General features: G+C 51.3%; 1 protein-coding gene across 1 annotated transcript; it reads left to right on the plus strand.

Annotated features, from left to right (window-relative positions):
• The first annotated feature begins 31928 nt into the window (after positions 1-31928).
• SDC2 (syndecan 2) lies at positions 31929-120343 on the plus strand. Its single transcript, XM_055303469.1, has 5 exons — positions 31929-32404; positions 108235-108346; positions 113880-114013; positions 117928-118063; positions 119035-120343. Exons 1-5 carry the CDS (start codon positions 32345-32347, stop codon positions 119196-119198), a joined length of 606 nt encoding a protein of 201 aa, XP_055159444.1. The 5' UTR covers positions 31929-32344; the 3' UTR covers positions 119199-120343.
• The last annotated feature ends 1553 nt before the right edge of the window (positions 120344-121896 follow it).

Below are 121896 nucleotides of genomic sequence, written 5' to 3' on the forward strand. Positions count from 1 at the left end.
TGCTTCTCCTTCTGCCTGTGTCTCTGCCTCTCTCTCTGTTTCTCATGAATAAATAAATAAAATCTTTAAAAAAAAAAAAGGATACGAATAATTCTACCGACCCTGGAAAACCCTCTCCTGCTCCTGATGTGTAGACACACCCTGCCCCCCACCCCGTCCCTGACCAGCTCTGTATCACTACCTACAGGTTTTGTTTTGTTTTGTTTTGTTTTTTATCGGAGAGACTGTCCCATACATGGAACCATAGAGTCCATGATCTCGAGACCGACTTCTTTCCCGTAGCACGATGCCGCCAAGATTCACCCAAGTTGTTCTACGCGTTACTAGTTTGCTCCCTCACTAGTAGCGCCTGGTGGACGCATGAACCGCGGTTTGTGCATCTTTGCTGGAGAACATTTTGGTCGTCTCCAATTTTTGGTAATTAACGCTAGGGCAGCCATCGATGTCTGCGCACAGATTTTCGTACAGATACAAGTGTTCGTTCATCCAGGGTAAACACCCGGGAGTGGGAGGCAAGTCTACCTTTATAGGAAAGTTCCAGAGTGACTGGGCTACGCCTGCTCCCCATCGGTGTGTACGAGAGTTCCGGTTGCTTTGCATTCTTATCAGCACTCGGAATTGTCAATATTTTTTATTTTAACCATTGTGACCTCAATTTGAATTTCCCTGATGATCACTGATGTCGAACGTCTTTTCCCGTGCTTGTTTGCTATCATTATATCCTCTTGGGTGAGGTGTGTGTTTGCCTTTTGTCTGTGATTTAATTGGTTTGGTTTTTTTTACTAGTAAATTTTGCAGGTTTTTATATATTCTGGGTAGAACTCATTTATGGAATATTTTTTTTTTATTTACGATAGTCATACAGAGAGAGAGAGAGAGGCAGAGACACAGGCAGAGGGAGAAGCAGGCTCCATGCACCGGGAGCCTGACGTGGGATTCGATCCCGGGTCTCCAGGATCACGCCCTGGGCCAAAGGCAGGCGCCAAACCGCTGCGCCACCCAGGGATCCCTCATTTATGGAATATTTGTTAAGATTTTCCCCCAATCTGTCACTTGTCTTTTCATTCTCCTAACAGTGTGTTTATTTCACAAAATATTTCTGATTTTGATGAAATCTGACTTACGATTGTATTCTTTTACGAATCACGCTTTTGTGCCACGTCTAAGAGCTAACTCCACGTTTTCATGTAAAAGTTTCATAGTTGTAGGTTTTACGTAAAGATCTATGATCTATTTCGAATTCAGTTTTGTGTAAGGCGTGACGTTAGGCCGAGGTTCATTTTTTTTTGACCGTGGGTGTCCAATTGTCCCCTCACCATTTGTTGAAAAGACCGTTCTTTCTCCATTGAGGTGCTTTGCACCTTTGTCAAAAATCAATTGGCTGTTGTATTTGTGTGGCTCTATTTCTGCCCTCCCCATTCTGTTCTGTATTGATCTAGGCGTCTATATCCCTCACCAATACCTCCACTGTCTTGAGAAGTGTAACTCTGTGTAAGTCTTGAAATCAAGTAGAGTGGTTCCTGCGACTTTGTTCTTTTTTCTCGAAATTTCACCAACCGGTTTTCAGTGAGCTTTCGCTAGGAGTCCAGTGCCCTGCCAAGCACCTTACATGGATTTTCTCATTTAACCTTCACAACAAACCTTTGAGGATGTGCGGCACTTCGGGTTCTCAGATGCAGATGTCAGGGTGGATCCGGTCTGACACCGTGCGAGGAGGGGGGAAAGCAGGGGGCTTGAGAAGGACGAGATCCAGACTGAAGCACAGCGTGGGGAAAACCTCAGCCAGGCTCATGGGGGGCTCCAGAGCAAAACTTTCCCATTAGAGGAGTCCTGCCTTGGGCTCTGGCACCCGACCTCCGGGCCTGGCCTTGGTCTGGGAGCAGCCTGGGGCGGTTTGGGCCTTGGTGTCAATGCTGCAGAGGAGTTAAAACCCAGAATGATCTGATCCTAACTCTCAGAATTTCCCCCAATGCAAACTTCATCCCATGGTTAAATCTAATTATAATATTACAAATGAGTAAAGTAATCTGAACCCTCCCTTGCTCAAACATGAAGATCTCAAGGTAAATAGAGTCAGAAATTTATAGAAAGGTTCCACGTGGGCAAGATCCCAATATGAACGAAGCTCAGTAGTGCTTTTTTGATGACATTTAGATCCATTTCTCTGGACACAGACGGGGGACTGGACTGTGTCTTTTTCTTGCCCTGGCTCCTTATTAATTGATGTTTCTTTCCTCAATACTGTTGCCTCTTCCTCTTCTTCCTTATCCCTTTGTATAAATTTCTTCAGAGATCAAAGCTACCATCCACTCACGTCCTCCTGTCTGGTTAACAGAGGCCAGCTGTCTCCTGCTCTATTAAAACACCACATTTAGAGCCTCTTGAATCAATGCTCCCATTTAACATTAAAGTGCCAGCAGTGATGTGGCCTCTGTTGTCGATGTCGACTGTCCAAACCTCCACTGTGCTTTGATATTCTCCGTGTATCCCCTTGAACATTTTAGAGCACTCCAATTTAGGCAAGATATCTTTGGTGTATCTTAAACGTGTGTACTGACCAGCAACTGGCAAGTCAAGAAGTCTTTCCACTGGTTTTTCACTCATCTTTCTATTCTTCAAGAAGAGAAACAGTTGTGAATATGAAATTTCTCTTTGGTAATAGCAATGATAGCATCAGCTTAAATATACATAATTCTCTCCCCTTTTTTTAGAATATGCTCCCTTTTGACACTGAAGTTAATCCATGAGGGCCAGGGTTATCACCCCGCGTTCACATATGAGGGACGTGTGGCCTAGAGAGTCAGAGTGACATCCTTGGCAGAAGTGTGACGGAAGTCTAAGTTTTCTGACTCAGATCGCGGGCTCTCTTCTCCATACATGAAAGTCTGAATATAGCATCATAATATGGGAACATAGAAGATACACAAACCTTCCAAGAAGTAAACAGTTGATAGAAGGTTTTGAGTGTCTGCGAACGCGGAACATGCGAGGCGTATGCATGTTTATGCAGGAGCCCAACCACCCACGCTAGCGAGGGATCGACACCGAGAAGGTTCACACACAGTTGGAAGAATGAATGAATGAATGAATGAATGCACGCATGAAGGCTTGCCCTGGGCGAAGCAGCCCCCGCCTGCCCGGGAGCCCGAGGGTAACCACAGAGCCTTGCCTGGTGCAGAACATCTCCCGCGTCCTGATGTCCTCTCGTTCTCTTCCCACTTGGCCTCGAGGCCCTTGCAGGCAGCCTCGGCTGGACCCGGGAGGCGTGAAGGTCAAGTGCCTCCCCGGCCCCACAAGGTGCCCTGGTGTGCTGCGGGGAGAAGCGTGATCGGGGTCGGCCTCTTGGGCCAGCGCGCCGATGCCCGCTCAACTCACCCACGGAACGGCCCACTTGCTCGACTCTCCTCGCTGACATCGGCCACCTCGCCCCGTGGCTCCCCTCGGTCTGCGTGCGTGTGTCCTTGGCCGCCCAGGGAGCAGCACCCCAGGAGCTCGCTCCTCTGTCTGTGTGCTCTTGCACGCCCGCCGCGGCTCCGGTGCATGGGGCGGCCGTCCCCGGGAAGGGGTGAGGGCTGCAGGTGAGCTCTGCAGCCTCAGGTGAGGGGGAGCAGCGTGGGAAGGACCATGGTGCTGGTTACCCTGGGTGAGCGCCCGCCGCCCACAGGACTCCGCCAAGTCGTCGAGGCCTCACACGACCCTACGGGGTAGTACTTCCATTAGTCACTTACGCAGCAGGCAGCTGAGGCTTGTTGGAGTAAACAACGTGCCCGGGCTGCATGATGAGCATCGGGGAGAAATGCGTCCGGGGGGTCCGGGGAGCATAGCCTTACCCTCTATGTTGTCCTGCTGGCCACGGTGTCCCACCCAGGAGGCAGGTGCATGGTCCAGGCCACGGTCCTTCCAAGAAGACGGGAAAGATTCCTCAAAAAAGCTGGGAACCTTAGCAATGAGGGGAAAAATCAGTAGGAGACAGGGTCCCATCTTCAGGGAGACGAGGGGTATAATGAGATGCGACCAACCTACGCATTACTGAGAGTGACCCAGACTCGCAATACGGAGCCCTCACTAGACGGCCATACCTCTACCAGTTGGCGGGGGGACCCTGTAGGCCCTGCGCTGGGCTAAGTGCTTTATATCATTTCATTGATAATGCCTCCCATGATCTTTTAAGAGTACATATTATCCTAAATTTACAATTGAAAGAATTCTAACCAGAAAACATACGTAATTTGTGCTAAGAGCTAAGAGCAAATGATGGATTTGGGCTTTCAAGCCAGGTCACAGGACTCGGAACTCAGGATACAAACCCCGCTCTCCCTGCACCCTGGACCGAGAGTGGTTGTGATCTGGCGTTTATGCCATAAGACGAGAATGCTTCCAGACACACGCTGAAAGGAGACCCCTTTATGGACAGTGACGGTCCTTGGTCAAGACTTGTTGGGCTGATACAGACGAGCTCATTCAGGTTAGTAATAGTTCAGTCAGGATCTTAGGAGCGCGGACTGCAGGACGGATAAGTAGTTTATCCTCTGCCCAAATACAGTGGGTCTGTATGAGGCCCACGGAGGCATCCCGTGGAGATGGGCAATGGGACATAAGGGTACTGGAGCGGCGGGGATCAAGTCCACGATTTCACCAGGGGCTTACGGAAGTAAAGAATTTTGTCTTGGAGACTTACTCTCGGAGGTTATTCTGCTTATTTCATCATAGCAGAAAAATACCTAGTGAACTCACTAATGCTTTGGAGCCCTGGATGTATGTGCCCTCAGCAGAGGGGCATTGAATAACCGCATACTATCTGCACGAATCCGTGGCTTGCTTTTACCTACGATCACAGTATGTCTCGACTCCTTTCTAGCTAAGGATGTTGGAATCTGCTACGTTACTTTATTTTTATTTTTTTAATTTTTGTTTATTTATTCATGATAGACCTAGAGAGAGGCAGAGACCCAGGCAGAGGGAGAAGCAGGCTCCATGCAGGGAGCCCGATGCGGGACTTGATCCCAGGATCTTGGGGTCACGCCCTGGGCCGAAGGCAGGTGCCCAACCGCTGAGCCACCCAGGGATCCCCTGCTACGTTACTTTAAACAGACATACGTATTCTGTTGTAAAGATGGACCGGGATCCATATATGACCATTCTCCTAGTTTGGGGATGTTTAATACAGTTCTATTGTGTTTATACAAACAATAAGCCGGTGAATATGTTTGTTCGCACGACCCCGTGAGCATTTGCCAATGTTGCTGTAGGAAGGGTATCAACAGTAGCTCTACTGTTTAGTCAGTGTTTAAAAAAATTAGACTAAAAATCCAAGCTTTATTAATTGTTGAGTTGATAAAACAACTCTAACTTCTGACCTAAATGGGCTTTTGGAACATTCTTCTTCTGTCTTAATGTAAAGCTGAAAAACATCTTTTTTTGAAGATAGGACATGTAAATTATAGGCCTTCTATTTTAGATAATAGGCCAGAAAGCTATGTGTAATCACAACAGAGCTATAAAATTCTCTTCTGGTCTTCAGCATGAGGCAAATAAAAATTTTCAGAGTAATAAATATAATTTTGGGTGTTCTGATGTCAAATCCAGGCTTTCCATCTTAGAGTAATGCCCTTCATTACTTATATTTTTGACTTTTTTTTTGTAGGTTTGTTTTTAATGCATGGAACACCAAAATACGGGGGGAAATGTACTAGTGAATCCTCAAGTGCTTTTTTTCTTACTTTATTTTGCAACTGTATGTATTCTATTTAATCTGTTCTCTAAGTAGTTGAATTTCAGAGTTAGGATGCAGTTGGTAGGGAGGGATCAGTAGGAGGTGGGGAAATAAGAGTTGAACTACGACGTTAGCTGCAGGGCAGTCCTGTAGACACAGCTCCTAGACTCTGAGGGAATTACAGATAAGCAACTCACGTGTCCTTCGGCAGGGAAACAGATGAATGAAATGTGGTCTCTATGTACAATAGGATATTATTTTGCCTTAAAAGGGAAGGACATTATGACACCTGCTACAACATGGATGACCCTGAAGGACATTATGTTAAGTGAAACAAGCCAGTCACATAAAGACGAATGCTGTATGATTCCACTTGTATGAGGTATCGAGGGGAGTACAATTCATTGAATCAGAATATAGAAATGTGGTTGCCAGGGGCAGGGCGGGGGAGGAGGAAATGGAGAATTTTTCTTTAATAGGTACAGAATTTGTTTCACAAGATGAGAAAGTTCTGGAAATGTTTCACAACCATGTGAGTGTACCCAACACTACTGAATTGTACACATAAAGAGGGTTAAGATGGTAAATGTGTTGCGTGTATCTTACCACAGTTTCAAAAAATTACAAATGATCTAACCCAAATAAGAAGGAATCTTCTAGACTTTGCATGACCTTGACTCTGAGTAACCTACCTTCTCGTGCGCACGCCTGAAGATGCATTCTGAGACCGAGGTGTTTTAGTTGGGGGTAGCCTAGACTCCAACGAGTTTACCGCAAAATGTAAAATGGCTAAAATATAATAGAAAATCATTACTCTCTCTGGAACAGTCCATGGCAAGTGGTAAATAAATGTTTATTAAGTGAATAAATGAATGAATATGGGTTATAAGATACATATAGTTGCTCTAGTACCAAATATGAATCTCAGGTTACAGACTCATCTTTGGAAGAAATGTGATTTTATTCTTCAATAATTAAAATTAAGATATATTTTGAACCTCCCTTCTGCTGGTTAGGTGGCCAAAATCTGAGATAGCAGTGTCTTGCCACCTGCGGTAAGCAGAATATGGTCCCTCAAAGATGTCCACATCCTAATCCTCAGAACCTAGCGCTATGCTACTTTATATGGCAAAGGGACTTTGCTAAGGGTATTAGATTAAGAAACTTGAGGTGGGGAAATTATCCTGGATTATCTGGGTGGCCCCATACAACCCCTGAGGTCCTTATAGGTGAAAGAGGGAGGCTGGAGAGTCAAAGTCAGAGATTTGCAGATCCTACACTGATGGCTCAGAAGAGGTCAAGGGCCATGAAACACAGAATGTGGCAGGTTTCTAAAAGCTGGAAAAGGAAGGAAACAGATTATCCCCTGGATCCTCCAGAAGGAAACTGCCAAGCTAACACCTAAAGGTTAGCCCAGAGAAACCCATTCAGACTTCCGACCTCCAGAACTCTAAAGTCACAAGTTTGTGCTTAAACCACTAAGTTTATGGTGATTTGTTACAGAAGCAATAAGAAAGGAATACACGCGCCATCCCCCATCCCCACTTTGCTGGCAATGGCATTGAAGTTCTGTGTTCGGTAGACAATAGTGTCACAGGGACACAGAGCAGAGACACCCCCTGGGTTTGAAATTCAGCTCAGTCGCCTGCTTACCTGTAACCTCAGTGAAGTTATGTAACCTGTTGGTGAATGGCTACTTCCTCATCTGTAAGTTACTGTCCTCATCTATAAGTTAAGAATAAGATCAATATGTATGTCACTGGGTTATTGTGAGGAATAAATATATCCATTTCAGTGAAGAGTTTAGAACAGTGTCTGGTAGGCAGTAAACACTATATTAAGTATTAACTATTAACATGGTTACTCTTATTATTTATCTTCTGGCTCTAGGCCTTATTTGGTCCATGCTGTTTTCTGCCAAGTAGGCCCTCACTGTAGACCACAGGCTGGCCCAGCTCTGCTTCTGTTTTGGTTTACTCTGTTCCAGAATACTCCCTAAATCTAGAAACATGATGCTGATTCCCATGCCGGTCTGAAACAGAAGTTGTTCATGCCTCACCCAGATCCCTTGGAATTGCTTTTATTTGTTGGTTGGGGTGCTCATCCTCCCAGCTTCTGCTGGTGCTTTGGCTGAAGGCTCAACCCTGCAACCTTGTCCAGAGGATTACCCTGGGGCAGTGGAAACCACCTTGGCTAGGGTTAAGATGTCCTCATTCAAGGAGGAACCCTGCGGAAGGGTATAAAAGTCTCCCTTGACAGACTCTACAGAATTACGGGAGACTCTACAAACTCAAGCTCTGGATGATAATTCATGCTCCAGAGCTTGAGAGGATCAGGTGGGAGCCGCATTCTTGCCCTTCCCCATTCCATCCCTTCCTATGGAACAGATACCTCCTGAGATAAGGCCTTCAATACATCACTTGAGTGCAAAGTTCGGTTGTGGGCTCCATTTCTAGGGAGCTTAACCTAACATGATCTAAGGCCTCAAGAACTTAGTAGGGGCTGTTTATGGCACATGACAGTGACCCAGAAGATGGTGACAAAGAGCTATGGAATCGCAGGGGAAGGAGAGCTCTGGGAACGGCCTGAGCCAACACCGGCTTTGTACGTACTTAATCCCCAGAGATACTTTCAGACTGAGCTTTGTTCTATCATCCACCTTCAGATGTCATTGTGCACACAGAATGCATAATGCTATTTTCAACTCAACCTTAGTTGTCACAAAGTTCATTTTTTTCTCTCAAAAACAGTAACACTTCTACCCTGTAAGGCCTCCTTATGTCCTAGGTGTTAAAAGTAATACTTAAGAGCTCAAATTTTTGTTGCATCTAGAAACCAAATAAAAAGTGTCTAAGACATGTAAAATTACGTTTGTAGTTTCTCCTGAATAGATTTAAAAAAAAAAGAAAGAAAAAAGACCAAATAAATCATTAAATTTGAGACATCTCAGCAATTCATACTATTATATTTTTGTTTTATTTTCCTTTTAGGTGATATACTGCTTAATATATAAGCATTTATTGCCACAGTGTCTCAGTACTTTATGATTTTACTTCATTACATTTTCTGTAGTTTACATGTTTATGTTCCTTCCTGGCTTTCCTCACTAGGCAAGATAACTCCTGCCCCCATTTAAACCCTTCTCTCCCACATCATTCATACAAATGCTTCTTGAACATACCTTAAAAAACAAAACAAAACAAAACTATGGCCATTGACAAGCTTTTCTGGTAGTTGTAAGAATATCATACAGATTTACTGAAAAAGGCAGTCACTCTTTGGTTAAGTTTATTCCTAAGTATCTTATGCTTTTGGGTGAAACTGTAAATGGGATCGACTCCTTAAGTTCTCCCTTAGTCTCATTGTTAGCATACAGAACTGCCACTGATTTCTGGGCATTGATTTGCATCCTGCCACACTGCCGAATTGCTGTATGAGTCCTAGCAATCTTGGGGTGGAGTCTTTTGGGTTTTCTATGTATAGTATCATGTCATCTGTGAAGAGGGAGAGTTTGACTTCTTCTTTGCCAATTTGAATGCCTTTTACTTCTTTTTGTTGCCTGATTGCTGAGGCTAGGACTTCTAGTACTATGTTGAATAGCAGTGGTGAGAGTGGACATCCCTGTCTTGCTCCTGATCTTAGGGGAAAGGCTCCCAGCATTTCCCCATTGAGAATGATATTTGCTGTGGGCTTTTCGTAGATAGCTTTTAAGATGCCTAGGAATGTTCCCTCTATCCCTACGCTCTGAAGAGTTTTCATCCAGAATGGATGCTGTATTTTGTCAAATGCTTTCTCTGCATCTATTGAGAGGATCATATGCTTCTTTTTTTTTTCTCTTGTTGATATGATCAATCACATTGATTGCTTTACAAGTGTTGAACCAGCCTTGCATCCCGGGGATAAAGCCTACTTGGTCGTGGTGAATAATCTCCTTAATGTACTGTTGGAGCCTATTGGCTAGTATCTTGTTGAGAATTTTTGCATCCATGTTCATCAGGGATATTGGTCTGCAATTCTCCTTTTTGGTGGGGTCTTTGTCTGGTTTTGGAATCAAGGTAATGATGGCCTCATAAAATGAATTTGGAAGTACTCCATCCCTTTCTATCCTGCAGAACAGCTTTGGTAGAATAGGTATTATTTCTTCTTTTAACATTTGATAGAATTCCCCTGGGAAGCCATCTGGCCCTGGACTTTTGTGTCTTGGGAGGTGTTTGATGACTGCTTCAATTTTCTCCCTGGTTATTGGCCTGTTCAGATTTTCTATTTCTTCCTGTTGCAGTTTTGGTAGTTTTTGGTTTTCCTCAAATGCATCAATTTCTTCTAGATTGCCTAATTTGTTGGCGTATTGCTGCTCATAATAAGTTTTTAAAATAGTTTGTGTTTCCTTGGTATAGGTTGTGATCTCTCCTCTTTCATTGATGATTTTATCAATTAGAGTCTTTTTTTCTTTTTAATCAGGCTGGCTAGGGGTTTACCTATCTTATTAATTCTTACAAAGATCCAACTCCTGGTTTTGTTGACCTGTTCTACAGTTCTTCTGGTCTCTATTTCATTGACTCTATATCTTAAAAACTAGAGAACACTTCTGAAAGAAATTGAGGAAGACACAATGAGATGTAAAAATATTCCATGCTCATGGACTGGAAAAATTAACATTGTGAAAATGTCTATGTTACCCTTGGCAATTTACACGTCCAATGCAATCCCTATCAAAATACCATGAAGTTTCTTCACAGAGTTGAAACAAATAATCTTAAGATTTGTGTGGAATCAGGAAAGACCCCAAATAGCCAGGGGAATATTGAAAAAAGAAAACCAGACCCAGGGGCATCACAATGCCAGATTTCAGGTTGTACTACAAAGCTGTAATCATCAAGGCAGTGTGGTACTGGCACAAAAACAGACACATAGATCAATGGAACAGAATATAGAATCCAGAAATGGGCCCTCAACTTTATGGTCAACTAATATTCAACAAAGGAGGAAAGACTATCCACTGGAAAAAAGACAGTGTCTTCAACAAATGGTGCCGGGAAAATTGGACATCCACATGCAGAAGAATGAAACTAGACCACTCTCTTACACCAGACACAAAGATAAACTCAAAATGGATGAAGGATCTAAATGTGAGATAAGATTCCATCAAAATCCTAGAGGAGAACACACAGCAACCTCTTTGACCTCAGCTACAGCAACTTCTTGCAAGATACATCCATGAAGGCAAGGGAAATAAAAGCAAAAGTGAACTATTGAGACTTCATCCAGATAAAAAGCTTCTGCACAGTGAAGGATACAGTCAACAAAACTCAAAGACACCCTACAGAACGGGAGAAGGTATTTGCAAATGACATATCAGACCAAGGACTAGTATCCAAGATCTATAAAGAACTTATCAAACTCAACACCCAAGAAACAAACAATGCAATCATGAAATGGGCAAAAGACATGAACAGAAATCTCACAGAGGAAGACATAGACATGGCCAACACGCACATGAGAAAATGCTCCGCATCCCTTGCCATCAGGGAAATACAAATCAAAACCACAATGAGATCCCACCTCACACCAGTGAGAATGGGGAAAATTAACAAGACAGGAAACCACAAATGTTGGAGAGGATGTGGAGAAAGGGGAACCCTCCTGCACTGTTGGTGGGAATGTGACCTGGTGCAGTCACTCTGGAAAACGGTGTGGAGGTTCCTCAAAGTATTAAAAATAGACCTGCCCTATGACCCATCAATTGCACTGCTGGGGATTTACCCCAAAGATACAGATGCAGTGAAACGCCGGGACACCTGCACCCCGATGTTTCTAGCAGCAATGTCCATAGTAGCCACACTGTGGAAGGAGCCTCGGTGTCCATTGACAGATGAGGGATAAAGAAGATGTGGTCTATGTATACAATGGGATATTACTCAGGCATTATAAAGGACAAATACCCACCTTGTGCTCTGACATGGATGGACCTGGAGGGGATTATGCTGAGTGAAGTAAGTCAATGGGAGAAGGACAATCATCATATGGTTTCAGTCATACAGGGAATATAAGAAATAGTGAAAGGGATTATAGGGAAAATGAGTGGGAAAAATTAAAGAGGGAGACAAACCATGAGGAACCTAACTCTAGGAAATGATCAAGCGGTAATGGAAGGGGAGGTGGGCGGGGGGATGGGATTGACTGGGTGACAGGCACTGAGGCACTTGGCGGGATGAGCACTGGGTGTTAACCTATACGTTGGCAAATCAAGCTCTAATTAAAAAAATATATGTGTATATATAAAGGCAGTCACTATATGTTCCACTGGAGGTGCAGATGATACAGCTTTTCCAACGATCTTTTTATGATCACTGCACTTTTATTAAAGACCTACTTTGGTACTTGTTTTTGCTAACTAAAAGAAATCCAAAGAAGACTTTTGCCTTGATGAAAAAAGGTGAAAAGCAAAAATAGCATTGAGCACTTGTTTTGCAGTGAGCCCTTAGAAGGGTGGCACACGCCCTGAGCGGTGAGAGGGTCACACCAAGCTCCGTCCCCAGGAACTACACTCAGCATTAAGCCGACATGGTTTTGAACTGTGTTTGTGAGCATCTGTGCTTTTTCTTGATTTATTTTGTGCATCCATTAGAGAGATGTGTCTTAATGTATCAGAAGAGCCTACGAGAGGTTATTTTTCGGGCCTGGAAATGCTAAAAAAATTTTCCATATAAATTGATGATAATTGCTTCTTCACTTTATGCCATTCCGGCTTATGAAAGGCTTCATAGGAATGTTCTAGCTTTGGATGGCAGGGAAACCTATAAATCTAGACAGTGTCTTCCCAGGATGTGAAAGTGTTCAATGAAAGGAGCATCCCATAATGACCAGTCATTTGCTACTGAATAGGACAAGAACAATGGTAATAGTGACTCTCTATCACCCATCTGCCTTTGCATTTCCTTCTTTCTTACCCACGGCCTTCTTAGCTTTGCTGAACAGTTGCCAGAAACTGAACGAACCAAATCAGACAGTGGGAACCCCCTCTAAGTTTACTCAGTGAGGGAATGGGCCCCTCTGGCCCTGCTGGGTGACTGGCCTACAGAGGCTGGTCACCCCATAGCTGCTGAAAGGCTCCACATCCTCCCCCTGGACCATATGTGCTTACACAAGAGAAAGGAGGTCTGGGCTTAGCTAAAGAGAACGTTCTCCTCACTTTCCCCCTCTGTCTTCTTCTCGCTAGAAACACACTGGCATACGTGTTTTGACCCTTTCACATTGAGACTCTCCAATGTAATTCTTTGATTTTTGCTTGCTAAGGGTTTAAGTTGAAACTTGAAAGAACAGGAAAGATACTTTTCCTCCTTCCTCTCATTTCTTTCTTAAAAATATACGGTAATATGTGCTTTGGGATTTTTGTATGGTCTTTTCTATAATTTTCTGCTTTACCCTTTTTAGTTCTAAACCAAGAATGGAGATAGACCAGAATCCGGATGCCTTACAAATTACTTCAAGGGGAAATGAGGAATTGTGCTAGTAAATACAGCATGTAGTAGTTAATCATACCGAACTATTTTTATTTCCAACAAAAGCCTTGTAAAATGTGCTGGTCATCTCCATTTAATATAGTAATGAAAACAGATGAAAAATGGAGTGATTTGTTAAAAACTCATCACATTCATGGCAAAGGCAATGCAAGAAAGCAGTAAGTCTTTGATCTGAACCCAAAGAGTCTGTATAACTTCCAATTTAATGGGGGAAAAAGTTGTGAGTACGCGTCTTTGAGCATAAAATGAATACAAATGTATCTTCCAGTGCGTTTACTAATTCTCAGAGAATGCAGCCTCCAGCTTAAGAGTTTTAATGTCTATTACAACATTTGAATGGTTTCAGCACTGGTCTCAAGGAAGCCTTCATTTAGATTGTTATTAGCAACATTATTATACAAGAGATTGTTCTAGCTGAAAAGACATTAAATGCTTATAGGTCTTTTCTCTGTCCCCACCCCTAAATGCACATTGCTGGTTCCTATGGTCCATAAAGGCGAGAAAGACATCATCAGCAACGTCCACCTAATACCGATGTGAACCTTCACGACTCACCTCTTGGATACTTACCCTGAGAGCACAGAAGCCGTACAAGAGAAACACAACTCAAACCCTGGCCTTAAAAAACAAGTATCCTTTAGCCTGTGACCAAGGATCCATGGTGAGAATGGTAAAGGCAACCATGTTGAGAGGTATCAAGGAGAAAAGTTCACCAGAGGAGAAGAATATAGTAGGAAGAGATGAAATAATTTATGGTCTTTCTCAGAAATCTCGAGTTTGGTTAGGTTTCCTGGCTAATTTTTTTATCCTAATTCTTTACAAATATGAAGGCGATTATCGCTTTTATTACTAGATAAAATATCTAAGAGCATGATCTTACAGGAAGGGCTTTCTTGGTGGTCTGTTTTCAGCTTGTAATGAGCTAAAATAGAATTATTGCCTATTTAGTTATTTTTGTTCCTTGCTTCCCTGTTACCTAAAGAAGTTAAAAAAAACCTGAGAATGGAATTCATAATTTGTAATCCGTTCGTTGTCTGTTGCTGCTGTTGTTACCGTTCAAAACGATCACGATTCCTAACTCCATCCATATATTTATTCCCTCCCCTAGGATCATCAGGGCTAAAAATAGATTGAGTTAAACTTAAATTAAATTAATGTAATAATTTTTCAACTGAGAAAAAGAACCGCCAATATTCTTTCTGCTCCTAATGACCCCTGGCATTACCCCGTCAGGGCTATGATATGGTCCAAAAGATAGGCAAATGTTTTACAGGCTGGTAAAATGGTTTATGGACTCAGGTTCAAAACCTTGGTCTGCAACACTAATTTAAACTAATTTGAGTTTGTGATCTTTGGGGAGATTTGTGATCCATGTGCAAATTATTATTACAGTGAATGATTTCCTAGGAGGGGCTGATATAAAGGAAATGAGCGTGATTCTCTGGCTAGGCAGAGGAAAAGTTTCTAACAAAAACAATCGAGGGCTGGAATGAGAAATCTTTTCCCAGAGATATCTTAAAATGAGTCAGATATTTATTTGTCCTGAGTGGTTTAGCTGAAACATCCCTGGATGCTGAGTGACAGATTATATAACTCTGAAGTCTCTTCCCATTCCTGCAATCTGATGATAAATCCCGGAGCAGTATGTTGGATTTGTGTTCTCACAAACGGGGATGTGGCCTTCTTCCCCTGGACTCCAGTGAGAAAAATATATGTTCAGAGACTGTCTTCCTAGGCTTCTCGGTCATTCTTCCTGCCTAAAGATAGTAAAGATAGACACAATTATCTACAACGGGGGTGGGGGGGGGACACAAAAGAAATAGGATCCCTACCTCATACCAACACAAAAATCAATTTTACATGCATTAAAAGTTTATATATCAAACGCAAAACTTTAAAACTTTTAGAGCTCTGTAGGTGAATATCTTTCCGACCGTGGATCTTTTAAACAATACATCAGAAGGAGCGGGCTGTAAAATAAAAGCTTGGGAAATTCAAGTACGTTAAAACGAAGAACTGCTCATCAAAAGAGACCTTCAAAATTATAAAAGATAAGCCACCTCAGGTAGAGAAGTTTTTTGTAACACGCATAACTGACAATATTGTTTTTAGAGCATTAAAGAACTCTTTCCATAAAAGAAAAAGACAAATAATCCGATAAAATAATAGGCAAGAGAAATGAAGAGGCATTTCATGGAAGAGGGAGTGTACATCGCCAAAAAACATTTGAAGAGACAGACGCTCAAGCTTAGCAGTAAGAAGGAAAGTGCAAATCAAGACCAGGAAGTGCCGTTCTATGCCCATTTAATCAACAAAAATTATGAAATATGACAATACCAAACATTGGAAAAGATGCGTCAACAGAACCACTTGTACATTTCGGGTAGGAGTGTAAAAGCTACATCTGTTTGGGAAAATAATTTGGGATTATCTTGTAAGGTCCTATCTCATGACCTGGCGACTCTATTCCCAGACATACACTTGTGTAGCACCCAAACTTTCTCCTTTTTAAGAGTACCAAAATCTCCCAAATGTTTACATTAACAGAATAGATAAGTTATTCTGTGGCATAATTACTCAAAAGACTGAGGGGACTATAATTAACACACAATATGGATGAATTTTAACAACATAACATCAAGTGAGAAAACCATGTCCAAGATATAAAATAAGCAAACTAAAGAACGTATTGTTCACGCATATATAAAACTAATAAAAACAAAATTCAGGATACTGGATATTTCTGGAGTTGAGGTTGATAATGCATCAGTATGGTCAATGTTGGGGACCAGTGTTCTTAGATTGGATGGTAGCATCATAGGTTTTTGTTGAATAACTAAACAAAAGCAAATGAACACATAAGTGAAAGAATGAAAAGAGAGCTATTCCCAGACCAGGATGATCATGCTTGTGGGCTAAGGAGTATGATTAATCAGATTTTGTAGATATGAGGTCTCTGTAAGCCTCCCAAAGAGAGTGAATATACAACTAGTGATTTCATAATTGGTTTTATTTGTGCATTTATCATTTTTCAAGGATTACAAAATATCTTACGAGTTTCAATCCAGAGATCCTATACTACTTAATGGTGTTTTTATCTTGCTTCCTCGACTTTGTCTCGTTTTAGTGTTTGATTTTTACTTCCATTTGGAGAAATGGGCAAACGAGAAAACACTTAAATGTTTTCCTCAAAAATCAGTAAATGACTTCCTAGGCTTTTATCTTTATATCCAACAAAACACCGGTGCATATTTCACTCTAATCAGCAGCAACAACATGCACACTTTCTTGAGTTTTTCATTCTTGCCTATGGGGCTACTTTTTTTCTTAATCAATCTTGCTAAGGGGTTAATACTTTCATTAATCTTTTCAAAGAACTGACTATTTACCTTGTTAGTTTTCTCACTGTTTGTCTATTTTCTATATTATGAATCTTGATTTTACTATTGCCTTCTTTCTATCTATTTGAGTTTATTTTGCTTACCTTTTATACCTTTTTTAAGTTGAAGATTTAAGGAGTTGGTTTTAAGCTTTTGTTTCCAGTATGGTCTTTAAAGACATTTCTCTCCAAATCCTGATTCAGTTATATTTCACAAACTTCACACATTATTTTCATTTTAATTCAATTAAGAATCTTTACTAAATACCTTATGATTCCTTCTTTGATTCAGGGGTCCTCAAAAAGTATGTTATTTAATTTCCAAATGTCTAGGCCTTTTCTAAGTATCTTATTACTATTACTTTCTAATTTGTTATTTGTTTTTAGTTCGTTTCTTCTGTAGACAGAAAACATATTCTGTGAGATCTAAATCTGAAATTTATAGAAACTTATTTTATGACTCTGTTCATGGCGTGTCTTGGTGGTGTGTGGTGTCCCTTGGCCATGTCCCACGTGTGCTTGGAAAGAATGTATGCTCTTGCAGTTGGTGGGTGTAGTGTTCTGGAAATGCCAGTAAGGTTAAGCTGATCGGTAGTTCTGTTTATGTCCTCTATATCCTTCCTGATTTTTAAATCTATTAATTAACTCAATTACTAAGAAAGGAGTGTTAAAATATCCAACTATGATTGTCTCCCGTAAGTTCTGTCAGCTTTTGCTTTGTGTCTTTCGAAGTTCTGTTATTAGTTCGCATATATTTATTTATTCCTGAGGAATTGACACTTTAATATTACATCTTTTTTAGTCTTTCGTTAACTTTGTCTAAAGTCCACTTTGATATTAATAGAGCTACACCAAGTTTCTTTTTTTTTTAAAAAAAAAAAGATTTTATTTATTCATGAGACCCACAGAGAGAGGCAGAGACACAGGCAGAGAAAGAAGCAGGCTCCCTGAGGGAAGCCTGACTCGGGACTCGATCCCAGGACCCTGGGGTCACGCCTTGAGCCGAGGGCAGCTGTTCAACTGCTGAGCCCCCCAGGCGGCCCCTACACCAAGTTTCTTAGGCTGGGGTATATTTATTCTATTCTTTTACTTACAACCTATTTGAGCTTTTATATATAAGAGTGCAGTTCTTATAAAATGCCTATAGTTCAGCCTTACTTTTTTTTAATCCAGACTGACTTCTGCTTTTAATTGGTGTGTGTAGTCCATTAGAATTTAATGTAAGTATTGCTATAATTGGATTTCATCCTATCATCTTGCCAATATATATATATTTTTAAATCTGCCACACATATGAGATAGGATGACTAACTATCCCAGGAAACACATCAGCCTCAGGCATACCCTGCATTGGCCACCCTCAGATCCCAATATGTTTCCTTATCTTATCAATTTCTAATTTGAATTAATATTATAGTTCTTCATAAAATCTAAGAACCTTCAGTATAATTCCATTTTCTACCCCTCCTTCATTCTTTTTTGCTATTGCTCTCATGGAATATACTTATGCATACATTATAAACTCCAAACTAAAAATAGAATTACTTTGGCTTTAAGCAATCAAGTATTAAAAGTATTAAAATTAAAAGAAAGGAAAAAAATTTTAAATAAGATACATGTATTTACCATTCCTGGTGTTCTTTATTCTTGCCTACAGATTCAGTTTCAGGTATCATTTCCCTTCAATCTGTAGAACATCTTTTAGTGTTTTCTATAGTGCATGACTGCTGGCAATGAATTCTCTCAGCCTTTGCTTGTTTGAAAATGTCTATTTCATTCACATTTTTCAAAGGCAGTTTTACTAGATATTGAATTATGGGTTGACAGTTGTCTTTTGCCCCCTGTAGCACATTTAGGGTAATCTCCCACTGTCTTCTGGCCACCAAAGTTGCAGAAAAGAAGTCATCTGACATTCCTATAATTATTTCTCTGTGTCTAACATGTCTTTTATTTTTTGCTTTTTAAAGATTTTCTCTCTATCTTTGTTTTCCATCAACTTGACTATAATGTGTCTAGGTGTGGTTTTCTTTGTGTTAATCCACACACTATTCATTGAGCTTCTTGTATCCAAATTTGGGATACAATATCTTCAAATGTTTTTTCTATGCCCTCCCCTCACTTCTCTCTCTCTCAATTTCTCTCTTTCCCTCTTTCCCCATCACTTCCTCTCTCCTTCATTCCAGTCTTCCCTCTTCTCCTTTCTACTCATTGGGGGCACTAAAATGTTCATGTTTTACCACTTGATATTTGTCCCATGAGTTACTGAGGGTCTGTTCATTTTTACTTGATTTTTTTCCTGATGTTTTACTTTTCAATTCTAGGATTTTCATGACTCTTATAATTTCCATTTATGTGCTTGTGTTCCTTATTTGTTTATTCTTTACGTTCTTCTTTCCCTTCCAGTCCTTGAAATATGTGGAATTGCTATCTTAAAGCTCTTATTGGGTAAATCTAACATCTTGGCCACTTCAGAGTCAGTTTTTATTGACTATCTTCTTTTTATCTTAATCATTGGTTACATTTTTCTATTTCTTTGCATGTCTAGTAATTATTGATGGCATGCAGGATATTATAGGTGATATGTTATATAGAGATTGGATTATTTTGCCTTACTTCAAAAGGTGCTGAATTAGAGCACCTGGGCAGCTCAGCCCATTGAGCATCCAACTCCTGATCTCAGTTAAGGTCTTGATCTCTAGGTCATGAGTTTGGCCCTGCACTGGGATTCACACTAGAGTCTACTGAGAGAAGAAAGGAAGGAAGGAAGGAAGGAAGGAAGGAAGGAAGGAAGGAAGGAAGGAAGGAAGGAAGGTGAGAGAGAGAGAGAGAAAGAAAAAGAAAGAAAGAAAGAAAGAAAGAAAGAAAGAAAGAAAGAAAGAAAGAAAGAAAGAAAGAAAGAAACAGAAAGGGTGAGTTTTGTTCTAGCAGGCAATGACAATACTGGTAGATCTTCGTTTTCCTGTCAGGCTTGATTGTATGTTCTGTTAGAATGATTCTATTTTGACTTTATCCTTAGTCCTAGGGAATGGCTAGAACTTACTCTGAAGATGTGGTCTTTCTCTGATTTTAACTAAATGCAATGATGTCTCTACTCTAGCTGGGCCAGGACTCCAACATCTACAGCACTGAAGGATGTGTAGTATCTTTATCGTGCTTTTAGCCTCACACTAGCCATCTTCTACTAGGTGACTAGCCCTCTCCAAGGATCCACACAGATTTCTGGGGTCACCCTCTGTGTAGCTAAATCCTCTCTGGTATCTGCTCACACATTTCACCCTTCTGCAGCCCCATCTCTTATCTCCTCAGTAAAGCAAGACTGCTCTTTGGGCTTTCCCTCCCTGAGTCATGGTCCAGAAATTTCCCCCACACAGAAAGCTAGGGTAGCCACGAGTGTCCCTTTGTTTGCTTCCTTTCTCAAAGAACTATAATCCTGCACTGCCTGTTATGCAATGCTTTAAAACAGCTAGTTACCTCATATATTTTGTCCAATTTTATAGTTGTTTATGAGAGGTGGGCAAATTCAGTAGCAATTACTCCATTCTGGCCAGAAGAAGAAGTGACATTACTTGATTTTTATAAGCTTTCATTTTGTTTTAATAAAAACTTTGAATTTTTTATAGTGCTGGAAAGCAAATTGAATTATGACTAACATTCACAGTTCAGAGATCTAATTTCTCATGTTTCTGCAAAGCTGTCACATCCCCAACTGCTACAAGTTTTTTCCCTCTCACATGTCAGAACATTTCTCTGGGGCATTTGTTCCCCTCCTCCCACCCCCACTCCCAGTGCTTCCGTTCTCATGTCAACCGAGGCACCCCACCCCAAAGTTTCTTATCATCCACATCTTCTAAAATATTCATCTCAAAACTTGAATCCCCGAAATCCTTAAGGGCTTTTAAAAGTCCAGTGTCCAGTCATCATTTGTGCATTATGAAAATGCTTCTTGAATCTGTTTATATTTTCATTCTAAGCCATATTTGGGGAAAAGATCTCCAGTATGTAATTGTTTTTACTTTTATGCATGTTTAGAATTTTTTTGTAATAAAATATAGCAAAAACAGAAAAAAAATGTCTAAAAGTTCACGATTAGTTTTCTCTCACTTGTCCTTAAACTATTTCCTAAGAGCTAAGTCATGCCCTTTAGTGCCAAATCCAGAATTTTATGAACAAGTCTGACCTCTCTCCAAGATTACTTTCATTATTGTATGAACATCGGTCACTTTCCTGCTATGCTTTATTTTGTCTGAACCCTACTATTTCATTTAGTCTCTCCTCTTTGGATAGCTCCTAAATCTGTGGCCATTTTTGTTGTTTTTTCTATAGAACCTTCAGATGTCCTTTATGCCTCTTCCTGAAGCATAGAAGCTCCAGCTGCACCTGATATTCCAGGAGAGCATCCACAACGGATATGTACAAGAAGAAAATAAACATCACCCAGCGAGGAGGTTCTGGGGTTGGCCTGAGGTCCTCTCTGGCTTGAGATACATAGCAGTGACAGAAAAAATATCCAAATTATGTTCTCTGATGACAATACAAGTCATTGGCACTTGATTATTAAAAGATAGATTTTAAATCCTACATGTATGGAAACTAAGAAATGCAAAAACTGTAAACTCCCTCAGTGAAATATTTATGAATTTTGCTTAAATCTTTAAAAAGCTAACAGGTAACTAATGCCTCAAATCTATGGAAGAGATTTCAGAAGACTTTTAATACTTCCAGACACACTGGGCTGGGAATCTCGGCTCCAAAACTCACAAGTTGGATCCATTTGGGCAAATGATGGAAACTCCTAGAGCCATAATTTCTAGTCTGTTATATACAGATTTCCTTGATTTCCTTGGTTCCTCTTGCTCTGTAAACCTTTTCTATTCCCACTTAAATGGGGTTCAAAGCCAAGATTTGTTGATCTGATGCCACAGCCCAGTCCAACCACTGTGTCATAGTTTCAGTAGTTTATTTCCTTTTAGAAAATATAAAAAATAGCTTAGGAGGGGCCACAGAAGTACAAATCCTCAACACACACACCCATTTGTACCCTTAAATCCCCAAGGAAAATCCAAATGAGAAATGGGCCACAGAACGTCTGAAGGGCGGAGGACACTGTCTGCTCCATGTTGGGGTGCTAAGTCTTTCTGATCCTTTCTGCAAAGACCAAGGAGGAGTAAATCTTCCTTGCCCTTAAGGCTGAGGACAGGGAAGGGAGACGCTTCTCCGGATGGCCTGGCAGGGAGGCAAGAAAACTGACAGCATGCCTGTCTATCTGTGCAGGGACACGTAAGCAAAACCCCTTTGCCTTCTACCACCTGTCGATCTCCATCGTAAGGATACTCTGATCAGTTAGATTTGAGACCAAACCAGCCAACAAAGAAATATAACATTGCATAGAAGCAGCAGGTATCCAGCGGCCTGAGAGAGGAAGATCTATTAGATCACATATGCAAGGAAATAAAACTGCTAGAGGAAGCATGAAAACATTAGTTTTTTTAATACCCTTAAAGAACACAAGTGCATCTGCAAATAAATAATATTAGCTGATAATAAAACATAAGATTTCCCAATAAAAAACTCAGAAGATATGTTAAAGGAGAAATGCTCACTGCTGTTAAGATCTGAATTAGTGCTCTGGAAATTCATGGCCATGAATAAGCAAAAACATAAGAAGATGGAAATCATGTCAGAAACGATAAGAGATTTAGGGAATATATTCAGGACATTTAAAAAGCAAGTAACTGGCAAATAATAGGAGTTCCAGAGAGAAGAAAAAGAGTGAGGAAAATTAAATAATAAAGCTAACAAAACAAAACAAGAAACCTACAATTAAACAAGCAAGCAAACAAACAAGGAACCTTTTACTGGAGCAGAAGGACCCGAGTCTGAAAACTGAAAGGACATTGATGAGAAGTCCAAGGATGTAGGTATGTTCTGGTAAAACCCCTCATAAGAATAACTGGAAAATCATAAAAGCTCTTAAACCAAAAGAACAAATTGCCTGAGGGGAAAATGCCTCAAGTGCTTTTATGATATATATATATATATATACACACATATATATATGACAAAAATAAAAGAACTTAGAATTCCATTTAAGAAATTAAATAGATCAATTTTTTTTTAATTTTTATTTATTTATGATAGTCACACAGAGAGAGAGAGAGAGGCAGAGACACAGGCAGAGGGAGAAGCAGGCTCCATGCACCGGGAGCCCGACGTGGGACTCGATCCCGGGTCTCCAGGATCGCGCCCTGGGCCAAAGGCAGGCGCCAAACCGCTGCGCCACCCAGGGATCCCGAGATCAATTTTTTTTATAACAAAAGAAAGGAATAAGAGAATGAATATAAAAGAGAAAGCAAACAAACACAAAAAGAATAAGGAAAAGTAAATGTTCAAGTTAATCTAAAGAAGATGAATAACAATAGGGAGAAATCTCCAGAGCCAGATGAGAAGAATTGTCAGGGACAGGGAAGGAATGAGAAAAGAATGCAGGAGGAATTTTCAGAATCATAAGAGAATGTTCATCTCTCTAGAAGCAAATATGTGGCAACACATTTAACAGCCTCCAGGATAATAATGACTTCCTGGTGAAATACGAATGATGAATTGACCCAAGAAGAAATAGTAAGCTTAAATAGACCAATTACGGCAAAAAAAGTGATGGTAAAAGAGCCACCACCTCAACAGGTACCAAGATTAAATGGGTTCCTGGAGTGGTGCTATCTAATCTCCAAGAACGGATTCTTTCAATGCTGTTCAAACTACTCCAGGCCAGAGAGGAACTAAAGCGAGTTCACTTTATGTCATCGGCCCAACTTTAACACCATCGGCAGATCAAGTAGAAAATGGATGAAAAAATTATAGGGCTACTATCACTTTCGAATAAGATGCACAAAATTCTAAGCAAAATACTAGCAAATATCATAAATTTCTTGAGGATAGACGCACTCAGATCAAACAAGTGTTATTAAAGGAACGTGGAAGTGGCTCACTGTTAGGAAATCACCCTTGGGGAGCATTGACCCAATTTAGTACATCGACCTACTAGAGGATAAAACCCATAGAATCATCTTAATAAATCTTGGAAAGGCTATGATAAAATACAACAACTATTTCTAACGAAAACTATATAAGTAACAAAACTTTTTGATCTACTGAAGACTACCCCCAAACTAACCGCAACTGTCATTCTAAATGATAGAACCCAGAGCCCTAGATTGTTTTCATTAAAATCAGGAGCTGGCGCAGGACACCTTGTTATCGCCATTATTGTTTATAGCGCTTCTGTTGTTAAGTAACTGGCGTAGCCATTCAAGAAGATATTAAAAACCACATTTTTTGCTAATGATATCATTGTACACCTAGAAAGTCAAGAGACTCCGGGAGAAAATGTACTAGATTAATTAAAGAATTTTTAAGATGGTAGCACATTAAATAAATATTGGGAGATAAAAGTTTTCCTCTAACCAAATGAAACCAGGGGAAATCCTGCTCATAATAGTGACAAAGTATATAAAAATAATAGGAATCTATATGAAAAGAAGTTCACAGGATCTATAAGAAACTATAAAACATTACTAATACTTAAAGATCTGAACAAAGTGGAATGAAATATTTTCTGGTTTGAGAGGCCTTAATATCATGAAAAAATGTGAATTGTTCCAAAGCCAAAATATAAGCCTAGTTGAATTTTGACTGGAATTCTAAAGTGGTTTGTCTAAAATATGCTAAAATGCACATGGATGAGAAGGCACCCCCAAATCTCCCAGAAAAACATGAAAAAGAAAACAGCTTGTGGTCAAGAAGAATAGGGAGATTGGAGACATCAGAGGACCCTATGCAGTCAAGGTATCCAGTGAACCTGGGGTGACGCGAGAAGAGAGCCACAGATCAGCGGCTGGGAGCACAGTGGGGACTAGCCGGGCCCGCGTGTCCGAGCACACGGAAGCCGGAGTCACACTGCAGCTGGACGTGGAGCTATTAGGGGCAATCACTCGAGAACGCTTACAGGAAACAAGCGTATTATCATGCAGAAAAGCGAGAAGATGTGCACAGACGGGCCACGGGCCACGGAAGAGCACCCCAAGCACAGCAAGCACAGGAGAAGACGCCCCGGAGCCGGGGAGACCGCACGTGGCATCGCGCCGCGCTGTCGCTTCAGACTTACCAAGTGGCCAGAGAGAAAACTACCACCGACCCCTGCTGAGGCGTGGAAAAAAGAAAAAGACACTCGGCAAACATCACTGGGGGGAGCGTGAGGACTTTTGTTGTTGTTGTAAAGCTGTCAAACAAGGTCTCATAAACTTCAACACATTTATGCTCCGGCAGAGCCGTCCTGCCCCCGGGAACCTGGCCCGCAGAAGGCAAGTCGCCCTTCGCTAAGGCGGCGCTCCGAAGGCATTTGCTGCAGGCTTGTCCATGGGGAACAGCTGGCAGCAGAAAGAATGCTCTGTCGGGGCAACAGCTGGACGCGGGGGAAGTGCCCGCCCGACGGAAGCGCGCAGCTAGAGCCCCCAACACAAGGCCGGCCGAGTGACTGGAGGAGTTTCCACGAGACGAGGACAGTGTTTCGGGGTAGAACTCGTCAGAACAGAACAGAGGACACTCGTGTGGGCGCGAGGGTGGCGGGAGGGGGGCCAGGAGATGAGTGGCAGCCGGCAGTTGCACCTTGGGGTGCTGGGCTGCTGGGGGGCACCTGGGCCCGGCGGGGGCCCCGGAGGCAGCCCTGAGGCCCTGCAGGGAACCTCTGCCCTCTGTCAGGGCTTTGCTCTCAGCTCCAGGGAGAGCCGACGTGGACATTTGGCGACATTCGGGGACATTTGGAGCCCCGACGCCCTGGCGGACAGCGTCGTTTCCTTCCCAGGAGCATTTTTAGTTCTATTGGAATTCAAAGGGATGGTTTTTTGTTCGTTTTCACAATCCAGTTCTCTTCATTTTTATTTCAGAACTTGCCATGTTGGAATTTTAGACTCTTTTTCTAGGCTTTGATTTGGGTTTAAGCTGGTTACGGTGCACACTGTCTGTCTGTCCATCTACCGGTTGTTAGGAGAGAATGTTGGCTGATTTTGTTCCTATGTCCTCCTAATGTTATTCGGGTTCTTTCTGTTCGTACTTTCAGCCACAACATGACATGTTTGTACCAGCGGGTTGTACAGACCCCCACATAGCCCACTCTGGGTTGGGATGACCAGGCCAGGACCGATGGTCTGAGCGGGGTTGCGGCGCCTGGGGGACCCGGGAAGACCACCTGGAAGGGGCGGGTCTTCGTGGGCCGGACACCCTGAGCTCGTGCTGCATGGACAGGCGGACCACTCCAGGCAGAGGACGCACCTCAAGACCAAGGCGCTCCCTGAGACAACAGGTGCGGACGTCGAGCCTGCCTGGGTGACATGCGGGCATCACCGCGCGTGAACTCCACCCGTCCACTCACTCACCTCCAGTCACAGTGAGGACACAGAGGCTTGGACTTGGCGGCCCGCTCAGGGGCAAGGCCTCTCAGAACACGGCGATGGGCGGGACTGGCACCCAAAGCCCAGCCAGTGTGTGACCCAGCCGCGTGGCCACCTGCAGAGCACGGACACCGCTCCCCCCACGACAGGTACGAGGGTGCGTCCGTCTCCTCACCCCTTGGGGAACGCAACAGCTCTCCCACGCACAACCACCTCACCCGTTTCTCATTGCACTACCTGAAAGAGTCTAGAAACGTGTTCACGCCCGGACATGTGTGCACTTTGCCTTCTAGATGCTTTAGGATAATGTTCAATGAAATAATTCCCTGCATTAACCTGTAGGTGATGCCAGTATTAATGCTATTTTATGCAGAGAAATATCTGTATGTTCTATTCTGCTTTGAGAGGTTTTAAGATAACCAGCTCTACTGAGCATGGAAAGGTAATTCAAGAATTAAAACATTCTTTTTTAATAGATCTTTTCCCTCACAAATCTAAATAATTTTTAAAAGTAATTTTTAGAGTGGTTGGTCTTGATTTAAGAGCGTGCTTTACCTACGTGTGCCTTATAAAGCCCTGGAGGGTGAGGATGTCACTGTACTCAGAGTGAAGACAGTCAAAGCTGCCTCGTCTTCATCTCTGTCTTTGTCTGGGATCGTTTGTTGACCAGGAACAGAAGCCCTCTTATACCACCTAAGGAAAAATAAAAATTTTACCCTAAGGACACCAAAATATCTCAAGATCCTAAAGGAATAAGTTTGATTTAGGTCTCACAAGAGCCAGGAAAAAGAATAGAAAGAAAAAAAAAGTCAGGAACCTCCACTATGCGAGCAACACGTGTCCCCTACGTCTACCTGTGTGTTTACCTGCTTATCCTTGCCCTTGTACATCCATCGTCGAGGACACACGAGGACCCTCGGCAGTCTGGGGTGACTGGGAGTCATCCAAATGCGCAGCTGGGTTCGACCCCGAGCTCCTCGGCTGAGACGATCGGAAGGGTGCATCTAAGTGGTGGGCACTAATAAATCGCCTCGCCCCCCGCGCGACCTGGTCCACGTAACTGCCGGAGCAGGTGAGGGACTGTGGCGCCAAGGGCAGGGCGTCGGGGTGGCAGTCACAGCGGTAGCACCATCGTCCCTAACGTCGGCCCGGACTGTGTCTCCCCGTCCCACGGGACCTGCACAAAGGCGGTGCCAGCACCTTGAAGATACCTTTATGGACCCTTCCTATGCTCATGTACCCGAGGATGGCTCGTAGGTCGATGTTTGATGCCCCCAAACGAGGTAGCCTGTAAACAATGGTTTCCTTAAAATCTCCATTTCTGACTTTAGGATGACATTTGACACGGAACGTTAATCACAGACGTGCGACTTGAGGACGAGGGACTCTTCATCTAACAATTAGCCAACTTCCTCGACAAAGGAGCGATGGAGGTGAATGGAGAGAACGGTGAAAAGACGGAGGCTAAAACTAGGTGTTCGCTGTTGTTGGGCTGGGCTTGCCTGTAGATTTTGGTCACGGCTCCGCGCACTGGCCCTGATGAGCGTGGGTAATTAGGAGTTGGCTGGCTGGATTTCCTCATATTCCCAGGTTCTATTATCTTTCAAGTGAATTTAGTCAGGGCTGATCCTACTAAATAGATTTCTAGCCTGAACCGCTGGTACCATTCCAGGGAATGCCAAGTGAAGGCCAGTCGGAAACACCAAGGCGGCATCTTTGTCCCTCTGCGGTTCCCTCTCCGACAGCTCACCTCGGGCCACAGCACCTGCTCGTCCGGGCGATCATGTGACGTCACGAAGGACCCTGGTGACAAGGTCCAGGGTGTCGGCTTAGGTTAAAAATATGTCTCTAGTACCTGTCGTCTCTGTTTTTCTCGGGTGTTCTGTGCCTTTTAATTCACCGCCCCCCCTTCTTACACGCCTGCATCTCTGTCTCTATATCCTGTTCATCTTCTATATCTTCTTCTGAGATTCCTGAGGTAGGTTGTTTATTCTTTCAGCAATCAGTGAGAGGTTGGGCAGTGATTGATTTTGCCATTTTACCTGTTGTGCCCCCTAAAGCACAGCCCTCGAACGGAGGACCTGAAAGCACACTGGGGGGAACCCTTGCCTTTAATCGCTTCCTACTTTCCGTGTGTGAGATATACATACGCCACACAACTCCATGGAGTTTTATTCAGTCAAAAAAAGTTGCAGTTAGCAAAACACACCAACAGGCTGCTGTAGACAGAAGGTTTGTGCCTCTGGATCCCCCTCCCCAGACTCCCTCCCATACATAGGTTGAAATCCTAATCTCCAAGTGATGGTGTTGGGTAGTGTGGGGCCTTTGGAAGGTGGTTAGGCCAGTAGAGTAGAGGCCTCATGGATGGCACTGGGGTTCTTATCAAAGGGGCTCCAGAGGACGCAGTCACCCCCTCCCTCACCCTATGAGGACACAGCAAAGAGAGAGCCCTCCAGGAACCAAGAAGCCCGCTCTCACCAAATATGCCAGCGCCTTGATCTTGGACTTCTCAGCTTCCGGAACTGTGAGAAATGAATTTTTCTTGTTCAGAAGCCAGTCTATGATATTTTCCTTAGAGCAACCCAAACGAAGACACAGACCTTCCTCATTTCCAAGTTTAGATACGTCCCTAAGAGCAGCAGACATCCCTGTCCCTTACCACCCTCCGCTACCCCCCCCCCCCCCGCCAAGCATAGGCAGGTTTTTAGTAACCCCGTCTTGAGTACGTGCTTTTACCATCTGCTCCTTTTATACATCCAGATTATCCTTCTGGTCACACCTTCCGACTCTCAAATGCATTTGGACGCAAGATTTGAATATTTCTTTGTTATCAAATACCTGATATTATGTGACTCTCAAAATGGCACCATCCCCTTATTATCCGTACTCTCAATGTTGCATAAACCCCAAGAGGCTCATATGCACCAAGAGCTTTGGGGGTGCATGTTCAGGTGCAAGGGTGTGTATGTTCCTTGAACAGATGCACGGGCTTATTTCCTCTGATCGCTGTCTGCCCACGCTGAGGCAGGGAGCGGCCACCATGGTCCTCCTTAGGGAGATGCCCCAACAGACAGCAGTAACCTGGAGAGCCAGCAGGTGAGTGCGTTTCCCCCTTTCACTGGGGTTCTGATCTATTTGATGCTTGTAACCGTTGGGGAGAAAGGAGGTGCAGCCTTGCTCCAGGCCTGAAAAGCTGACTAGATCTCTTGGAGGTAGAAGCAACAGTTGAGGCTCTTTGCATTTCTCTCACACTGTTCATTTTCCTTTGGAAACTCCTTTTCGAAGCCCCTCTCTCCTCCATCTCATGCAATTCTTTAAGCCACAAAGAATCCATCTTAAAAATAGGGCTGTAGTTCATCCTTCCAAAAACCAAGGTAGACCCATGCTGACCCACAGCTGCCAGCCCAGTTTCTGTGGAATTAGAAGCGTCCGATGATACAACTTCCAGTTCTCCTGACCTTCTCTCTCTCTTTCTCCTTTGCCCACTTTTCTGTTTCTCCACATTTCCTCTTGGACTATCAGCACGTTCGACTTGCCCGTGGGGAGCTTGGCGGATGGCACTCAACATGGAAGAGCTGATGCCTCTGACTTTGAGCTGTAGCTTCCCAGTTCTCTAAATTTCTTTCTTTGAGATTTATTGCAGTGAACAGTCACCGAGACACTGTGATCCTCAGAGTAGGCTCTATTTTATTCTAAGTTTAAAAATTACCATGGCCTAGTATCTATCTATCTATCTATCTATATCTATGTTTCTCACAGTTTCACAAGTCTCATGCACTATAGACTGAGTTTTAGACCAAGATTTATCTAAAAAATATTTATTGTGTGTCTTTATGTACCAGGAATGAGAATACAGTGGTGGAAAAGACAGAAAGGTCCCTGGTCTCCTGGAATGGGCATTTTAGGAGCAGAATAGTTGCACATTTGACTTATTCTGGAAGCCAGAGAGGAAAAGATTCTAACAGAAGGAAGAACGTATTTGCGGTGTTCTGTAGGATGCATGCCATAGACACTGAATTGAAAAACAGTTTCCATCACAAAATATTTCCGACTAATTACTTCCATTCAGGAAATACATGCTTCTTATTTTCTCCAAACTAGAAATTACTTTCTCTGTCTTTTCTTTGAAGTTCTCCTAAATCTGTTATTATTCAGTGTCTCTATCCAATTTCTCATCAAATTGCCCTATTTGTAGTTTCCAAACTTTAACACCCGTAGGCTGAGATGGAGCCTCTAAGATGATTTAGGGGCTGAGACTGTGTGTGAGGCAGAAACGGTATTTAAGTCCTTCATGAAATCATGAGCTTTCCAAGTGCTGCATTTTGGGTCGATAGGGGGTCTTTGGTCACTCTTTATTTTTTTTCTTCTTTTTTTTTTTTTTTTTGAAGGAGGGTGTAGGAGGGGTGAGAAGCCCTCGCACCAGGCGTTCATTACATTCATCCTCTTAAGACACGGTCTTCACCAAGGCCTGAAGGCTGCGAAGTTTGTGTATTTCCCTGACTCTCCAAGCAGTGTCCTCCTGCTCCAGTGATGCCCGCAGGCCCAGCTCAGGCCGGCTCAGGGTCTCCCGCGGTGACAGCGACCTCTCCCCAGGGAAGTGAGCGTGGAGAGACCCCTCGGAGGAGCAGGAGGCAGGCGGGGGAGCGCGGTGGGGAGGGTGGGGAGGGCAGGGGAGGGGAGGGCGGTGAAGACTGGGAGGGGAGGGCAGGGGAGTACAGGGGAAGGGAGGGCAGGGGAAGGGAGGGGAGGAGAGGGGAGAGAAGGGCGGTGAAGACTGGGAGGGGAGGGCAGGGGAAGGGAGGGGAGGAGAGGGGAGAGAAGGGGAGGGGAGGAAGGGGAGGGCAGGGGAGGGGAGGGCGGTGAAGACTGGGAGGGGAGGGCAGGGGAAGGGAGGGGAGGAGAGGGGGAGAGAAGGGGAGGAGAGAGGAGGGGAGGGGAGGAAGGGGAGGGCAGGGGAGGGGGAGGGCGGTGAAGACTGGGAGGGGAGGGCAGGGGAAGGGAGGGGAGGAGAGGGGAGAGAAGGGGAGGAGAGAGGAGGGGAGGGGAGGAAGGGGAGGGCAGGGGAGGGGAGGGCGGTGAAGACTGGGAGGGGAGGGCAGGGGAAGGGAGGGGAGGAGAGGGGAGAGAAGGGGAGGAGAGAGGAGGGGAGGGGAGGAAGGGGAGGGCAGGGGAGGGGAGGGGAGGAGAGGGGAGAGAAGGGGAGGGGAGGAAGGGGAGGGCAGGGGAGGGGAGGGCGGTGAAGACTGGGAGGGGAGGGCGGTGAAGACTGGGAGGGGAGGGCGGGGGAAGGGAGGGGAGGAAGGGGGAGGGCAGGGGAGGGGAGGGCGGTGAAGACTGGGAGGGGAGGGCAGGGGAAGGGAGGGGAGGAGAGGGGAGAGAAGGGGAGGGGAGAGGAGGGGAGGGCAGGGGAGGGAGGGAGGGGAGGGAGGGGAGGGGAAGCCGAGGCCGCGCACAGCGCACGGCGCACCGCTGGAGCCGCGCCGCGGAGCCGAGCGCCACTGGGGTCATCCTGCAGGAACGTCTCCGGGCCCGGCTGGAGTCACACGGCGCCTCCCTCCCCGGGCGCCGGGGAGCGGGGAGGGGGGAGGCGGGAGGGAGAGAGGGCGGGAGGGCGGGAGGAGCGGAGGAGGGGGGAGGAGGGGGTAGGGCGAGGGAGGGAGAGAGGGAGGGAGGGAGGAGCGGGAGCGGGGGGCGGGGGGAGGAGGGGGAGGAGCGGGCGGGGCGGCGCGGGGGCGGCGCGGGCGGAGCGAGCGGGCGGGGAGGCGGGGAGGCGGGGAGGCGGCGCCGGGAGCCCCAGTCCGCGCTGGTCCGCGCGTCGCCCCGGAGCCGCGGAGCCGCCGCTGCGCCCTGCCCGCCCGCCCGGCCCTCGGTCCCTCCGTCCCTCCGTCCCTCCGTCCCTCCGTCCCTCCGTCCCTCCGTCCGTCCCTCCCGCCCGCCCGGGTCCGCCCGCCCGGGTCCGCCCGCAGCGGGAGCCGCGCCGGGAGCCGCGGAGGAGCAGGCGAGGAGCGGCGGCCGCGGCCCGCGGGAGCCACAAGTGAGGAGGCGCCGCGTTCCGGGCGCAGCGGGCGGCGCAGCGGGCGCGGGAGAGGCCGGCGAGCCCCGACCCGGCCCGACCTCGACCTCCACCAGGACCCGGCCCGACCCGACCCGACCCGACCCCGACCTCCACTAGGACCCGGCCCGGCCCGGCCCGACCTCGACCTCGACCTCCACCAGGACTGTGCGCTGGTTGGCGGCGGCCCGCGTGGCGCTCGCTGCAGGCGCGTCCGGAGCGGCCGGTCCCGGGAACATGCGGCGCGCCTGGGTCCTGCTCGCCCTGGGCCTGGCGGCCTGCGCGGCGGCGGCGGCGGTGAGTGCGGGCGGGCGGGGCGCGGGGACCGGGACGGGGACGGGGACGGGGACGGGGACCGGGCGGCGGCGGCCCGGCCCTGCCCCTCGGGCGCGCTGTCCCGGGGCCGGGGCCCGACCTCCCGCACCCGCACTCGGCGCCCGGAGGCCGAAGTTTGCAAAACTTCTATTGTCTGAGGCCGCGCGCGGCGGGGCGGGGGGCGCGAGCGCACGGCGGGCCTCCAGCTGCCACGCCCGCCCCGGCCCGCGGCACCCGGCACCCGGCACCCGGCACCCAGCACCCAGCCCCCAGCCTGCCTCCCGGGCGCGGCGGCGGGTGCGCGTCTGGGGCTGCGGGGCCGGGAGGGCGCCCTCGGGGTGCAGGGGGCTAACCCGGGGGTGCAGGGGAGCGGCTGTTCCGACCCCGCCGGTGCGCGCCCCGGGCCGCCCACCTGGGCGGCCCTGCCTCCTGCCCGGAGCCGGGGAGGGGAGGGGAGGGGAGGGGAAGGGAGGGGGCCGCGGGTGCAGAGCGCGGGGGGGGGGGGGGCTCCCGCGTGCGCCAGGTGCGCCCACAGGTGGGCCGGAGCGGCGCGCAGGGTGCACCTCGGCTGCGGGTCCCCGCGGCGGTCGGAGGGTTAAACCGCCGGCGCCCACCCATCCCCTTAGCAACTCCGGCTCCTCCGGCACGAAAGGGGAGAGTCTCACTCTCCGCGCTTTTCAGACAAACATGATCTGCTCATCTTGTTGCAAAACAGGGCAAAGGGGAGCAGGGCGGCCCGGCCCCGGGACTCGAGGGGAAGCGCCTGGGGCGCCGGGGCCAGGGAGGCCCCTTTCTGGTCCTGAATCCTGCACCGCGTCGGCTGGCAAGTGCCAGGGTTCGGGGCTGCTGCAGAAAGAAAGTCTCGGTTTCTCTGCATTTTGGCAGAAACCTGTCGCTGCTCCTGGAGGAGGCTCCTGGGCTCCCCTAGGCTGCCCTGGGGTCCCCTGGGCTCCCCGACTCTCCACCTTGGGGTTCCGAGATTCCTCCCTTCTGACGGGGAGCAGATGCCTTCCCAGCGAGCTCCCCGCTCCCTGCGGGAGATGCTCTCCCAGGCAACTGGAGGATCATTCAGAAGGCTGATGAGGTATTTTTAAGATGTCACTTTGGAGGCTTTGTGAGGCTGCTGCAAACCTGGGGTGGCCCCGAGCCCCCCTTTTCAATCACTCCTAGTCCCCATCCCATGCGGAGCAGCCTCAGCCTGTGTGAAGTTGCAAGACCCGGCTTTTCTGCAGCCAGTACTACAGCACGTTGTCTCCAAAACCTCTTATTCTAAGGTTGAAAAAGACACCACTTTCTGGCAGTGACAAGAAGCGGTTGTCCCTCCGAGCCGAAAAGTCTGTGCTTCAGAGGAGGAGAGGGGAAAAAAAATGTCTGCACTTAGTGGATTTTTGAGTTTTATACTAAGCACAAGGGAAGGAGGGGGGCGCACAGAGATTCTTGGGAATGAAGGCTCAAAGCTGTCTTTCCGGAGGCTTCCTTTCTGGGTGCTGGAGGCAGCAGGGACTGCTCCTGGGCACACGTTCGTACTTTCCAGCGTCGTCAGTTAGGGCTGTCGCTGCGGGGACACCGAGCGAGGAAAAGGACTGACCAGTGTGGCCCGAGTGCTACGCTGCTGTTTCTGTCTTCTTCTTCTTTTTTTTTTTTTTTACCGAGACTGTTTACCTTTAGAAGTAATCTATTGCAGGCTGCTATAAACACATGATTTGAACCGGAAATATGTTTAAGAAAAGGAAGTGTTCTGAAACTAATGGAATTTTGTACACACGTCTCCCCGTGTGTGAATTAAGAGAAACTGTCAAGTCATTTGGACTCGGACCTTACCTCTCAGCACACTGGGAAAGTCAGGCTTTGGGCAGTTGCATTAGAAAGAAAAATAAAACTGGAGCCGTGTAACCTTTTTCAGTCCTTCAAAAAAATATGTTTTGGCTGTGCTGGTAAATGAAACAAATTGGTTTTCCTAGGGAATTTTAGAAAAACAAGGGCTGTTTGTCTTTTCGTTGGCTCTTGGCAGTAGGTAGGCATCATTTTAGAAAGAAAGATCTTGTGAGCTCAGGCTTGCAAAAGATGGATGTCCTAAAGGGAGTTAGGGTATGCCCTCCAATTACTGCTTCTGGGGCCTGGCGCACCTGCGTAACACGATTACTCACAGGGCACCTTGAATGATCATTAGTTTGGAAAGGATTTCAAAAGATCGTCTAGCTTTTTCTTTTTTTATTTTTATTTTTATTTTTATTTGTTTGTTTATTTATTTATTTATTTATTTACATCTAGTTTTTTTTCCTGGGCAGGACTGATTCTCAGCTCTCTGGAAGCCCCCCCAGAGGCCTGAGCAGCCAGCCGCAGGTGGCCCCGAGTCTGCTCAGGTTGGCAGGGCCCGGAGGCTGACCCAGCCACACACAACCAGACAGTCTGTCATTAAGGTTTATGGGGAGTCTGGTCAAGCCACTATGTTATTGGCGTGTCAGCCGGCAGCGATCCAGTTGATGGCGTGAGGAATGTCATCTGAGTTGAGGTTCTCGAATACAACATTGCCAAAAATCAGACTAAAATGATCTCGCCGGTCGTTTCCTTCTTACCACGGAAGGAGCCCTGCCATTTGTGCCACCGTTGGTGGCACATTCCAGTATCTCAGAATCCACCCGACTCTTTCAGGGACCGGAAGCCCAAATCAGGTTTTAGGAAAGAAAACAGCAAGAGGTCACGAAGGAGAGCCCTTGCTGTTTACCTCTTCAATCGGTTGCACCAGCGCCACCATCTTAATTCTAGGCTTTTGGATTTGACTCTTGCAGACATCCTTGACTCATGCCACTCTGTTGACTTCCATGTCCTGTTGACTGCTCAGTCCACCTCCGTGTTGCTCGGTCTGCAAATACCGTGCAGCACCTGCTCAGTGCCCGGCTTGGACGCCCCCCTATGCTCCCGCAGCCCACATTCTGGTGATCCAGGTAGCTTTCCCCTTCGGTTCTGTCTCTCTTGGGACCCGTGCCTTCGTGTCGGCAGCAGCTTTGTAGTTGCGCCTCCCGGTCCAGATGCTCATCTGCTGTTTGATGCACCGTGCTGGTGGTGTTCCCGTGGTCCACAGACCTCCGCGTTTCCTTGTTATCACGGCGTGGAGTCTAAATATCTCTGCCAGATTTATAAGATGCTCATAATATCGCCCCTTCCTATTATCTCCCCCTTGATCACGCTCCATCCTGTCACCTGGCCACGGCCCGCTGGTCTCACTGTCATGATCACTCCTGGGACATAGCCGCCTCTTTAGTGTTTCTCTTTTAACATTCTGTGGATTCAGACCCAGGCTCCAGATGGCCTTTCATGTTTGAGCCCTTGTTTTTCTCTTTCTGTAAATGATACAGCAGAGGAATGACGCGAATCATTGGCAGTGTGGAAATCCAGATTTCGGGGCCTCCTCTCAGACCTGCATAGTCAGTAGCCTGAAACAGGGTGATCTGGCTGTTTCTGAAGCATCTCAGGTGATGCCCATCCATCAGTCACATCTGGGAACCACTGGCCTGGGGCACATACTTTACCTCGTCTTCTAGGCTATTGTGCGCTAGTTGGTGGGCTCCCAGCGGTATGTGGCCCCTTGGAGGCCACTGTGGAGCGCAGACGGGTTCGGCCTGGCAGGTGGACAAGCTGGGTTCAGATGCTGGTACTTTTGCCGCTTAATGTGGTAGGGCTTGGACAACATGCTAAAACTCCAAGTCACTTGAAAAAATACATGGTGCATGTGTATAGGTTGGACGTGAACGCCTTTATAACCTGAGTGTCCTGACCCTGTAACAGGGGAGCCTGGGCTTGGTGCTTCAGGCACAGAGGGCACTGCGTGGTTTCTCTCTTCCTTTCTTGGCCTCTACTTTCTAGTCTAAGACGTTCTTAAGCCCTCCCTCTGATGTTTTTTTTCTTTTTTTTTGTATATATATATTTTTAATTGGAGTTCAGTTTGCCAACATATAGTGTAACACCCAGTGCTCATCCCGTCCAGTGCCCCGTTATCTCCTCCAGAGAGATTGGTGCCCTATAGGGGGAGGGCCCTGACTGCTACACCTCACCTGTTGATGACCTGTGTTTAAGCGCAGGTGCCCAGGGCTAGGGCAGTGTGGATCTGTGGGTTCTGCTGAAGCTCAGCTTTGCTCTGACCACTGAAAGCAGCATGGTCTGGGATCCGCTGGATCCCCCACCCTGGGGCTATACCTGGGCTAGTTTGTCAGTGTCGACTCACGAGACCCCAGTTTCATCAACCCTGAGGAATAAACAAGACCTGGGGGTGCCCGGGTGGCTCAGTGGTTGGGCATCTGCCTTTGGCCTGGGGTGTGACCCCGGGGTCCTGGAATCAAGTCCCGGATCGGGCTCCCTGCATGGAGCCTGCTTCTCCCTCTGCCTGTGTCTCTGCCTCTCTCTCTCTCTGTCTCTCGTGAATAAATAAATACAATCTTAAAAAAATAAAAGAACAACAAACAAGACCTTGAGGTCAAGTCCTGCCGTCGTCGGCGTACATCCATGCTGCCTCCTACACGCTTCCGCTGAGAGTGCAGCGCCCCGGAAGGAGAGCAGTGTCTGTACTGCAAGCTGCAGCGCCGTTGGGCATCTAGAAGGAAGTGGCAGGGGTGGGGAGGGGATGTTGGGGGGCAAGGGGCACACAGAGAGAGCCTTTTTATTTTTTAAGGATAGCAATATGTGAAATTTCTCCTTTTAGCAATTTGAGCTTTGGTCCTGCTATTTAAAAATCTCACTGCGTTTTGACAAGTCTGTTTCTGGGGCTGTGTTAGTTTTAGCAACAAGGCTGGAGGGGTGAGTGCCTTTGAATGGGAACGAACACGGCCGAAATAGAGTTGTGAACGTCTGCTTCTCTTGGGGTATCTCAAAGGATCGGGCGGACTGGGAGAAAGGGAGAAACGGTGAAGTCTGTGGAGATTTCCCATTTGAATTTCCTATTAGCAGAAAGGCCAACTGGTATGTACTCGACGGTTGTGAGAGCCAGCTCGTGCTCTGGGACTCCAGCGTGTGGAAAACGGTGTTAAAGACAAGATCCGTCTTCACATTTTTTTTTTCCCTCCGCTGTTGAATCTGTTTTGTCAAAAATGTCACAAAGATGCAGGAAATGTGCCCTTTACAAAGCATTTGGATGTTTATTTTCTCTTGTGATCATACAAGTAGATAAATACAAGCAGTACTGATATTTAAGGAGTACGTGCAGTTAAGAGAGTTTTTAGTCTGTTGATAAGAATGACCCATGGAACGAGATATCCAATTATTAAAGGACTTTTTTTTCCCAAGCTCTTACCAAGAAAGAGTAAAAGTCAAATACGTAGTAAATATGTACTATATCGTGTGGTATGTTATTAACTATAAAGACAGTAACAATCAAAGGGCAATATTTAGGGCAAAAGTGAGGTTTTTGCATATACGTGTAATTATCTTAATCCCCGTGGGACCTCAGCTTCCCCATCTCTAAAATTAAGGAAGTGAACTAGAAGAATTTTCTGTCTCTAAGAGTTTTTCTAAATGCTTCAGGGTAACATTGGAGAAATGTTAGGATTAACCTAATCAATAAGTAATTACGGAGCACCTGCCAAGTACTCGCTGTTTTATTCCCGAAGCCCCGAACCCAGTCCCGTCACCGGAGGGAGGTCGCTGACATGAGCCGTTACCTTGGCCTGAGCGCTCCTGGCCGTGCGCGGTTTCGGGCGTGCCCTGCGCGTTCGTGGCCAGCCTCTAGCGCTTCCTCCTGTATCTTCTGATCTAAGCCCGTGTAGCACCAGGACCAGCTGGTGTGATGGAATTCACTTCCGTTCTACACACAAAACAACACGACTTGGTGTCATTTGGAGGGCTTTTTTTTTTTTTTTTTTTAAGATTTTAGTTGTTCATGCGAGACCCAGAGAGAGAGGCGGAGGCCCAGGCCAGGGAGAAGCAGGCCCCCTGCGGGGAGCCTGACCAGACTCCATCCGGGACCCCGGGGTCACGCCCTGAGCACAGGGCAGGTGCTCCCCTGCGGAGCCCCCCAGGCGCCCCTTGGAGGGTTTTTTACGACCGAAGTCACTGAGGGGTGTCAGGCCCCTCGCTTGGTTTCTGGCCTGGACATCCACTTGCAGAGTGAGGCCTTACCTGGTACCTTCCCATGGGCCCGTCTCGGGAGCACTGGAGCCCCATGTATGTGCCGTGGATGCCGGAAGCAGGGGGGGAGCCCACCCAGGTGAGCAGGTGCTATGGGCGGACTGGCTCGGAGCCTGGACCCCGGAGGTCAACCGTCGTGTCGGTTTGCATCCCCTTCACTGTGTAACCTTGGGCAAGTTTCTTGATCGCTCTGGGCTCGGTTTTCTCCTCTGTAGAATGGAATATCCCAAGGAAGGTTTTAGGGTTATATGAGGCAGGATAGGTACCGGCTTTAACATCGTGCTTTATGTCATGAGTCAGTTCCTATTACTCTGATTCGTGGTTTTCTGTCTCCTTAAGGGGACGCGGGCTTCCCTGGTCGGGTTCAACCCAGAGAGAGGCCCGGGATGGCAGGACTGAGCCTGTGCCTTCATAGCTGGGGCTCTTTTTCCTGATTTGGGGAATCCTGGCCCCCTGTTGAGTGGTTGGGGATGTGTTCGCAGTTAGCTTTTCTCTAAATGTGGGTGAGGTGAGAGGAAATGTCATGGGCTGTTTCTGCAAGGCTCCTTACCAGGGCTGCGTGAATCCGTGAATGTTACAATGTGAAAAGCCCATTTTATTTTTTTCCCTGATGATTTTTACCTCTTCAAGTCTATCCAAGGGAGATAGCCATAGCTGGCTAAATGCGTTTATTGAATATTCACTTAATAACAGTCAAAAAAAAATGGAAATAACCTGAGTGTCCAGTAAGAGAAGATTGGTTAAATAAATGATTCTGAATTAGATGTTAAATACCCAAGGCCCCTTAAAAATGGGTTTGAAGAATGTTTGTGACTTGGAAATGTAAAGTCCAGTATAAAACTATATAATGAAACTGACGTTATATTATTATTATTATTATTATTGTCCTTATATATTTCATCTTTTTTTTTTGTGAGCAAAGTGATAGAAGTTTTTTAAGCAGAGACACAGAGAAAGCTCTCCAAAGTGAGAGGGGTCCCGGCAGGGTTGCGCACTAAGGTTATATTAAATAAACTTATAAATTTTATGGGATAAAATTGCAAAGAGCTAAATATGTGCAGACACACAGATACCAGTGAGTGCAAGGAAAACTGAGGAGCCGAATACGATTAGCAGATGGGATCCATGTCGATGCCCTCGTGACATTCACTATGGTTCTGTAAAATGTTACCCGTTGGGGAAAATTAGATAAAGGGTAGAAGGGACCTCTTTGTATTGTTTCGTACAAGTGCCTGTGAATCTACCATTATGTCCACAGAAAAGTTCAACGGAACCAATGGCAGCAGACCCAGAGGGGTTTGTGGGTACTGCCTGCCGCCCCCAGAGGACCGGATTATTGTCATCACGGAGCTTAGAGAATGATGGAGTCCGGTCCTTGTCATTTTATGGGGTTAGCGTTACCCTGTGTCAAAATCAGACCGATCTTGAGGCCGGCTTCCCCCTCTGATGCCAACGTTTGAAGTGTCATGTCATCACACTGAAAACAGCGGCATAGTGACAGAGGCCCAATGAGTCCAAGTAGGGCTTCCCCGGGCGCGCCGCGAGCGGTTGCGGGGAGGGACCGATAGAACCATACGATCTCCTCGACAGATGCAGAAAGCACCTAATAAAAGATGACAAAGAACGTCGGTACGAGGGGCCCTTCCTCCCTGGCGAGCGCGAAGGCTTGCTATATTAGGGTCAGCACATCTGTGCCGATGGCTCAGTTCGCTTGACATGTTTAGGGACCGGGAGATCACTGTTTACTGAGTTGTCAGGCAACAGTCCCTAGTTGCCTGGGTGACAGGTGTGTGACCGCGCAGTGAGGAATGGGTCCTAACGTATGCAGAACCTAATCCACGTGAACGTGCGGGTCCGGCATTGCCAGGATTCAGTTTTGGGCTCCCTCAAAGTAAGATGATGCAGCAGATGATCTTGAGGGTTTTGGACTCGGGCGTATCGGGGTTTGGTTTTCGGTTATTAGTGCCCGAAATCCCTGTGACCTTGGGAGGTTTCTTGCCATTTCTGAGCTTGACATTGGGGATTATAGTATTTTACCTTTTTGGTTATTTTGAAGGTCGGCTTCACTACTCACAAAAGCTTCCAACAACAACAGAAACCACCCCCCTGACCCTTCTTAGGTGTCTGAAGCACGTTTGCTTCTCTTTCCTTTTAGCTTTAAAGTCTATGATTCTGGGACATTTTAGACATGCATAAATATGCACGCATATGTTTTTTTGCTTCTCATTTGCATTCTCACCCTTGACACCACGGGACGTATATTTTCACAAATTTATGATCAGTCTATTTTTTTTTTTTTTACCAGGCCAGGGTGTGATGCCGAATTACACTTTTTCTTCCTGCCATCCTCTGTTTCCCGAATTACGTTCAGCTAAAACTCAAAAAAAGACTTGTACGCAAGTTGGAAATTCAGTTAAGACTTGAAAATCTAGCACAGGATGTGGGATGATGATTGTAAAATGTTTAAAGAAGGTCAGCATTGCGGTCTTGTGTTGTCAACGCTGATTTCTCTGTTGGGTTTGCTAGTGAATTAAACTCTTAACTTTATTTCTGTCCCGCTTCTGAATTCATTTAGGGAAGAGCGGGGAGTATTTTTATTGCATTTTTCAGGTATCCTCCTGCTTTTCGAAAGTTTGCATTAGGCCACTGCACTTTTATGGAAGACCTACCTTAGCACATGTTTTCTTTTAAAGATTTTATTTATTCATGAGAGACAGAGAGAGAGAGAGAGAGAGAGGCAGAGAAACAGGCAGAGGGAGAAGCAGGCTCCACGGAGGGAGCCTGATGTGGAATTCAATTCCAGGACCTGGGGTCATGCCCTGGGCCGAGGGCAGATGCTCACCGCCTGAGCCACCTGGGTGCCCCAGTACCTGTTTTCACTAATCGTAAGAAATCTGGAAGAGAATTTTTGCTTTTATGAAAAAAAAAAAAAAAGACAAGAAATGAAGACAGCGTCCAGCGCTCGTTTCTCAGTGAGCTCGTGGAGGCCACTGCGCCCTGAGCCGCGAGAGGACCCCCTCCCCGCCCCGCCAGGCGCCCTCCCCAGGAACCACACTCAGCATCTCGGCCTCCAGCTGTCTTAGCTTTGAACTGTGTGAGCATCTGTGCTTTATCTTGACCTGTTTTGTGCATCCATTAGCAAAGTGGGTCCTGTGTCATCAGAAAAGCCTAAGAGGTCATTGTTTTGGGTCTGGGAACGCTCAGAAGTTTTTCCGTACAAATTACTGGTAATGGATTCTTTGCTTTCTGCCATTTCAGTGTATGAAGGGCTTCTTAGGAACCCTCTACTTCCAGATAGCAGGCGAAGCTGCCTTCGATCTGCTTAGGTTTTGTGATTGTGCCGATCGGTTATTGAATGAGGTCTCGTGGTTGGTAAGTCAGTCAAGACTTGACTCCTGCCACGGCGTGTCCACCGAGGGCAAAGCTCTTTGCTGGGCTTGCAGGTCAGAAACGGAAATTGTGACATGATACCTGCCTTCAAGCAGTTATCATCGACCTTTTGATTATTTAGGGTAGTTGAAGATGGGTCGGGCCCATAGGTCACACATGCGTCATGTGTAAAATATGCGTCAGCTTGTTTTTATCTGAGTCTGGTTAGACGTAGCTGGTCATCCCAACTGCCAGAGAATCACGTCTGCTGTTGAGAAGGATAAGAACCCAGGGATTCTTGGGTGGCTCAGCGGTTGAGCGCCGCCTTCAGCCCAGGGCGTGACCCCGGGGTCCCGGGATCGAGTCCCGCGTCGGGCTCCCTGCAGGGAGCCTGCTTCTCCCTCTGCCTGTGTCTCTGCCTCTCTCTCTCTCATGAATAAATAAAAAATAAAATCTTTAAAAAAAAAAAAAAGAAGAAGAACCCCCTGTAGAAGAGAAGTTCCTGCTTTCCCAGAGAAGCAAGAAGGAGAACTTCTCGGAAGCGGCATGGTGTGCTGGAGAAAAAGCAGATTTCTACTGATGACCTGAAGACACGTGATTTTCGGATTTTTTTCCCCCTCTTTCCCCACCTGGTCTCCAAGGAAAGACTTCTGAGCATTAACATGAGTGAGAGACACAAAGAGTAAGAAACTGCTGAGAACCTGAATGACTTATTGATGTTCGTATATGAGGAAGAAAGGAACCAGTCTGGTTCTCCAGTCCTATAAACTTTGGGGTCCGGATGGTGAGAACTGGACCGCGGGTCATCGGCTTAGCTGTGAAAGCCTTGGGAGGGTTTTCCTTGAATTCTTTTGGATTCTCCTTTTTTCACAGTGTGACAATGGATTTTAGAGCCGGAATTGACTCTTAACGGGAAACTCACCTGGAGAGGTTAGGCGGCTAGTCCAGGATCCCGTAACTGGTCAGTGGTAGAGCCGTAATGTTGGGCTTAGGCCGTCGGTGCTGTGGGAGTGATTTTTTCTTACCCTACACGTTTTTTCTTACACTTATTTTCCTACACGTTCCCCTCCTGGCTCCTCCTCCCTCATGCCTCCCCTTAGTCATCAGCACTGGATGCGCTCGCTCCGGGCCCAGGTTTGATGTGTACCTGAGGCAGCAAGCGGAGCTCACGTTAGACTTTCTATGCTCTGAATCCGTGTGGTTAATGCGTGCTGTGCAAGATGAATGATTTAAGGTGACGCTTAGATAATTTCTCAATTTACAGCAAAAAAAAAAAATCATATTCCAGCCGACTTTATTACCTGTGTGACCCTTCTGGCTAATCCAGGGAGGAGAGCGGAAAGCATTGGGATTTGGAGAGACCAGGGGCTGAAGTCCATCCGGTTGATTCGTGAATTGTAGAAAGACCGTGGCGACTTGCGGACAGAAAAGGAGATGAAAGGTTCCTGGAGATAAGAATCAAAACTAGAAGCAGAGTCCTCATGAATTAATACTGCATTTTATGGGATTAAAAACAAAACAAAACAAAACAAAAGTTGCTATGGTAGGTTGAGGGGAAAAGAGCATTCCTTAAAGGTTTATACTAAAAATAGGTCCATGCCTTCCAGGAAAAAAGGGAGTGGAGGCACCTCTGGTCCAGGTGGAAGCTCAGTTCCTTTTCTGGTTTTGGAGGCAGAGTCGTCTGTCCTTCCAACGTCATTCTCTTGAATTATCTTTTTTTTTTCTTCTTACTACATCTGAGCGTAATCCTGTAAATATATTTGCGTCATGGTTTTTTTTTTTTTCAGAAGATAAGCCTGAGGGGTGATATTTTTAAGAAACGAATTTTATTAAAGGACACTGACATTGGAAATTGCCACACGGACGTCCTACTGTGTACTTAGAACGCGGGGTGGCGCTTGCCGTTCTCGTCTGTAATTGTCTCCCAGCTGCCCGGCGGCGTCACTTGCCACAACCGCACGTCCTGCGACTTAGCAGAAGTCACATCCCTGGGTTGGGTTTGTTTGTTCTTGGCTTTAAATAGCCCCGACCCGATGCTATGGCAGCTTTCAGGAGAGCTGCGAAGGATGTGGATGTGTGACCACGTTTTAACGGGGTCTGAACAGGTGCAGGTCCCCACGGGGAAGGGCCGGGCCCTTCCTTCACCCTGGCGGCCGCCCGGGCTCCGGGTCCTTTGCCGTCGGGGAGCCTCTCTCCGCGGGCTTGTCTGGCGATGGGGGAGCCTGGGGTGGAGTTCACAGGGTCTCCCCGGATGCCCAGCTCTGCTGTGGGGCTGGGGTAGTGGCTCGGGCGCCCCCGCACGGCTCCGTCTTCCCCTCTGGAGGTGACGTTAGTGGCCGAGGCCACCCCGTGGGGGTTAGTGAGGCGGCCCGCCCTGGAGACTCCCGCAGCGGCCCCGGTCGGCGCCGGTGTAGCCGGGGGGTGGGGGGACTGCGTGTGCTGACCAAGAGGAGAGGGTCCCCCTCGGAGGCTTGGAACCGAGACTGAGAAACGAGAGCAGATGGGAAAGGCGGGCAGGGGCTGATGAGAGAGAAAGGGGAGGCCGGCTTCTTTCCTGCTCGCTCTTTGCTCGCTGGGGCTGCTGCGTGTGGGGGAAGAGGAGCGTCGGGGCCGCCCAGCCCTGAGACCTGGCACCGTCTAGACCGCTGACTCGCACCCCGACCCCCACAGGAAATTCCCCCGGGGGACTTTGAAAAGCCATGTTGGGCCCCACCCAGGGCCAGTTAAATCAGATGCAGGGGGGCACTGGCTCTAAAGGCTCCCCGTGTGATCCTGACTTCCAGAAGGTTTGAGAACCACTGCCCTGGGTGCCCTGTTAGGCTCCCCCGGCCGAGGGGGCGTCTGGCAGGTGAGATGTCTGTGTGGCTGAGCCCCATTCCCTCCTGCCGGAGCCCCCGGCACAGTGCAGGGCCGTGTAGACGGGACGTGCTGGCCTCCAGCACCGTTCCCACCCTTCACGTCTGCGGTGGGCCCATCCGCTCCCGGTACACAGGGTGGGGGGTCACGCCCTGCGCTCTGTCCACGGGAGGCCGTGGGTGTGCAAACGAGGCCCGTCTGAGGCCGACTTAAACAAATGGCAACATTTCCCTTCCCTTTCACCAACTTTCCTTAGTGGAACAAAGGATGCTTGTGCCCTTGGCCTGGTTGCAGAGAAGCATGTTGGGTCAGCTTATTAGGTTTGCCTGAGTTCATGCTTTGAACGGAGAGATTGTGTTTTCCTGCTTGGGAATGTGCCCTAGAACGGGTCTGGCGTTACGGGGCGCGCGCGGGCCCCACACACGTGTCTGAGCCACGGCCCTTTTCTTCCGTTTATCCTTTATTACTTCAGCTCAGCTACTTGGGCCTTGTTCAAGAAGGCGAATTAATTCCACGGAGCTCCGCTGTTTCTGGGGTTGAAGCAGGGAAGGGTGCTGCGGGCTATCCCGCGAATAAGCCATCCCAGTTGTCTTTGGTTCTTGCTTAAGTGCAAGAGCAGCGGCCCATTATCTAATCTATTCGTGGTTTACTTTGTTCGGGTATCTAATTTGGGAGCCTGTTTGCCCTCTCTCAAGTCTGAGACACAGTTTTCCATCCCTTGAATAAAAGGGGCGATCTTTAATTGACTTGGGGCGGGTGCTGGTGGGCGGGGGGGAGGGGGACCCAGAAAACCGTGTCTGAGAATTCGAGAGTTTTCAAAGCTCTTAAAAATCGCTCTGCAGGGTAACAGGAAAGTGCTGACCCTTTAGAAACCGCTGCTCAACATGTATCTATCCCACAATAGAGTGGGAAGCAGGATTAGCCTGAGCAAGCTGTTAAAACGAACCGTTTGCTGTGATTCATAGGCTTTTAAACCCAACAAGTGTAACATCTAGAATAAAATCCAACATCGCTGGTTTTTTTTTTTTTTTTTTTTTTGGAAATTTTGGTGGCCACAGGGTTCATTAAGCGCATGCCTCCAAAGTGGGAAGCCCGCGTGCAGACTGATGTTAGGGATGAGGGGAGTGGGAATGTGAGTTCTCCCCTCGTCCTCCGGGTACGTAGATGTTCCAGAGCATTGATCTAGTACAGTTTGCATGTAGAAGTGGTTGTTCTCGGTGGAAATTGAAATCTGTCAGGGTCGTTAACGCCGCGTCAGGTCAGTTCTCTCGGGGCGAATGGTCCAGCGGCATTTGCATCACTTGGGGACTTCTTAGAGATGTAGGTTCTGGGGGGCTCCGTGGTGGAGCATCAGCCTTCAGCCCGGGACGTGACCCCAGGGTCCTGGGATCGAGTCCCACGTCGGGCTCCCTGCAGGGAGCCTGCTTCTCCCTCTGCCTGTGTCTCTGCCTCTCTCTCTGTCTGTCATGAATAAATAAATAAAGTCTTTAAAAAAAAGAGAAAGGGATGAATGAATGAATGAATGAATGAATGAAGGTTTTGGGCCTGACCCCAGACCAGCCGAGTCTGGGCCCAGTAGTCGGCTTTTAAAACCCCCCCCAGGTGACTCTGTTTCCTGCCAGATCTTGAGAGCTGCCGACCGGGCCTCGTCATGCTGTCACAGACACGACTGCCCGAGAGCCGCTGGTCGTGCAGGCCTGGGTGTCTCCTTTTTTGTTTTTTGTTTTTGCTTTTCCCGCTGCCTGGGTGACTGGCCTGCAGCCCTGCTCGCACGCCGCTGCCTCAGGGCCTCCCTGAGCAACATGCGGAGGCCAGAGCAGCACGAGCATCGCCTGGGAGCTTGCTAGCGCTCGGGCCTGCGCCCCCCGACCCCAGGCTGCTGGGCCGCGCTGTGCGTTCCCTTCCACAAGGCTCCCAGGGCCCCGAAGGCCGACACGCGGAGACGGCCAGCTCCCTCCGTGGAAGGCAGCGCCGCAGTACGCCCTCCGTTTAGAAGTCCTGCGACGGGGCAGTGCGCTGTTTACAGTGGCTTCTGCCCGGGGTCGATCAGGGAGGCCTTGACCAGGAGGAGGAGGTGGGCATGGGGGGCGCGGCTGCTCATCAAGCCCCTGCTGGGCTCGGGGAGGCCCAAGGGTGCGCACATGGGAACAGGCAGGTGTGCTGGTCTTTGACTGATGCGTAAGTTGCTTTTTTTTTTTTCCCCAATGTTTTCAGTGAAGCGGGTGGCGTGGTCAGCTGCTGCAGGTCATCTGCACAGCGGCTGTGGGCACGTCCAGCAGCGACAAGGGCCACGCCGGCGACGGAGGATGCTCTTCACCCCCACACCCCATTCTCAAACTTTGGGTTCTTTCTGTATTTATGCACATGTCTGTCTTTCTCACCACACGGCGGGTTGGAGGTGGCTTCCGATGCCCACGACCCTTAGGAGAAACCCTCCAAACAGCTCAACTGTACTTCTGCAGCCGGAGCTTTGTGAACACAGGCCGGGCGCTGTTTGTCCTTCCAGAAAAAAAGTTTCAACGGGAGTGAGAAATAATACGCGATGTTCCAAATAACATCCCATCTCCAGGCTTCTCAACCGAATGCCTAATCATCCTTTTAATAAAAATGTGGATCGCAGGCACATTTGATGTAAATGAATTAAAATCTCATTTGCCCAGAACCTTGTGTATCACATTAATAAGATTCACCCGAAACACTGTTGTTGGCTTAATAAATATTAAGGGCGCATTTGTGAGCTGCCTCCTGGCGTTTGCTGTTTCTCTCCTCGGGCATTAACCACTTTTGTGAGTCTTCGCCGGGCTGCTTCTGTCGTCCTGAGCCTCGAGGTATAAATAGAGGCAGAGCACCCGGAAGATTCAGATTCTGTACCATAAACCGTTTGCAGATGTGTGCGTAGCACTCGTCCAACAGAGCCTTGTCGTCTATTTATTTATTTATTTATTTATTTTTTAAAATTTTTATTTATTTATGATAGAGAGAGAGAGAGAGAGAGGCAGAGACACAGGCAGTGGGAGAAGCAGGCTCCATGCACCGGGAGCCCGACGTGGGATTCGATCCCGGGTCTCCAGGATCGCGCCCTGGGCCAAAGGCAGGTGCCAAACCGCTGTGCCACCCAGGGATCCCTTTGTCGTCTATTTAATATGAAATCGCTTTCTTTTAGCGCTCTGTGTGTGCGACAGGCTCCGTTTTTATTTTACTGAAAGTTATTTTTTTTAAAAGATTTTATTTATTTATTCATGAGAAACACACACAGAGAGAGACACACAGAGAGAGAGAGGCAGAGACACAGGCAGAGGGAGAAGCAGGCCCCATGCAGGGAGCCCGACGCGGGACTCGATCCCGGGACCCCGGGGTCACGCCCTGGGCCAAAGGCGGCGCTAAACCGCTGAGCCACCGGGGCTGCTGCCCTATTTTACTGGAAGTTTAAGAAACAACAATAACAAGGATTTTCTGGGAAGCGTCCTGCGTGAAGCACCAGGAAGACGTAAGGTGGTGACTTGCACCTGACCCCCCGTCTTCCCGGGTCTTCGGGAACAGTCAGGAACGAACGGGGTGGAAGCTTCCAGGGGGACAGATGTCGACTGAATGTAAAGGAAGACCTTTCTAGAAGGGGGTCGCAGGAGGGATAGGCCACTTGGGAAGCAGTGAGGCCCCGACGCTTGGAGGTAAGGGATTGCCAAGGGATCGTCAAGACCTCAGCCCTCCCCCGGGAGATTCACCGACGTTGCCGGCTTCCTACTAACTTGCGTGCTGTCGTCCTCACGGTGTTTTGAAGCTGAATGCTGAGCAACAAAAAAATCCATCTCGTTTCCCGATAACGGGGTCACTCACGGCCCTTGGGTGGAGGAGGGTGGCGTTCTGGGACGAACTTTCTGGTAAACTGCTGGCAAGGCCTCTACCGGCCGAATTCCAGAGGCAGCGTAGTTATTGAAGCTTGATGTGGCCCCAAGGCTCAAGGGGCCCTGGTGGGTTCTAACTCGGGTAGCCTCGCCCGCTGGGCTGGTGTGGACCAGAGAGGAGCGTGCCGGGGGCCACGGGGGGCGGCCGTGAGCCTCCCGGGGTGGAGAGGCAGGTGCCGGGTCCCCACGGTAGCATGAGTGTCGAGGGAAGGGGGCCTGTCGGGGTGGGAGGCACTGCTGGCCTCTTCCACCGTCCGGCCACGTGCAGCGGCTCTTCCTAGACCAGTCAAGGGCAGCCGCGTTGTGCCGCCGTCACGCGTGGCCCGGAGCTTTCCGTCAGAGGCTTGCGCAGCCACGTGCAGAAGGCCCCGAGACACGCGGCGGCACAAGGACTTGAGGCTGCGGGAGGCCTTCCTCTGCTTCTTCACTTTGCCCAAATCGCCGCCCCGTGGTTCCTTCCTAGTCTGGGTGACGCAAGAGGACGCTGGGCAGGGAGCCCGACGGGCGCCGGCCAAGCATCCCACCTCTTTTGCCTCCGTTTCCCCGTCTGTAAAACGCCTTGATCGTTGTGGCCGAAGACACTGGACTTCTACCGCAGCCGCGCTCTTTCTTTTTTAAGGGAAATACGTATATTTTTTCTTCTTTCTAAACCTACTACCGGGGGATGAAGATTCGGAAGCTCCAGGCCGGATCTTCCACGTTGTGCTCCGTCCGGTCTCCTCTCTCCTCCTCTGCCCACCAATCCGACGGGGTACAGGTGTCATTTGGGATGCCGTCCCCTGCCGTGACCGAGCGTCTCCTCTCAGAGATGCCGCCCCAGCTAGCTGCCGCAGCTCCGGTTTTTCCTCCCGGATTGGAGGGTGGAGGCGGCTTCGCTATATGGGGGCCGGGAGTTGGGGTACGAGGGGAGCTTCTCCCGGGAGGGGGCAAAGGTTGTGCACCTGTCGGAGAGCGGGGAACGACTGGGGTGTGAGGGGCGGCCGGCCTGGCCTGGTGCTAATTCCCAGCAGCCTCCCCGCCCCCCGCATCTTAGGCTGCGGGGGGATCACATGCTGGGTGTGGGGCTTGTGGGCCCGGGTCTAGCTATCGTGCTCCCGACGGGGCCAGGGATGTGCTCCGGAGAGATGGCCGGGCTGCCGGCCTCCATGGACCCGGCCAGGGCCTTCAACCCGATGGTCCCACAAGCTTCCCGTGGGAAAGGCTCGCCAGTGCCTCAGAGATGGTGGCAGGCGCTCTGGGGAGCGGGTGAGAACGGGGCGCCCGGGCTGTGGCGTCCGGCGGTGGCGGTACAGACGTGTTAAAAGTGCGCAACCTTGGCACCCGGGCCGTGGCGGATGTGGCCTACGGAGGCGCACCTCGGGGCTCTGGGTCCCAGTCCCGGGTCCCCCCGTGAGATGTGGTTAGGTGCTCGTCAGGGCCGGGCTGCCCGGCGAGCGTGGGTGGGGCACCCCTGGCTCAAGCCGGTAGCTGGTGGGGCCGTGCGGGGAGGCGGGCAGCCCACGCGGTACGTGTCCGTGTGTTCGTGTGTCCATGCAGGATGAGCAGCTCCCTTGAGATGGGACGCCTGTGCCAGCAGAAGGTACCCCCTGTAGTGTCCGGTGGCCTCTAGGGCCCCCACGGAGGCCCAGCCGCCTCTCCTTCCAGCGCCAGCAGGCCTGGCCAACCGCAGACCCACCCCCCGTCTCTAGGTCGGCTCATTCTGGACCTTTCTGTGCAAGTGCAGTCCTCCAGGAGGCCGTCCTCATGACCCACTCTTCTCACCGAGCCTGGCGGTCGCCAGGTTGACCCGCATCCGGCTCGTGTGGGCGCCGCATTCCCGGGTGACACCTCGAGGTGAGGATGCGGGGACACTGCAGACCCGCTGGGTGGGCGGCGGGCGCGGCGGGGGCTCAGCTTTCTGGCCATGAGGAGTCCCGCTGCTTGGATCAGTCGTGCCCACATTTTTGTGTGGACGCCTCCTGGGTAGGTGTCGAGGGCTGGAGTTGCCAGGTGGTGCGGAGCCTCAGTGCCCCACGTTTTGAAGCGCCGCCAAGCTGCGTCCCTACGCGTCTGTCCCTCGTCCCTCGTGCAGCCCCAGCAGCGAGTGCAGGGGTCCAGCGTCCCCACCGCCTCGTGCTCGTCCTGCCGGGGGGCGTGCAGCAGGGGCTCTTGCGGTGTCACATCCACCTAATGACCGGTGACGCGGAGCATCCCTCTGGATTCCCGCTTCCCACTCATGTGTCCTCGTTGCAGAAATGTCCTTCTAGATCCTCGTTTCAAAATTGGGTTATCTTGCGGGGTTTTTAAAGAGTTCCTTGTCTTCTCCTAATGTGACTCCCGTATCCAACGATTCGTACATATTTTCTCCCGTGAAAACATGGGTTGTGTTTTCCTTACTAGTCTCTTTTGAGGCACAAAATTTTTTAGATTCTCATGGAATCCTATTTATTTTTTTTCTTCTGTTGCTTTTTGTGTCTTACGTGAGAAAGCATTGCCTGCCTGAAGGTTGCAAACGAAGGTCCTGGGCATTCCCCTAAGAGTTTTATGGTTTTTTCCCCTTACATTTAGGGTTATAATTCATTTTGAGTCAACGTTTGCATATGTTGTGCGGTAGGAGTCCTTTTTTTTTTTTTTTGGCATTTGTTATTTGGTTGCCCCAACACATTTCATTAAAAACGCCGTTCTTTCCCCCGTCGTGTTCTCTTGGCACCCTTGTTGAACACCAGTTGACCATAAACGTAAAAGGATCTGATATTGGACTCCCCAGTCTCCTTCCACTTACATGGTCTGTGCTTAGACCGTGCATGCACGGAGGTGTGCGTCTGTGTACGTGCACGAGCACAGAAAGGCATCGGGCCTGGTCGTGATCGGTGTCTTTTTCTTTGGCTTTAACGTAGGTGGTCAGGAAACGGGACACATGAAAAAGTAGGGATGTCGGTTACTTACGACCTCGGGAGACGTGGCCATGAGGTCCTCCAGCCTCGCTGAGTCCAGAGGTTGGCATGCTCTCCCTCCCCCGGACGTGGAGCACGTGGCGGGATGTCTCGGAGGGGAACGGACTTTCGATTTCCCATCTTGGCTCTGCCCCGCCGCCAGTTAGGGCTTGGGTATGGGGCCTTCCTGAGCGATGAATACCCTTCACCCTGCCCAGAGACTCGTGGGTCTGAAGGGTCTTCGGCTGGAAAATGAAGGAGCTTGATTAAGTTCTACTGCTTCCCACACCCCAGTCGGCATGAAATCCTGTCATTTTTTTTTCTTTTAATAATTTTTATTTTTTTCATTTTTTATTATGAATTTATTTTTTATTGGTGTTCGATTTGCCAACCTACAGAATAACACCCAGTGCTCTCCCCATCAAGTGCCCCCCTCCGTGGCCGTCACCCAGGCACCCCGTCGAAATCCTGTGATTTGTGTGCGTGGCCATCCCTGAAAAAGTGGTACCGTCTGTCATTGTGAACTATGCGTAAAACCAAGAGAATAGAGACATCCTATTGATTCCACTCCTGTTTTCCTGCTGATTCTGGTGAGAAGGGGCTGGGAGGCAAACAAGGGGTGAGCATGAGGTGATTAATTTTCTTAAGTTATTTGGCTTAACGGTGTGGAGAACCTAGTCCTGTGCTCCTAAGGTTTCTTGGTCATTTTAGGTCTTTTTTTTTTTTTTTGTCATTTTAGTTTTTAAAGGTGAAATGTGTGACATCAAGAGAGGATGGGCAGCTTGGGTGGCTTAGAGGTTTAGCACCTGCCTTGGGCCCAGGGCGTGACCCCGGGGTCCCGGAATCGAGTTCCGCGTCGGGCTCCCTGCGTGGAGCCTGCTTCTCCCTCTGCCTGTGTCTCTGCCTCTCTCTCTGTGTCTGTCATGAATAAATAAAGAAAGTCTTAAAAAAAAAAGAGAGAGAGAGAAAAAAGAGCCCACCTAGGGCTGTGCTGGGACGCCGTGGGCCTCTGCTCGTGGGTGCAGGTGGAGACTCCTTACCTGGGCAGCAATCAGCTACAGATACAAGAGCCGAAACTTCTTTCAGAAATGTCTTAATTTTATTCCTGGGTTCCTGGGAATTTAGAAATATAGGCTTTTAATTATTCACAGCTGGCGTGTGCATAGAGCGGTGATAATAATAATTAGGAATAGCACGGTTCACCTCTTAAGCTGTTGGTTTTGATTCACTAAATTGCTTTCTGATCTGGGGTCTGGCAGCGCCTTGGGGTGGAGCGCTTGCAGGAGGTCCGCCCTAGATTTTGGTCGGGAAGGGTGCAAGAGCGCCGGGTGTCGCTGATCCCCTGACGAGGGGCCTGACGGCTGGGTGAGGCCGTCCTGCCAAGGCCCAGCGGCAGAGGCAGCCCGCGCGCGCTCCGGGCTCATCTGGACATCGAGGGCCCGGGGCGCCGCCGTGGGGCCAGTGGGGCCAGCGGGGCCAGCGGGAGCGGGCGGGGGGGGCACTTGCCCACGGCTCCCCGGGGAGGAGAGGCAGCCTTCCGGGGTCCCCAGACCTGGCCCCCGAGGTCGGGATGCCCACAGAGTAGCACGCTCGCGGCCCTGCTTTCTGTGGGATCCTCGGATTCCAGCGCACTCAGATAAGTTTCTTGGAGGAATTTACTTTCCGTGGCTTCTTGGGGTTGCATCATAGAGACGTGTTTGAAAATGGTCAAAATGATCAAAATTTATTAGAGAATAGGTACGAGAAGTAGGATCGGTGTTCTTGGAGAATGACCTGGGTTGAAGCTGTATCCTGAGAAACTTTAAAACAAAATACTTGTCTTAGGAGAACGTGTAATTATTATCAAATTACTACCTTGGGTAACTTGGGGAGGAAAACGCCCCCCAAATTTGTATTTCATGGGTCAGATTTTTAATCCCAATTAACTTTGCGTTATTCTTAGAAGCAGTGGTCTGATGTTAGTTACATGAAGAAATCGGTCACTTCCATGATTCACGCCAGCCACCAAGTTGGCTGCGGGTAAATGATTATTATCTGGAACTAAGGGATTCTCCTAACACAGCGTGTTCACCTTTCTTCCCGGAATTCCTGGATTTTGCCAGCTGCAGTTGATAGAAGAATCCTGCCAAGAAGACTTTGCAGTGACCACATTTGTGCTTTTACTTTATTTTTTTTAATTTTTTTTTAAATTTTTATTTATTTATGATAGTCACACACACAGAGAGAGAGAGAGAGAGAGAGAGGCAGAGACACAGGCAGAGGGAGAATCAGGCTCCATGCACCGGGACCCCGACGTGGGATTCGATCCCGGGTCTCCAGGATCGCGCCCTGGGCCAAAGGCAGGCGCCAAACCGCTGCGCCACCCAGGGATCCCACCTTTGTGCTTTTAAAAGTGTGCTTGGTAAAGAGCCCTCTCGGGTCTGTAAACGGAACCCACTTTACGAGGTTAAGCTGTTAAGTCACCTTGTATTTCCAGGAAGACAAAGTAGGAGAATCACAATAGTGACTATTACTATTGTTGTTAGGGAGGGAAAGTGGGGGGTGGGGGGACCCGCAGGGCGGGTGGGGGCAACCCCCGACCGCCTCCAGCCCAGCACCCAGCTCCCCCGCAGCCAGAACCCAGAGTCTGACGCGTCCTGGGCTGAGCCACCAGGAGCCCCTGGGAGCCTGAGACCTTCCGGGCCCTGCAACTCAAGTGGAGAGACTGTGACTTGATCGAAACATGAAGAGTATTAGAAGTCAGTGTGAGAAAAATGAGAAAAAAAAGCAAGTTAGTGTGAGATCTCTAAATCCAGCGATTTCCAGATGGGTGATTTTTGCTGCCCTCCTCACGTTTCCTGTTTCACGAACTCTCGTCAGAGCGAGCAGAGGAACAGTGACAGTTCCCCCGGGAGTCCCGGGTCCCGGTCCCTCCAGGGGCCTGCTCCCGCCCCAGACTGGCGAGGGACGCTTGGCACGTGCACACCGCACCGTTTGTGCTCTGAGTATTTGCTCCTGGAGAGCCAGTGTGACACAGCAGCACAGAGAAACCATTGGAGCCTGAGAGCTGAAGCCACGGCAGCCGGGCTCGCAGGGTGCCGAAAACATACGGTCCACACTGCCGGGGCGGGCCTGGTGCCAGGCAGTCTCCGTGCGAGAGAGAGCCAGGCCGCACCCGTCCTTTCAGGATTCTCTCCAGCTCTGCAGCTGCTGTCGGAGCCCGACGGCGCATGCCCTGCTCTGGGGCACCTGCACCGACCCTTGGGCCTGGCGGCACCTGCATTGACCTTCGGGCTCTGGGACACCTGCATTGACCCTCGGGCCCCAGGGCACCTGCATTGACCTTTGGGCTCTGGAGTACCTGCATTGACCCTTGGGCCCAGTGGTACCTGCATTGACCCTCAGGCCCAGCGGCACCTGCATTGACCCTCGGGCCCTGGGGCACCTACATTGACCCTCGGGCCCAGCAGCACCTGCATTGACCCTTGGGCCCAGCAGCACCTGCATTGACCCTCGGGCCCTGGGGCACCTGCATTGACCCTCGGGCCCTGGGGCACCTGCATTGACCCTTGGGCCCAGCAGCACCTACATTGACCTTTGGGCTCTAGGGTACCTGCATTGACCCTCAGGCCCCAGGACACGTACATTGACCCTTGGGCCCCAGGGCACCTGCATTGACCCTCAGGCCTGGGGGCACCTGCACTGACCCTCGGGCCCGGGGCACCTGTATTGACCCTCGGGCCTGGCGGGGAGGCCTGGGTGTCTTCTCCACAGAAGCCCCTTCCCCGTGCCTCCCCCGGACGCCCAGGGGCAGGAGCCAGAGCAGAATGGAGGTTGCGAGAAGGTGGAGCCTTCGACGACTGAATGTGCAAAAACCATCTGGGAAGGAGACTGCGGAATTTCGGGCCTGCAGGAGCCTCTCACGACCTTTAGTTTTACTGATGAAGTAGGGGCTTCGGAGAAGTTGGGCGCCCTGCCTCAGGAGAAGCAGAGCTGAGTTTCAGGACCTCTCGTTCTCGGGTCACGCCCCGAGCCAAAGGCAGAGGCTCAACTGCTGAGCCTTTCAGGTTTCCCAAGAGAAGAACCTTAACAAACCGTTAGGAATTCTCCTTCGCCACCTTTGCGGACTGTCCCGGCGTATGCGGGGTTTCCTTTCGAGCAGCGGTGGGTTATCAGCGTGTAGCTCTCCAGGTGAGCAGCAAGCACGTTATTCCAGTAAATTCTGTGTATGATTCTTAAAAAAGCAGAAGCAGCATCTGGGCGAGGCGCTGGGAGGGAGCACATGACTCCGGAGGAAGATTGCTCTGGAAACCAGGATGGATGCTGATGTAATGGGCCTTCTGTTCAGCCCTGGAGCAGGGCTGCAGCCTCGGAGCTTCCACGGCCCCCAGCCCTGGGAAGGTGGGTGGGCTCCACGTTATCTGTGTAGAGGGCGTGTGGGGTCCGTGCGCTCTAGGCTGGCCAGGCGACAGGAGGCTTCGCCAAGGCCGGGGAATGGCGTGTCGCGGTTTGTCCCACATCTGAGTTGGCAATCGGGAATCCTCCCTGCTTCGTGGTCCTCATAGGATCCCCCAGTTTTCGTCCTTTTAAAGGCTGGGAAGCTAATTTCTTAGGGCAAAAAAAAAATACATTAAATCCACACATAATCACCATGGGATGGGGGAGTTCTCGTCCCTCGCCCGTTGGGCTGTTGTTTGATGTGATGGCGCTGTTTAGCGTTGCGGACCTGCGAGGTGTCGACCCACCAGGAGAGAAACATCGGGATGGTCTTATTTGCTAAAATTCCAAGTGGATCTGGAAGCCATTGTTACACTTCTAAACAGTGGGTTTTTTTTTAATAGTGGGGTTTTTAATTGCTTTACTCGTTTTTAAAGGTGAGCATGGGCTGAGCGCCCGTCTGTGTCCCACATTCTTTTTTTTTTTTTTTAAGATTTTATTTATTTATTCATGAGAGGCACAGAAAGAGGCAGAGACATAGGCAGGGGGAGAAGCAGGCTCCATGCGGGGAGCCCAACACGGGATTTGATCCGGGGACCCCGGGGTCACGCCCTAGGCCAAAGGTGGCGCTAAACCGCTGAGCCACCCAGGGATCCCCTTTTTAAAAAATTTTTTAAAAATTTTATTTATTTATTCTGTCCCACATCCTTGCGAGGCTTAAGAGCAAGTGTTAGGTTTAGGATACTCTCGAGATACGTGAATGCCTTTCTTTGCGTTTATTATTCTTCTGGGGTTTGGGGGACGTCGTAGGTGTACGTGAAGGGGGGACAGTGGTCTGGAGCACGTCGTGGGATGCGATCTCTCAAGTAGGCAGCTGCTGAGTCTTCTTTCAAACCTGTGCTTTGGGTGATGCTTTCTGTTCAGTGGCTTAGGCCACCTCTTTGCTTCGTGGTTGAGCCTTTTGAAGTTCCCGTTGGGTGAAAGTGCATTTTTCCAGCGGTTCCCCGTTGCCCCCGCCCCTCGCCGCCTGGAGAACAGTGAAGGCGGAAGGGAAAGCGTCTCTGCTGGTCTTCGCCGAGCACAGCCTCCCGATGCCTCGGAAAGTGAAGGCTCCCCGGGCTTCCGTGGTGAGGGCCGCGGCGCCCGCCCCACGGAGAAGCACCCGCGCTGTGGGCTGGGCGCTGAGCCGTCCGCTCTCCCACTGTGCACGATGGGCCGTGATCTCCCTGGGGGATCGTGTGCACACTGGCGGGGTGGGGGGGAGGCAAGTAGTGGGGGGCCGGGAGCTCTGCAGGCGGAGAGTGTCCCGTCGGGGCCCAGGGGCCTGCAGCGACGCCCCCCGCCGGTGGCTTTCCCTCGGGGAGGCTGGCCAGGTGTGTCTCTGGATTGCTCTTACCCACACCGAGTAGATCGGCCTCCCGCTCCTCCTGCCAAGCCCCGAGCGCCCCGTGTTCACGGCCGTCCCCTGCCGCCGTCCCCCCCGTCTGGATGGAGCTGTGTCCTCCCTCTCCGAGCCACAGGCTTCTCCGCGGAGCCCTTAATTCAGCTGCTCCATGGGCTGTGCCTCGCGCTACCCCGATAAACCTCCAAATTTGAAATCTCTCCTAAAAATCTTTTTCCCTTCTGATAAAACCCCCACCAAACCGCATCCAGGGGGTTTCTGAGCAGCTAACCCCCGTGGTCTGGCCAGCACCGCCACTCTGGAGCCCCTTGTAGGGGACGCGGGGCCCCGGCGCGCCCACGGGAACATTCGACTTTGGAAGCAGACAAGCAGATCGGGGCGCTGGGGGATCCTTTAGACTCCCCCGGAGGAGAGCCGGGGACCCTACACCGACATCACGCGTGGGAAAACGTCCCTTGTTAACGTGGTAGCGCGGTCCGCTTGCCCTGGTGGCCTGGGCCTCTGGGCCTCTTCCAGGAGGGCCGCTTGCTGTCCGCTGCGTGGAGCGTGGAGCGAGGGCTTCATTCTGCGCATTCTCGGAGAGATTTATGTCCCTAAGCCGGGTGCCCGTGTGCGGGGAGGTGATTAGTTTAATTAGCCACTGCTGTCATTCTTCAGCAGGAGGCGGCTGTGGGCCGGCCCTCGGAGTCCTGAAGGCCCGGGAGGGAGGGCACAGGAATCCCGCCTCGTCCTTGCCGCTCGCCATCTAGAACAGGTGCCACAGGAGACTCCTGACTTGGCTCTGCCTCTGATGTCCACTCTCACGGCCGTCGGCGTCCTGCCCCAGCAGCAGTCTGCTCAGGATGCTCCCGCGTCGATGCCCTGCAGGGTTCCCGGCTGCCCCCAGGGAAGGCCATACCCCCTCAGTGGGGCACACGGGGCCCCCTGTGACCTGGCTTTGCGTCCCTTGTAGATCAGACCCCAGAGCCTCCGTGTGCGGCTCTGATCCAGGTGGGGTTAGAGTTCTGGGGTTTTAAAACCAGCAGCTTGTAGGACCCACATTGAATGTTTTTGCAACACGAGCGCAATCGTTAAGTAACCGGAGGAAGTGGAGATGTTAAGAGATCTTTGTATGTATAAAAAATAGTGAAAGGGAATAAAGGGGAAAGGAGAAAACATGAGTGGGAAATATCAGAAAGGGAGACGGAACATGAAGACTCCTAACTCTGGGAAACGATCTAGGGGTGGGGGAAGGGGAGGAGGGCGGGGGGTGGGGGTGGCTGGGTGACGGGCACTGAGGGGGACACTGGGCGGGATGAGCACTGGGTGTTATTCTGTATGTTGCCAAATTGAATAAAATAAAAAATAAATTTATAAAAAAATAGTCTTCAAACTCCATTTTAAAAAATGTTTGTTTTTCAACCGATTCTGTCGATCATCTGGAAGAGTGGGTGTAGGTCCACATGTATACAGGCATAAGGGTACATTTTAACTTGGAAAAAGAATGAGGTGAGGATTGGTACTAGAGATCAAAACCTATTACAAAGCTATGACAATAAGATGACGCGAGTGTAAAAAAGTATGCAATCAGATCAAATAGTGCCTCTCAGATCTTTAGTATATAGAATAATAATTAGGTGATACGTCATGGGAGGAAGGTGCAGGTTATCTGGTAAAGGAGGTTGTAAAATTGAATACCAAAAAAAAAAAAAAAAGACTTATTTAGATCCTTGCCTCAGGTCATATACCAAAATATCAGTCGTGTGAATTGGAGTTAAATATATATTTTTAAAACCCTAAACTAAAAAAAAAATTTGGAAGATATTTGATCACTGAAGGAGGATATCTTTTTAAGCCTACAAGCAAGACAAGATCAGTGATTGCTCAACTTGAGTATGTAAAATTGTTCCTTTTACGGAAGAATTACAAATGAATCATAAAGATCACTAGGATCAAAATAATGCAAAACAAGTTGTTCATTTTTTCATCATATTAGAAAGGACTTAGAAAATGCACATAGTTAAGGTATACCTTGATACCCTTTCTAGAAAGAAAAGTCATTTAAAATAAATTTTAAGTCAAGTATTTAAAAATGGTTTGGAAAAAAAATTTTTTTTTTTAAAAATGGTTTGGATCTAAAAATAAAAATGGTTTGGGTTCTACATGTGCAGGGACTATTGGTATTTTAAAAACTAAAATAACTTTAATGTTTCTAGTTTTAGTTTTTCATAACCTTGGTTTTTTAAAAAGTTTACTTAAATTTTGTTTATTTAAATTCCACTTATTTATTTATTTAATAGCCTTGCTTTTTAATCTCAGTTGATTGTTGCCATTCTAACAACCTTTAGGCCTTTGGGTTGTCCCAAAGTGAGCTACCTGTGATTTATCACCCGTAATTACACACTTCTCTGTATATGGCACGGCGGAGGGACAAACCATTGGGGGAAACATGCCTTAGGAACAGGGCTTATATGATCCTTAACATCCTAGACCGTACGACGTATCCTGTGTACGAGACAAGCCATGTTAGACTCCCGTTTCTGAAATCCTGAAATTATAATACGCGATGCGACTTTGAACAAGGTGTCGAACAAGACAAGAATAAGACTCTACGTCTCTGGGTCTTGATGTCCTCGTGTGTGGAATGGGAGAGTTGAGTTAGATCCTTGTCCTGCCGTGCCAGGATTCGGATGCTCCTTGACCCTCCTGGTAAGCTGGATGGAGCCTGAGGGCGGCTGGACGGAGCGTGGGATGGAGACAGACGTATGGCCTCCAGCCAAGAGCGGCCACTGTTTCCCCTGGTGACTTGTGCAGATAGTAGCACAGATCACACTTAATGCATGACGCCTGTGTGCGGTGAGTTGCTTAAAACTGGGTTAAAAAAAAAAAGATGATTTCAAATGTAATGGATCATTCCTCCCCCCGCCTCAATATTCGATAGCCATGTTAAAAAAAATGAACAGAAGAAAATAACATCAAAATACGGTCAGTGGTTAGCTCTGGTGATCTTACGGACAATTTTTATTTTCTTATTTACAGTACGCTTTATCTCTCCGATTTACTAGGTTTAGGGTGGGTTAGGTTTGAGATGAAGACTCGTTATTGAGGGCGGCCCAGGGGGCTCAGCCGTTTAGTGCCGTTTTTGGCCCAGGGCGTGATCCTGGAGTCCCGGGATCGAGTCCCGCGTCGGGCTCCCTGCAGGGTGCCTGCTTCTCTCTCTACCTCTCTCTCGCTCTCTATCATAAATAAATAAATAAATAAATAAATAAATAAATAAATAAATAAATAAATCTATCTTAAAAAAAAAAAAAGACTCGTTATGGGAAGCCTGGCTTGTAGCCGTATTCTAGAACTCCGTGAGCGGCCACCGTGACTGTGAGTGTTACGGTTCCGACAACACTGGACTTGTCTCTCCGTATGGAAGTAGCCCGGGGCCTCCTGGTCCACGGTTTCCCGCCCAGGGCTTACCTTCAAAGCTACTTGAAGGTCGGCAGTAAGCTCTGAGCAGAAAGCTGAGTGTAGAGTGAGTGGGACGCCTTCTCCTTACTCAGAGTAGCTTGTCCCAAAAGTCGTCTTCCTCCCCATTTTTCTCCCAAAATGCATTCTTTCCATTTTTCTCCCCAAAATGCTTCCTTTTTCCTCTTTCCCCCCTTCCCAGTGATCCCTGGAATCAGGGAACTGTTCTCCTTTCTCTGTTCTTGGTCCCTGGTGTGTGTGTGTAGTTAGACGTCCCTTGTGCCCTCCCAGCCAAGCGACAGAGGTTCTGTTTCTCACTTGCCCCTCGTAGGCCAGGCCTCCTTCCTTCGCCCTCGGTGTTTTCCCTCTCCCAGGTGCCTCCTGCGTATTTACATCTTTCTGGTAATGAGTTGGCCTAGAACTTTCCGATTTGATGGCGGGGAGGGCCAGGGAGCAGGCTTTTTTGTTTTTTCTCTTTTTATTTTTTTGTCCCCCTTCCTGCCCTTTGTTGATTTTGCTTTACTTTGAGGATAAACACTGTACATATTGAAAGTGTTCAAACCCTCTTTTTTTCTGGCTTCTCGGGCACTTTTCATTGAACATTTTTTTTTTTTGAGCATTTTAAGTCTCTGGAAAAACTGTTTTGTCTAACTGATGGAGGTAGTGCACATGTGGGGAATTCGAAGCGCCGTTATAATTCTCTAGCAAACTATTAGAATGGTTAACAGTGGGGCTGCCAAATGACTTTTATTCGTAAAACATAGACTCTGCTGTAATATCGTGTGTATTAAAGCTGTGTTAAATACCGACAGCTTTCTTTCCTGTAACACCTCAGGGTCTTTCAGGGTGCCTCGGTATTCTGAAAATAGATAATAAACTAAGATTTTAAGAATGATAGAAATTTTCCGTAGGTAGAAGTCTCATCGCCAGGATGCTGGTAAGCCAGGCTGCAGTGATCGATTTAATTTGTACAGTAGCGTTGATGGTTTGGCGCAGTGATGCCAGCTTGAGCCCCTGTGACAGATCTGCGGAGGGCTTCCTGACGATAAATGGTAGAAGCGTGTCGTTGGCTCCGGCACGGGCTCCGACTGACCATTACAGGCCTCTGAAATGTCCGGGTTAGCGTGAGCCTTGAGGCCGTCTCCCACGTGCTTCCCGGCCACGTTCCCACCTCGGAAAGGTTTGCAGAGCTCGCTGCAGGGAAACAGGTGGCCTCTCTCGGCCGAAGACGGTAGAACTGGGGCCTCCCTCCGCCGTGGGCTCCGTCCAGCGGCCCCCAGGGCCGAGCGGCGTCGGAATCTGGGTGCAGCTGGGAAACGAATCTAAGCCTCCCGGTTTATCCGGGGGGGCCTGTTCAAGGCCACGCGATGAACTAGCGATGTCCTAGGAGATCGAAGTTGAGCGTCTCAAAAACAGAGTCCGATGGGACCTTTGTTCTACGTGGGATGCCTCGTCGTGCCCGTCTTCTAGGCCATTAAGAACCGTGAAAAACGTCTTACAGGGCGTGTTTTCCCAGAAGGCTTATCTCTGTCATGTTTCATACAGACAAGTATATGATCAAGAATAGTAAATTACAGATTTCTTTTGCACAACCTGAAGAATAAAAGGCTGTTTTTAAAGAGCAACAGAATTAAGGTCATGAAACTAAAAACAGCCTCATGTGTGTAAAAACAACCAAATATTTCCCTTACACAAATCAAGAATGTACTCAGGGTATAAAGTATGCTTGGGAGTTGCCTTGCTTTTATTTTTATTTGTTTTTGTTTTTTATTTTATTTTTTAAAATTTTTTTTTATTGGAGTTCAGTTTGCCAACATTTAGCCTAATACCCGGTGTTCATCCCGTTAAGTGCCCCCCTCAGTGCCCGTCATTTTTTATTTTTTGCCTTGCTTTTAAAACTCGAGATGAAAGCAAGTTGGAAAAGGAGACGAAAATTTATGAATTTCTTCTTCTGCTTCCCAGCCATCAGCTATTGAAGGTTGTGAGGAGTCTTCGGAGACCGTGGTTGCCTGGCTGGGTTTGGACTTCAGTCCTGGTGGGTTCCCTGTCTGGCCCATGACAGGGCAGGAGTCCCCAGGTGCAGGGTCCCGTCACCTGGCGCAGCCTCACGTGCGCTCTTGGGCTGTTGCTGGGATGCGGGCTCCTCCCCAAGCTAGGGATGCCAGCTAGGGATGCTGCCAGCTAGGGCCCCGCCAGCTAGGGCCCCACCAGCTAGGGATGCCATTAGCTAGGGCCCCGGCAGCTAGGGCCCTGGCAGCTAGGGCCCTGGCAGCTTCTCCCCACGCCTGAGGGCCTGGTGCAGAACACAACGAGCATGCCACCAGGGAGGACGTGTGTCTGTCCCCCGGGAACCTTTATGGAAATGTCTGTGGGGAGGACCGAAGTAACCAGATGAGCGGGTTTGCCCCTCAAGGAACGTAACCTATGGGCGAGACGTTTTTGAGACTGGAGGGGCTAGTGCAACTTCTCTTCATTCCATTTCCCTCCGTGAGAGGCAGCACGGGACCCGGCACGGCGATGGCAGGGCCATCGGGCGAGGGTGCTCCCGGGCAGAGGTGGGAGCTTTCTCGAGTCCCCGCCACGTCCCCATGGGCAGGGCTAGGGCTGCGGCTGCGGCCCTGCGCTCCAGCGCTGTGGGGACCTGGGGGCGCGTAGCTGTGCCACCTGCTGGGGCAGGAGGGCACCTGGCCTCCCGGAGCTGCGGCAGGAGGGAGCGCCGGCGAGCCTCCCTGGGGCGGGTGCTGGGGGAGTGCTGGGAGCCTGGCTGTGCCCGTGTCCCCGGGGAGCCCGCAAGGCCCAGGCCCTCCCCGAGGAGTCGTGTGCTAGTGGCCGGGCCAGGCCGTGGGGCAGGTGCAGGGCAGGAGCTGGTCAGTCCGTCTGTCCGTCGACGTGCAGCGCTTTATGGGACAGCGAGGGTGCCCTCCGTCTTGTGTCGGATAGAATGGCCCCAAATGCTAGCTCGCTGTTAGTACCTCTGTGGGCTTTGCTATGAAAAACAGAAGAACTTTTTTTTTTTAATTTTTATTTATTTACGATAGTCACAGAGAGACAGAGAGGCAGAGACATAGGCAGATGGAGAAGCAGGCTCCATGCACCGGGAGCCCAACATGGGATTCGATCCTGGGTCTCCAGGATAGCGCCCTGGGCCAAAGGCAGGCGCTAAACCGCTGCGCCACCCAGGGATCCCGAAAAACAGAAGAACTTGATGAATTCTAATGACCTTTTGATACATTTTAGGGGAAAGATTGTGTAAGACTTTTCCTTCCTATTGAAAGAACTTACAAATGGTACAGATAAGAAAGAAGGCTACTGGTCCGGTAGTTCTAATCTCTTTTTAAGATAAGAGTTAAAAAATAAACCTGACTTTAAGCCCCTTGGAATTTGAGATCTTGCCTGTTCTCGAAGCTTCGTGGGTTGCTTGGGATCCCCCGCCTCGAGTTTATAGGATGTCACGGTGTCTGGGTATCTCAGAGCTGTCACAGAGTTCTCAGAAAATTCTGGAAACAATATACTTAAGGAACAAATGCATGCCGTGGAATACGGTTTAGGGCTAGCAGGGTTCTTTGTTGAGGGAAACAGCAAATCAGGCAGTTGTATGGTGTTATGTCAATAAAAGTGCCTAGAGATCAGTGAGTTCAGGTTCAGGGAAGTCAAAAAAAATCCCTAACTTAAAGATTTTTCCTTGGGATATTTTGGTTATTTATTTATTTATTTATTTATTTATTTATTTATTTATTTATTTATTTTCTGGTTTCAATGCTTTTTTAATGAGCTCAGTACTTTGTAGTGGGGATATAACCTACAGCCATGATTTTTAAGGATAACTTAAGGGAAAACAAATCCATTCTCTCATTCCTTGAAGGCTAATGCCCTTAAAAATATCTGTCAGCTTTGTCTTTAAACTCTTTTTATTTAGAGTGGCCCCCGACTTCAGGCCTAATTGGTTCCTGAACGTTTAGTCTCGAGGCACGGCCATAACACAAACTCTTATTTCCTGTTGGCTGCGTTAAATATAAAGCTTATGTTATAAATCGGGCTTCCTTTCCCGGAAGTTTGCTTTATGATATAAAAATAAATATGGAAAAATACAGTCGCGCTTTTTTTTTTAACGAATATTTATTAAATGTTTAGAACCAAAGATACTGAAGATAGTGGGGAAACAAAAACAAAAACAAAAAAAAAAAAAACCAAAACAAAAAACCAAAAAAAAAACCTGACTTTATGTAAACATTACTTTCAGGAAACTTTTCCCCTTTGAGTCTGAGTTGACCGAAGCTGGTTAGAGTCCAAAGTTAAGTCCTTCTAAAGCAAATATAGGTATTTTTCCACTGCTTCGAGGATCTTTAAATCTTGTCACAGAATAGGGTTGTCTGCCTCAAATTCCGAGGCAGAGGGAAAGTGTAGAAATGTAGCTAAGTTTCTTAATTGCTGGAAGTTGAAGGAGGGACCGTTGCCATGGCAGCTTCTCCGGCCACCCAGGCTCTTGATATTTCAGAAGGATCTTCTTTGCTGAGCTGTGAATGAAATATTAAGAATTCAATCAAGTCCTCAGAATGCAAAGAGCAGTCGCTGAAGAAATTCATTTGCCCCGAGTACAGTTGGATCAGACAGCGGGGTCCACGGACCGAAGCACTGACGTTGGACGTGGTCCTTCGTGGTCTGATGGCCGTCTGCTTGGTCATCCCCGTGTGCCTCGTAGGCAAGTTGCAGGTTGAGCCGCCCTCGGAATCGGCCGCCCAAACATCACGAGGATGTTCTCCTTTAACCTCTTATGTGTTTGTGTCTCTAAAAAGTCTGCGAAATAGGAATTTTGGCTAACAGACCCGTTTTCTGGTTTTCCTTTTGAATAAGGGGACAAAGCAGGGCCTGGCATTATCCGGTCGTACGCAGTACGAACCGTAGAATTGCGTGTGTCTGCGTCTGCGTGAGCTGTTGGAGTTCCTGCCGAGATGACATTAAAGGAAGATCTTTTGTCTTACACATTTTCAAAGATGAAACACATCTAAGCACGACTGGGAGGATAGGAAAGCATTTTCTTTAGATATTTTGGGGTACTTCTATTTGGTTATTGATCTCAGCTAGATTTTTTTGCTTTGTAGGGTTGCATATGTGGTAAAGTATATACGTATTTGTGGGTTTATGGTATGTTGACTCTCTGATTGAATCTGTATTTTAAAAATTACTGAATTATGTTAAGGAAGAGAAACAACGATCTGGCCTTATTGCTCACTGTCTGGTAAATAGCAGTCTACGAATCAATAAGTATTAGTGGGCATTTATGTACCTGGTGTTGTTATACCACAGGGATCAGTGGGAAGTGTGGGGAATGATCCCTGCTCCCTTTAGTTGCCTGGTCTGATTTCCTGGTCAGTTATTAGCGATTAAAAAGCAGCGTGACGTGAATCAGATTTTCACCACAATGTGCTCTACTCAACATTCTTTTTCATGCATTCCGTTTTCTTGTTAGAGAACATTTCTGGAATTCTTAGTCTTGCGGGTCACTGCCCATGTTCTCTGATTTTCTAAGGTGTCCTTTCTGGATCCGGGTGCAATTTAACCCTTTCCTACCCTCCAGGACAGCATATGACAGAAATGGACACAACTAGCTCTAACCATTTGGGAAACTGGGGCCGTATTGACAGGAAGAGTTGAGAGAAGACAGGCTTTTGTAACAAGTCAGTAGGGTTAGCTTTGCTGAGATCTTCAGATCAAGCCCCTAAGAAATTCTAGGGAGTAGGAAGAAAGAGCATAGTGTTTATTATGAAAATCCTGTGTGCGGGATCCCTGGGTGGCGCAGCGGTTTGGCGCCTGCCTTTGGCCCAGGGCGCGATCCTGGAGATCCGGGATCAAATCCCACGTCGGGCTCCCGGTGCATGAAGCCTGCTTCTCCCTCTGCCTGTGTCTCTGCCTCTCTCTCTCTCTCTGTGACTATCATAAATAAATAAATAAATAAATAAATAAATAAATAAATAAATAAATAAAAGAAAATCCTGTGTGATTATGCAATTCTGATGTCGGTGCGGAATCTCAAGATGGCGGGAGGAAGGAAAGTAGAAACCTTTCCTACAGGTGCACCAGTAATGCCTTAACCCCCAGAATTGTACACGGTGCTTTTCAGTGGGGCCCCTTGGGCCTACCCGCCCATCTTGGGAGGTCACCTCCTGGTGCCAGTTGCTGCCCAGTGGCCTCTCCTCCTCCTTTTTTAAGCTTCTGTGGCTTTGGAAGTCAGGATTTGAAAAGATCTGGCAATGTTTGCTCATTCCATGGTGATTCTCTCTTTCCAGATAAAGAGGCGATCCTTCTGGCCTTTGTGACGATAGCTTTTACTTACCCATTGAAACTGAAGTGTTAAAGATACACGCTGGTAAAAGCAAGGACTTTAGTGGAAAAATCTCAGTTTCACCAAGTGAGTTAGTAAGTCCTGCATTCTCCTTGAGTAGTAGAAAATACAATAGAGCCTTGGGAAGTGTTTCCTTTACCTGATCCTTTTTCTTAAGCTTTTATTTATTTATTTGAGAGAGGGAGAGGGACAAGCCGACTGTGGTGCTGAGCATAGAGCCTGACACGGCGCTCCATCTCACGACCCTGAGATCGTGACCTGAGCTGAAATATCGAGAGTTGGATGCTTGACCGACTGAGCCACCCAGGCAGGCGCCCCTGATTTTATTTTATTTTATTTTTTAATTGCCGATTCCTCTGTTTCTCTTAAGAAATTTTAACTCTTACAACCCAAGAAGTTCTTGGGTTGTAATTGGTTGTAATTACAATTGGTTGTAATTCAACCAATGAAATTGGTTGTAATTCAGTGAAATTGGTTGTAATTCAACCAATGAAATTCTCTCAAATTTGGAGGCTGTGTTCTGGTGTCCGAGGTATAGTGATTTCATGGGCTTAAATGGTATTATGGAAAAACAATACGCAGTATATGCATGCGCTGGAATGTTATGCAATTGGTTGTAATTCAACCAATGAAATTCTCTCAAATTCGGAGACTGTGTTCTGGTGTCCGAGGTATAGTGATTTCATGGGCTCAAAAGGTATTATGGATAAACCATATGTGGTATATGCACGCGCTGGAATGTTACGCAGGCTTTACAAAGAAGGAGATTCTGACTTAGGCTACGATGTTGGGTGAAGCTCGAGGACATTGTGCTGAGTGAAATAGGCCCGTCACAAAAAGACAAGTACTGCGTGACTCTACTTCGATGAGGGACCTAGATTAGTCCGTCAGAGAGACAGAGTAGAAGGGTGGCTGCCCGGGGCCGAGGGAGGGAAGAATGGGAAGGTGTTTAATGGGTGCAGAGTTTCAGGTTTACTGGAGATAGATGGTGTTGATGGTTGTGGAACCATGTGAATGTACTTGACCCCCCTGAACTGTGCTTGTAAAAAAATGGCCGAGATGGGAAGTGTTACGTTATGGATATTTTACCATAATTAGGAAAAGATATTTACTGAGCACCTGATTATACTCCAGGGACTGCCGCGAAAGCCCCCAGGCGTAAGGGGGCTCACACAGGTCAGTGAGCTCACCTAGCTGCTGAGATGGGGAATCTGAGGTCACGTCATGGTTAGGGATGCTTTGGTCCCAAACTCAGGTGAACCTGAACGTAGCTGCGAAAAAGGGCCTGCAATGGTTCTGTTTGTAATTCCCCTTTTCTGTGCAGCTCCCTTCACAACACATACTGCTGCCCTGTGGCTGCCCCCCCAAAAGGGGAGGGGGGGAGGGCGAGGCCTTGGGGCCCTTAACCGGCTTCTGCTGCAACCGGCCTGCTTTCTGCTCTGCTCCCAGATCCAGCGCTGCTCTTTCTCATTGGCCTGTGCTCTCTGAATTCCCTGTTTAATGTGTGTGTGTGTCTCCTGTTTACAGCCCACATCGTTTTCTTTCTTGGACTGTAAATCAGAGAGGACGTGGGCTGCACACTTTGGCCTTCGCAGCACCCAGCACAGGAACGTGTATTTAATGAATGTTCTGGGTGAGGAGGAGCCCCTGAGGTTGGAAGCTGGCGATGCTCATGCCTGTTTATGTTGGAGGCTATTAATGCGTCTTTAGCACTGGAGGGTGGCTCTGTTTCCAGCAGAGAGCCGGCGAGCCCTCCGGCTTCTTCCAGTGGTCCCAGAGTTCACAGTCAGGTGGCCTTGCCCCAGTACAGTGTTGACCCGGACTCCGCATCCCGGGGCAGGGGCGGGGGGCGATGGGGCAGTGGGACAGCTTCTGCTTGCGGTGCGGGACTTAAAGGTGGGGACTCAGCGCTGAGTCTTCTGGTTCAGCCTGTGAGATACGGGATTTTCCTTCTTTTTCTGAAAGAATAGGTTTTTCCTTTCCCCCAGAATAATACCTGTAAGTAGGCTCACCCCGTGTCCCAGTTTTTGTACCTGTTTTATTTATTTCTATTTTTTAAAAATATTTTATTTATTCATGAGAGAGAGGCAGAGACCCAGGCAGAGGGAGAAGCAGGCTCCCTGCAGGGACCCGATGCGGGACTCGATCCCGGGACCCCGGGGTCACGCCTGGGCTGAAGGCGGCGCTAACCCGCTGGGCCCCCCGGGCTGCCCGTTTTGCACCTGTTTTAATCATGGATACCTCTCACTCTCGAAAGTGCCCTGGTTCGGGTGATAAATCTTACTGCTGCTGTGGCTACAAGAAGGAATACGTAGAGAACCCCAGTTGTCAGGGGACGGCGGGGAGAAGGAAGAGAAACGTGGGCTGCTAGAGACTCTGGGGGTGAGGAATGTAAGGAAGAGCAGGGTTGGGGCGCCCGGGCGGTGCAGTCGGGGGCGCCACCGACTCCCGGTTTCGGCTCAGGTCACGAGCTCGAGCCCCGAGTCGGGCTCCGCGCTCACTGTGGAGTGAGCTTGGGATTCTCATTCTCCTTTCCCCCTTCCCGTTCTTGCTCGTTCTCTCTCTCAACAAATCTTTAAAAAAAATAAATAAAAGCGGCGTAGTCTTGGTGTGTTCATGGATATTCTCTGGATGGAAAAAGTTATTTGGTTTTTAAGTTGAGCACGCGCTGGTGTAACACGTGGGAATCTGAAGTCGTGAGGGCCGCATGGGATCAAAGGAGGCCTCGCGTGCCGGGTGGTGCCGGAGGGTCCTGCGGTGTCCGAGGGCGGCCTGAGCGTTTACTTGGAGCCCCGAGTACTTTTATGGCTAATGGCACACGGGCAGCCGCGAGTGCAACGTGGCGGTCGTCGTCGTCACTGTGAACGCCAGCCTGCCGGGATTCCGCGCCGCGTGCGTGTGTGTCCCACTTGGCCTGACTGCGGAGCCGATGTTCAGTAGTGATTGACTTTCGTTATTAAGAAAGGCCAACCGGTGAGGAAGGACGTTCAGTGGGATCGCATCAGCGTCTTCGTATTTGTTGAGGCGACATTGTGTGACCTGAACAAAGTGTTTTGGGGTTTCCCCCGCTCCCCCCACAGGCTTATTTATTTGTTTCCAAGAGACAACACTGGGTGTGCACGGGAGTGGAGGGGGAGGACCGGGAGAGGGAGACTCTTTTTTTTTTAATTTTTAATTTTTAATTTTTTTGAAGAGGGAGACTCTTAAGCGGACTCTTGCTGACCCCACACAGGGTTCGGCCTTGGACCCTGAGATCACCAGCACCTGGAGTCAGAGGCTAAACCTGTGGAACCACCCGGGCACCCTCAAGATGAGGGTTTTTCAATCAAGGGTCACTTGGGAACCTTTTATGTTGTGAGTTTTTGGTTCAAACAGGTTTGGGCTGCGGGTACACAGGAGGCCTGGCCGCAAGGGGCATGCAGGCCTGTCCAGCCAGCACCCAGCCCTCCTGGCACCTGCCTGCTTATTTCCTTTCTCTGCTCTGGCACCTTTGGCTTCAGCTTTAGCCCAAGCCTAGTATTCCCCTTGCCGTGGACATTTTGGTCAATCAGGACCGCTGCGTGTACGTGAAATTTTAAAAAAAATCTTTCAGCGGTTACCCAGTAATCCCACCTTCCGCTTTGAAAGAGCTTTCGAGTTGTGCCAGGGACCCTCACATCCATCCCGTTGGGTCGGCAGAGTCTCTTCCTGGTGGAGGAATCCTCACTGGCTCTTGCATGGGAGGAACCGGGAGCGAGGACGTTCTCACGGTGTGCTGGCTGGCGGACCCGCACCCTGACCCCCGCCTTCCGACTTTGCCCGTTGCTCCAGCCGTGATGTTCCCTCTTCTGGCCCAGCTTATTTCAGAAAGAAGGTGTGTGTTTGGTTTCGTTTTTGTTTTTCTCCCGTTTCCTTTCCACGTAGGCTTAGCCACACCACCCCGCTCCTTGTTGGGAAAGAAAGAAACTTTGGGCTATTGGATGTGGTCTCTACCCATCACTTGACCAATGCAAAATCATCCCCATCCCGCGGACTTTTACCCAAGAGAGGCCCTGGGGGCCCCAGTTCGATACCTTCCCGACAGCCCACCTCAGTTGTGCTCCCCCTGCATTCAGAGCTTGGGTTCTCGGGTGCTCGCCCTCCTGCTCGCCGGCCCACCTGGCAGTTCAGACCTCCCCGGACACACTCCTCGTCCCTCAGGAGAAGTGTTCAGGTGTGAATGCCCGAGCCCTCCCCTCAGCTCCTGTGCTACCTCCACTTCTTCTCATGACACTAGAGCTGTCGTCCTTATCCTGTCCCTCCCTCAAGGTCCTTATCCTGAGCCCCTCGAGGGCAGGGAGTGTTTCTCCTTGATCTTGCTGTCCAGGCAGCTAAGAGCCACGTCCCGAGGAGCCTTGCCCTTAGGTTTTTTGGGATGAGTCGGTTTGAGAGCTGGCCGTGCTCGCCGCGAAGACCGGAGGATCGCAGAAATCTAAAACACATGGATATTAGGTGGAACCTTATAATTGGTATAATTATCACCTAGTTTGTGCATAATTTTAAAAAGTAATTGCGTGTTTTCATGCAGTAGGCTGTCCTGTACGTTTTTACGTCTGCCCTAGTTTTTACGGGCCTATTATTTCATTAAACCGCATGGGTGTTTCTCAGAATGCCGCGCGGAGGGCAGAGGAGGTGTGGAGCTGAGGCTTTTCCAGAGGTGGCTGAGCTGGCCCCCGGCGCTGCTCTCCGTCCTCGGGCCCTGTCCTGTGAGGCTAAGCCAGGCGCCGCTGTCCCCGCCTAACCAGCTTTTCCCTCCGAGCCTGCACTCGTTTTGTTAGCCCAGAGAACAAGTGTGAAGACTTGAACTCTTCTCTGCCTGGTCTCAGATTTGGAACTATTTTAGAGGGTTTTCGGAAAACTCGTTGGACAACTTTCAGGTGGTTTTGGGAGTTTCTTCTGTTTTGTGTATACTTTGTTTTTTAGCTGGTTACCTATTTGCATTTCATTCCGTAGTCTTTGTGATTTGAGTCTTCTCACTCTTCTTCTTCTTTTTTTTTCTCTCTCTTCTTTTTAATGAGGCTGGCTAATGGTTTATGTATCTTATTAATTGTTTCAAAGAACCAACTCCTGGTTTTGTTGATCTGTTCCACAGTTCTTCTGGTCTCGATTTCGTTGATTTCTGCTCGAATCTTTATTAACTCTCTTCTTCCGCTGGGTGTAGGATCTATTTGCTGTTTTTTCTCCAGCTCCTTTAGGTGTAAGGTTAGCTTTTGTATTTGAGTTCTTTCCAGTTTTTTGAGGGATGCTTGTATTGCGATGCATTTCCCCCTCAGGACTGCTAATCCAGCAGAACTTGGGTTGATCTAATAAAACCCGGTATTTTTAAGAACTAGATAATCCGGATCTGTTTGTCAGAAGAATTCAGCTTGAGAGACACCGGAACAGATCAGTTTTGTGGAAGAAGGGACTTTGAGATAGATCTTCTAAGATGCGTTAAGATTTAGGGAGGTGGGGGATCCCTGGGTGGCTCAGCAGTTTGGCGCCTGCCTATGGCCTGTGGCATGATCCTGGAGTCCCGGGATCGAGTCCCGCGTCGGGCTCCCTGCATGGAGCCTGCTTCTCTCTCTGCCTGTGTCTCTGCCTCTCTCTCTCTCTATGACTATCATGAATAAATAAATAAATCTTAAAAAAAAAGATTTAGGGAGGTGGAGGGGTGGGTGTTTCCATGTGGAGGTAAGAACTAGAGCAGACTCTAGGCTGAGCATGGGCATGTCTTGTTAGGGAGGGTGGGCACGGAGGACCCTACCCAGGCCCCCGTGGAGGGCTGTTTGAGAGCACTGGTATTCAAAGCGTGGGTGCATCAGGTGTCCAGTGAGCTTCCTAAATGTTCACATTCCTGTGTTCCACCCCAACCAGAAGTTCCATCAATGTGGGGTGGCCTGGGCATCTGCATTTCCAGCAAACATCCAACTGACCTTGGACACCCCACGTGATAGAGCCTCTGCTTTATAGAGTGAAGGAGGGTAAGCTGACGGGGTGGCGGGGACCACGTTTTGGCATTCCCTCCCATTTTTGGATGAGGTTTTTGGATTTACGGCGAGACTAGAGCTCTAGCTGGAAGGTCACCTCCGAGGTTACTCGTGGGGCGACATGCATGAGAGGTCTGGGGAGAAGGGAGGACCAGGAATGAAAGGGTAGGACATCTCCCTCATAAGAAGGTACAAACAGCTGAAAAAAAGGACTGCTAAGAGATTGCAGAGAAATTTTCCATTTACACGGTTTGTTAGTTAGCCTCTTTAATTTATCCGTCCAAGCAGTTCCTTATGGCCACCCAGCTAGCCCGAGGTCAAAGATCGATGTGGTCTTGGGGTTTGACTTAGTATCCGGAGCCCCGGATGGCCCCGAGGACTTTGCAGATCATCTCCCAGGAACTCTAAGGTTCTGTGTGGATGCACGTTTTCTGGGGAGCGGGTGCGTAGTGTTGATCACAATCTCAGAGGAGCCCATCCTGGGATTTGGGGGAAGATTGTTTAATCCTCGGCTGATTGGTTGGCTTACTTTCTCTCTCCTTAAAAAAAATCCGAAACCAGTTCCTGGTAGTGGGAAAAATGAGCCAGAAGAACAAAGAAGGCTCCAGCCCGCTGGACGGGGTGGTAGTAGAGCCCCGGACTTAAGTCACAGGAGCCCTTCCGTTTGTTCCGAGCGGGTGGGCAGGGCATCGCTGACAGGAGATCAGAGGAAACGGGGAACGGGGAGCTTTTTGTGGAGTGTGTGATGAGTCTTGTTCCTCGTGGAGCCGTGTCGGTGGTCCACGCTGACGTGCAACGAAGGGGTATTTTAGCAGCAAGGAGGTGAATGCCTGGTTGTTACTCTCGAGTGCGGAGCTGAGGAAAGCGCTAGTGTGTGAAGCTGAGCTGGGGGAGGGACGGATCTCTGGAGCGTGCCACTGAGGCGCCGTCGGCATGGTTAGCCCTCTGCCCTCCCCACAGTCTCCTCTTTCTTCCTATTCCTTTGTGGGATGGAGAGATGCTTTTGCAAGAAGGGCGAAACAAGCCTTCTGCTTGAATGTCCGTGTATTGATGACGGGCCCGGCGCAGCGGCCCGCTGTGCATCCCCTCGCGGCGAGCAGAGGCCGGGGCCGAGTGGGCACTTCCCACCCAGCCGGGGGCTGCTGTGTTGGTGGTGACCGTTTTTGTGGGTGTGCATTTTATTTTCTATTATTTTTTATTTATTTTTATTTATTTTAAAGATTGTATTTATTTATTTATTTATTTATTCATGAGAGACACAGAGAGAGAGGCAGAGACACAGGCAGAGGGAGAAGCAGGCTCCATGCAGGGAGCCCAACGTGGGACTCGATCCTGGGACCCCAGGATCACACCCTGGGCCAAAGGCAGGCACTCAACCGCTGAGCCCCCCAGGGATTCCCCCTTATTTTTTATTTTATTATTATTTTTTTAATAGCCGTAGTGCCAGGATGAAAAGGAGCCGTTTCTCCGTGGCCTTTTGATTTGCAAAAGCCTTTGTACGTCAGACTGGTCTGCTCTCTGAGTTGGGGGTCCGGGGGCGGGGGCGGGAAACGCAGGCTATTTTCACTTTATTCTTGTGTTTTAAAAGTTTGCCTGGATGATGTTTCAGGGGTGGCGCAAGGGTCTCCTGGCAGCTTACGCATTGGTTGGGCGGGCAACAGGCTGGTTCGTTAGCTTACCCTGTGGGGGACGTCCACAGCCCCACTTAACCAGTGTGAGTCACCGGCGAGAATACGGATCTAGGAGGCCTAATTATGACTCAGGCTCCCCCAGAAACTCGGGGACCACCTCCCCCGCCGACGCTCTCCCCTGGGCTATTTATGGAAGAGCCACTGGCAGTTGCTGGGCGTCAGCCCCGACAGCGGGGTCTGGGTTCATCAACCTCACCCCGTTGTTCGGTCCTGAGGCTGCCGGGGCCGCTCCCAGGAGTTGCGGGTGGTCGTCGACCACAGCGGGGTGGGCCTGGTAGAGGGTGGCTTTTGGCTGCTGATCGGGGTGGCGGGGTGACCGTCATGCAGAGACGGGGGGCGTGGGCTCGGGGTGCTTTCCAGGCTTCGGGCTGGGTGCCCGCTACGGCTCCTGCTTGGACTCTGTGCAGACGTTAGTGCGGCTTTGGTAGGTGCTTATTCCTAAGGGTGATCATAAAGGTAGTGGAGGCGGGTAGTGTGTGGGTTTCCCCAGACATCGGGGTCCCGGGGAAGAAAGTTCCAGGGTCCCGAGTGCTTCCTGCTGCAGATCCACGTGGGCCACATCCTGACGGAGGAGTTCTTTCCGCCTTGGGGAGTCTCCAGGCTGGGGTGAGCCAGCTGCCAGTGGCTTTTGACCCTGTTTGAGACCCTGAGGGCTGCCTTTGTTCCCTCTTTGAGGTGGCAGAGAGGTTCCTGGGGTGAGGACCCCCGGAGTAGCTGCAAGTGGGGTTCTTGCCGAGCCTTGTGCTTGGGCCACCGGGGGTGACGCCGGGACCCGTCCCTGCTGGTGGGTGAGTAGGACCCCGGCGGTGGGGCACTCTGACCCCGGCGGTGGAGGGGGGGTGCTGACCCTGGCGGTGGGGGGCTCTGATCCCGGCGGTGGGGGGCTCTGATCCCGGCGGTGGGGGGCTCTGACCCCGCTGGGGGGTGGGCCACAGAACCACCTGCAAGGCCGCATGCGTGGCTCTGGCATCGTGCTTAACACCTTACGTCCCCCAAACCGTCCCCTCTCTGCTCCCCGGTGCCTGGGGTCACATGCGCCAGCCCACCTTTTAGGTCTCGTATGGCAGGCTGTCTGTCAGGCATTTCCTGGGCGGCCCGGCATGGGGCTGTAGGAACCCAGCGTGTCCCTGAACACCCTCTACTGGAACTGAGATACTCCGGTTCCCGAAACTCCAGGAAATTGTGTCATTTAAAGACGATTTGGGGGAATTTCGTGACCTTGCCCGTCCTTTCCCCCTTCGCATCACTCTCTCCCTCTCCCCAGCCCGAGGACCTGACCTGGGCAGGGTGGTGGGGCCCCGCATGAGCCAAAGCTTTCCCCTGAGGCTCCTCTGTGTCCCGGCTGGGAGGCAGGAACTCGGGGCTCCGAGGAGAGGGCCCTGCGACGCCACGGGAGGGCCCACGGCCTCACCTGAGCAGCCCTGGGAAGGGTGACGTGGCTTAACGTAGGGGACGGTGTGTGATTCAGCCTCTTACGGGCACGAACTCGTCCCGCTCGTGGGTAGAACCAGCGTCCTGGACCCCATCGGCCACGGGCGCCAGTGACTTGGGGGATATTTGTCACTGGCCCTTCACGTGTCTCCTTGTTTGGAGGAGCCCAACAGGCCGCGCTCCGTACCGCCCGTCGGAGAGAATGCAGTCTCGCGGGTCCTCGCATCCGTTTCTCTTCCGACGGCTGGAGCTGTGACTCGTATATGTCCGCAGGCCCCGAAGTGCCTTTGTGTATGGATGCGATAAGTAAGATTTTAAGAAATCTGATGAGTGTCGTTTAAGATGAAACCAGTTTGAACCGGAGCCGAGAAATGGTTGTGACGTAGCGATGGGTACGCTCCTTCCGCCAAGGCCAGTCAGCTGACGCATAGTTGGAACAGCCTCTCTAACCCATCAGTGTTAACCCAGCTCCCCTTCCGAGATTGTTTTCTCCTTTGGGTTTGAAATCTTACGTTTGAGCTTTCCGGGGCTTCCCCGTAGCATACCGTACTTTTTAGGCAGAGGCAGCGTGGTCTGGGGGCCTCTCCGTTCATACGAAACCGGGGACCCAAGAGGTTTGTCGACGACGGTGTACTCACCAGCCCGCAGGCTGTAAAATGTGAAAAATAGAACGGAAGATGGGGTGGCCGTCTGCCTCACTCTAGGATTTTGGAGAGGGTATGGTGGAAGCACCGGACGGAGGCTGCTGACGGGTGTTCCCAGGGAATTCCACCGAAAAGGGCAGTGGAATGGGTGACACTTGGTCGTTACTGGCGCAGCCGCTGTGCCCAGGGCGTCATGAAGAAGGGCTTTCGTGAGTCTCCCCCGTCGCGTTTGTGTCACACGTGCGGTGCGTCAGCTTGGGCTGGTTGCCCCCCAGCCTGCAGACCCCCAGGACCCAGGGGAAACGATGTGGCAAAACAGCCAGAGATAAGCCCCCCCCGACCTCCATCTTCTGGGCCTTTTCCTGAGCTGGTAAGAAGGGTTTGACTGCGGGGTGCGACGGCGACTCCGATTCCAACTGGCCCGTCGTGAGTCTCATCTGTGGGGATTCCTCTGGAGCCCAGGAGCCTACCTGTAGGTCTCCCTCCCCAGGGGACCGGAGTCAAATCGCCTCCTGTCGATGCCTGTTCCGATCTCTTTTCCAACCCTAGTCTTGTCAGCGCTGGGTTCCTACTCAGCGTCTCCATGGTCCTCTCCAGACTGGCCCCCAGGTGGCCACGGCCCCCAGGTGGACTCAGGTCCCAGGTGGGCACAGCCCCCAGGTGGACTCGGCCACCAGGTGGACTCAGCCCTCAGGTGGACTCGGCCCCCAGGTGGGCATAGCCCCCAAGTGGACTTGGCCCCCAGGTGGACTCGGCCCCCAGGTGGGCACAGCCCCCAAGTGGACTCGGCCCCCAGGTGGACTCGGCCCCCAGGTGGGCACAGCCCCCAAGTGGACTTGGCCCCCAGGTGGACTCGGCCCCCAGGTGGGCACAGCCCCCAAGTGCACTTGGCCCCCAGGTGGACACGGCCCCCAGGTGGACTCGGCCCCCAGGTGGGCACAGCCCCCAAGTGGACTTGGCCCCCAGGTGGACACGGCCCCCAGGTGGGCACAGCCCCCAAGTGCACTTGGCCCCCAGGTGGGCACAGCCCCCAAGTAGACTTGGCCCCCAGGTGGACACGGCCCCCAGGTGGACTCGGCCTCCAAGTGGACATGGCTCCCAGGTGGACTCGGTCCCCAGGTGGACACAGCCCCAGGTGGACACAGCCCCAGGTGGACATGGCCCCCGAGCCACCGCCGAGGAAGACCTGGGACTTGCCTCCCGCTCAGCTGGTGATGAGCGTGCTCACCCGTTCTGCCAGGAAGCAGGGCTGCTTTGGGGGGGGGCTTCCACTGGGCCCAGGCCCCTTCTCCCCGGGGCGGGGGGTTCTTGGCCGTACGTCGCCTAGGCAGGCAGTGCGCAGAGGTGCCTGTCATCCCTGTGCTCTGGGGTGCCTCCCCTTCCTCCCACGAGCCCCGAGCAACTCACACGTCACCCCCACCTGGGGCACGAGAGCCTGCCGTGGTTCTGGTCTTCCTGCTCGGCCGCGTCTCCTGCAGGGGACCGAGGGGGAAGGCCGCTTCCTCGGGGAGCCTGATAACTGACCGGGAGCACTTCCTTTGCTCGGCTGCCCTGCTGAGCGGCGTGCGTCTGGCAGGTCCTGGGGTCCCCACGACCCTCTCGGGAGGCAGGGCTCTGTGGTGACCCCCCGCCCCCCCCCGCCGCCCTGCCTGGGGCTGACTTAGCCGGAGCCACACGTTGGTCCGGCCTCCTGCGCAGCGTCACCCACACCGGGCAGGCCCGGGAACCAGGTTGCTGCTCGGCGCATTGCGTGGGTTAGTTTCAGGGCCCAGCCCGGGCTTCTGGTGGGTCTTCCAGGCGACCGGGTCGGACCGCGAGCAGCCAGGTCACGTCGTGCCCGCGCAGAGCAGCGCTCGGGGAAGGGGCTGTGGCTGGCACGGCGCAGTGGTGGCGCCGGGGTCCCAGACGCCCACTCCTGCCCTGTGCGCCGCCGCCAAGTCCTCTGGCGCCCACTTCCTTTTGCTTTGAATAGGTTTGCTCAGACACCTTCATCTTCCTTCAGGTCTTTTGCCTTTTTCTTGAACAAGATGGGCCTGTGAGCCGCTGGTGGGAGGGTCAGGACGTGCTTGCCTGGGGAGATGCGGGTTCGCGGGGCCTCTCCGGGGGGCTCCGAGGTCCCCTGGCGGGGGGGAGGGTTGCAGAGTCCATGCAGTGAGTAGTCTCCAGAAGCTGGGACACGTCGCTGTGCATCTGGGGCCCGCTCCCGGGTGGATGTCCTCCTCCTCCTCCTCCTCCTCCTAGTCGGCTGCCCGAAGCCCCGGCTTGCGCGGCCCTCGTGTGGTGGACGGTCCGGCTGTAGGTGAGTGAGGAATGGAGGGCAGGCTCTGGTCTCCGATACGTGACTCTTACTCTCACTCTGAGCTCCGCCGTGGGGCTACTTTCCATCCAGAAGCCCCGCCGACCTGCTTTCCCTCTTCTGCTTTGATACATCGAAGTTCTTGGACCGCGTCCCTTGTTACCGATCTTGGCAAACGTGGGTCTTGAAATTGAGAGGAGTAAGTGGTGCCGTGTCGTTACCGGGTATTTGACATCTGTCTGTCCGACGGCCCGAAGAAAGGAATTCTCGCGGGCCCGCCTCCGGACACACAGTCGGTTTGCAGTTTTGCCTTTTTGAAAGCTCGATCCATCCGGGCCACCTGCCGTTTGCCGGATCCGGGTTCATTCAGTCCGTAGCGCCGGAAAGCCCTACCCGGACGGGATTTTCTGCTAGTTCCACTTAGAGACGGTCTTCCTCTGCATCCGAGATCAAAAAGGACAAAGGACTTTTTAGGCTTTTTGTCACCGAATCCTCATGTGACCAAAAATAGTGTTCCACTGTCTCGGACTCTCTCTATTTTGTGTCTTGGTTCCGTTCTTCGGAAGGGACACTCTACCGTTATTTGGCGTATTGCGTGAACCTTCCGTCCTCCACCCGGCGATGACGCTCCTGTGGAGTCTCCAGCATCCTGCTGCCTTCCTTCGGGAGTAAGGCTTCTCCAGGCGTTAAGCTTATAAGAGTTTTCTGGTCTTGAGTGAAGAAGAATTGTAGGTATTTCAGGAATTCGGCTCAGCTATTTTTATAATCAGACCGATGAAAGGAGAGGAGTTTTCGTCGGGGGGGGGGGGGTGTCCTGGGGGTTGTGTGTGATACAAGTCTCAGATTCTAAAAGGACGCGCACATCTGACCACCTGATTCTTTACGAAACGCTCTTTTACGTTGAAGAGGAATTTGCCAAAAAAAAAAAACACCCATAAGTTTTCGTTTGATGGCCGTTTGGAAGAAACGTGTGCTTCGTGAGGCATACTTTTAAAACAGACTCAAGCCCTACAAACCAGCATTCAGAAAATACTACAGGCATTGGCATATGGTATTAACTAGTCTGTAAATACACTTACTCATCCAGGTTGTATATGCAATTTTTATAAAATTGCAGACTGTTATTTTGATATTTAATTTTTTTTTGTAGATACCTGCAGCAATGGTAACTATAAACGACCTGGAAGGTGTACATTCTGGTACATAAATAGCCTAAACAGTTTTTTTTGGGGGGGGGGGTGTTTCTGTTTTTGTTTTTTTGTTTGTTTGTTTTTGTTTGTTTTTCTGAGTCATTAGTCCTGCTAAGTCTGATTGCTTTAGTAACTTCCTCTTCGGGGAGGAGATAAGGGTAATAGGAAGTTGTAGAGATAAGCCACACTTGCACCAACATCAGTTTTAAAACACCTTGCTCTTTTTTTTTCTTGTGTTTTTTTTTTTTTTTTTTTTTCCGCAGCAAGGACGACACACCGATGACAGAGTAGGTGATAGAGCCATGTATCCATCGCAGAGAATCACAAATGCTATTTTCTTTTTTTTTTAATTTTTATTTACTTATGATAGTCAGAGAGAGAGAGAGAGAGAGAGAGAGAGAGAGAGAGAGGCAGAGACACATGCAGAGGGAGAAGCAGGCTCCATGCACCGGGAGCCCGACGTGGGACTCGATCCCGGGTCTCCAGGATCGCGCCCTGGGCCAAAGGCAGGCGCCAAACCGCTGCGCCACCCAGGGATCCCCTGCTATTCTTTTCTTTGTGCTTTATTGCTCTACTTTAGAATATTGCCTTCAGATCCCGAGAGTCACTTGTGCCTTCAACTTATTTGTGTTTAGTTTTTATACAGAGATTCATAATCTGGTTGGGCTCCAAGCTCTCTATATAATAAGATAATTGATGGATGACATGCAATTCTGGATTTATACCAGGGATATTTTTTTTTTCCTAAGGAGCTTTACATGGTGATTATTTAAGATGCAAGATTCTGGCGTATTGAAATATATGAGTATTTGAGCAGCCTGTCATCCACCTGTGAAGGGTCATATGCGGGGTAAAACCCAAACTTTAATAAAGGCTTGAGTTTTGTGAACATTACTCCCTTCGGGAAGCAGACGTATGGGAAGTATTACTCAGAGTGGTATCATCTTTGGGCGCCTGTTTCATAATGGAAACAAAAAGGTAGATTTTTGTGCAGATCGCGGTTTACGTCCCAGTATTTAATTAAAAATTGTCTTTATCCTTACAATGCTGTTACTTTCCCAGACACTTTCCAAGGCCATTTCACATACTTTGACCTAGTTCATTCCTAGGGAGACGGGGGCCAGGCCCAAGGTTGAATGCCACTCACCTGTGTTTGAACTGGGACGCGGGACTTGGGTTGGCTCGTCTGATCTGGGATCCAGTGCACCTTCTGCTGTACTGTACAAAGCTCTGTGATTTTCCTCTTTTTCGGGTTAAGTTAAAGACACGTTGTAAACAGGGGTCTGCGGGTCTGGCCTTTGCCTCCGCACCCTGCATCCCTGCCCTCCTGCCATTCAGCCAGCGTGGCAGCTTCTCAGACTCTCCAGCGGGCTCTGCTTCCTCCCTCCGAGGCTTCTGCAGAAGTGGCTCTGTGTATGGGGAGTGGCCTCCCCCTCCCGCCTCCCCCTCCTCGAGGCTGGCTGTCCTTCACGCCTCTACATACGTGTTTTTGACCAGCCCTCCCCTCCCCTCTCCTCCCCACTCTACATCTTCATGACTCCATTCATCTCTCTTTGGAAGCACTGACTTCTGTGGGTTATTTTTGTGGCACTTGGTTGTCTCCCTGATGAGAGCAGGCTTGAGAAGGACGGGGACTTTGTCCAGTTTTGCACCCTGTGTCGTAAATGGAAAAGTAAATCCCCTTTGTGAGAACTTGAAAGGTTCGTTCCGGCCTGACTGCAGAGATTACACCCAGAGAAGCATGTGAAATTAAAGGAGTTGTTAGGCTCACAGGCCCTAGAAGGAGGAGGTAAGGCCTGCCGGGCGGGGGGCCATGTGGACGGGAGTGCCTGGGAAGCGTGCTCAGAGAGGCGGGTGCGGAGCTGGGGCAGAGTGAGGTCCCTGGGGTCAGGATGCAGTGCACGAGGGGGATGTGAATGTCACCAGGTCACAGGGGAGGACAAGGAGGACGACTTGTGGCAGGGACCTGCCTTGTCACGTCTTCACAGTCTATTTGTGGGGATGCTGAAGCATGAGGAAAACAGGACGTTTTAAAAATTTATAATACACACCTGTTATGTTCTCAACCCTGGCATGGTGCCTGACATGTAGGAGTTCTCACACATCTGGATGGGCAGATGGATTGATGGATGGACAGACGGACGGATGGATGGATGGATGGATGGATAGACGGACAGATGGATGGATGGATGGATGGACGGATGGATGGATGGACGGATGATGGATGAATGGACGGATGATGGATGGACGGATGGACGGGCGAATAGATGGATACACGGATGGATGGATGGATGGACAGATAGATGGATGGATGGATGATACAGACTTTGTTTTGTCTCCTTTCTTTGTTTTTTTTTTAATTTTTATTTATTTATGATAGTCACACACAGAGAGAGAGAGGCAGAGACATAGGCAGAGGGAGAAGCAGGCTCCATGCACTGGGAGCCCGACGTGGGATTAGATCCCGGGTCTCCAGGATCGCGCCCTGGGCCAAAGGCAGGCGCCAAACCGCCGCGCCACCCAGGGATCCCTGTTTTGTCTCCTTTCTTAAGCTATTAGAATAATGGGGAGCCTGTGCAATCCAGTTAACAACCATGAAGAGCAGCTGATAGAACACTCGGTCAGATTTGACCAAATTAGGACTCTTGTGTTTTGTTTAGCCGTAACTCCGATCAATTAACCAATATTTATTGAGTGTGGGACCGGGCACGACATCCCGGAGCTCTTGCTTCTCCATCCTAGCATTGCTTCCCATTTGCAGAGCAGTGAGGACAGCTCAGTCACTGGAGGTTACCAGGTAAAAGCACACAGGTAACAATTAGTCTCTACTTAGGGGAGCTGCATAAACATTTAAACACAAACGTCTGTCATCGGTGGGATTTAACAAAGTAGACTGGATTTAAAAATTTTCTCGTTGGCATCTAATACGTTACGGTCTTGGAAGTCTTCAAAAAATGAGGCCACTTCTCAGCTACTCTTGCAAAACTTCTCTTCAGATTTAATAGCATTTTCTGCACCAGTCACCTTCCTTTGTTCGTCTTTCAAATTCCCTTTATTGACCCTGCAAGTTGAGGCGTCCGTACAAATCCGCGTACCTCTTTGCAGCAAAGAAGGCTTGAGATGGTATAAATTTTCTCTTGGCCTAAGAATAGTGTATTTCCAGCTCAAGCTATCATAAATTGTCAAACTTACTGAGAGCTGGACCTCTCGACTTCCTCTTGGGCTCGACTGTTAAAATATGGTTTGTTTGGAGTCACTTCTTAGAATATGATACACATATATCCAAATGTGATTAAGTGACATGTGTGAAAGTCAAACGAGCTACAAGCTTATGATGCGGGTTATTTTTGTGATGTTATTTCTGATTTCTCACCATTATGTTCGCCTCTTTGGGGCTGATAATTTGAGAAGTTAAACTATATATAAATCAGCTTCAGTAAGACGTTTTATTATGTTTAGAAGAAAAATCCTTCCTGTTTGGCTATGCAGTGCCTTCCCCCACGCACATACACTTTTTACCAATTTTAGGATTATTTTAGTATCATTTTTGCCACATGTCTGGTCAGTTGGTGTCTTCATTTGAGAATGGTGCCGTTTCTTGCTGAATGACATTTTTTTTTTAATCTCTTTGATACTTGCCCCAAGCCCAAGAACACGATAGCTAGCTGTGTTGTGTCGTAGGAAGGTCCTAGAATGCCAGGCTGGAATTTTTTTTTTTTTAAAGAAGATACGTGAGTGCAGGAGGAACGTGAGTACCTTAAACTGATCCTGAGGATAGATGTCAGGGCATGTCTAAACCTTGTCTGCATTCAGTGTACTTGTAAATAAAGCCCATAATTGGTAGGCATGAGTAGTTAGAGCGGTTCTAATTGCATGAAACCCGTCTGAGAGAAGGATCCATTCTGTTCCTGGCATTTGAAGAGATTATAAGTGTAGGGTAGAGCTGTGTGTCATTTAGAAATGGTTTGCTAGGGTTCAGACACGCTGCTTTTCTGGTGGGTGGAGATGGGGCTGAGAGGAAAATAACTAGATTGGCCTTGGCTCTTGGGAAGGGAGAAAGGGAATTTGTGATTCCAGCTCAAGATTTGGGTGGGGAGGAGCAATGCTCAAACAAAAGAGCGAGCTGGTTGGTGGCAAGCAACAGACGGCTCTTCGCTGGTGGGTATGTTGCCTGTTGCGGCCCTTGTGTGGGTGGCGGTCTTCACTTACACCCCTGGCACCTTTAGAAGAGCTGTTTTCAAAACAAACGTGACAATTTTAGGAACTTACCTCCTGAGATTGGCTTTGGGTTTGTTGACCAAGCTCCTGACACTCCGTAGGGACTCTGCAATACTCCGTGAATGAATGACTGAATGTCATTTGTGAATGGGATAAGTCCACATGAGTCAAATACCCGTTTTTGGAGCATTTCCCCAAATCAAATGAAACTCACTGTGTAATAGACTAAGGTGTTCAGAGTTTCCCACTGAAGCGCCTGCCTAATGATACGTGGTCTTAAAAGTCTCACATAAAGAAAACGTCCGGATTACTTTGTGAATTGCTAGTGGGGGAACTGGTTTATTTTTTTAGACCGTGATTTGCGCGTCTTATTAGAACTAGTGAGTAAATCTACTCATGGTAATTTATTTTTATTTATTTTTTAATTTTTTATTTATGATAGTCACAGAGAGAGAGAGAGGCAGAGACACAGGCAGAGGGAGAAGCAGGCTCAATGCACCGGGCGCCCGACGTGGGATTCGATCCCGGGTCTCTGGGATCGCGCCCTGGGCCAAAGGCAGGCGCCAAACCGCTGCGCCACCCAGGGATCCCTACTCATGGTAATTTAAAGGCGAAAGTTACCTACTCTATGCTCAGTAAAGGGCTGGGAGCTGCCGTGTGGGATCTCCCCAAGGAAACAAGGTTTTGGTATTCGCATGAGGGCCAGCAGGGACCAGATGGAGCATGATGACAAGAGAGAAGAGTCAAGGCTGAATGTCCAAGGAGGAGGTGAGATTGAGGCGGGGCTTCAGAGATCTAGGATTTTGACAGCTAGAGGGGAGGAAGAAGGCACTGCCAGAGACTCTATGAACTTGGGGATGGAGTTGCGTTGGGTCGGTGAGGACGGGGGACCAGCTCGTGGAGTTGTTGGTACACGGTGGGAAGTGAGGTGGGGCATGGGGCTGAGAACGTTTCAGATTGAATAATAAGAAGCCCCCAAAGGTATCTGAGGAGAGAAGTGGAAGAATGAAATTGGTTTAAAGACAAGCTTGGTTTGCCGTGTTCGTGATTTGCTGTCCCTGGAGCCATAGGTCGGGTCTTGTCTGCGGTTGGTTTGGCCCCTACCTTTTTAGCCTAAAGAGATTGAACGGTAACGATCTGCGGATCAAAGCTTTTTGAGTCTCGGGGTTTTTGTCTCTGTTTTTAGAGTGCAAATAAGGAGTGCAATCATCCCTGTTTTATCGGAAGGGAGATTGATGAAACTCAAGAATTCTTCAGCTGAATTTTAACCGAGTTGGCATTAATCCAGGAATACTCAGCCAACTTTTCTCCTTCGGTTACTACCAAACTCTCTAATGTGAAGTGAACCAAATATTTGGGGGAAACACCCAAACACCCCAGCTTCATATGGGACTATATGGGATTTGAGTTGATACTTGTCTTAATGTTGAAAATGACAAAATAGCAGCCACCCTCCCCTCAATTTTCAGTTGATTTAACAGCCTCCTCAAGACATAATTCACATACCGTACAACTTAGCCATTCAGAAAGCATACAACTCGGTGGTTCTCCGTGTATTCAGAGCCGTGAGCCATCACCACAATCTAATTTTAGAATTTTTCCATCAAAGTTAAAAACCCCGTATCCAATAGCAGTCCCTGCCCCTGCCTTCTCCCCCCACCCCTAACCCACCTGGCCCTGCAGTTCTCACCTCCTCTTCCCCCATCCCTCCACCTCTGGGCAACCACTAATATTCATTTCTATTGTCCAGTGGATTCTTTTTTTTTTTAACTAGTATCATACCGAATGTTAAACTAGTATTGTACCAAATATTACCATGGATTTTGGCATCAGGCAACCTAGGTTCCAATCCCTGTTCACTAGTACTGTGACCTTGAGAACATTTCTTGACTTTGTGGAGTCTGCTTCTATATTTTTAAAGATGTATTTATTTTTAGAGAGACTGTGAATGAGTCCATGTGAGCAGGGGAGGGGCAGGGGCAGAGGAAGTGGAGGGGGGTCCTTAGGCAGACTCCCACTGAACTGACTGAGCCACCCAGGTGCCCCCCCTTCTATGGTCTTAAAACATGGATAATATCTACTCCCCAATTTGTGAAGATTAAAGGGCATTTATGTAGAAGTGTTTTGCAAAATGCTGTATGAGTTAATTGCTATACAGTTCATTGTTCCACTGAATTATTAAAGGGTCTCAAGTGGTGATCCTATAAAATAGTTGGTGGAACGTGATAGAATGCATAACAAATGTTTGGATGTGACAGGACAGATTTTATGTTTTTAAGACTATGGCTTTTTTGTTGTTGTTCCCGTGACTTTCGGGTTTGACTTTCAGGGTAGAAGCCGTGTTTGTTTCCCTGTATGACCTCGTGTGGTAGAGTTTACACTATTTTGGGATCAGAAGCCTTTTTGAGAATCTGATGAAAGCTACAGACTTACGACTGGAATTTATTTTTAAAAATCCAGGAGGCTCGTGGATCCCTTGAAGCCATCTGTCCACTCCCTGCATAGCAGGTCAAGAGCCCTTGGTCTTTTAAAAGAGAGATAAGATAGGCCTTCAGAGCTGGGGTGAGCAGTCCGACACGGTGGCAGGAAAACACAGCCGTACTCCAGAAGCGTGTGTGTTTGCCCTCCAGTTCTTAATATCCGTGTCAACATGCTCGGCCAGGCGAGGCAGCTCTTCTTCTGGGCATAGAAGTGCACATACGTGTCACACAGAGACGACGTGCAGCGTACTTCCCCCGAAGGATCTGATGAGACAAAGAATAAGTCACCAGAGTATCTCTTGTGTTATAAGCACTGCCCCCTGGGCCTGCACGTCTAGAACCCCTGCATAAACCAGCATCAGGTTCCTGAGGGACCAGTGGGAGGTGGGAACTCACACAACCTCACTGTACTAGGCCTCGGTTGAGTTTGTCCTCCAGATAGCGGCTGTCCACAGGCCACTAGGTAGCTCTGCTCTTCATTTCCTAGGACATCAGGGGCCCACCAGTGAGCATCCCTCAGTCGAGGTAGCAGAGAGCTCTACGAAGCAGCTTTCTTCCTACCAAATCTGGTTTCCTCTTTAGTTTTCCTCAGTTTGAAATGCATTATTGAGGGAGGTGATTTGGGTACCAGTGGTAAAAGGATCCAGCTAAGAACAAGTCTCAGAGGGTTGGGACAGGGAGAAAAGATGGGGTGACAGCCAAATAGTGGTGAGCTCTGAGTGGCCAAGTGGCCCCAGTCAAAGAAGAAGGGAGACCCCATGCTACACAACCTTTAGGTCGTGGTCCTTTAGCTGGTATGTCTTTTGCAAGCATTTTCTCCCAGGATGTGGCCTCTTTTCTTATTTTTTAGCATCATTTGCAGAGCAGAAGTTTTTAATTTTAATGAGGTCCAGCTTATCAATGATCTCTTCTATGAGCCGTGTTTTTGGTGTGGTATCTGAAAAGTCGTTGTCCTAGACCGTTGGCATTCAGTCATTCATGCGGAATCTATAAAAAGCAAACGGAAAACCCATAAATACAGAGAACAAACTGATGGCTGCCAGAAGGAAGGGGCGGTGGTGGAGGGATGAGCAAAATCACTAAAGGGGAGGGGGAGATACAGGCTTCCGGTTACAGAATAGCTAAGTCCCGGGAATACAGGGCGCAGCCTCGGGAATGTGTTCAGGGATTCGTGAAGGCGTAGGATGAGGACAGTTACACATTTGTCAGCCACTACGCTGTACACCGGACACTGATGCAACATCGTGTGCCTACCATGCTCAAATAAAAAAACGAAAATGAAAATATTATTGTCATAATCAAGGTCGTGTAGGTTTTCTTCTAGGAGTTTTATTGTTTTGAGTTTTACATTGAAGTCTATGATCCATTTTGAGTTAATTTTTGTACAGGGTGTAAGGCCTATCTGGACTTTTTTTTTTTTTAAACGTGAATGTCCAGCTCTTTCAGCATTCTGACCATTTGTCAAAAAGACTGCTTTTTCTCCATTATATTGCCTTTGCCCCTTGGGTTGACTGTAGTTACGCAGGTCTTCTCTGGACCATAGCCTTTCAGTGATGTAGAGATCACTGGACAGAGGTGCTGTCTCCCCGGGGGCTGCTCTTTGCTTGTCCTTGGCAGGATTCTGAAGGGGATGGTCAGCCTAGGGTGTCATTGGCAGGAGCCTGGCATGCAGGGCACTCCCCGTGGGTTGCAGTAGCTCTGGAATCTGAGGGAAGGGTTCCTTGTCGTCAGAGTGCAGGTGAAAGGCTCCGCACTGTGGGAATTACAGTGAGTCCACCCTCCTTAACCCCTCTTATGTAAAAAACAAACAAACAAACAAACAAACAAACAAAAAACAAAACCCTCTTGCCTGTGGGCTCCTCGTCCCTGATGCATTCTAACTGGTAGGCAAAATTTTGGTCTAAGTATCTTAAGTACTGGAACCAGGGATTCCGCTGAAACAAATATAATCGGTAATCCTCACCTTCAATTCTTCTTTCTTTAGCAGAACCTAAAATAAAATTAGGGATGTTTTCAAGCAGAGCTTTTATGCTTAAATTACCCCATTTCTCTCTCTGCAGCTGCAGGCTAACCTAAATTCCCTCTTTCCCACTGGGGGACTTGGATGGTTCCTCTGTGGAGGCCAAGGTTAATTTAGTGACGCATTAGTGACTGTGGGAGAGAGGACACGTTCATGGTAGACTTCCATTCTTTTCTTTTTTTATGTCCCTCCCACCCCCCCCCCCCCGCCATGATAGCACTTAGCTTTGTGGCTTCAGTTCATCATTTTCACACACATCCCCCCTAATCTGTTTTCCTGGCTCTGTGTTCTCTCTTGCACCATTCCAACCACCTGGTAGACATTTTCCCTTAGACGCCCCGTGCATACCTCAAATACCAAAAGCAAAGTCTGCCCGTCTTCTAAACTTATCTTTTCCTTTGCTGTTTCTGTAAGTGCTGTCGGTGAGATGTCCCTGTTGCCAAATCTTATTGAAGTTTCCGCTTCTGAAACCTTATAAATCTCTCCCTGGTCCACATTCAATTACTTTGCTCTACACGAGCCTTCTTGACGATCTTCCATCTGGTCCTCCTGACCCGCCCTTCTTAGGATCTCCTCTCTACACCCAAATTTTTTAGAGCTCAAAATTTCCAGTTGCGAGTGTGGGCTTCCTGGCCTGGCCCTTGGTCCTCCTGGCTTCCACCTAACCCTCGTCTCTTCTTGTGCACCCCGCCCCCCTTTCACGCTCTCGGCTTCTTAACTCAGCTGAGCGGTCTCTCCGTCCTCCCATCTCCTGTGAATGTCTTATGCACTTCTGCTTCTTATCTCTGCTCTCAGACTTCTAAGCTCGTGGTCCTCAAACTTGTGTGCATCAGACCCATTGGAAGGCCTGGGACTGCACAGGCGGCTGGGCCCCAGCCCCAGAGTTTGGGCTGGCAGGTCTGGAGTGGGGTCTGGGAACTTAACCTTCCTAACGAGTGTCCGGGTGACGCTGATCCTGGCGCTTGGGTAACCCGACCTTGCATCTTGAGGACTGCTCAGCTAAGCAGTTTCCAGAAGCTGGGTGTGGAAGCAGTAGAGTTCATCTTTAATACGTTTAGGCTAGGAGATCAGTTTAGCCCATAATGGGGCTATCGGTTATTCAGATCTGTGTGTTGGAGTTTATGTACAAAAGTGCTAAAATTGTGTTTTGAACTTAAAAAATACATGTACTTTCGGCCCTTAATCTATGCCAGCTGCCAGGCCCTTTGCCTGTCCAAGCACTGTTAAATTGAGGGTTATACTTCTGTTTCTTGTACATATTGGATGAGGACACTTGCCATATTTATCCATGAGCCACCGATGGCCACACTCTGTCATTACAGACCAATGGGCTGTACGGCCAGTCAACTGCCAGTTACTAAACTACAGGCCTATGTTCCAAAAGCGGTTTAGCCAACCTGGGCCAACATCTCCGTCCTCCTTGTGACCGCGCATTGTCTCGTAGCTCGCTGTAGCTCCATGACTGGGTAATTACAACCCTTTGAAAGACTCAGGTGTCCCCAGTTGTCCTTAGTAAGGAGGTTTTGCATTTTAGTCGTATTGTTGAATGTAGGGATCCCTTCCCTGTCTCATTCAGAATGGAAACGGAAGCCACCTGTATCCCAGTGGAGCCCGGGAAAGGGGGTGGGGAAGACGCCGCGGCCACAGGCCCATGGCTTCTGCTCAGGCCTGTGGGCCAGGAGAGGCCCTTGGGGGCTCTTTCTTTGCAAGGGGGTGTTCAAGCACGAGTGAGCTGAGCGGGGCATTGGAGGCTCCTTAGAAAGTGATCATTACGTCCTGGAAGAGTTTCCACTTCTGCTGTCAGGGCGGCTGCGGTCTGCTGGGTGGGCTGTAGCCCCCGGGCCGTAGAGCGACGTGTGTCGATCACACGGGGCCCAGTGCCCGGCCAGGGCGGCTCCTGGAGGCTTCCAAAGAGCAAGCCAGAGTCCTCTCCCTGAGTGGTGAACATGCCTATTTCCCCGACACACCTGGACGTGCGACAGCTAATGGAGATAAAAACCTTTTTTTTTTTTCCTGTGGTTCGTCTTACAAGTTCTATTATCCCTGGTAGTTAAGTGCCAAAATTAGCCCTGCCTGCGCTTTGGGGAAAGCACCGCACCCCTCGATTTTAGGGTTGAACTTTTGTGGTCTTTGGGAACGCCGACTTAACCATATGGTGCATGCTCTGCTCCGCTTCCTAAACCTTGATAAAGCAGCAGTAGGATGTCCTGTTATGCCCAGTCATATTTATTTGTTAAGTCATACAGTGACCCCACTGATTTTTAGGAAAATTTTAACATTAAGCAAATTCACTAAAGGTATGCAGTGCATCATGTATTTTGGTCATAAATTATGGATGAATGCCACGTGGACGGATATCATGCACGAGTACAGGAAGCTCTTATTTCTGGACTTTGTTTTAGAGACGGGATGCCGCTTAGTGTTAGTCTGGTTCTGTGAGTCGGTACTTGCCTTTTGTGAGTTATCAACTTCTAAAAAAAAGTCTCCATTTTTTTTTTTCTGGCGGTGAAAGTTTTATTAGAGCTGTTGCCGTCCAGTTTCCTGTTTTGTAGGTGAACTCAGCAAGGTCCCGATAAATCATACCAACCACCGAAACCACCTTGGATCTGACTTAACCTTTGATTCAGAGGAGATCTGGGGTCTCGTGGGGTCATCAGATCTTCATCGTTTCTTGTGCTGAAGAAATGAACATACATTAAGTCTTAGTTTAATATGGTTTGGGTGGATCCACACATCTATAAACCTACGTAAATCTTAGGTGCACATACGTACAGCGTCGTGTGTGAGGGAAGGGACACAGTGGGAAGGGGCTGGGAGGGTAGAGGGTGGGACGTCTGTGACACCCGTTGCCCCGTGGCTGGCCTTGTGGCCCTTTCCCCAGACTCTGGTCACACGTGTGTCACACGTAGCTCGGGGAAGGCTGCGTTTCCCTCAGTAGGCCCTACACAGTCTGATTGGAAAGGCCACGGCACCAACCACATGGAGAGATTGTAGATGCTTGGAACATAACGGCGTTGCCCTGCAGGTGGCAGGTGAAGGGCCCAGGGCAGCATCGCTGAGGAGCTGATAACCTGCAAGTCGTGGAGCTGGAAGTTCTGCAACCAGTTGAAATGCCCGAGTTGTCACCCATGGAAGACTCCTCTTGTTCATGGAAAATACAGCCGACGGCCGCCCACAAGACCTCGACTCCGGTCCTCTTTTCTGCCCCTTCCGCCGCTTACTAGCTGTGTGATCTTGGGCAGGGTCCTCGACTCCCATCCTTCGCTGCTGCCTACTGCCTGGTCTAACTCACCTGGGTGCCGGGAGCACCCACTACCTTACCTCACCTCACCTGGGTGCCAGGAGCATCCTCACCTAGGTGCAGGGAGCATCCACTACCTTACCTGGGTGCAGGGAGCATCCTTACCTGGGTGCAGGGAGCATCCTTACCTGGGTGCCTGGAGCATCCAGTACCTTACCTTACCTCACCTCACCTGGGTGCCAGGAGCATCCACTACCTCACCTGGGTGCTGGGAGCATCCTCACTTGGGTGCCGGGAGCATCCTCACCTTGGTGCTGGGAACATCCACTACCTTACCTGGGTGCAGGGAGCATCCTCACCTGGGTGCCTGGAGCATCCAGTACCTTACCTTACCTCACCTCACCTGGGTGCCAGGAGCATCCACTACCTCACCTGGCTGCAGGGAGCATCCACTACCTCACCTTACCTGGGTGCTGGGAGCATCCTCACCTGGGTGCCGGGAGCATCCACTCCCACCAGATGACGTAACAGTGTGTCACAGACCTCACGTAGCAAGAGGAAATGTCTGCTGTTTTATCACGATGACGATCATGGTTGTATTATTTCAACTGTTTTATCAGCCCCTCTGTCGTGGGCTGCTTAGACGCTTCTCCTAGAGAGATACGGAATTTTAATTCAAGAACATGTTTCATAGAAGAGCATTGGACTTGTACTTTGGCGAATGCACTTAAACACTTAAACACTCTCACGGCCTTTAAATATTTCTTGATTATTGAAGAGAGTGTGATTTGTCCTGACACTGTGGAGTTGCAGGCCCTTAATGGTGTCGTGGCTCTAGAAGCAGAGGCTGCACTCATCTGCTAGGATGACGAGGACGGCCGTGAAGGGTGCTCAGGCCTTCTACTCACAACGTTTCAGGGAAAATAATGAAGTGGGAATCCTAACAGGCTCTAATTGGGTGTAGCCTGTGTGTCCAGAGGAGCTCTTGCAGTGGCTGTTATGCCTAATGCTTGCACGTGAAGCGCGGCCAACAAGCGTCCGTGCCGCGTCACGGGGTACTTCTGCTGGTCATCCTCAGTTTCCCTGAGGTCGGTGGGCTCGTCTTTCCTCCCCCTTTGAGTCATTCTGACCTGGCGATCTGAGAACATCGGTGTCCCCCGAGTGGTCCGTCCAGCCCGAGCTCCCGGGGCCGGCCTCGGCCAGACTCTGCACATGCAGCATGTCTTGTGCTGCAGGGACCCCTCTTGCAGGGCTGGAGCATGAAACGCCCACCGTAATGGAGGAAATTACGGGCCAGCCCGCAGAGTTGGTTTTTTTTTTTTAAAAAAGATTTTATTTATTTATTCATAAGAGAGAGAGGCAGAGACCCAGGCAGAGGGAGAAGCAGGCTCCGTGCAGGGAGCCCGACAGGGGACTCGATCCCAGGGCCCCGGGGTCACGCCCTGGGCCCAAGGCGGCACTGAACCACTGAGCCCCTCAGGGGTCCCCTCAGAGTCGGGTTTTGAACGAGAGGTGCAGCAGCTCGGATGAGCCTGTTTCCATCACGGATCTCTAAAATGTAACCGAAGCTGTCCGAGATCCTAAGCAGTTGGCCGGGGGCTTCAAGTGGCCGGGTGGGCGCTGGGTGAGGAGCCCCGCGGCTGGTGGCCCCGTGCTTAGAGCGGTTCCGTCCGGGCCTCGCCGACCCTGGGGGTGGGGCGCTTCCTGGAGTCCCTTCCCCACAGGCGGGCGGGAAACACCACGGGTGGGAGTTAGAGCCCCGTGCTCCGACCCGGCAGGTGTGCGGCCAGGTGTGCGGCATGAGTGGATGCCAGGCGGGGGCCGCGCCCAAGTCACCACGCTGGAAACGGCGAATCCAGTCAGTGTAGACCTCAGGCGTCCTCTGCGCTCGGGGCGGCGGGTGACCCGGGGGCCCTCGTCGCTGCAGCAGGGACGGGGCTGACGAGGTCAGCGATGTCCTGTGCGATGAGGGGAGGCTGAGCCGCTGCATGTGGCCGGAGCTGGGATGGCAGCAAGTGTCGCCTCCCGTCCACCCTTCCTCCACGGAGCCTGCAGGCCCGGACAGGGCGGGCGCCCTCGGCGGTGTGGCTCTTGTCTCCTGCCCTCCCCTGCGTGGGGGAGCCATGCGCCCACAGCACCTGCACCCAGTAGGTGCTCAGACTTCCCCCACATGACGGGAGGTGGCTCAGGACGGTGTCGGGGCCCTGGGAGGCTCAGGTGTCCGTCCCCTGGCTGATAGACCCAGAGGATGAGCCGCATGTCGGGGGCTGCCGTGCACCCCAGATGGAGAGCTGAGGCACGCTGTCGGCGGTGCTTGGGGGGGCGGCAACCCCCCTTCTGGGTGCAGGGCCTGGCTCAGCCTCCCGCGGGCCTGGGATGCGCAGTCTGGCCGAGGCCAGCCCCAGGAGCTCGGGCTGGACGGACGGCTCGGGGGACACCAGTGTCGGGAGCGGGGGCAGCTCCTACGTGGCTTGGGCACCCCCAGGGCTGTGCCATCGGACCCACTGCCCACACAGGGCACTCAGCAGGTGCCGGGCACACCCCGGAGTCCCTCACCTGCTGCACGTGGCCGGGCTCCAGGGTGGGTTCAGGGAGGCTCCCACCTACAGGGCAAGGGGCAGCATGGTCCCCGGCCCCGACTGTCAGCCCCTCGCTCACATGTCGTCTCGGGCAGAGGACGTGGACGCTGCACCCGGGGACTGGGGGTGAAAGGGATGAGATCCCCGTCAGCAGCCGCCGTCCCGTCAGGAGGCCCCTGGAGCTGCCCCCTGGCCCCTCGGAAGCCAGGCCTCGGTGGTGCCCCGTCCTTTCCCTCGGCTGCCTCCCCGAAGAGCGGGGTCAGCAGGTGCAGAGTCTCCGGTAGCTCCGCGGGCAGAGCCACCCCGCTGTCCACACGGGCCCCCGGGGCCACAGGGGCCTGGCCGGTGGGACAGGAGCGCCCCAGTCTGAGGCGCCGCGCAGCCTCCTGGGGCAGGTGTGCAGGCCCCGGGCAGAGACATCCCCCCGCCCCGCCCCGGGGTTTACCACGGGAAGATTGCCACCTCGCGTGCATGTTCCAGGTGACCGGACGTCCCAGCCCTCCTGCGTCGTGGAGCCTGGGTTTGCTTTGCCCCCGACGGAGGCGGAGGCCGCCCAGGGTGCTCCTGGTGGCGCCGGTGGCTGCGCCCAGAGATCGGGCAGGACCAGGGCGTGCGACCTGCCTGCCGGGCTCCTGCATTGGGGAGAAGGCCGCGCCGGGGCGGGGGTCTGGGGTCCGCGTCTCTGGGCACGTCGGCCACACGCACCGTGAGCGCACGGCCGGAGTCTTCAGGCTGCCCCGTAGCACGGGCATCACGGGTCCAGCGCATACAAGCGTTGACACAGCAGGAGGCATCGGTCGTGGAGACCGGGTGTGCCCGGTGCCTTCTGTGGCCCGGGCTGGAGGTCGGGGGAGGAGCAGGGCCAGAATGCTGCTGCCTCTACGCGGCTGCCCCAACGCGGCTCCGTGGTTCCTGCTGCTGCTGCCCAAGCCGCTCCCGGCCATATGGATCCCTCAGGGTCCCGTTTCTCGAGTGGGTCCCATTCAACCCTCGCACGTGGAAGGGGCCCTGCCCCCTCCTCGGTGTGTCGGGCGCCTGTTCGTGCAGGACGCGCGGGCGGCCCAGGGCCCTGTGGCACCTGCTGCTCCGGGGAGCCCCCACCCCACGTCTCCCTGGACACCTTCCCTCGGGGACGCAGTCTGTCTTCCGAGGTCACAGGCCACCTTTCCTTCTGGGAGACAGTTGTCCCATCACTACGGGGTCTTCACAGGTCCCAGACGGCGGAGACCCTGAGCCTCGGGCCCTCCCCGGGCACCCGGACGTGGCGACCGCTCTTACCCAGCGGGGGCGGGCAAGGCCTCCAACTGCAGCCCAGGGTGCATCTGGCTGCCTCCTGGCCCCCCTGCACCGTGTGGCCGTCGTGTTTGTGCCGCGGACCCCGCGGTTCTAGGGCCACGTCGGGCGCCGTCAGCAGTTCGGGTGCACAGTTCGCGCGGAGGTCCGGGCGGGAGGTGCAGGTTGCGTGTCTGCACGTGTGCGTCTTCGTGTGCCCCGTGTGACCCCCACTACTCCACGTGGGACGGTCTCGCCGCCCGAAGACTCCCCTGTGCTTCACCTGTTCACCCCCCGCAGCCCCCGGCAGCCCCATCATCACTCTGTCCCACAGTGGGAGCCCCCTGGTACGGAAGCTGCTCCAGACGGGCCCGGTCACTTAGTGACCCGCATTTGCGTCTCCCCCACATCTCCGGGGCGTCCCCGCCCGTCTCCTCGTGTTGGTAGGTGCCCTTCCGTGGTCGGTGTTCATCCGTTCACCAGCCTCGATGTCTGGTTTTTAAACAAGTGATCAGCCCGTTCGGTGCACAGGAGGGGCTGGAGAAATACCCCTCGGACGACCGACTCCGATGGTGTCTCAGTTTTTCCGACAGGTGCACGGTGCCCAGGGACAGGTGCGCCGGAAAGGGGATCACGTTCTTAGGCGGTCGCTTCGCAGTGCACCTGCCCCCTCGGCGGCTCCCGGCCGCGGTTTAGGAATCCTGTCTGGACCTGCGGGCCCAGGGCGAGCGTGTGTCTGGCCAGCCCCGGGCAGGGCAGCCGGCTGGACGGCGGGGCCTGGCGCGGCTCCACCAGGCCGACCCGGGTTCTGGATTCCAGGTAGCGCTCGGGTGCTTGCTGCCGCCAGTTTCACGCGGGAGAGAGGGAGGCCGGGGATCCTTGGGGAGGACAGGTGCTCTCCAGGCGGGGGGGCTGCAGTGGATGCGCAGGCCAGCGGGACCCTGACGGCCCCGTGTGTGGCAGCCCCGGGGGGCGTCAACAAGGCGCGGCCCCTGCCCAGCGAGCGTCAGGGAGCTTTACAGGACCCTCCGCTCTTGCTTGCCTAGTGTGGGGGAGGAGCAGGGCCGTCCTCTCACCCGGAGGGCTGGGGCGGGTGCGGAGAGCCAGCTGGCCTCCCTGCTGGCAGCCCTGTGAATGGGGCGCCCGGCCCTCGGGGAGCTGTGGCCCTCGGACTCTGGGAACAGGAAACCCGGGTGAGGACCGCATCCCTGCCACAACACCCTAGCTCCCTGCCCCGAAGTCAGAGTCATCCATACTTGGGAGTGAAGCAAAGGGCAGCTGAGTTTTCTTGTTTGTTTTTTGTTTTGTTTTGTTTTGTTTTGTTTTTTGCTTTATTGCAAGGTCTTTGGCTCAGGCCAGATCTGCTTTCATTCACGTGGTAAGTGCCACGCCGACACGGGGCTGGGCCTAGCCATCGCTTAGGTCCCGGGTCCACGTTCGTCTTACGTAAGAATTTCTTTTTTTAAAGATTTGTTTATTCCTGAGACAGAGAGAGAGAGAGAGAGAGAGAGAGAGAGAGAGAGAGAGACACAGGCAGAGGGAGAAGCAGGCTCCATGCAAGGAGCCCGACCCTGGACTCGATCCCAATAGCCCGGGATCACACCCTGCGCTGCAGGCAGGTGCTCGACCGCTGAGCCCCCAGGTGCCCCATTTTCCGTAAGGCGTTCTAATAAAGTCTTCGGGTTTATTCCCCGCCCAACCCCCCCTAACAGGAGCACGGATAACAGATATCACGTTAAACCACACGTTTCCCTGACATCTAATCTGGAAATCGGCCACAGAGGCAGCTGACGAGGATTTTTATCATGATATTTATTTATTTATTTATTTATTTATTTATTTATTTATTTATTTATTTATTTATCTATCTATCTATCTATCTATCTATCTATCTATCTATCTAAAAGATTTATTTATTAATTTATTTATGATATGTATAGAGGGAGGTAGAGACACAGGCAGAGGGAGAAGCAGGCTCCCTGCAGGGAGCCCGACGCGGGACTCGATCCCAGAACCCAGGGGTCACGCCCTGGGCCAAAGGCAGGCACTAAACTGCTGAGCTCCCCCAGGGATCTACTTATTATGATTTTTAAATGAAAATGCACGTTGCAGGGTTAAACACCGACTTTCCGTCTTTGGAAACGTCCAGCTCCTTTCAGAGGCTGACGGGCACAGGCAGGTGTGGCGGCCGTCGTTCCCGGGAAACGGCCTAAGACATTCGGGTATTTGGAGGTTGAGTCAGGAATCAGGACCCGGGCTTAGAATCCATAGCTTCTCTAAGAATAGGCACAGGGGAAAATCGCAATATTGTCTCGCAAATGAAGAATTAGGAAAGCCGGATCCTGAACGAAGACAGTTTTTCCCTTTAAGTCTTTCGGGTTCGTGTCACCTGCTCAACAGCCCTTATTTAGTAATTCGGTTCGGTCAGTATTTAGTAATTATCGGCTTTGCTCAACGGCCTCCCCTTTGCAAAAACAAACATGTTTTCCGTGGAATGAAAGGCAGGGTAACAGGTGGATTTCTTATACCGGCCACGGTTTTTATTTAATCGAAAAAAAGTCTCTTGTGCTTTAGATGGTGAGTGAAGTCTAGAGACATTGATTACGGTGTCTTAGTGTGGGGTTCTCCCGGGAGCCGAGGAAGGGGAAGGGATCAGTATTTAGGGCTTTCCGAGGGGCAGCTTTGTACTGAGCCCCCCTCCGTCCGTCCCTCCGTCCGTCCCTCTGTTCCTCCGTCCCTCCATCTGTCCCTCCCGCGCACGATTGCTCACAGCTGCTCTTGTAAGAAGAGAGCTGGGTGCCCTCACGTCACTTTGGAGCTCCCGTGGGTGCAGACAGGCTCCCAGGGGGCTGCACCGCCGTGGGACGGCTCAAGGGGCCGGCGGCAAGCAGAGGGGACCACGGGTGAGGACGTTGCCCGGCAGCTGCCGTCCATCCCCGGAGCAGGAGGGGCAAGAAGCGGGTAACTTCCCTGTGCGCGGCGTGGGACAGGGAGTCGGCTTTCCCTACGGAGCATCGGCCCGGGGCGGGTGTGTCCCACTGCCCTCGGGGTCCCTCTTCCCCGCCAGGTCCCCGAGGCCCGGGTCCTTGGGCACACCTGACCCACGCGTGCCCTGACCGGGTTACTCTCGGGCTACACCTTCGGTCTTGTATCAACGAAACTATGAACGCCCGGTGGGCAGAGGCCCGGCGAGGAGGCAGGGTGCCCGGGGCACCCACGTCTTCCAGAAGTCGGGAGCCCGGGGAGCGGGCGATTGCGTGGCCCGGGCCCCAGACTGAAGCGTCCCCGAGACCCTGCTCCCTGGGGAGGGGGGTTCACAGGTGAGCTCGGCCGGCCTGGTCCTGCAGGGGTGGGAGCCGCTTTGCACGGATGCAGCGTCCTCGGGAGTTTACGGAGCCAGTTGCATGGGGGGGGGGCGTCCGTCAACCTGGGGGGCACCGCAGACCCTGAGAAACCTGGGGAACCCGCAAGTGTTGAGAGGACGCCCCTCGGTCTAGCATCGTCGACCCCTACGTCGCGCTCCCGGGCGCTCAGCCACCCTGCAGGCCTGCGGCTTCAGAACGAGTGGAATCAGCTGCTAAGCTGCTTTTATTACTGGATTCGCTTGGAGAAAAAAAAAAACAAATTTCCCTGAGCCAGTCTGATATATTTTGACTCCTGACTATTTGCTTTTCTCCCGCCGTATTTTTAGAAAACGAAGTGCTGTGTCTCTTATGAAATGGTGCTTATGAACGTGTCTCCCCACGAAGGCTTTGAATCATCACTAGTGAATTGCTGTGAAGCGGCCTCATGTGGGGGCAGAGAAGTAACCTTACGCCCTTTTTAAATAGATGCTCGACTTGGTGGGATGAGCACTGGGTGTTATTCTATATGCTGGCATATTGAGCACTGATAAAAAATAAATTTATTTGTTTTAATTTTTTTTTATTTATTTATGATAGTCACACAGAGAGAGAGAGAGAGAGAGAGAGAGGCAGAGACACAGGCAGAGGGAGAAGCAGGCTCCATGCACCAGGAGCCCGATGTGGGATTCAATCCCGGGTCTCCAGGATCGCGCCCTAGACCAAAGGCAGGCGCTAAACTGCTGCGCCACCCAGGGATCCCCAAAAATAAATTTATTAAAAAAAAATTGAACACCAATAAAAAATCAATTCATTAAAAAAAATTGAACACCAATAAAAAATCAATTTATTAAAAAAAATTGAACACCAATAAAAAATCAATTTATTAAAAAAATTGAACACCAATAAAACATAAATTTATTTAAAAAATTGAACACCAATAAAACATAAATTTATTTAAAAAATTGAACACCGATAAAACAAATTTATTAAAAAAATTGAACACCAATAAAAAATAAATTTATTAAAAAAATTGAACACCAATAAAAATCAATTTATTAAAAATAATTGAACACCAGTAAAAAATAAATTCATTAAAAAAATTGAACACCAATAAAAAATAAATTTATTTTTAAAAAAATAGATGCTCGAAAGCGCTGCTTAAGCATCATGTCTCGACTGAGCAGGTAATTGACCCACCCTGCAGGCCCCCCTTTCCCGTCCCCGTCCGCACCCTCGCATCACAACAGTCCACAGTTCCCTGGGCCGAGCGTCAGGTCTCCACGTCTCGGTTCTGATAGAGGAAAGTGACAAAGAAGGCGGCGCTGCCATGCGTCAGGTCACCTTCTGGGATTTTGGAAGCTTTGGCCACACGTCTGTCTATACCGAACCAATAAAGTGTTTGTTGTTGGTGCAAAAAAGTTAATCAGTCTTTGTTTCCTCTTCATTTGGCCGAGGTGTCCGTGGTACCTTCACGCAGATCCGTCAAACACAGCACCTTGGCACTTTGCACACTGTCTTTGCTGGAGGATCCATGGGTCCTAGGACGCACCTCGTGCCCGTCCCGTGAAGCAGGTGCCTCTGTCCCGGAGCTCACGCTCCTGCCTCAAGGGTTGTGACGCGGCCTGGGGAGGCCCCGTCTCCTGGGAAGCTCCACGCAGGGTCTGTGATGCATTTCACAATAGACTCTGATGATGCAAGATTTAAATCTTGTCCCAGGTGCTCGGTCAAGTAAACCATTTCTTTAAAAGCTGCTTGGCCAATCTTTTTTTTTTTTTTTTTTTTTTTTTTGGTCTTTCCCCCCATTTGGTTAAAAAGTTTGGTCAAGAACCATTCCTTTACGGAACTCAGTGGTTGAGCGTCAACCTTTGACCCAGGGCATGACCCCAGAGTCCTGGGATTGAGTCCCACATCGGGCTCCTGGCACGGAGCCTGCTTCTCCCTCTGCCTGGGTCTCTGCCTCTCTCTCTGTGTCTCTCATGAATAAATAAAATCTTAAAAAAAATGTAGAAGAATTGCTTTATATAACAAAAGAGGAATATGGAGCCTGGGGCCCTGAGTCTTGGGCAGAATCAGGGTGTTTTTTTGCAACCAGTTATCGGGAATGTGATTAAGCGCCTAGGTGTCCTGGGCAGCTGCCCCCGTGGCCTGGCACCAGGTGCAGAACAGCTTGGCTCCCCTTGACATCAGTGGTCTTATCACCTGCATCTTTATCCCCGCACTTTCTTGCCTGCTTTTATTGAGGTAAGCGCAGACACCCTTTCAGTCTTTGAGGTCTTGGAACCGGCAACGAATGGCGTCTTCATTGAAAAAGTCCCGTCCTTGACGAGGTGAGCCCTGTGTGGCCCAGGGGCCTTCTGGAACCAGCGGGAGGGGCGGAGTGAGAGGCTCCCCTAGGACCAGGGTAGGTGAAGCAGGAGCCACGTGTAGGACCTCGGGGGGCTCGCTTGGTCGTCAGCCCTACGGGCACGTGGGGCACGGGCTCCGAGGTCGGGGGTCGGCCTCCACCCGCGGGACCGAGCGGGAAGGGAAACTGCGCACCCCGGACCCGGCGTTGACGGACGCGGCTTCCCGGCCTCAGACGCCCCGGAGCAGAGCGGCGCAGGAGGATCCAGCCCCGGGAAGCTTGTCGTGGGGAGTCTTGCCGGCGAATGTCCACTTTGCCGGACCTTTAGCTGCCATGACCTCCGAGGACACGGACGGGGACAGGCTCGGGCACCGTTGCGTCGTCCCGTGACACTGCTCTGAAGCGCGAGGAGCCTTCCGTTGCTGCTTATCACTCCCACGCCTGCGCCGGCACGCTCCGTGTTCTTGCTCTGGGTGCACACGTACACGCCCTCTGGTCCTTGTTCGAACGCGTGAGCCGTTGAACTTCTGAAAACGAACTTACGTGCAGAAGCCGGTCCCTGGTTATTAGTGGCTGTGACTCGCTGGCTTTGTGTCCTCCGTGCGCTTAGCACCATGGATGTGCGTCAAAATGCAATGTTAGCGGCCGCCCGCGGGGCTCAGGCCGTGACCCCAGGGTCCCACGATCGAGTCCTGCATCGGGCTCCCTGCAGGGAGCCTGCTTCTCCCTCTGCCTGGGTCTCTGCCTCTCTCTCTCTCCCTCTCTGTCTCTCATGAATAAATAAATAAAATATTTAAAAAAAAGGTTTAAAAAATGCAATGATAGTGTTGCTTAGGAAAGAAGCCACTCCTAAGCCACCACCCTCACCAATGCACCCTCTTTGTTTTTTATTTAATTTTTAAAGTAGGCTCCCTGCAGGGTGTGGTGCCCAACCCGGGGCCTGAGCTCACGACCCTGAGACCAGGACCTGAGCTGTGATGGAGTCATGCACTGAACCACCCGGGGCCACCCCGGCTCCCCAGAGCTCCGTTCATTTTCCGTTCCCCTGTCACTATTTGGCCAGATGATGGGAAATTTTAATAAGGTCGTAATATTGGGAAAAATTAAAACAATATATGCTTTTTACATTTCTTTATTTATTTTTAAGATTTTATTTATTTATTCATGAGAGACACAGAGACAGAGGAAGAGACACAGACAGAGGGAGAAGCAGGCTCCATTCAGGGAGCCCGACGCAGGACTCGATCCCGGGACCCCGGGGTCACGCCCTGGGCCGAAGGCAAATGCTCACCCATGAGCCCCCGGGGTGTCCCTGCTTTTTACATCTAACGTGTTGTCTAAACATTTTTCTTGCTGCTCCGTGGGACGTGGTTTTCAGTGGCTACGTTGAGAAAGCGGATTGATGACCCTAATTTACGGAGCTGCCCCCTTCCCCTGCCCCGTAGTTGTCTCGGTGAGTCTGTGTTCCCATAGTAGGGGACCCCCTAATGCCCTCCTGGTCAGCATTTCCTTAGGATGATTCCTGAGCAACGCGGGGTCCAGGTCCGTCTCCTCCGCACCCGGAGCCGAGCGCTTCCCCGCAGGGCCCGTGCCCAGTGCTGCTCGGGGCAGCCCCTGGGTGGTCGGAGCGCCTCTCCCGTGTCCGTGTTAGCGCCAGACTCGGCGCTGGGCGAGCCCCATGTGGTAGAGGCCTGCCTGGAAAGCCCGTCCGTCGGCGGCCCGAGCTCAGCCCGCAGGTCGCAGGCCCGTTCGCCGGCATCGCCGGAGCCTGGGAGGGTGTGGGCTGCCCTTTGGGTGTAGGGTCCCCCGTCCTCCCGGACCAGAGGCTGCCTGTGGCCTCCGTCAGCCCGTGGACGACAGGCGCCGTGTCGGTGTCGGTGCCGCGGGGCCTCGAGGCGTGACCGTGGAAAACCCGTAGAGCGAGGTATTGACTCTGAACCGGAGCCCGTGGGCTTCTTGCGCGTGGCCGGGAGCCCGTTCCATTAGGGTAGTTTTCACAAAACACTTCTGAGTAAGAAATAAATTCCAGTTTTCCCCCCCCCCTCTCCTGCCAACCTCCACCTGGAATCAGAATCTCGTTATTTCGGTTAGAGCATGAGTACTGTCCCTCCCCAGCGCTTGGGACCCTCCAGGTCAGGCTCGCACGGCTTCTGTTTTTACCCCAGTCTAAACTGCGGCCCTACAGGATAACAAAATAAATACTGGAATATTCTGGTTTGGGAGGGGGAGAGGCAGCCATGCCTGTAATAACATGGCTGCAGACCTCTTGCTTTCCCTCTGTTTGATATTCCAAAAAAGGAAGAAAGCACAACTTGGAGCACATCTGTAAGTAATGAACATTTTCCTTTTGTGTGTCATGCATATTCAACGTAATCCCACTCGGCGTCCCAGGCATCGCTGCTGCTGCTGCTGCTGCGTGGAGCCGAGCCCTTGTTGCCGGCACTTTCAATTCAGGACAAAGGTTCTTCCCTCCTTCCCCCTCCTCGGATTAGGAATCTGAGCCCTTTGCCACAAACAGGAGTAGGAATCTGTCGGTGTGTGAATTAAAATTTTTAAAAAAAGGAATTAAAATAAAAACTTAACACTTTAAGAAAAAAGTGAATTAAAATAAAAACTTAAAAACTTTAAAAAAAGGAATTAAAATAAAAACTTAACACTTTAAGAAAAAAGTGAATTAAAATAAAAACTTAAAAACTTTAAAAAAAGGAATTAAAATAAAAACTTAAAACTTTAAGAAAAAAGTGAGTTAAAATAAAAACTTAAAAACTTTAAAAAAATGAATTAAAATAAAAACTTAAAAAAAAAAAAAACAAACAAAACCCAGAAACTCTCGGTATGTCCCACTCCCCCGGCCCCTCCCCGGCCTCCCTCCCGTCTCTTCATCTCCTTGGTGCCTGAGCGGAGGACTCCTTTCCGCCTGGCATCAGCAGTAAGCCAGTTTCAGGAAGAATGCTTTTTAAAAGACAAAGTGGGGAAAAAAAAAAAAAAAGAAAGAAAAGACAAAGTGATTGAGTTTTGTAATTCGGATGAGCCACTTCCAGTTGTTTTTCTGTGCGTGTGCGTGTGTGTGTCTTAAACCAAGAGGAGAGTAACTCGGTGTTAGTTTCTAAATGCTCTTTGGCCAATTAAACGTCCCCCGAGGACGGACGCCGTGGCTCATCCGAGGCCTCCATAAGGAGCTGATGCTTCCTTTGAGGGCTGGTCCCTGCCCTTTTTTTTTTTTTTAAATGAATTGAAGAAGGTTCGTGGGAACCCTGCGTCGAGCAAGTCTGCCGGCACCATTTTTTCCAACAGCGTTTGCTCCCCTGGTGTCCCTGTCCCACTTTGGTAGTTTTTGCGGTATTTCAAAGGTTTCGTTATTATACTCATTCCAGTCATCTGTGATCCTAAGTCACCAAAGCTCAGACCAGCATTTTTTGATGCTAACGGTCTGGAGCCGAACCGGCCGTGCTTCTGAGGTTTGCCTGCAAATCCACTCCCCACTGTACGGAAGGCACTTGTACCCTAAAGCGTTGTCCGGCACCTGGGTGGCTCCGTGGGTCTAGCGTCTGACTTCAGCTCGGGTCATGATCTTGGGGTCCCGGGATCCCAACTCGGCATCGGGCTCCCCCCTCAACAGGGCGTCTGCTTGTCTCCCTCTGCCCCTGCCCCTCGCCCTGCTCTCGTGTCATTTGCTCCAACTCGCTCTCTAAAATAAATAAATCTTTATTTTTTTAAGATTTTATTTATTTATTCATGAGAGACACAGAGAGAGAGGCAGAGACACAGGCAGAGGGAGCAGCAGGCTCCATGCAGGGAGCCCGACGTGAGACTCGATCCCGGGTCTCCAGGATCAGGCCCTGGGCCGAAGGCGGCGCTAAACCGCTGAGCCACCCGGGCTGCCCTAAAAGTAAGCAAATCTTAAGAAAGCTAAAGGCTTTTATTTACTTTTTTTTTAGTAGATGTATACATTTTCTTTCACGTGCGACCTTACCGCTGACCTGGGCTTTGTCTGTGTGTTACATACGGGATGGCCAAGTAGGCCTGGGGCACGATTGGATGCGGTGGTGGTTAGCGGTCAGCTGGTAGACCCTCAGAGTAAGTGCTCGTCAACACGACAGTGTTTGCTTACGAGCTCACGTCCCCGGCCAACGTCACGACGTATTCAAGGACAACAGTTTCTTTTCCCACCAAGAAACATGGGTTCTTTCCGCCTGTTACGTCTTTGGTTGGGATGGGACCCCGGATAGAGACTAAGGCGTTGCTGAATGGATGGCCGTGACCGCCGGCGTCCTTCGTACAGGGGGCTCCAGGCACATGAGGCGGAGGGGGGAGCGCTAACCCAGACCCCCAGCTCTTAAGCTTCGGATGTTTCTCCTACTCTCGGTGCCGAGGATACAGGTTCTGAAAGACGTTGATAGGTATCCCAGGGGAGCTTGTCCGTGGCCGGAGTTTGCAAGCGCGGGATCAAGCGGGTCCGCGTGGCCCTGTTGTGCTCCTCCGTGGGGACCTTTATTGTGATGGGGGGACGCAGCACCGGGGAGGCCAGCCGGGAGGAGGTGGGGACGGCACGGCCCGCGCCCCCCGCCAGCACACGTATCGGGGTCCACGCGTCCCTGAATGCTGCTCCACGCCCGAGCTGCAGGTCTTTGAGCAGGAGCCTGAGCTCCGTGGTCGGCAGGGGAGCCCGTGGAGGTGACCCAAGGTGCCAGTGCTCGTGAAGCACTCAGCACAGGATGCCGGGCGCCTGAGCACCCCGCGGCGGGCTGCAGCTGATCCTCGAGCCCAGGCCGAGCGGTGCCGGTAGCTTCCTCCTCTGGGGCCATCGCAGCGTCACGGGAACGGCCCGGAACGCGGGCCCCAGAGCTCCGGGCACAAGCTTGGCCGGATGCTGGGAAGCCACCTGGGCTCTGCTTCTTCACCTTCGAGATCACTAGGTGATCCGGATGCCTGTGAAGCCCAGTCAGGCTCTGAGGGAAACGATCCCGTGGGCTCCCGCCGGGCCGGAGTCGGCGAGCTCGTGGGAAGGACACGTACGGCGTCTCCGGGCGACTGTGCGGAGGGGCCTTGCAGCTGCTTATTACTCATGGACGGTGTACGGCAGCCACTCACCGGGTTAGGACGTCACCTCTGGATGGGCCGCCCGGGGCTCGGTGGTTGGGCGTCTGCCCTCAGCCCAGGCCGTGACCCCCGGGTCCCGGGATCGAGTCCCGCGTCGGGCTCCCTGCACGGAGCCTGCTTCTCCCTCTGCCTGTGTCTCTGACTCTCTCTCTGGGTCTCCCGTTAATAAATAAATAAATAAAATCTTAAAAAAAAATGAAGTCATGTCTGGAAGGAGCAGCTCAGGTTACGGGCAGCGTGGCGCGCCGTAATCGCCATAAAACCAGCAGCCGTTTGAGTCGCGATCAGGACTCGATGCGGCTTCACCTCGAGCTATGCACCTCATCCGGGTGTTCACGGTGGGATGTTAGGCCACGGGAATATTTTATCTTCGCATCCAGAGGCTGTCTGGAGGTCCGTTTCAGGGATGTCTCGTGTCCGTAAATAGATTTTCTACGCTCCGACGTTGTTATTAACCTGCGTGGAACCCGTGATGCGGATTTACCACCTGCTGCTCTGGGCTTCAGTTATCTCGGCCACGGGGCTGGGTCGCCGGTGCTGGTGTGAGGCCGTTGGGGGACGTTTGTCTGGGAGATAAGGCGGCGAATCCTTCCAGGAAGACCTCGGGTTTCTAAGTCACCGGTTTCCATGCCAGCAGCTTGAAACTCATTTTTTTTAAAGATTTTATTTATGTATTCATGAGAGAGAGAGAGAGAGAGAGAGAGAGAGGCAGAGACACGGTCAGAGGGAGAAGCAGGCTCCATGCAGGGAACCCAATGCAGGACTCGATCTCGGGACCCCGGGGTCATGCCCTGGGCCGAAGGGCAGGTGCTCAGCGTCCAGGCCCCCCTGGGCACCCCGGGATTTGCTGGTTCCCCTGTGAGGGAGCCTCACGAAGGCGGAGCGACGGCGAGAATGCCCGCGTGGCCTTACAGCCGGGACGGGGGCCCCGGGCTGGGACGTGCTCGTCCGTGTCACAGAGCAGGCCCTGGCAGGTGCTCAGCCCCTGAGCTGCTTCGTTGCGGGTTAGGCCACGGCCTCCGTGGGGGGCGGTGACGCGGTTGCCCGCGGTTGCCCGCGGTCGGCCTGTGGCTCGATCTGCATCACTGGGCCCTCTCGAGCGGAGGCCGGGGCCGCGGGTCCAGAGGGCAGAGGGCGGCCGACGTGCTGCAGATCGGAGCAGGAAGCCGCTGAGCCTGTGTCCTCGCCTCTCGCCATCCTGAATCCCTTCTCGTTGTGTCTTGCAGAGGGCGGAGCTGACCTCCGACAAGGACATGTACCTGGACAACAGCTCCGTTGAGGAAGCCTCGGGAGTGTATCCCATCGACGACGACGACTATGCCTCCGCTTCAGGCTCGGGTAAGGCCGCCGGGCCCTCTGGGAGATGGCAGGTGCCCAGCCGGGGACTCAGCCTTGGCCTCCCGCCGGTGCGCACGCCCGCCCTCCGCCTCTTCGGCTCTGGGATCCACGTCTCGACGAGGCCGAGATCCCGTTTCCTTCCTTCTTCGTGGAGTGGAAGGTCCTCATGGTCTCACCGTCACGGGGGGTCCGAGGGGTCGGCACGTCGCCAGCCTGGCGAGTGTCCATAGCTTGGCAGATAGTCGGCGTCCCGTCGACGTAAGCTGATTGGTCGTGAAGGCTTCAGGGTGGCGCACGTGGGGCTCCCCAAATGCCGCATCGCCCGACCATCGCCCTGTGCCGAGGCTGCGGGGCGGGACCGAGGGGGGCCGTGCTCGTTCCTCAGGAGTCGGAGGGAGGACGGGCCAGCACGTGGGGCGGCGGCGGCGGCGGCGGCGGCTCCGTTGGCTCAGCCGCGCCGCAGGAGACAGCACCGAGGGGCAGGGCCTGACCGCCGCCGCCGCCCCTCACCCAGGGTCCTGCAGGACGGCAGCTCCGGCGCACGGCCGGGCTCCCCCAAGGGCCCTCCTGCAGCGGGCCAGCCGTCGGCTCACCGGGGCAGCCGCCCCAAGATAGCCAGCAGGGGTGTGCGCAGCCTTGTGCACATGGGGCCTCGGACGGGCACGGTGCCATGACCACACTCGCTGGGCCAGAAGCCACCCGGGAGGCCCAGACTCTGCGCCTTAATGAGGGGATGAGCGCGGCCCCGTCCGGGTCACGAGGGGTGTGGACTAGGGCATGGGGAGTAGCCGAGTCCAGCCCGTGGGCCTCCTGCCGTATGTGGGGACTGCTTCATCTGCAGCAGGAGCACCCCTGTCCCCCCCCCCCCGAGCCCCGAAGCTGGAGGGGAGGAAGTGCTAACAACCGAGTCAGAAACTCGTGGTCGGCAGGAGACTGAGAGGGTCTCACCCGGGACCTGCCTTGCTTCGCATTTGCACCATAGGTTCGGCAGGTGGTGCAGGTGGGGCTCAGTGTAGTCCTCAGGCCGGCCGGGGCTTCGGAAGGACCCGGAGCAAGCTTCCATCGGTTGTAGGGTAGGGGCCTGCCTACGTGGGGTGGGCGGTTTAAGTTGGAAAACAGCACGTCTGAGCGACGAGGGAGGCGGTAGCTGAGCAACACGGCGAGCCCACGGCACGCGCCGAGCCTCACACCAGCCCTGGTGTCCCCGGGGACGGATGCGCGCCGCCCACGCAGGTCGGGTGAGAGACTCGTCCGCCGTCGCCCGCAACGCCGTTCAATATTCTGTTTTCACTCACGGCACCTCTTTTTTGCCTTCAGCATCTCAAAAGTGCTTTGTAACTACCTTCGAAATGCCCCGGGAGATAATAAACACGGAGCCCTTTGTTCCCCATTTCACGGATCTTAGATTCCAAGAGCTGTTAGGTCTGTAGACGTGTCCAGGTCATGTTCCTGCCTCCGGCCACGATTGCCCGGAAGCTCAACGGGAAGAGAGCAGGTGCACGGTCCTGTTTCCCTGGCAGCCACGCAGGTGACGGGAGCTTTGGGGAGGCCGTCGGAAGTCCCGACCCCGCTGATCAAGGACGTGGAGCTAAGAAGGCTTCGTGTGGATGCACGTGGACTGTTGCCTTGGCTCCGGCCCCGGGCAGATCATTGCTACAAAGGGCGTCGTGCTGGACTTTGGAAACACCTTTGCCCTGCTTGAAGGTCTATTGATTTGCAGCCTAAAGGTGGTCGACGCTGTAGCTAGAACCTGTAAAGCCCCCACGGAGCATCAGGCACCGTCATAGCCTCCCAGCATCTCTGTAGGGACGGGCTCTTACCGTCTCCAGCTCTTTTTTTAAAAATATTTTATTTATTCATGAGGAACACAGAGAGAGAGGCAGAGACCCAGGCAGAGGGAGAAGCAGGCTCCATGCAGGGAGCCCGACGTGGGACTCGATCCCAGGACCCCGGGGTCACACCCTGGGCTGAAGGCAGATGCTCCACCGCTGAGCCCCCCAGGCCGCCCGCATCTCCAGTTTTGATATGGGTGAGCCCAAGGTGCAGAGAGATGCAGTGATTTGCTTCAGCTCAGAGTAGTGCAGCTGGCGGGGCTGGAGAGCTGGGCTGGAGGGATGTCCCTGTCTGTCCCCATTGACCCACCCCCTACGTCATGATGGGCTCCTCTAGAATTACCCGCCCCCGCCTCCTAGCTGATGCCCATCCCAGCTGGAAACGGAGGTGCCCCAGGACCTTGGCCGGCATTCCCTTCGTCCGCACTACATCCTAGCTGTCTAGTGGAAGAGCACGTGGGCCAGAGGAGCACGGCCAGAGGCCTGGAGGGTACTGAGGAGACAGGGCTGTGCTCTCTGTGCGGCTCAGGAATGGGCGTCCGTGCACGTGAACGCTCCAGCCATTTGCTGAAATATCTCACAGGCGTTCGCCGTGTGCAGACCTCGCGCTGTATGTTCCGGGGACACGGAGATGAGAAGCACTTGGTCTCTGTCGTCGAGGAACCAAGAGTCTGAGGGAAACGTAGAGATCAGAAATAATCATCGTGACACGGGTCCGAGAGACGGAACATCGGGCGGTGCTGTCCCGCGGAAATCTGAGTCACACGGAGTCCTGGTTAAAGGTGGCAGATGGAACACGCACCGGTGCCCGCTGAACGGTCGACCCAGGGCTGGGTCCTGAAGTCACAAGGACACAGGAGACCCTAGAGGACGGAGACCCCGTGAGGCCTTGAAGGCCAGGGAGCAGGCGGCTTTGTCATGGGGAAGAGACGAGGACGTTGGTTCTGGGCAATGGAACGTGAGCAGCAGTTTCCCAGGTGGAAGTGGGCTCCGGGTTCCGGGCTGTGGGCTCCAGGCTCCAGGCTGTGGGCTCCAGGTTCTGGGCTGCAGGTTCCAGGCTGCAGGCTGCAGGCTCTGGGCTCTGAGCTGCAGGCTCCGAGCTCCGGGCTGTGGGTTCCGGGCTGCAGGTTCCAGGCTGCGGGCTGCAGGCTCTGGGCTCTGGGCTGCAGGCTCCGAGCTCCGGGCTGTGGATTCCGGGCTGCAGCTTCCTGGCTCCGGGCTTCAGGTTCCGGGCTGCGGGCTGTGAGCTCTGGGCTGCAGGCTCCAGGCTGTGGGCTCCATGTTCTGGGCTGCGGGCTCCAGGCTGTGGGCTCCAGGTTCCAGGCTGCGGGTTCCAGGCTGCAGGCTGCGGGCTCTGGTCTGCGAGCTTTGGGCTGCAGGCTCCGGGCTGTGGGCTCCAGGTTCTGGGCTGCAGGTTCCAGGCTGCAGGCTCCGGGCTCCAGGCTGTGGGTTCCGGGCTGCAGGCTCCTGGCTCCGGGCTCCAGGTTCCAGGCTGTGGGTTCCAGGCTGCAGGCTGCGGGCTCTGGGCTGTGGGCTCTGGGCTCTGGGCCCTGGGCTGCAGGCTCCTGGCTCTGCGTTCTAGACTGTGGGCTCCAGGCTGCGGGCTGTGGGCTGCGGGTTCTGGGCTGTGGTTCCAGGCAGCGGGCTGTGAGCTCCGGGCTGTGGGCTCCAGGCTGTGGGTCCCAGCTCCCGGGTGGGATGCCTCAGGCCAGAGGAGACAGTGAGCTCCTCCAAGTCAGGGCTGCTGAGATGTGATCACAGGCTCCCAGGCCCCTGGTTGGGGGGCGGGGGGGTGGGGCACAGTCTATCTTAATAAAGATGGTAGTCACTGCAGTAGAAGAAGCACCCGGGGCAGGTCGCTCCTCCGTCTCTGATGGCCGACGACGTGCTGGCTGGAGGGGATCTTTGACTTTATCAAGTCCCTCCTGCCTCACAGCGGATTCCCTACCTCGATGACTCGTATGAGCGACTGTTGAGAACAAAGAGGGTTGTGAGGCCCCTTAATGGAACGGGTTTCATTCGGCCCAGCACGGACAGAGACTTTTTTTTTTTTGTAAGGAAATGATTCATTGCAGGAACAAATCAAGCGTATTATCTGATTTTGCCAGAAAATACAAAAGAGCATGTGTTTCCGGAGCCGTCATTATCGGTGGCGTATTTACACACGGCTTCACGCGTGCAGCGCTCCCAGAACGCGTCCTGTTCAGACCCCTGAGGGTCGCTTACTCCCCCCGTTTTACGCATGAAGACACGAGGACGCAAGGCTTCCTGGCCCAGGGTCACGCAGAACCAGGACTGGATGCATTTCCAAGGCCAAATCCCGTATTTATTTATATAAATTAATATATATGATCAAATATGCGCTCCCACGTCATCCGTACGTGACGAGCGTACATGCTAATGGGAAAGGAGGTAGTCGATGGAGTAAAATATTCTAAAACGAGGAGTCAAAAACAGGAGCCACGCAGTGAGAGCTCTTGCCGTTTCCAGCACATCGACGTTACGGGGCCGTGATTGTGTGAGGAGTTTGGAGGCACCTGCTGCTCGTCCTTGTCGAGGAGGCGGCCGGTTTGAGCTGCGGAGTCCCGAGTGTGAGTCGTCACACGTCAGACGAATGATCACCTTGAAAAGAACACTGTAGTCGGACGTCGGAAATCCTCAAATACTGTTCTGACAAAAGTGCAAAAAAAAAAAGAAAAAAAGAAAGAAAGGAACCCGGGTGGCCGGGTGGTAGCTGGTGGTTCGTTGGTTGGTCAGTCATTGGGTGGATACGGGATCAGAGCCGGTCGGGCTGCGGGGACACTAGCCCGTGCGCCCTGGCCTTGCCGGGCTCGTCCACAGGGGAGACGCCACTTGGCGTAGAGCCGGTTCCACGAGGACAGATGCGCAGTGCGTGTGGTGAGGGCAGGGAAGCACGCAGCAGAGGACGCGCTGTGGGCGGGAGGCGAGGCCCGGGCAGGACGTGGGGGTGACGCCCAAGGAGCGGGAAAGGGGGGCCAAGGGCCGGACCACGCAAGGTGTTTTGTCTTTGTCTCAGGAGAAGTGGGATGCGGTGGTGATGGTTCAGGGCGACGGGGCCGCTGCGAGCTGGTGGACGCTGGCCTGTGGAGCGATGGCCACGCATGGACCCGGCTTGTGGCCCCGGAACCGGGGAAGCCGTCAGAGCAAAGACCTGTGCAGACACTAACATCAAGAGCGCCCGGCGGCCCAGGGTGTGACCCCGGGTCCGAGGATCGAGTCCTACGTCGGGCTCCCTGCATGGAGCCTGCTTCTCCCCCTGCCTGGGTCTCTGCCTCTCTCTCTGGGTCTCTCATTGATAAATAAATAAAATATTTATTAAAAAAAAAAAAGGAAAATCAGTAGAACGTCAGTGATGGATTCAGGGTGGGGGGCCGGGGGGAGGAGGTCAGAGTTGCAGTTTATCGGGATGGAGAGTAAGAGGCCGCCGGCGGCACCCTCGCGACCCTGAAATCCTGCGCGGTCAGCAGGGAGGAGCCTGCGAGGGGGCCGGGAGCTGAGGGCCCAGGATGCGGACACGACGGCAGAGCTCTCCAGGGCGGGGAGGACGGTACCCCGGATGGGCCAGGCCGCCCGCAGGCCTCGGGGGCCCTTGGGCGCAGCGGGGAGCCGGCAGGGGGGCGGGCGGCGGAGTCTCTGCTGCATGGGGCCCGCGCAGCTCACCTCTGCTTGCTCGCTTCCAGGAGCTGATGAGGATGGAGAGAGCCCCGAGCCGACGGCGTCCCGGCCGCTCCCCAACGCAGGGCCCACGAGCGCCGTCCCTGCCGCGGAGGCCACGACGCTGAAGACCCGTGGGAAGGTGCCTGCCCAGATGGAGGTGCGTGCGTGGGCGCCATGGGGTGTCGCCGCTGCCCTTCACCCTCCCCGGGGCCCCCACCCTGCTCTCCGTGCTGCGGGCGCACGTGGCCCTTCGGGGCTCCGCGGTCACTCTGGCCGCCGCCCACCTGCTGCTTCCTCGCTGTGAAGTGGATTCGCGTTGGAGAGAGGCTCAGCCCCACCGCGCTTCGGCCCCGGCCTAGGGCTGCATGTCCGGGAGGCTGCGCGACCCCTCGCCCGGAGGCCGGAGTCCTGGCCGTGTGTGGGGCCGTGCCCCTGCCCTGTGGAGGTGCACGCGGGTCCCCACCCCCTGGACGCCCCAGGGGCCGGCGTCGCTGAGCTGCCTCTGCAGCCGTCCTCGGGGCTGGGGCTGCCGTCAGTGGCCCCCGACGCTGGCTCCTCCAGCGACCACCACGCGTGTGGTTACGTCTCAGTATGTTCGTGGTGACCGCGGATGGGCAGAGAGATCAGGTGCCCACGCTGATGGCACAGCAACACCACCGGCTGCTGAAAACCCGCAGGCAGGAGGTTGGGGCCTCATGATCCTCATATTGTAGTGGGTTGACCCCCCACTCCTGGGCAAGCTGGCCAGGGTGGAAAGTGCACCTGGGAGTCCAGAGAAGGGGCGCAGGGCCGGGGTCCGGGTCATGGCCTGCGGGGGGGGGGGGGGGCAGGCCCCTGGGTCACGGCCTCGGGATGGAGGGGGATGGGCCGGGCTCCGGCTCATGGCCTGGGGGGGTGCACAGACCAGGCTCCTGGTCACAGCCTGGTGGGGGGGGGCAAGCCGGGCTTCAGGTCGTCTCGGTCCTTAGCGTGGATCTGCGCACCCCCTCCCCGCCCCTCCCCACACTCGCTCACACTCCCTCACGCACCTCTCGGAGCCTGTACGCTCTCGGAGAAGGCCTGGGCCTCAGATCCTGCCTCTGGTCCACTTTCTCTGCCCCTAAGCCATTCCTCACGGTTCCCTGAGAGGATTCTATGTGGGTGCAGCCGGCACGGCCCCCGGGCCCCCCTGAGCATCCTGTGAGCCTCCCCTGAGCTGGGTTAGAGCCGCGGAGAGAGGCCTGCGGCCCGCCAGCCGATGCGCATGTGCGGCTGCACTCGTGGACTCGCCGACGGTCCAGGGGCAGCGGGATGTGATGGAAGCCTGGAGGCACGAGCGTCCTCTCTGAGGGCTCAGCCGCTGTCCCTCGGGGCACGACGCTGCCAGGCTTTCGTAGGAGGCAGGACGTGGAAGGCCGCCTCCCGAAGGCAGGATGCCCGTCTCGCGTGGGGCGGTGAGGAGTCGTGTCCCAGCTCAAACCCCAGGTGACAGTCAAGTTCTGGTCAGTTGAGAGTGGATGGAAAACGGATTCAAATTCCTAAGCATCGGCTCTAGGGATGCGGTCGCGTCAGGCGTAGGTAAAGCGGAGAGGTGTTTGGCAGACGAGCTCAGCGATGAGGAATGTCCCGGAACACATCGATACGTTGACGATCGTGGTGCGTTTGCGTCCAGTGCAGTCACCACCGTCCCCCGATGGGAGCTCTCGGCCGCACATCACCCTGGGTGCCGAGGACGAGTCCGCGTGGTGGCCGCTCCGCGTCCGTCTCCTGGTTACCTGGCACGGCCCGCGTAATCGCTGCCCCCGGGACCCCGTTGATGTAGGCTGCTCTCGAACAGGTCCCGGGTGCAGGTGGCCCGTATCCTGGTTTGTCGTGAATTTATGCGGCAGCAGCGGCGAGGACATGGCTGTTGGCCGAGGCACAGCAGGGCTCGAGGCCCTTGACGTCCGACCCATTTCCACGGCGTCCCAACAGCCAGACGTGGGAGCCGCAGATCTTTGACTTCCCGCGATCGCGGCTGGTGCCGTCGTCCTTTCACGTTGCGCGTGTGTTTCCGGGGAGCCCCGTACCGTGGACCAACAGCCCTGCTTCTGCACAGGAAGGCGTTTCGGTGTCAGGAACGAGGGCTCCGCCCAGAGCGCCTGGAAGCGTGTGCGCTGGGGGACTGTCCCCAGAAGGGATGCGGCCCTGTCTCCTGTCTCCGTGGAGACCACCCGTCCCCAACGCCCACAGACCCCGGAGATGCAGGCTCGCTCCCGGCCGCTGGATCAGAAGTGAAGTCGCGGGGAGCGGTCAGCCCGCACAGACGATCGTAGAGACTCAAAAAGATCTGGGGGGGGGGGGAGGTCGTGTGAATCGTCATAACGACGACATGGATGCGTTCAACTCGGGGCCTCGTGTCGCCGTAGCTGCCACGTGCACCTTGCCCACCCCTGGAAGTCGCTGACCTTTGCTGTAGTCACAAACCTGAGTATCCACCTGGTTGGGTTTTCTCCCCTTCCCTAACCTGTGGCAGCCGCACCCGAGCCGGGAAGAGGGTGCTGGCTGAGGACCCGGGGAATCCGTCCCCTTGCTGCTGAGCTGTCTGTCCATCCTCCACGGCCCCGGTTAATCATGGGGCTTCCACGGGACGAACAGGAAGGCAGGCGAGGTGCTGCCAGAGGACTCCTCATTCCTTCACTTTGGCGCATGAAGACCTGGGACGACCTTTCCTACTTTCCCATCTCCATCGCGTAGGTCGTGGAGGGCGGGGGCACGTTGGGGGCATGTTGTGCAGCAGTGACGTAATCCCTCGGTGGCCTCTGCTTTCCGGAAGTCGTGGCAGGCCGAGGTTGAAGGCGGCCCAGGGTCTCGGGCAGCTTGGGGAGGTGTTGACGGACGTTCTTCATCACCCTTGACTACATGAACGTCGTCGTCTTTGGAGGCCTGCTGCTCCGTTCGCGGAGGCAGGGACCCTGGCTTCAGGTGGATCCACCTGGCCTCGCTAGTACGACCTTCCCGGACGAACCGGTGACTTTAAGGCACTTCAGGAAGGGCTCGTTTTGTGTCTGTGACCCTCTAGTCTTGAGGACCAGGCTGCGATTTTGGATGAACCTTGGTCGTCGGAAAGCAGATGAGCCGCTTGAGCACAGCCTGGAGCCCCAGTGAGGGTGGACTTGGCTGTTTGTAGGAAGAGTGGAAGAGCCGGTGGGGACCGTCGTCTATGGGAATATGGAAGCCGGTCCCCAGGAACGTCGGGGTGGGGGCTGGAAGTTGCAGGAAGAGTGTGGGTATGATGTGATGAGCACCCGAGCGAGGCGGTGGACATGGGCGTCCAGGGAAGGCATTCGGGGCCCACGGAAGGCAAGCCGACAGGACCGGGACATGGCAAAACCTAGAATTTGAAGTGTGCTCCAGTAACCTCGGGGCCCGGAGTCGCTGGCACCGTTGACGGAAGTGGGAAAGAAGGTTGACGTCACTCCGCGGTCATCACCAGGGGTTGGTGCCCCACAGGCTGCCGGGTGGTTGGGGTTCAGGCCGACGGGCCGTGAGCTGCTGCGTGCACTGTAGACCCGTGGGGCGTGCGGTAATCTGGGTGTGCGCTGCGTAGCCGGTGGACCAGGCTCCGAGGTGCGGGACAGCGGTAGGACATGGCCAGGACCCCAGCGGGGCTGCTGGTGGGACCCAGGGCCCCGAAGCCCGAGCTCAGGGTGGCCCAGGCCGTAGGAGTGGAGCGGTGGACGGGGCGTCCCTGAGGAAGTCCCGGGCTGCGGGAAGAGCCCTTGGGGAAGGGGAGCCTCCCCCCCAAGCGTGAGGAGAGTGAGGGCCGTGCCCTTGGGTTGGCACAGCCGGGGAGAGCTGCAGCCTCCGAAACATCAGCTAAAACCACCTAATAACCGTGTCATTCGGATCGTTGTGCACTCGCCACCCGCCGCGTTGCCTGGACCCGAGACGGGTGCTACACGAACCCCCGGGCGGACGTGGGGGCATCCAGGCCCCCCGCATTGTTGGGGAAAAAAAATGAACCTTGAGATAGACTTACCTGTTTCCTCTTGTTTCCAGCGCATTAAAAAAAAAAAAATCTTTATCATCTTTTCCTTTTTTCCACCTCAGTCCCCTGAAGAAATCGATGAGGACAAAGTCCACCTCTCTGACTCCGAAAGGAAGGTGGACCCGTCCGACGAGGACGCAAACGTGTACACGGAGAAGCACTCGGACAACCTGTTTAAGCGAACGGAAGTCCTGGCGGGTGAGTAGCCCGGGGCCTGCGGGGTCTCCAGAGGCCTAGGCCAGCCCCCCGACCCCCCGACACCAGACCCCGCTGGGCGCAAGGAGGGGACACCTGGGACCTGGCTGGTCCCGAGCTGCTGGGCAGTGAAGCTCATGCGTCCTGCTCCGGGTCATCCTCGTATCACCATCTCCCCGGAATTTGGAAAAGTTCCCTAGCGGGGAGGGCAGTGGACGCGGGGACGCCCCGGGTGCCAAGGACGCCGTCTCTATGGGTCACTCGCCTGATGGCTGTATCCACCATGTGATCCAAAAGGGGAAGATTTGCGAGATTTAGGAACACGTAGTCCCGAAGGCCAGGCTGGGAAGGAAATGTCCTTGCTCCTCCCCCAGCCCCCCCAGCCCCCGCATGTACCTTACAAAACTGCAGCCACTTGCAGCCTGTCTTGGGTCTTCACTGAAAAAGCAATTAGTAGATTAGACTATGAAATGCGAGGAAACTAAAGAATGTTTTTAAGTATGGAATTAGGGCAGCCCCGGGGCGCTCGGTGGTTTAACGCCGCCTTCAGCCCAGGGTGTGACCCCAGGGTCCCGGGATCGAGTCCCCCATCGGGCTCCACGCGCGGAGCCTGCTTCTCCCTCTGCCTGGGTCTCTGCCTCTCTCTCTGTGTGTGTGTCTCATAAATAAATAAATAAAATCCAAAAATATATATAAAGTATGGAATTAGGTGAGGCCCCAGCCAGCTCTTTCTTATGGAGGCTTTTGGCTGATACTGTTATTATTACTAATCAAAGGAAGTATCGCGCCTTCCCGGGGAATGTCAGATTTGCATGATTACCTGGTTGGCTCCTCGAATCCAGTTTCTAGCTGTGCCGGGAGGGTTTTCAAGCTGAGCCTTTTATGGAAAGTGTAAATAGATTGGGCCTGACCCAGTGGGTTCCTGCGGCCCTCGAATCCGTCCTAAGAGCGATCTCCCCGTTGGCCTGTTGCAGCTGTCATCGCTGGCGGCGTGATCGGCTTTCTCTTTGCGATTTTCCTTATCCTGCTGTTGGTGTATCGCATGAGGAAGAAGGACGAGGGGAGCTATGACCTTGGAGAACGCAAACCTTCCAGTGCTGCTTATCAGAAGGCCCCCACTAAGGAGTTTTACGCGTGAAACTCCCACCTAGTGTCTCTATTTATGAGATCACTGAACTCTTAAAAATAAAGCTTTTGCATAGAACAATGAAGATCTTTGTTTTTTGTTTTTTTCTGTTTTTTTTTGTTTGTTTTTTTTTTTCATTAAAGAGCCATTGTGGCACTTTGATGATTAAAAAAAAAAAAAAGTCCAAATTGTATTTAAAGCTTTCCATGTATTTCTTTAGGACGACGTAAAATTAAAGCTTAACATCCGCGGTGTTCTGTGAATAGCAGTGGCAAAATATTATGTTGTGAAAATCCTCTCTGTTCATGGAATCGGTTTGGACTTTCACGCGCAAATACAAAAATGGTTGTTTTTATCCTACGGTTCGAAGATGAGAGCTGTTCAGTTTGCGTCCGCATGTCTCCGATCGACCTTGACCAACGTGGTCTTTGTTAATTTATCTGTTGTTCCCCTCTCCTCTGCTCTTCCCCCTTGTCCCCTTGAAAACGCAACAAGACTCTCTGCCTTTTGTAGCTGTTACGGTGCAATTTGTCTCTGGATAATTCAGACAATGGTAATTTAGTGTATATGTGATTTTCAAATATGTAAACTTTAACCTCCACTTTGTATAAATTTTTAAGTGTCAGACTATCCATTTTACACCTGCTTTGTTTTTCATTACCTGTAGCTTCAGGCAGATTTGCAACAGCAAATTAATGTGTAAAATTGGATTATTACCACGAAAACTGTTCAGTCGTAGCTGTCTAATCAGATCTTCTCTCGGGAGGATTTGATGCGAGTTACTGACGAGCCTCAGCAAACCCAAAGACGCTAACAGTATTTTGAGAAGTTGCTGCAGATTCCTTTGGCCGCTGTATTTGTTGATTTCTTGCAATTTGAAGGTACGAGTTAGGGGTTTAAGGAAAAAAAAAATCAGTTTCTGTTCTTAAAAATGCATTTAAGTTGTAAACGTCTTTTTAAGCCTTTGAAGTGCCTATGATTCTATGTAACTCGTCGCAGACTGGTGTTCATGAGAATATATATCGGTTTAAAAAAAGTTGGTATTTTATAAGCACAGACAATTCTAATGGTAACTTTTGTAGTCTTACGAATAGACATAAATTGTAATTTGGGAACATAAAAACTACTGAATAAATCACGTGGCCTAATATTGAAAATGTCACTGTTCTAAATTCTGTACATTTCTCCATCAAATGTACATCCCCCCTGTGCAAGTGACCACCTGCTCTCGAGGATGACGTGGGTTTGATTTCTGAGCGTTCCACGGTGTCTGTAAATCCAAAAAGAGCTGCTCAGTGAGGCTGTTTAGTACCAGGTTCGCCCCTGAATCGGCCAGAGGAGATCCGAGCGCGTCCTCCTGGGCGCGTTGGGGCGTAGGTTCGGGAAGACGCCAGGGCGCGGTGTGAAGGTCGCACCCTCTGTAGGGCGGCTCAGGGCAGCATTGGGACTGATGCCTGCTTTTGCAGACGACTCTTCCGAGTGTAAATCCCAAAGAACCGAAGGGCACATGCCCGACGTGTCGCTGTCTAAGGTGGCGTTCCATAGACTGAAGACTGGTTTCCGCCTTGGAAGCTGTGCCCTGGATCTCTGGAGCTTACCCGAAGGACCCGTAGGTGGGATGAGGCCGCGGCTCCCGCAGCTGGGAAGGATCCGAGGGCAGGGCGGCCCCGGGCATGCATGGGGGGCGGGGGGGGTGGCCTCGCGGCCGGGGATGGGAATTGCTGGGAAGCAGGGGCGCCCGAGCGGAGAGGCAAGGCTGAGGGTGCCCTGCCTGGGCGTTCCTTCCAACAACATTTCCTTGTCTGTTGTAGCCATGAATTTTGTTTTCATGTGCGAGCCGCCAAAGGAGCAAGAGGACCGCAAAAAACAGCAACCCTTTCGATGCATAATGTACTTTCAATAAAGTGTGAATACTTCATTTAGAGAACGTTCCCTGGAATTGCCACATAACTCATTAAAAAAAAAAAAAGAATTTAAGCGGCGCTCGGAGCGGTGTTTACTTAAGTTTTTTAATGGCCTTAATTTCTCGAATTCCTGTTCCCATCACTTACAGAGTCAATCCACTTTAGAGTGATTAAAAGGAAGTTCTAGCACCTTCTAAAGCTGCACAATATCCCTCGATTACAGAGGATAGGAATGTAGTGGGGTTTACCTCTAACTGTGCAAAGCATAGTGAAATTCAGTTCGTAGAATAACAACTGCTTGGGATATCCATGCCAAGAAAAGAACGTTTCTGGCAAATATTTTGTCACTGCTGTAAAGCAAAATATTTGTTAAAGTGCCAAAATAAAGTCTGTCATGCTGAAAGTTAAAAAAAAAAGTAATTGTATAGACTGACATCCAGTTTGCTTCAACTGTATGTTTTCTGCTTAGTTTTTATTTTTAAGATGCAGTAAATAGTACTATGAAGAGTATTAACGATTACCGAGTTTAGGAGAAGTTTGGAAAAAAAATATAAACATTAAAGCCAATGTGAACATTTCCTGTTTCCTTAACCACATGTAAATGATTTCCTTTGTGTGAATATGGTTTTGTGTTCCAAAGACTTGCGGTATTCAAACTACCCCGTTTGCAGGGGACAGGGAAAGCAGGATGAGCTCACGGTGTGGTGGTTTTGGGGGATTTTTTTCATTTGTTTGTTTTTAAGTTTTAGCTGCAGGTACATAGTAGCTGACCTTCAGGATCGGGATCTGGTTAATAAAATCGAATT

This window comes from Nyctereutes procyonoides, unplaced genomic scaffold (genome assembly GCF_905146905.1).
Source record: "Nyctereutes procyonoides isolate TBG_1078 unplaced genomic scaffold, NYPRO_anot_genome, whole genome shotgun sequence".
Classification (NCBI taxonomy): Eukaryota; Metazoa; Chordata; class Mammalia; order Carnivora; family Canidae; genus Nyctereutes; species Nyctereutes procyonoides.

What these genes read in the sequence shown, in the direction of transcription:
- SDC2 (XM_055303469.1), top strand. Translation starts at nt 32,345, where the DNA reads ATGCGGCGCGCCTGGGTCCTGCTCGCCCTGGGCCTGGCGGCCTGCGCG. An exon ending in CCTGCGCGGCGGCGGCGGCG is followed by an intron (nt 32,405 to 108,234) that starts GTGAGTGCGGGC and finishes TGTGTCTTGCAG; the next exon opens with AGGGCGGAGCTGACCTCCGA. An exon ending in AGGTGCCTGCCCAGATGGAG is followed by an intron (nt 114,014 to 117,927) that starts GTGCGTGCGTGG and finishes TTTCCACCTCAG; the next exon opens with TCCCCTGAAGAAATCGATGA.